This window comes from Sesamum indicum, linkage group LG7 (genome assembly GCF_026168435.1).
Source record: "Sesamum indicum cultivar Baizhima isolate 11 linkage group LG7, ASM2616843v1, whole genome shotgun sequence".
Classification (NCBI taxonomy): domain Eukaryota; kingdom Viridiplantae; phylum Streptophyta; class Magnoliopsida; order Lamiales; family Pedaliaceae; genus Sesamum; species Sesamum indicum.
Genome location: NC_142663.1, coordinates 7,008,442 through 7,126,527, shown reverse-complemented (window position 1 = coordinate 7,126,527; position 118,086 = coordinate 7,008,442). Strand labels below are relative to the sequence as shown.

Genomic DNA, 118,086 nt, shown 5'->3' with positions numbered 1-118,086 from the left:
GTTGGTGAAAAAATAGTTATAAATAGCAAAGTGCAAACTTTCATAAAGTTGAAATGGTAAATTGACACACAAAAAAAAGTTACCAAAGTATAAAGACGATTATAGTTTGGACGACAATATGTAATTAACCCTATAAATATTTTAAGGCGGCCTGTAGTTTACTCTAGAAGTTTGGAGGAGCTTATGCATCCACATCCAAGAACAAGCTCGTAATTCTCTTTTATAGACTCAAAATATGTGTGAACAATAACGTTAGATTAAACTTACTACAAAAGATTGTAGGTGGGAGTCTTGCTATTATGTAGCTAAGATTTCTTGAGACCATATATATACTTAGAATAGAAAAAAAAGCAAGCAACTCCCTTTTAATATTATAAATGATCAAGTTACCCCCTTATAAAAAAATTGACAATTTATCTCTCTGAGTTTTTTAAAATAAAGAGGATAATTTGCTGCTCTGTGTTTCTTAAAATAAAATAATTTACCTCCCTAAATAGGGGAAGTAAATTGCTTTTTTTTTAATAAATTATTTTTTTTTTTATAAAGGAATAACTTATGCAATATCACATAAGAGTAAATTACATTAAATGGATTTAGAATATGAAAAATTGCTCCATAGGGTATGTTCATGAATTGGGTTAAATGCAATTTAACCTTTATCAAAAATTAAATTGTTTACCCTCCATTTCTCCCTAGTATATTCTTCTGAAATACGATGATGCCCCCAAAACTTAGTTCAAATTAAACAATCACCCCACTTCTCCCCAGGCCGAAAGAAATCCTCTACTCTACGATTCCAGAACCCAAAAGAAGAAGGAAGATGAATTCAGCCCCAAAACATCCTCTTTTCTGCTTAAAATGGCCATGGGATCATCATCAAAATCAAAACGATACCCATAATCTCAAGAATAGTCCCTGTACACTGGATACTCCTTGGCTCTTCAAGCCATTCAAGAATCTTGGCGCTGTAGCCTTCAATTTCATCAATTCTGCAGTGACAACGAAGTCCCACAACAGCCCTTTTCAATTTAACCAGAAGAGAAAGATTTTGAGCCCTGAAGAGCAAGGAGAGGCAGAGCAGAGGGCATTTGCTGCTGCTTTAGCGAGTGGGAAAGAGGCTACGGTTCTTGAGTTTTACTCACCAAAGTGTAGACTTTGCAATTCTTTGCTTAGTTTTGTGATGGAGGTTGAGAATAGGAACTCTGATTGGCTTAACATTGTTATGGCTGATGCTGAGAATGATAAGTGGTTGCCTGAGGTAACTTTTCAAGAATCTTGATTTTTGCTAAAAGAAAAATACAGTGTTTTTGTTCTCCTATAGTGTTTTGATTTGAGACTCTTGGCTATTTTCACATTTGCTATTAGGTGAATCATGCTATGACCATTTTATCAGGGCTGTTGTTTTATCACTTTCATGTGGAAATTATTTTGGTTAAATGTTAAAGGTTAGTATCCTGCCGAGTGGCATTCAAGTTGTATGTCTAATTCGTATTCATATGCTTAGGATAACTATTGAGATTGTGCATTTTGGTACGCTTATTTGCCGTTGATCGAGCAGCAACTATCTAAAGTTTGAAAGGAAATTTGTGCCTTTTGGTATGCTTATTTGCCTTTGATTGTGCAGCAACTATCTAAAGTTCGAAAGGATGTCAACGTTTTGCTAGACCTGGTCAGACCTGCTTGAACTGTTCATAGCGGCATCTTGTGTGTAATCCTAATGGCTGTTGATCATCGATTTCGTGATCAGCCATGATTTTTACTTTTATTCAGTGTTAGTGGTTTGCAACCTATGACTGTCATTTGATATCCATTCTGACCATTAAAAATAGTTGATCTCCATTCTAAATCTGAGGGAGCAATGTGCTGTCAGATGATAATAATCAAACTCTGCAACTGAGATGCCTTCGGAAGAAAAGTTTTGGTGATTCATGTTCCTGATGATCCACAACATCCCCCCGAGGAATGAAAATGGTTTCACCGAGATTATCTAAAGATCCACTGTTAATGCTGAACAGGAAAACTAGTCTTAATTGCTACTAGTAAAAGCCAAAGTCTCATTCGTCAAAAAGGAAATTAAGGCTCTATAGGAACATCATTGTACTTGAGCTCTAAATTTTCAAATAGGATTTCAGCTATTCTAAGCCTGATGGTTGGCCTCTCGGGAAGAAAATGCCATCGCATGAGGGACCATCGCACTTCAGTTCCCAGCGGCTGGGCTGAATCATAGATGCAAAAAAATTCGTCTAGGACAGTAATTGATAATTGTTCCGCGATGCTTTGTCTTACCTGAGTTCTTTAGTCTTTGCAGATATGTGATCTTGTCTTCTAGCAAAGGTTCATGGAAATTATAGTAAAGCTTGATGCCGTTTTTCGTTGTTGAATTAGCAGAAAATAAATTTTGGGTGCTAATCTATTTTGCATCATATAATCACTTCATTTTTATCTCCTAATCATCCTCCTGTTCCAGGACATAAACCTACCCTCCTTTTCCGATTTCCATGTTTGTGTACGTTATGATGGTGCTATTCTTAATTTTGTTCGTGCAGCTCCTCCACTACGACATTAAGTATGTCCCATGCTTTGTCCTAATGGATAAATATGGGAGGGCACTTGCAAAAACCGGCGTCCCAAACAGTAGACTCCATGTAATAGCAGGCATTTCCCATCTTCTCAAAATGAAACGCCCTCAGAGTGATTAGAAAATACTCCACTTTGTAGCGGATGAACGTGGAACATAGCAACAATTTCAATGGGTATAAGATCATGCTTTGGACAGCAGCAGACCATTTATGATCGACTGGCTATGAAGTTACATCTAGAGCTCACTGTTAACAACTCCAAGCTGCTATTCTGCAGTTGTTTGATTCCTGAAATTGGTATTCTGCTACATTGTTTATACTTTCACCTTTGTTTGGTTAGACTATGATATGTTAGAATGTCGAATAGATATTCGTTATCTTCTTGGGATCTTGCAGGGAATATAAGCTGTTGACACTCTTTGTTTTCGGTGTACAGAAATCAGAGCTCTGCTGTAAGAATTGCAAGTTAATGATATGACCTCAACAGTGATCTGAATTATGTGCCTTTGTTTTTACATGTATTAACATGCCAAATATTCATAATGAGCTGTATCAGATTATCAAAATTCTAATGCATACCTAGTTTTGCTAAAACACGCATAATTAGTACTAGTGTAATTGTACACATTTTGTGATTACCATGTCGTAGATTTATAATACAAATCAGGAACCTTCATAACTGACAGCTTTATTTAGAACAAACTCTCGGACATTTCTCAAGGGCTCAGACAGTTGAAAGGCAGAACAGCTTCCAACCGATGAGTCTTGGTGCCCAGAAGTCTATGAATATACAAGGCTTGTATAAAGTGCCTCTTTAACAGGCATTAACGACATAAATCTGTATTTCCAGTGTATCCAATGTATATTAAAGATATACACACAACAACACATCATTGGACCTTGTCAATCATAAATTTACACGAACTTAGATATTAGCTGCAATTACATGAGCCACTGAATAGTGTTCCTAGCTTCAGCAAGCACATCTGTACGATTAACACTTGCAGCCCATACATTCGGCAATGATGGGACTGCCATATCCAGCTCAGTCAATTGCTGTTCCAACCACCTACTGGCTTCTGGATGCATGAGGCTACCAACAATAGTCTGAAAAAGAGTAACAGAATTTGTCCGTCACTGCTTGAAGAGGAGAAGAAAGAAAGGCCAACTGGTTATTTAAAGTGACAGTTATGCCAGGTACATGTTTGAAAATGGGAACATTGCCACGAATGCCAGCATACAAAAATATGCCTCAATGGTAATTAGATTGACCTTGTATCACAAGATAACCTTTCTATGCCAGGAGAGGAAGGGTATCAAGTTGATATCTTAGCTTACCCAAGATGCGCTGAGAAAAGCTTTGGTAGTCAAGCTTCTAAGCAAATCTTGTTCCGAACTGCTAATTGATCTTCCCGAGCCAACCGAGAGTGCAAGATCTTGGAATGAAGAATCAAACATGGATCCATAATTTTTTGCCACAACTCTGCCGTGCTGCTCTAAGATTTTGTCTAGGTGGCTAACAGTGGAGTTGTATTGCTGCCCTTTACCAGCCTTAGATCTCCCAGAAGTTTCTGCAGATTCTTCTAGTAAAATTTCTTCAGATTCTAACCCCAACAAGGCTGCAGCTCTCTCAGAGTCGGCCCAACAACAGCAGGAGGACGATCCATCATCTAGAGCACATTGAAACAGAGAAAGAAGCATTGAGCAAGAAAAATGGACAGTAGACATCTTGGTGTGCGGCAGTGAAATAATACACAAATTCATAAAAATTCAAAGGAAAATGGAGAAACATCATAATTTATGATGAAAATGATGTATTGAAAAGGTTTTACACAAAACTTTATTGCAACACACTCTTTCAGAAAATAAAGGGACGATTTCAAGACTGAAAATCAGTAAATAAATAGTCCTTAAATGAAATACTTTATGGTCCCTTGCTGAAGTAGGAATTGGATTGTTAACAGGCTCAAGTAGATTCACAGCCGGAAGTTTCATATTTATTTCCCTTTCTCCAAATAATAAAACTGGTCAAAACTTAAAAAGTTCCAACTTAAATTTCCACCAAACAGGTGCAATAACTTCTAATCTCAGCTGCATAGGAGGCTAGAGCTCTAGAGAATGTGCTTGAACTTTCACTCGTGACCTTTTTACTCTGACTACCATGCGGAACTGACAGAACAAGTACCCATGATAAAACCAGCAAGTGGGATCTCAACACCAGATAGTATGGAGCATCCGCATGATCGAGAAACTGCAGTTGCTTTAGCCTTCTGCACGACAAGTATATAAAGAGCAACGACCTGTCTCATGAAACAAATAGTAGATGAAGGACAAGGAAAAAGTTAATAATCAAAGACTGAAAAGTGATTTGCAAGAGAAATGAACAAGGAACAGGATGAAAAAAAGAACTCCAACCAACATGTTGGGCAAGAACTCTAGAGACTTAGCATAAATTACCCTGCAGCGAAATTGCATCGGTTTAAGGTCTGATAATTGCAACGCATCAGATATTAGGACCGGAGGAACAGTGCTCTGTGAAGTATTGCTCAGTTTTACTACAGTTTCATGCGCATAATTGAATTCATCAGTATGTCCATTTATCAAGCTCGTATCGTCAATCGTGATGAAAGATACAGGCGTCATCATATACTTCTTCTGCTGGCTGCAAATGGAAACATTTTTTATACAATTCCATTAAACATGTTCTTCAACCTCTCATGCATTATGTAGAATTTACAAAGCAAAACTGAGCAGGAATTCTATGCAGTGGGACTTGTGTGTAATGCCGCTATTAGTTAGCTACTGGTACATGATAAACACAGAATGGTGATTAACTAGCGACAAGAAATGCAAGCAAATAAACCGGCACCATATTATCATCATCAAAAACTTCCCAGAAATCAAAACTAAAAAGAAATATTTTGCTTACAGTGATGTTGTTCTATAACAAAGAATTAGATCGAATTACATGACTACTGTACTAATATTTTGCAAATTTGATTTCGAATTAATCCATCTACAGGAATATGATACCATCAAGAAAATACAGAACAACACCTTGAAACAGATTATTCTGCAATATGGTCCGCACATGACCCTTTAAGCCATGAAGCCCATGCCTTTCAGGTCAACCATATTTATTAAAATATTTATAAAAAAAAAGTGAGCCGAAAACTAGAAAAAAAAAATATATATATATATATATATATATACTAAACTAGAAAAATAAAAACAAAAACAAAGAAAAAACATGGAAGGACTCATTGAACAAAATTAATGCTAAATGCATAATTGATGATTACTTACGTAAGTACAAGGACTCGGTGAAAGGTTGCACAGACATCTCCTACTAATCCAACAGGGTAAGTTTGTTTATTTAGATCACAGAATACTCTGACCTGAATCAAAGAATTATGAATTAAGACGATGAAAACTTTGCAAATATTAAGCTAAGCAGGTTGGTCCAGGAAATACTATTTTATTGTCCACCAAAACATGGACACAGACACCACCAGTTCCTCGGAGAAACGGCAGATAGCTTTCACCAGGTATGGGCATTGGTTGTGCAGGAAATGCCTCACAACTACAATCATGAAGAGCCACTACAAGCCCACGCAAAGTTATGAGGTTCCCTTCGGGCAAAGTGTAATCAGCCCATGGATTTCCTGAAGACTGAGTGGATGCATTGACCATGGACCCACCAAGGTCATGGATGTCTGATTCTTCCTCAAAAGAATCTTTGGACTCAAGAGAACCACCATCCAGTTTTCCAATAACAGTCTCCAGTAAATTTAGAGCACTGGAAGGAACAAATACACTAACGTCTGTATAAATCTCGTTGTCTATAGCATTGCCAGTCAGACACGGAATTTCAAGTTGTCGGTATCCTTTGGATATTTTCCCATCACTGTTAGTGGGAATATTGCAATATTGCAACCCATCAGAGACATCAGAACCTTGGAGACTCTCCATAGATGAGAATGTAAGACACCAAAGCTTGGTACTAGAAGTAATGAATACTTTAAGCCGACCGACTGGGTAGCATAGAATATCTTCCTCCTTATGCTGAACTAGATAACAACGACCAATTCTCAATACCTGCATTTTTGTCAGATCTTCATACATCGTTAATAAAAAAAATACAAAAATTCTGTTTATAGATACCAAAATCAACAATATATACCTCATACATGCAAAAGCTGTCAGGACTGAATTCCAGCAATACCTTCCTCCTTGGCAGTACACAGCCAGAAACAATCTTAGCTTGTTCAATGGTGCAACACAGCGTAGCCAAGCAATGACTATTTACACCTTTACTGGCAACCAAACATGGCAGTTCTAACAGTTGATTTGAAATACATGTCTGTCCTGTATACAAGTTTCTGTCTGCACAACAGGAACCACTGAACTGACAATTTAATACATCTCCTGAATCATTCAAACCACAATTGGAAACCTCAACCAAAGCTTGCTCAGTTTTACATCTCTTATGAGTAAGATGGTTCTCTTGTCTGGTAAAATTTTCCAGGAGATCCTTCCAATGGCCTGCAGAAACCATATTTCTAACTGCATCTTTGTCTTTCCCAGCAACAAGCAAATCCCAATGCAACACTATGGCCTGAGCAAACATGTTGGACCTCTTTGCTCGATCTCCTTGAAACTGAAACAATGAAATGAGTGAAGTAAAAGGTTGGAGAAAGTATGACATATACCCTTCCCACTTTAAGTCATCACCTATGGTTGCATTACCACTTACCCTTTGCTGAATGGGATATTTATGTGTTAACATAAGCAAGTGAAATTTTCCTCTGTCAAGCTCCAGCAAATCTCCTTTCCCATCGAAGAAAAGAGAATGACTTCTAGAATCATCAGTTGAACAGTGGTAAAGATAAATCGATATCTTCATTGTTCTTAATGGTTGAGCAGTACTAAAGATACTTTGGCAAGATAAAGGCTGACATATGGTCGAATCCGAGTCAACCAGATCCGGGGGTACGCCTTCCATAATTAATGTAAAGTCCTTTGCCTGGAAAAAGGGAACATACAGTATCATATGGAAGGAAATAAATGCATAATAATACCTCACAATTCTATCATTTAAAGGACCTGAATAATATATATAAACAAGTTCAACAACAGGACCACCTCAAAAATCTTGTCAAAGTTCCAAGTTGCTGGAAGGTCAAGCATGATATCAACACCACCAGTTGCGTCAACAAGTTGCAGTCTTCCAGAATATATAGAAGTCTGGGTGCACCAAAGCCAAGTTAAAGAGTAAACTATTGGTGTTTCAAGTGATGTAAAGGTGAACTAATATATCTATTTGTGCTGACCAATACTTAAGCAGAGATTGGATGTGCTTCTGTTCATTTCATTATTGCTGAACTAGAACTAAGAAGCAAAACCTCCATTGAATAGTCTATTGTTTCTACATATACATCAGGTTCATCTGCTCTATGAAATTAACCAAATGGCACGCATGTGCAGTTCATGAAAATTGCATCCAAAATAGAAAATGAATGAGGTGATTTCAAGAAGAGTGCAATTTGTTGAGACCTTCAGAGTTCCCAGTACAAGAATACCAATTTCCTCAGTGCGCAAGACTCTTCTGATTGATTGCACATAAGATCTCCCTCCACAGGATAGAGGCTTTTTCTGATTTATGTCACCCACAAAATCAGAAAAGTTCTCTCGGTTGACAAGAATTTTCTTCCATGAAATCTCACAATAGCTAATTAAATTAGCAATAGGTAGCACCTGAAGTCAGACAAACATCAATTAAACATTGCTCATCTAGAGAGCTTCAACAAGCCAACACATCACTGGATTTTGATGTGGATAAGGTCAAATATACAATTCAGGAGATTAACTCAGAAAATAACTCCCACTATAGACTCACTAATCTCAAGTGAAAATAGTGTTCTTCCTTGCCAACAGAACAAGAATCATGTCTGCAGAATTCCACCAGGACTCCATGCTGCCAAACAGGTATTCACAAGTGAAGGTGGTGACCAAATTGGAAAGTCCAATGTCACTTTAACCAACTCAAAGTTTACCCGAAACTGAAAAGCCGATGGTGGCAAATGCGAACTAGCATACTCTTGAGCCAGTCCTTCCTTCTGGGATTGTTGAAATCAACTCAGAATAACTATTATGTAGGAAAAGCAGATGCATTTATGAAATAGTTCAACGGAATTGAATAATGTAACCACGTATATTACATGTTTTGATCCCAAGATCACTTTCTCGGGTAAAATCCCAGCAAACTTTTTCCTAAAACATGAGACGACAAGTAACGCCCTGGAGCACAAGAATGGCTTAGATGAGACAACCAGAAACAATTAGAAGTGAATGAATTGTCCATGTATTTAGTACCATAATCTGGCTGCAAAAGGCAATGAATTAATGAACTTCTGAAGAAGCGTCTGGGAGTGTGATTTCAAATGACCCCTGCATATATCCAATCACAAATAAGTACGTGATACAAATGGATTCAATTTCAGTAGTCCTGAAAACCTGGATAGAAGCATTAACCTTGTCTCCAATGGGGAGAATGACTCCACATACATACTAGTTCTACAGCAAGCACCAAGTATCAACATTTCTGCCCAAGGGAATTTTGGATCAACAAAATGAACGTTTTCCAGAGTCACCTAAGAGTACCATACATTAGAATATGTCAAAAAGGAGAATGCAGTAGATTTCTAAGTTGCCATGAACTTGTAAATCTCCAACCTTCATCAAGTAAATATAGAAATAATCTCTATGTGAAATTTTACGGAATAGCAAAAAGTGGCTAATAACACATACAATTGCACCAACTCTGACACAATGAGGCACGATGAGATGCTGATCGGTTAATAATAGTATCACGTCTTGATCCAGCTCGACTACCATCCCCTGCATGTAAATAGCAGTAATGACACCAGTGTAGCTACCAATTTCACCTCTCCCTTTTATGTTGGTATTGCGACTTAATCCTTGTTCCTTGAAGAACTTAGTAACATGTAATGATGCTTCATCTGTTGTGACATACATCAACTTTGACTCTTCGTTTGTAATAAAAACCAACTTTTGCTTCAACCCTGTCAGCCAAATTACGTTACTGATGAATCTTGAGACGACAGGATGCCACGACGATGTCAATCCAGAAAAGTACACAATCGCCCTTTTTTCAAAACTATGGTCTTTAACTTTTTCCTCGGTCAAATCTCTCAGTTCCGATGCCAGAAATTTTGAAACGCAGAATTTACATTGACAAACAAGAACATCTACAAGAAACCCACTAATATTACGCGAACCACTTTCACCACTCACACAAGGAACAACAAATACAGGGCTTATCGATTCTACTATACCAAAAATCAAAGAACTGGTTTTGGATTTATTTTTAACGTCACACACACCTAAACTCAAACAAAAGGAACTGGAATCCGAAAAAGAACAAACATCGCCACTACAAGCTTGGAAAACTTCCCAGCTAATGATCTCCAAGAAACCATCTTTTTCGCCCCCATTCCCACATGTTAAAGGAATAAAATTCCAAGTCAGAATTCGAATCTTCTGACCAATCATTTTCGGGTCAAAATCCAAAATGTCACAACAAATGGTAGCGGAATCATCAGAAAACTGGAAGCAACTGCATTTAATCGGTGAATTGCAGTTAGCGAAAGAAGGCAGGGCAAGAGTTCCAACAAGGAATGTTGGGTAATTCAAGGGTTTAAGGGTCTGAAGAGTAGGGTTTTCACAGGTACGAAAAGACTCTTCGTGGCGGTAGTTTCCACCGGGATTCTTGTGGGGCTTTGAGGTAGAAATCGGACTTCTAGGTACGCTATATGAGGCGGCGGTAATGGGACAAGCACGCTGAATGAGGTGGGAGATAGTGAGGATAACAGTTCCTTCTTCCTCCATTACACATGTGTATCGCACTGGATAGGGAGCTAGTGTTTCAGTGTGTGCCTGCGGTGAGAGAGAGAGAGAGAGAGAGTGCAGTGTGCAGAGCAAGCTAACAAAAGGGACTGGGCGGGAAGGCAGAAGTACTCGGACGAAATATGTAATTGGGCAAAATTACGAGTTGCCCCATAACTAGGGATAATATAACAAATGGCCCCAAACTCACCAATTATATACATTTCAGCCCCCATCACTAACCTTACGTTCATCTGATTTTCCATTAAGTAGCAGTCGTATAATATCTTTACTATATATATATACAGAGCATCCTTTTGGTATCTCATTTAATTTTCTTACGTCAATATTTTTTAAAATATTTAATTAAATTTCCTTTTTCTTCCTTCAACTTTTCATTTTCCTCGATCTTCTTAACTTTCAATTTTCTCTTTTCTCAACTTCCACACCTTCTTTTTTTCTCTCATTATTTTATTATCTTCTTATTCTTTATAACACATGTAAGTGTCCCACATATGCTCGTATTATATGATGTGTTCAATCCATTGATGCTTTGTTGGTTCAATAGATAAAATTAATTACTTCCTCGCTAAAAGAATTATGTTGGCAAACAATGTGAAAATTGGACAAGGGACACATAGTTTATAAAAGTTGTATAACATCTAATTATGATTAATACGAGCAAAAAAACTTGAATTTATAATTTGAATGTAGTTTTTTGGCATTTTGCAAGCTTCATGGACTGAAACCTACAAAAAGGAGGTTAGCCTCCAACATTCAAATTAGCAAATTACGAGTAAAAATTATAAAATAAAGCGATAGAAATTGATAAAATATGTTTGAGTGTGTAATCCAAAGTAGCAATTAATGTGTTGAAGCTTGCTTCTTATACGCAGACCAAAGTCAATGATAAGGCAAATTGAAATTGTCCGGCGGCAAGTAGGGCTCCGACCTTCTCGGTTGGGTTGTTAACGGTGGAGGATGGATCCATTTCTTTCCTCCCTTGTCGCAATGTGATCAAAAGCCTTTGGCGATCGATATTTATCCGCTCATTAACTCTCAAGTGAGGCGGGACTGTCGTTGGGGTCAACTCCCCGTTTGTTGGGCTCTAAGTGGGTTGGACTATCCTACACGTCTACAAAATATAATTTACCCATATTATTATTGTTGTTGTTGCTAATGTAATTTTATAATCTATTAAAGATAAATGTAGCAAATCTCTTCCGATTGTTACTCAAGTGTTTGGGGAAAAGAAATTGGGTGTAGAATGAAAAACTTGGATGAAGATCATTGTAATTAACCAATCTAAGGTCAAAAAAGATATTGAAAGGTAAGTCGTGGAAGTAGTAAGGATTATAGGGATTATGGCATATTTTCGTTTCTAACTTTTCAAATCATCTTTGTCTTTTCAATTGATTTCAGATTAGTTACTCCAATAAATTCGCATCAAATCTAACTGAAAATATACATTAGGTGTACTTGGGACGGGGCAAATCTAGAACAATATGTGCCTATCTATTTTTTTGAAAAAAATAATCCATATTTGTATATAACCTATAGGGATTATTCATGTTTAGGACTGGAAAAAATTGAAGAAAAAAAAAGAATAGCATAACATGACCAGTCCTAAACGGTTAATCCTCTTCAAGTGAGCTCAAAGTCAAGGAAAAGAGTTTTAACTAACATCATTCGGTCCTCATACCCTATACAATTGACAATCCCCGTGCTTTAAGCAATATCAGTAGTTCAAGCCTACATATTCCAGCAGCAGCAGATTTCTATAGTCACACCCAAAGAGAACTGTAAGGCTAGTCGCTTCCGCTTTCCATTTCTGTTCTCTCCATGAAAAACAAAAGGCTACTGAAGTGATTCTACTCTCTATGGTACATAGATATACGTTTCAGTGCTAAGAATGATGGAATATGAAATGCAGACAGCAAACACCTTGTGAACAAGTAAGCCGAAGAGTCTTAAACAGATAAATAGCGATGAACTGTGCAGGAGGAACTGTCATATACATGCTGCTGCTAGAAGAAAAAGTGAAAAATGCAATTCTCTCCGCATTTAATCTGTGTTGGAACTTAGAATTTAACAAATGGTGCACCCTATATGGTCAGCTATCTGCTTGCAGCTAACTGGATGAGTTATCTATTACAGCTCTGTAAAGCACCCCTACATAACTGAATCATAAAGAATGAAGTATATATTCGATATGCATCTAATATATTGGTATGTACAACGTATTTTGCTGTACAAGACTGATAGATTACAGCAAAGTCAAACTTTTATATATATCACATGCTGAGAGTTGAAAGCTCCAGCAACAATAATCATTTTCAGATGGAAGATCAAGTCTTGTACATGTTTCCAGTAAAACAAGGAATTTTACACATACCAACAACATCCAAGAAAGCAGCATTTGTTGATAAATGAATATATTCACTCACATTGGGATAGAGTTAATTATGCTGGACGCAAGCCACCAGGACCAGGAGCGGTTGCCAAGACTCCACCATCGGACATGTAGAAACAGTTGTAGTTGATTCGAGTAACAAGGGCTGCCAAGTGAGGAAATTGCCCTACATTGAGCTTGACAGATAGAATCTGCAATGCCAAATATAACAAAGATAAGCAAAACCCCATTCTGTGAATGCACACTAATGCTTGTTTTTGTCTATGCTAGTGGATGGGAATGAAACATCTCCTAGTTAACATTTTGTTTGCTTTGAGATAACTTTAGCTGACTGCACCGGGAAAAGAAAAAGGACATAAAACGGTTCAGTCTTGATATTTGTAGGGATGTAGGGGGAGAAGCAAAAGATTTTATTAGAATCAATACTAGGGTGCATTTGGATTAATGCCTTTGGATTTTATGGAAGGATTTGGAGAAGGAATTTCAAATGACTCAATTTGAAAAGAATTTGAAATCATCAACATTCAACAAAACATAGTTCGAAATTAGAATAGAATGACTTGAAATCTTTTAAATTTAAAATTATCCAAACAAATTCAAGGGATTTGTTATTAAGGATTTCAAATCCATGATTTCAATTCCTTGAATCCAAGTTAACCTTAGAAAATGTGGATTCTTTTGACTTACTGCAGTAGGTTATTCAAAATTATCATTGCTATCTAATCCAAAAAGGCAAACAAGGACGGCCATTTTAGAACCAGGAACAAATGCTTAATCCAAGCATTATTAGCACAGTGGCGCACTGAAGTTCAGGTGGATAAGGCATTGTGCACTCATGTTAAATGAACACGAGAGAAGCCTCAGTCAACTTTTTGGGAAACCAATATGGCTGAAAATAGGAAATAAGAAATATATCAGGATTTATCTTCACAGCATACTTCCATTTTTCAGGAAATATTTTCTAAAAGCAACCTATTTTCAAAAACCCCTATGTTCCAAAATCCCACCCCTCTTTTTCAGAAGACACTCATTATTTTACATATTAAGAAACACGTAAACCAACATGATTCTCAAAATGACAAAATGAAATGTTAACCTATCAACTCATATGATCAGTCTTTTCGGCTCATCCATCCAAACACATTTTTTCATTTTACATATTCACAGAGGGAACCTTCTCAAAAAAAATTCAGAAAACATTTCCACAAAATCCTGGTGAAAATGAATTGCAAGCATAGTCTCTTTAAAGAAGGTTGTAAAACTGCTATAAGGAAGTGGGGTTGAGTACTGTAGAAGGGAAATAAATAGAAATTGCCTTAGTTCAAGAGAATCGTGACAAAAGAATACCCTGAGAAGAAATGCCATGCAGTCATCAAATTGTTTCTCTATTCGCTCCACTTCCTTCCCACATCTTGCTTTGACTGCAGAAATTGCTCCACCGCTGCTTAGGGTCTGTTGTATGGAATAGAAGTCCAGAGCTAGCCCAAGGATACTATTTATGCGGCTAGCGATCAAACCCCACTGTAAGTTAAAGGAACTGTCAATAAACCACTCACAATTTCCAGGTTTGTCCAGTAAAAGTTTGCATGGGTAATAGCAAGTACTAGAAGAGCAAAGGGACATGGAAGAGACCAGCTTGTCTGGAACCACAAAACATTGTCGCTGAATTGACAACAAGTAGGCTTCATGTACTTCAATTGCTTCATCCAGAGTTCCAGCTGCCGCAACACCCTCACAAAGTTCACGCCATGCATTATGATAAACCTGTTCATCATATCCAGGTGGGTCATAATCTGCAAGGAGCAGAAGTATCTACTCGACAGATCTTATTAGTCTACTATTGTTAGACACAAGGGCAAAGTTTAATAATGTACCATGATATGAGAAGAAATTACACTCGAAACAAAAGTCAATGAAAGAGTCCATGCATTATAAAGAAAAAAGTAAAGAATCCATGAGCCTAACAGCCTCAACCTTTTATAACCATAAGCAAACCAGTGACCCTCACAAGTTAGAGCATATTCAAAATACAATGAGCTATTAATTAATCCTAATGAAACTCAAACCAGATAGTCTAGAGCACAAGGAAGCTTCAAATGAGTCCTAACCAAGCTAAAAGACTTGAAGAAAGTAATAGAACAAGAACTGCTAGAAGGAACCAGTATCATCTTCTCCAATCTAAATTTCAGGTTTTACTCTCATGACTTCAAAGGACACAGATACCAATTCCATTCTAGTATTCTACGGACATGTGCCTCAACTCTCCAAAAACTTATCATCCATCTCAAACTCTAGAAAAAGAAGCTGGAATACAAACTTTATTGTTCATACACATCCTCATTATGCAATCCATAATAATAGAAGTGCACGAAGAAACTCAAATTAAAATTATCCATGTTTAAGAAATAAGTAAGAATTCACATTACCCTATCCATGACATATTGGTGAAAGGCATCCACAAAATGAAGCAGTTTTTGCTCCAGCAACCAGTGGCGTTTCTGTTTCATTGTTATAGTGCCTCTACCCTGAAATATGCAACACAGTTGGCATAAGATATGTGGCTATGCTCACGGAATCAATAAATTCCAGAACTGCAAGTCTGCATCCCAATTTGAAACAAAATACAGGCTGATGCAAACACAAAGTACCTTCCACATCCACCTCCGAGCCTTATCAAGCACAAATTTTGCACGTTTGACCTTTAATAAGAAACTCATCACCTAGATAAAATACAGATAGAATCATCAAGTATAAAACAAGATGTGCCATTCAAATAACGAACATCAAAATGCTACCTGATTATATTTCTTCATTGCTTCCAGGTTGGCAATAAGTTCAAGTGGCCAAGAGACCTATTTGCATTAGATACAAATATGAAATCCAGTTCAAATTATAGTTTCCAACTAAACAAAAAGGCTGAATGAAAGAGCAAAATAGTCCTAACTGCATGCCTTATATGTGAACGTCAGAGAGTCAAGGACATCCATAGAGCTCTGTCCTCTTCCTTTGCGAGGAGTTGAGACAGAAATAGATGGACTGTATTGTTCATCTTCATTGAAACCTAGATTTTTGGCTACTGATACAACTAACGAGTCGGGTGTACTTAGCAGCACATTATCAGCAGAATTCCTGATTGACTCCTGAAGCAAACCAAAGTCTGGGGTTAATACACTCCAGGCTGATATCCCGAGAAGGATGAAATAAATATATTTTAAAAGAAAGGAGTATCAAAATTTATAAATTGCCATTTCATTCAAAAATAAATTTGAAGGAGCTTTTCAGTATTTCTATACAAATACACTTTCCAAATTTGGTGGAGAGATCTTATTCATGTAAAAATTATCTACTTGAGCCCTTGTAAATGCTGTGCTTTACGTGACAGAGAATTACTTTCTCAATGACCATCTTGTTGAATTTAGTATATGCAGACATCATATTCATTTCCTGAAATTATCTATTGAGGTTTCTAAATGCTATAATTAACATGACAGCGAATTAATTAAACAATAATCATATTGTTGGAAATTTTAATTCACAAAAGATATTAACACAGCAGCATATCATCCACAAAATGTAGATACATAAAATCACTGGCATTATTGAAAAATGTGATTAAGAAGTGTGAAATGAATACGGTGGATTTAAGCTTACCTTTGATTTCCTGAAATTATCCACTTGAGGTTTCTAAATGCTATAATTAACATGACAGAGAATTAAGTTAACAATCATTACATTATTGGAAATTTTAGTTCACAAAAAATATTTACATATCAGTATATCATCCATAATAGATAGATATATAAAATCACAGGCATTTTTAAAACTTTAAGTTAACCTATGCAACAAAATACTGTGAAACTAAGGAAAATGAACACTTACTTTAACATATAAAAAAATGAAGAAAAAGATACTCTTTCCACAAGTAAAAGTAGATGATAAGCTCAGGAAAGAATGAGAATTTTTCAGAGCTGATTTAAGTAATCATCTAGTAACATGAAAAAGTAAAAATAAAATGTCACCAGTTCATAAAACGATACTACTTTCATGAAGAATACAGTTAATTCATTATCCTGCAATATGAGAGAAGCAAAAAGCGAGCTCCAGCAGCTTTGTGACAATGCAAATAGAAAAAAACCATTATGCTGGTTTCAGTAGAAAAAGAACCATTATAAGGACAATTTTTTCCAGAGGAAAGCAACTATCAGAAACGGAGATTTTCCGCAATGCTCAGGCTACAGCAATTTGCTTAAAGGAGACAATAAATTAGAACTTAATGCGATCAATAATTGAAATAACTAAGAGTTAATCAATATGAAAAGACATTGTATTAACTCTTCAGTGAATGTGGGTTATGAGCAAACACAATCTACTTGACAGTTACAACAAGGATCCCCATCAAAAGCTATAAAGATACTAGCCTTAGTGACAGTTTAAGTGAAATAACTGACCTGCAATATTGTGTTCAACTCAAAATCATCATCTAAGGATTCCTCTTTGTCTAGCTTATTGAAGATCACTGACAAGAAGTGCTGCAAAAGATCACCTACATAGGGCAAGATCCAGCCCAATAAGAGAGATTCAATAAATACGGGGAACATCACATGCAAAAATCTGGACCGTGGATACCTGATCCTAACAAATATATAGCACGCAACACTGCCAACTCATCTAGCAACCTCCAATCATTCAGTAATTTTGACAACATAGTCCTGCCAATATAATCAGCCTGCATATGGAATCCAAAAATTGTAGCATTTTGCGCATTGATATAATTATAAGGAAGTGCAATAAGCAATTGCTCATCATGAACCTGCTTCTTAATGTAGAAGATAAGGCATTCTTGAAGAATTACTGCAGGAGGTGGAGTACTTTTAGGCTCAACATTTTGAATCCAGCTAAGAATTTTTGATGAAAGAGTGCAATTAATTTGGAAGGGTAAAACCTCCGACATCTGAAGGTCCTCCTGTCAGATAATTGAACAAAGTTCTAAATCCTAGCAAAAAGAATAGTTACGATCAACTCTCATTCAAGCAAAGACAGAATGCAATACCTGGAAAGATGGAAGAAGGGTTGGAAAGGGAAGCAAAACTTCAAGCATTTTTGCATCTTCGCGGAACCTCAAATTTTCCAATTCACTATGAAAACCAGATGTATAATCTGTGTTCTTGACTGTTAACCCATGTGCACATTTATCACTGAATATAGCCTGCCTTAGCCACTCATCATTTAAAGGGGGAAGATAAAAGGATTGAGAAATATTCAATGAGCTCCAAGCTTCTCTGTTCTCCTGAAGAATTCCATGACAAACGTTAATAGCTGGATTTTCGGGACAATGTGTCTGGCGAACTATGTCTATTTCATCTAAATAAATTCTCCTTCCATTCAGATTATGGTAATTAGTTGCACCTTCTCGTAAGGAAGATACAAAACTGCTATCTCTCTTTTGGGCTAATGTATCATCCAATAACTTCTGCCAGAATAATTTTGGCTGTTTGTTAGCCGCTACATCAATCTCCTCCTGCTCCTGACATTCCTTGATGGATCCAAGTGAATGTTTGTCATTTTTCCACAAATACTCAGCAACGTGATCACCATGACCAATAAGCGCAGTTAGTGACACGCAAAAGACCTCCGACAAGGTTAACCCAGCTATGCTATACCCATTCCCAACATCATCTGTGGAATCTGCTGAAAGAGATGTTATAGGAGCATGACGGATCAGCTGCAATGATTTTCCAGCAGAAATGATTGCCTTAGCAATGTCCTTGATGAAGAATGGACAAACTTGAAAGTCTCTTTTATTTTCTTCTTTCCCTCCGGGAAAACTAGACAAAGATATGGACACTCTACCAATCACATCCTTTTTCTCTTTAGCTGAAGGTAGAAAATCTGAGGCAAAATCTGCAAAATTTAATTTTTCAGGCATAGCTGATCTCAGCTGATAGCTTTTCTCCCAAAATTCAGCCTCATCTATTGCAATTTTCTTGTTTGCAACAAAAAACATCTGCAGAAAGGCACAAAGAACATAGGAGTTGCTCTTTAATAAATGACACAAAATGAAGGGATTAGCTCTCAACAACTATCCATCAAAAACAGAGTACAACATCCGATTCTTCATCTACAAAACTAATTAGTGAATGAAGAGATTTCAAGTATTGTAAACACAGGTAAATTTAGAGACCCTTACTTTCAGTGACTAATCAAAGTTAGAAACCAGATAGGACAGCAAGTACAATATAGAATGTCTATAGGCAAAAATTAGCAAAACAGAAGTTGGAGATTTTTCTTACAGGGAAATCCTTGTTCTGATAGAATGTAAAACCTTGGAAACCTAGAGAAGTTGTATGCAAAATATTTATTGAAATCTTGCATCCTAAAACATATGAACAACACAAGAAGAATGATTGCAGTTACTTAGATCAGTTAGTATAAATAAATCCTCTAATCTCATGTTCAGGTTAACAAATGCTCCATACAAGCGAACGCAAATTAATCTTAATGGAAAAATGAAAAGGAATACCTCGTCGAAAGGATCATCCAAAGTTCCTTGGAAAAGCCAACAATCAAGGATCTCAATATATGGCAGCAAGCTTCCCACGAGTATATAGAGTAGCATTCGGTATGCATCCTCCTGATATCAGCATATTATTCTGATTAATAATCAAGATCAAAGATATATCACAGATGAGTACAATATCTCAGTAGCAAAGATATTTGACAACCTCTCCCCCTTGCACAAGACAAACTTCATTCAGCTTCACATAAAGATGATTCAGAATGTGAACGGCAATATCCGCAGCAGGAAAATATGACTCACGTTCAAAATATAATTGAGGGATGGCTCCATGCACTATTTGAAACAAATATTCAGCTTGTGAGCAAAGCCTATATAAGAGAAACAATTAGGAACCATGGAAGGAAGCAAAAAATATGTAAACAAGCTCCTAGTCAAGGTCTTCAAAGAGTATGCTGATGTAGATAAAATAAAGGTAATATACAAAAACTCAAGCCATGTTAGCTTGGAGCAGGATTAGAATAAAGTGGGCAGAAGAGAGATGTTGAAGACACCAAAGTTCCCATTTGAAATTGCTAGGCAGCTCCTACATAAATAATTCATACTTCTCAGTATCAAAACAGGAAAGCAAAACCAAGGAAGATTGTCTTGCTGCTGGATTTTGACATATAGATCTGTTCTTATAAGTATGAATGGGTCAGAGGGGTTAATAATTTGAATACACACTATTAATGATACTAATTTACAAATAATGAGACATGCAGCACCGTGCGTCAGTTTATTAATCCCCCCAACAGCGAAAGAAAAAGATAGAAAGAAATACGAATTTGTATCAACCGCCATTCAAATTTGCAAAATAAACAAAAAATGAACCCCAAAAGGCCCAAAACCTAGTAAAAGCAGGCAAACCTTGATAAAGAACTTGACAAACCCAAGATAGACGGGGTGGTACTACCATTTGAGCTATTTACTTTGACCTCTTCTTTCAAAGCAACATCCCGTATCCTCTGTAACAACGAAAGATTACAAACAATTAAAAAAATTGTAATCGAACATTTGAAACTGGAAAGCAGATATCATAGCAAAAAGAAAATTTTAGCAAATGTCAATGGACATACTCTAAGCCATGTACTGACGGAGCAAGCAAATGCTTTTAAAGTAGGTGGAGGCAAACTCTTGGATTTTTCAATTTTGTTCACCACAATATCAACCAATTGTAAACATGTTGCAGCATATGAAAACTGATCGAGTATGCGATACAAACTTGTCTGCGAAAGATGAGTCACATAAATCCCGTTTTTGAAGTGAAAACATTGTACCCTATCATCCCAATAAAATAGGGAACTCGATAAACCCTGCAACATTTGCAACACTCCTCGGACCTTAAAAAATAGAAACAAGAAAAATAATTCAAACCACGCAATTAGAAGAAAATAAGAAGTAACAAAAACCCACCAAGTTCAACAATAATTAATCAAAATATATGTACCAGGTCGAGTTCATTTGTCCTCAAAGATGAAACTGGAGTTGCAAAATGTATACCGCCACCGGTGAAGGAACTATGAATTTTATGAATCAAACTTTCCGCCACTTCCATCTCTGAACAAAGAGCTCAATTAACAGTCATGAAATATATCAGAAAGAGAAAAAAGACATTGCTGAGGCAATTTGTCAAACACTACGACTGCAGGCCAAGAATGTTAAGCGACCAATCTCAAAACATTTCTTCTGGGATCAAACTTGTTCCGAGAGTAAAGCATTAACACCAGCATTTCCAGATTCTGTGGGATATCGAATTTTTGCAAATTGGAACTGAGCTTTAAACCCTTTCCCTTTTGGGCCAATGCAGTCAAGAAATGTCAGGGGCGTATATAGTAAGGAGGGAAATCTCAGAAATGGAATATCACTGGATTACTGACAACACCGGACAAATCTTTTCTTCTTTCCCTTCTTTCTTGTGAAACAGCAGAGTGAAGTAAAGCTCTGGTCTGAACTACTGAGTTCTCAACTGAGAAGAAGAAGAGGCATATTGAATTCTTTTTGAAGTTTTATTTCTGTGCTCTCTCAATTTCTAGCAATAGTTTTTCAAATTTTGAAATTGGTCCAAAAAATTAGTGACGTTCTTGCCATGTTAAAATAGAATTTTAGATGTTTTAATTTAATTTAAATTACTTTGAGCAAATCTAATTTGAAAAAAGTATCATTGATTAATGCCTAACGCATCAAATACTTTAACAAAAGATATGATTAATTACAGTTTGACCCCTCTAAAAATAAACTGACATTTTCCTGCAATAAAATTTCAAAGTTGAACTCGCACTAAATTTAAATATTCTTTATTTACACCTGACATTTTTTCATTAGGATTTGAAAAAAAAATAATAATGTCTGTAAAAACAGTTACATATAATATAATTAAGATAAATTACAACAAACTTCCCTAAAATTTAATATAATTACAAATACCCCCGACAATGAGTTGTCACAAAATTGTATTTAATATGGTATTTCTAATTTTAAAGAGTGTAAAAATGTAATGTACCTAAAAGTAAAACCAAATAAAATAGTTTAAAAACTTGGTATATTTAAGGCATTATTAGTACAAGTGGTTTTATAAATAAAACTGGCAAACCTTTTCTATGTACATACTTCAGTGAAGTTACACTACAAAGAATGTCTCGTACATACAACATGGAGTAATCCTAATTGGTTCTGCAATCAAGAATATGTTTTCAGACTACTTAGCCGAAGCTGAGTCAGAAAAGAATACATGCTGCTGCCCTTAATACCAGCATCAGCAAATACAACTTAAGCCAACAAATGTTACAAATCCAAGTGGGATAATGTTACAAATCCAAGTGGGATCTATGTCAAGATTACAAGGATAATCCCAGAATCAAATTTCATTGCTGATTTGTTTCTTCTTGTACATTGCAGCTCCGTTTTTTCCTTTCTGGCATCAGTAGGGTGAGATTTCCCTTGCAGGAGAAGCTGGAGACACTGTTGTTCACAGCTCTTAGGAGCAGATTGTTCTGGACATTTGAAGGGCTGATGCCGTTTGAACTGCGGTTGCGCTCTGGTGAAGATTTACAAGGAAGGGCTTCAAGTGTAGAACGAGGAGATTGATGGGATGTTGCCACCAAGTCAGGTGATTCTGGGCATGACTGTCGGCTTGTTTCACTGGAGACGGAACAAGTTTATTGTGTACAAACGATGTTATTAGGGAAGAACGGTTTCGACTGGTCATTGTAGTTTGATTCAAAGAAAAGGGACAGAAAAATGTACCCATTGTGTACTGGGGTTTTTCCTTGCTGGATTCTTGTGACTGATGAGAGTGGCATCACGTCCTTGTTCTGGCGACTCCAGACAGTTGGAAACTCTACATCCTGAAAGGCAGTGTAAGAGCTTCATTGGAGAAAATGACACAGAAACGCTTTGTACTTTTATATTAGTGTAGGATAAATAAAGATAAAGACACATTGAACTGTGTGCTTTGTAGTCTGTAGGGCCATGGCAAACATTCAAGATGCTTTTGATGTCTTCTGGATAGGGAAAATCTGAAAGCAAACAATGGGATTTCCATGATCAAGGTGGTTTGTTCTGAAACTCACGTATAGTTTTAATCCAGAGAAGTCTTGCACAAAACCAGCAAGATTTTGATCTTGTGAACTTCGTAGGAAAGGATGCTCGAGCAGCTCAGCGGCTGAAGGTCGATCCGCAGGTTGTCTCTGAAAGCACCAGTGAAGGAAGTCCTTTCCTTCGGCAGACAATGTTTCTGGTATAGGCGGCGCTCTGTTCAATATGTTGAACATTGCTTGCACCTATCTCCATCACCAGAAGAAAAGTAATGATTTAATTAGCAATAAGCATCACTTCTGTGGTGTAGTGAAATGCTTAGAATTAAGTCAGTACGTTCCAAGTGAAGTGATGATATTACTTTGTAGATTAATTACATCTCTTTGGATTTACCGTAATTACTGATTATAACTATCCTTTTGGAATTACAAAATCCTCCTCTTTTCTGTGTTAAAGAAAACACGAAGATACCTTTTTTCAAGGATTAGATACTGAAATTTACATCTCTATAGTTCCAGAAATAGTACACCAAAATTACATCAAATTTCTAAAAATACTTTATGAAATGGAATAGGATGATACACACACACATACACATAAAGTTATAAAATTGGAGTCGAGGGTTTGGTAATTTCAAACGCATAGAAGGGTATCATCACTAATTATGCTAACTCCGTACGGATGTCAATACAGTTGGGGTCACGGTTTTAGAAACATTAGCAATTCCTAGAACTGAAGATATCTTCATACAAGGTAGTAACTAAATAGTGGACTTAAGAGACATAAGGGCATTGATGAAGAAGAATACACTCAAACAGCAACAGGCAGGTTTAAGAAACTTAACACAAATGCATCAACAGCATATCATGTTGAAGAATACTTACCCCATTATACTCGCTCCAAGGAGGTCTCCCCGTCAGCATCTCAATAACCGTGCAACCGAGACTCCATATGTCTACACCATAGGCCATCTCTGGGTTACCATCTTTTCGCATCGCAGCCTGCAATACCTGCAGAAAACGGAAAATCCATCAAAAAATTGTGTTAACTAACTGGCTGGCAAGTAATGAGGAGCAGGAATTTAGATTACCTCTGGAGCCATCCAATGTGGAGTACCCTTCAAGGAAAGATCAAAATCATGTCCCATAAGCTGGAGGAGGAACAAAAAGATGATGGAAGCAGGTTATTGAAATACATAAAGCATGAAACAGGCACAAAGGAATCCTAACCATCTTTATTATACTATCATAATTGGATGTATTTGATGTCAGAGAAAAGGAAAAAAGGAAATTACAATATGTAAGAGCAGATACAGTAGTATCTGTTTATGTAATGTGAGATGTAAATGCAACTTTTCCTAGCCTGAACACAATTTTTCATTTGATAAACCTTTAAGTATGGTGGAGCTTGGCTCAATCAGTGAAAGAATGATAAAGTATTTATGAAAAAATCAAGCTACTCGAACTCAATTCATGTTCAACACAATTAAGACTTATTCAAGCTTGATTTGGTAATAATCAAAGCGAGCTCTACCACAACTTTTGAAGCTTGATGATATAATCCAAACAAGTTTGCACAATTATGTTGGCTCTACTAGATTCGTTTACTTCCCTAATCAGGTTACTTTGCACTCTGATTGGAAATCAGAAGCACTTTTGTGTTCCAGAAGAAAGAAAAAGCATCGCAGAGATAAAGCACGTTTAAATCACCAGATATACTGGAAAATCACTAAAAAATAACATATTGGTTTTCAAGCTCAGAAAAGCTTACATGTTTTGCTAATCCAAAGTCAGCTAGCTTGACAACACCAGATGCATCGACAAGTAAATTAGCCCCTTTAATGTCCCTGATATAAGGAACCACCAAAACTTAGTCTAAGCAGAAACTTCAAGTTATTCAAGCACCAAATAATTATGCCAACTCTGTTTATTACTCAACCATTAAGAAATTTCCATATCAGAGTCAGTCAGCTGATACCTCTGTGTTTTCCCATTAATAATTAGAATACATAACCTAAGCTAAAACCACAGCCAAAATGGGATAAGAAACAAAATTTCCAGTTCGTAGAATGTTAACCTGTGTATTGTCTTTGAGCTATGCAAGTAAGCCAAACCCGACACAATATGACGGGTGAAATTGCGAACAATAGACTCTGTCATAGCTCCACAGTGTTCACGGACGTACTTAGTAATTGATCCAGGATGCACATACTCCAAATATATGCAAAAACGATCCTCAATCTGCAGAAAATAATGTTCTATACATCAATTTGTTTCTAATGGACTGACAATAGGACCAATACGATGTTCCTGATAATGGTGGTCGAAATAAAAGATTGGCTGATAGAGGACAGAATGAAACAAAAGATATACTTACAATATCATAGCCATAGTACTGTACAATGTTTGGATGCTTCAACTCTCTGAGAAATTTGATCTCCTAAACGACAAAACAATAAGAGATCATATGAAAACCGCAAATGTATTATTAGTTGTATTTCTTATAATCAATTAAAGGAAAAAAGTGCATGGATGCACAATATGTGGAGAATGTTTAATTTCTCTTCTCGTTATTACTGAATTGATAGGAATTTCTCTTATTCACAATTCATAAATTAGTTCTCCCAAATTGTTTGAGAACTGTACACCAGGCCCAGAAATGAGTCCAATGCCACATTGTTCACACATACGTAGACAGCTAAGCAACTTAAAATAACTTAGAACTGCAGTTCCAAAGTTAGCAATTCCCTTCTTTAGCAAATAGTTTTACGCAGTATCAACCATTAGACACTAGTACACAACTGAGGGATCCATAGTTGGGAAAACAACATAATCAGGATCTTATAGTGCACTCTATGAGGTTGCTACAGCTCAAGGGAAATACTAAACACTCCCTTTTGGAGGCAAAAGAGGTGGATTAACTTATAGTAATTGTTTGCTCAAAAAACTTATTCAAGTTACAGAATGATAGCAACTTGAAATAGTGTGGGGCAACAATTAGACATACCATGAGAATCTGAGACCTTTATTTTTCGAATTGCACTCTTGCCTATGAACATAATTAGGATAATATGCAAATAGTGTATATCATGTTGCAAGTATATCGAAGGACCTCAGAATAACCTGTTTCAACTGCTTTATACATTCTGCACATTTAGGGTCATCAGGAATCATCTCAACTTCCTTCATTGCACAAGTAGCTCCAGTTTCACTATCATAAGAAGAATCTATGTAAGAATCAAAATATATGAATCAAAATAACATAGCTAGTCCTCAAGTACTTTCACATACCGGTGAGTTGCTATATAAACACTTCCATAAGTACCTCGTCCTATCGGTCTTCCCCTCTGCCATTGACCTTTAACTGATGAAATATCTGATTTATCAAAGGAATGCCGGATAGCAGGCGATGGCCTAGAAATTGTTGGTGGCCGTGGCAGCGGATGAACGTTGGCATTATTAGCATCAGGCCCTGCAGCAGAACTTTCTGGGAGAGACTTATTACGAGAATGTATAGAGCCACAATTACAATTCCTGGAATTTTGGTGTTTAGACGGACTTTGTGACATTGGGCTATAAAGTGGAGAGTGTTCGGGAGTAGGTATCCGCGTAATTTGGTGAGACTTCAATATTCTATCTGAAGTCGGAAATTCCAAAGCCGATGAGACTTGAAATGAGGGGTGGAAAAGATCCACAGTGCTATATCTTTGTGGGCTAAGCAGTGGACTGGAGTAACCACTGCTTGGAGCACTCCTCGCAGGAAAATGCAGACAAAAGTTGTTGTCTGCAGTGTCGACGTTTAGGTCTCGAGGGAATCCTCTGCGCCGGTAAGTGGGAGATATATGTCTTTTTTGGATGATATCATCAGTGGTCTTCCCGAACTTGTGATCAGAAATATTTCTGCAATTTGAACACCGTAGGATATGTTCATGTTTACCCATCAATATTAGTTGAAACTATTCTGAATTTAAGGCATACAGCTTGAGAACTATAGCTTTGAGCCTATAACAAGAGTGATACAAGAGGGGTTGGATTCCTCTCATAAAGAAATGAAGCACAAAACCATATCTAAACATCTGATTTGCAACAGATGTTGCTGACATGTTTTCTCACAGGCTTAAAATCAAGATTCTATCTCTAGACAATATTTGTTTTAATCCAAGAGAAACAGTTATCCTTGTCCCATGTCTATTAAAAAATCCATAGTCAGAATCATGTTAAACTTCAAGACTTTCATTTCAATTGAAGCTTAAAAGAATATCCAAACCAGAAAACCAAACCTTGTAACTGCGGAGCCGGGAGGATCCACCACCCCGGCTCTCGGGCCATGCGAACCATCACACTGCCCAACCTGATAATTCATTCCAGGCCGGGGTAGAGGCAGGGGCACCGCCGACTTTGACCAGTGGCAGCCGCCAGCGTGGTGGGGGGTCCGAGGCCCGGACACAGTCCCCGAACCCGAATCAGGGGAAACGGGCCAAGACTCCGACCCATCACGAGTAACACCAGACTTTAGACCCAATTCGTCATCGGTTGCATACCTCAGCTTCCTCTGCCGGGTCAGCTTCCTCTTCTGCTCCTTACTGCCCGTGTTCTTGAAAATATCGTTCGAGCTCTTGCTCTTGCCCTTTAATGGCCGATTAGCACTGGATGACGATGAAGAAGAAAGCGCACTCCAGAGAAAAGGCATAACCACTCAAGAAAACCACAGAGCCCACCGAGAAACCTTCCCAAAATTCAGCAGAGAAACACGCTAACACAGCTACACCGAGATGGTGGGCGCCATTGAAACTGGTTGTTCGTTGTTGTAGAAAAACAAAAGGGGTCAAATTTGTTCACTTTAGAATTGTCATTACAACTGATCTCCACCTGCTTGCTCTTTTTTCCATGCATAGCAAAGACCTTTGGAGTTACAGATACGTACAGATTCAAATATATTTATTTGAACTTTGCTCCCCCAAAAGTCAATGGCTGAGAATGTGAGAAGATGGAAAACATTTCTCAATGTAAATTCTTGAGCGGGAGGTCAAGGTTGACATGAACTCTCCGTGTGGGAACTGCAAAAATCTGGAGAAGAGTAATTTTTGGTGTATTTTGATTGTACGGTCGTCTCACTGCGTAGATTAGACTGAGTAAACTGCTACTGTTCGTACACGGAGCTGGACGTATAGGCTCTGAATATACTAATCATAAATGCCCCCAAATTCTATTAGGGCTCAGATTTGGTTTAATTAGTCTACTGAGAACCCAATTCAAGTGGAATAGTTCAAATCAGAAGTCATCTTATTAGCATTTACAATTACATTATGAATTGGGATAATTACACCACCAAGATTTGGTATAATTATATAAATTTATTATAATCTCATAAATTATATTTAATAGTACGGACATTTGTTTCTGTTTGATAAATTTATTGTATTTGATGATATTAACAAAAATATTTGAATAAAAATCCATATTTACCTTTGATTAACTTATCACTGACTTATTACAAGTCAAACAAATTTTTTTAACCAAACTATCCTTATAAATCTTCACATGCTATGCATGTGAACGGGTACATCTCCACTCGTGAGAGTAGTATGATTAAAAAAGATTTTATTGATATGTAATATATCAGTAATAAATTAACTAGGGGTAAATATGAATTTGTATTCAATTTTTTTGCTAATATCAGTAAATTCGATAATTTTGATTAATGGATGGATCTATTTGTTATATAGAAACAAACATAATGGGTACTAAGTGTAATTTTTTAAACCACAAGAGCTTTACATGTAATTTCACCAAATCTCATGGGAAGGCAGTGTAAGTATCTTTTATGAATTTCAATCATATAAAATCAATATACGTCATTAATCGATATCATGTATATATAACTAACTAATAATTGCCTTTATAGTAGATCAATAATTGCTATTGAAGTAGACAAATGCTCACTCTTTGGTGGGACTCGAAGCTATAACTTCTTGATTATGGGGCAACTTCCATCTCGTATATTTTGAATTTTAGTTATTCCTGTTCATGGTGATTCTAGATTGATTACGATGTTGATTTCTCAAGTTATTTTTTTGAGTTAATTTTGGCTTGAGTTGTAATTTAGGTCTAAGGTAAATCCAGCAATAGTTCTCCAATATTTAAATAAATAAAACTGTCTGATATATTAAATATTTAGCATCCAAAAATCATACCTATCCAGGACCTCTTTGCCACTATCCGGGATAAAGTGTGGGCCAGGATTTTCGACTGGAATGCAAAACTCCTATCTCAAGTTGGTCGAGAAGGTGTTGATTAAATCTGTTGTCCAAGTTATTCCCACATATATCATGGGCTGTTTCAGACTCTCACTCACTTTGTTGAGAGAAATTTAGAGTATGATATCCACGTTTATGGAGCAATGAGAGTAAAAACAAGATTCATTGGGTCTCTTGGGAGCATCTATGTGAGAGTAAATTGGCGGACAGACTAAATTTTCGACAATTGTACCTCTTTAATCTTACTATGCTGGCTAAGCAGTTGTGGCGTATTTGGTGTCAGTTGAAGAAATTTCTTAGTCAAGTCCTAGATGCTCGGGTATTTTCTAATGGCGATCTTTTCTCGGCCTCGCTTGGAACTCGACCCTCTTTCACTTGGCGAAGTATCTTAGTGGCTCAAAATCTGTTTTGTGCTGGATGTCAATGAAAGGTGGGCTCGAGCTCTCGCATTAATGTTTGAATGGATCCTTAACTCCAACTCAAACTGATTGATATATAAATTATACTAAAATTGTACTTAGATACATAAAGTTATATTTATCATTTAATTGAAACATTTTTTGTAAAGTAGTAAACATATGATAAATGTAGTCTATCAAATTTAAATAAATATTGCTCTCTCTTTCCATAAATGTTGGCATTTGCTTGAAAATTCCTTCTGATCTTGAGAAAGAAGAATTTTTGTGTTTAAAATTTCAATTCTGTTTTTAAACTAATCTTAGTAAAATGAAATTTGAATTGGTCCTATAATATTGAATTGGGCTGGTAAGTATTTAGATTTGACTAATTAAAAAAGTCTAGTAATATGGTCTTATTTTAGTAGTCAATCATGTGATATTGAAAATATACCTTTTTTCAAATGGAAAGCCTTTCTAGTGAAAAGTCTATCAGAATCGACTTGGATTTTTTATTGCAATTTTTATTTTATTTTTTATTCTATTATATATATATATATACATAATGTGTATAAAAAAATTATTGATAAAATTAATGATGTAATTTTTAATATACACAACATGTATATCTGAAACGGACTGCGTTTAATTTCCTTAGTTTGCCAGCTAAAAGGTGGAGTTACAATGAACAAACTGAGTAATATTTTAGTAAAAAAAATGTATTTTATAACAGTCAGATTCACTGAATTTTGAAAAAACTTCAATTTGATTTCATTAACACATGTTCATATCATAGATATTTTTAAAATTTTTAATGTTTTTAATTATCTAAGTGTAATAAAAATAATATTTTAATATATCTTTTTTTTTTTATGTTTTTAATTTGTAACTTAGCTATTTATACAGATTATACATAAGTATATAACTATATACGCATATTTGTAAATACTTTTTATCCACTATACCTATATAATGTTTCGTCTGAATAAAAATTAAGTTTAAATACATTTTGCACTCGTGAACTATAGATGAAGTGCATTTATCCCTCTAAGCTATAAAATGTAACAAAATGCTCCCTCATATATATTCCAATTTTTTTGTGATGAAAATGCTATTATTATTTACACCCCTTAAAATATATTTATTACAATAATTTCCCTAAAAAATAATTTGAATTAATTATAAAAACTTTATCTAAAATAAATACTACCCAAAGTTTTTTATTTCTACATAATGAGTATAGAATCTATATAAACTCTATAATTTTACAGCTGTTAAAAAATTTACATATTTTTTGCTTGGGTTGTTAAGTATATTGAATTTTTTAATATAAATTATCAATATAATTTATAGTATTTCATCGAAAATATATATATATTCACTGTAAAACATGTAAATCTATAATATTTATGCATACATGTAACTGAATAAAAATTATAAATTATATAACATATTTTTTTATAGAATTATATGCATGATGTATTTATACATATTTTTTTTTTTGGAATAAAATAAATTGAGCTCGTAAAGATTTTTTGTTGTACATAATTTTACAAAAAAACCTATAAATTTTAAATAAAGTTCGAGTAAAATCTAAATCACTAAAAGTAGTTTTGGAGTGGATTTTTTAATAAAACATACTTTAGGGAATAAAAATAAAAAATATAAGAGCTAAGTGAGAAGGACACTTTTGTACTGTCAATGCCAAATTATTTTATCATAATATTTTTTATTACATTTCATACTTTGAGGGTGTCAATGCAATTATATACATAGTTTAGGGGCACAAAATGTATTTAACCCTAAAATTATAATATAAATGCAATAATTCAAATATATCTACATATTATATAGTCCCGAATACGCGTAGAATATAAAAATACTTTTCCATTTATTTATTCAAAACCTAATAATATAATCACCGACGTACTTAAATACATTAAAATTTTGTAACATAAAAAAATTGTATGTTTATCTTTCGTACGATAGGATTTAACAATATATATATGGAGACAAAGACTTGTGTACTGACGAAGGTTCCATGCGATTTTCTACTCATGCGATTTTAAATAAAGACTTGTATTTTCTACTCATGCGATTTTATATAATTCATGCGTGTTTTCTTTATCTTATCTTTTTTAATTTTTATTTGTAAAATTACATTTATACCTTTGCTTAGTAACCATTGGGTATATTTATATAAATTTTACTTTTAAATTTATACAATACATTTTAAATATATAAAAATAGATATAATATATATAAATATATATATATAGAGGGAGAGAGAGGGAGGAAGGCCGGCCAACAATGACGGGGGCTTGGAGGAGGAGGGTTGGCGACAGTAGCGGGGAAAAGGGAGGCCAATGACGATGGGTATAGGGTTGGGGAAGGGGGAGGGAATGGTGGGCGGCAACTGGTGAGGAGGAAGGCGATGATTAGGAAGCAGTGAAGGGGGATGGTGCAGGATGGTGGCGCAAGCGATGGAAAAGGTGGTTGTTGGGGCAATAGGGGTGGAACTCGGAGGTGGCAACAGGGTTGGGGCGACTGTGCCGATGCCGGAATCGGTGGGCCAACTGTGCCGATACCTTGCAATGATATTACAAAAATATGTTATTAAATTAACTTATTAAGCCATTTTACGAGCTCCCGATTGATTAAATAAAACTGTAATTCTAATAATATTTATTATTAGTTATGTAATTAACATATATAAATTATTAATAATTAAAATTTATAATATAATTTAGATATGTAAATAGTAACTAATACCCTACATGTACCTATAAATGAATTTTATGCCCACACCTGTTTTTTTTTTTTCTTTTCATACTCATACCCATATCCTATTAAGTGGATAGAAAACCCTACTCTAGATATACTGAAATTAAATGAGTGAGTACGGACAAGGTCTTCGTCTCTAAAATACCTATACATATGTAAAGTTTTAATACCAAAAGTACCTATGTATATTAGGATATCTAAAACCATAAAATAGATCTCTATTTACCTGGATTAATTTAAAATAATTAAATTTATAAATTTTTAGTAAATTAATCAATTAGATTTATTTAATACGTAAAAATTCTTAAATTTTTATAATTATATATTATATATTTATTTACATCTTTTACTTATTGATACAGCTTTATCCAATTCATAAAAAATTTTCCATATTTGTTTTCGTAGTACATCTTATTAAATTAACTTTTTAATGAAATTAATTAAAACTAACCTTGATAGTTTAGAAAATAAAAAACATAAATAAAATTAAGATTAATTAATTAAACTCGACTAATATATGGGTTACACAAAATTAGTTTAAACAGAAGTCGTAAAAAATAATCAAATAAAAGTTGAACACAAATTCAAACCAATAGAAAATGTAAATCAAAATTAAATATCTATCTATATCTTCATATAATTAAAAAAAATACCTTTTTAATGTTGTCAAATTTTTTGGCATGTCGTTTTCTATTTTTTTTCACTATTCTCAACTTTTTTATTTCTCTGTCTTTCAATTTACACATATCTTTTTCTTATCTCCACATTATGCCATTTTCTTCTTTATTTAATAATTTTTCATAAATCAAATAACTATACTTTTTCGTTTACATCTGATCTCTTCCATTAAAATTTGAACAGAATATATTAACGTTAACAAAAAAATTATATGAATTTTTAATTTACGTTCATTTAGTATTCTCATGTATATTTGATATTTATAAGGAGATAAATATAATATATATATATGTATATATGAAGTGATGTTAATATTATTAATATTTTCTTTCTTACAACTACAAAAAGTATTATATGATAATATTAAATAAAAGATAAAATTAAAAATTTTATGTAATTTTTCTTTTTTTTTTCCTAATGTCGGCATTTTTCATATGAATCATATCAAAGGAGGTCATGTGTAAATGATGAATTATTATAAGATGTAATTATATTATAATTTTTTTTTGAGAAAAATATAATTTTATATTTTTTTTAAAAATTAAATATAATAAACTATTTAATTAAATAAATATAATAAAATTTTAATTATACACACATATCAAGTATACTTCAAATGGTAAATCATTGCAGCTCTGATTTTTTACAGGCCGTTGGATCTTTAACAAGATAATCCAAATCCTAAACAACGGTTTTGATTAGACGGTCCAGAAAAGAGGCCCAAACGTCGCCTGCAGATGAACTCAAACTCAAACAATGGTAATTGGCGTTAATCCCCAATGTAAAAGAGCTTAACCTAAAACATGGAACAACCCCCCAAAGCTTCCCAATTGAGCTCCAGATTTACATGAGGGCTGCCCGTCTTCTTCTGCCCCGATTCAAGAACGCCGCCTCAGAATCTGCCCGCCTTTTCTCGTCTCCCGCCGCCCTGAAACGGCAGCCCTGGACCCCCTTCTCGGACTACTCGGACGGCGAAAGGGCTGTCTACAATCGAGCTCTGGAGTTCCAGCGGCCTACCACCGTCAGATATGAGGACATTTTTCCCAACACTGTGAGCTTAATTGGTAGAATAGTATACCCTCTGAAAGCATGCAAGTCCCCTGGATTCGGCTTCTACACTATGCTTAAAGTTAAGGCATCGAGTGGCGCTTCCCCCTATTTTAGGTCGGTAACCCCTTAGTTATTTTTGTTCTGTTTACAATTTAGTTATTCAATGTTTCGTTTCATATCTGTATACAGCATAATGCTCAAATTTTGGAACGACATGGCGGAAATATCGGTGCAGCATCTGAAGCTGAATGATTTAATTTATGTTTCGGGACGTCTAGGATCGTACATGAAGGTGGATGAAAATGGGAAATCGATTCATAAGTGCGAGGTTTGAAATGTCACTTTTTTTAGTAACAATGAGTTAGTTTTCTTTATTGCGTGAAACGATTCTTGTTCTTAATCTTGATTGTTGTGAGCAAGATACGATGTTCCTAGTGAAAAGACTAAACTAACATACTGGCGAGAGTTTAATTTGCGACGTTAAACTCTCAGGCGTTGATTCTTAGTTGTTTATTTTATACAAAGCCCTATTTCCTCTATGCAGGCTATTAGTCTTCTGAATGAAGTTCTGTTTAGTGAGTCCATATTTTTATGAAAGCAAATTATTGTGCTGAAAGAGCAGTTAAATAAAAATAGTTCCCACCAGTACAATGCGTTTATTTTTAGTTAGCTCATGGTTTACGTTATGTGTCACTTCTCAAGCTCTTTGATTATTGCATTTGCAGCTCGCGTCTTTTTCTCGAACAGCTTATGCTCCACTTGCACCTTTCGCAAAATGTCTGCTGACTACTTGTTCTATGGGATGAATTTGGGGACTTCAGCATTGAAACATTCAAGCAAATTAATATAAATGTTTGTGCAAATTTTCGAGTTCCAAGGGCAAAAAATCCACATTACAAGCATTTTATTTAAAAATATGATGTTGATTACTACATTCTCCAAATGAAGCTCTGGCTAGCAATAAAAATTGATATATGAATAGAAGGTACATATTTGTTTTGTTACCTCTGCATGAGTTAGATTAAGTAAATAAGTTAAAAGTGTGACGAATAATGCATCAAATGTATTTAATTGCTCCCTTCCCCTGACCTTTAATATAAAACTAAAAAATGTGTCACTATGTGATATAAAGGTGAAGTGTTGTCTGCGTACGGTGATCTTTTCTACAATGCAGCTCGTGCAGCTTAATGTCTCCTATCGGTACTGTATTGGTTTTCCTTCCATATGATGCATTTATATCTTTTTATAATTAAGTTTCATATGTAGGTAATTGTTACAGAGATAAATTTTGTTGCTCAACATGGTCTAGGGCCAGCTTACCAGAACCTCGCGAAGATAGAACATGCAGGTACAGTTCCTTCTACTTTTTCTTGGTAATTTTCGCAGTTGATACCCTCTTGGCAGTGCCATCTGCTTTTTACTTTCATCATCTTCTTTAAGTTGTAGGTGAATATAGTTTGAAGTGTTCAAAGAACTAGTAGCATTTGAAAATATAAAATAGTGAATTAAGCATTTTTGCCTTGTTCAACTGACCTAACGATATAGTTTCAGAAGTGATTAAGCATGAATACAGCGAAAAGTTGGGTTTAAGTATACCGTTTCTTTCTTTTTCCTTTTCAATTTGGTTTTCTCCCCATAGCAGCATTGATCATATTACTGCCTTTTGGGTGGGGTTCATTTTCTTTTCTTTTCTTTTTGCCTGTGTGTATGTATGTTGGTGGGGGGTAGTGGGGTTCCAAACTGAATTCTCATCCATTTACTCTTATCTGTTTCATATATCAGGCTGTCACTCTCTTCAATTCATATCCCAGCAATTCAGCCCTTGCTATGTTGTGTGTATTTTTATTTGCTTTTTCAATAATCCCATCCTTATCTGGATCCATTGACAGTTTCAGCTGAGGATATCATGCAGAAGCATAGAGACCGACTTCATTTGTGGCAAATATTCTTTGCCAACCCATGTGAGTGGTGGGATAAGAGAAACTGTAAATTGAGCCCAAAGGCTCCAGACTTTAAGCACAAAGATACCGGTGAGGCTCTCTGGCTCCAAGACAAAGATCCTCCATGGATCAAACAACAACTCCAATTGCTTGATTCAAGATTCAGCAAACGAAGCCCAGCAGGAGAACGCAGAAATGCTTGGTCACATCTGTCCCCTTTGGTCTACTATGACACATGAGAAACATTGAAAACTCAGTGAGCTCAAAAGGTGAACTTGACATTGCTCATTGTTGCAATTGTTCCAACCTAGAATACTCTGTTGTTTTTGGATCTTGAAACCCTATACGGGATGAGAAGATGGTGGCCAAGTTTCAGATGTTGGTTTGGCCTGAAAGCAAGTTGTTTTCAACTCTAAGCTGTTAGAAACAAAGCTGAAGTTTGTGGATATATACTGTACAGAACCAATGCTGGATACAGACTTACATTGGCTAGTTACACGCGGCTATTCTACCTCACCAAGATTGGGTGCAGTAGTTAATATGGTTGGAAAAGTCCATGTTAGTAATCACACTCGCCTACAAATTACTTTTGTACGATAGTCATAACAAACGTTTTCTCAATCCTGGAGCTTGTGTCTTGCAGTTCTATCAGAAATTCTGTATGATTTGATAAAATCAATTTTCTCCATATCCTCGCAGGTTCCACAGGTCAATACTGTGCATTGCTCGGAAGATAGATCTTAGGGAACCATGCACTCCCGGAAGCTGTAGTTTGGACTTTTGATTCCTATTTGAGAGGATTTTATGGGTGCATTTATGCATTCTCGGAAGAGCCTCTGTGGCCTAACTACGTAATAGAAACAATGTAAAGGGGGAAAGTGAGAATCTCCTGAAATATTTCAATTTTCAAGGGATCATTCTTGAAAATCGAGTATTATCCTTCTAAACATCAGGACTTGTGAGAATGATGGATCAAGACAACTGCCTTAGGAGCATATATAATATAAATACACCATGTTTGGAGTCGATTTTGTTCTGTTCTTGAAGACCGTACAAAATGTCTTGATATAGTTGGAAAGGTTGATTTTTGTGACTGTCCATTTTAACCCTAGATGTTTCTTCTCTTTACATGTGCCACTTTTGAGCATGAACTGTGTGTAATATTCTTAGATGTGCTAATTCCTTCAAATTTCATGCGTTAAGTAACAACACTCCTTGCTACAAGGGGTCTAATTTGCTTTGGATATTAGAAAAAGTACATTATATGATCATGTCTTTGAGATTTGATTGAATTATACATACTTTTTTTTAGGCTGAAAATTATTATTAGGGTTTTACATTTTGCCAATTGAACTATGATCATTTTTACATTTTCGGATTTAAATTTTTTTTGTATTAACTTATCATTTGAACTTTACAAAATTTTGTACTTTGTCATTTATAAGTACTTTTTAACCAAGTATTTTGTTGAAAATAATGATATGCAGTATGCATGTGATATTTAAGAGTTATGTGATGTGATATTTTTATATATGTGATGTTTTTTTGATAGAAAAATCAACAAAAAAAGGTATATATAACAAAGTGTAAATTTCATAAAGTTGAGGTAGTAAGTTAATAAAAAAAAAAATGATGATAAAATATAAATATAATGTGATATTATTATTATTATTATTATCAGTTTTAAAAATATTGCTTATTTATTGGGACTGTAACGCCCTTTAAATCAAATTTCAGGCGAGACATTCTTAAATTTTTTGCCGGTTTCACATATTGCTAGACATGACGACATAAGCAATGTGGTACGAAGTTATGGAGAAATTGAGTGCGAAATATTATCTATTTTGGGTATTTTAGTAATTTCGTCATATTTACTATTTTTTCTCTTGCGATACCCACAAGACTGGGAAACAAAAAGCAAATTTAATAGTTGACTAAAGGGCATTACAGCCATTTACTCCGTCAACGAGCAAAGGTATTTGTCTTTGATTGGCGGGTCTAATACGAAATATAAGGGCGGCTCTCCGCCACACAACTGGTGGCTCCACCACTTCCTCCTCCTCCTCCTCCTCTGGATAAGCTCTCATTCTTTGTGCACAATCAGTAACATCAAATTCCAAGAATTGACAGATATGCTAAATTCATTGAATTACAATGTGGAACATCGCTGTCATGCTATGCAAATCATGTCTAAACCATTTCACTATCCCTTTATGTTTGATGGGTTTTATTGCAATTAACATTTCGCATTTGGCTCTTTTCTTTTCTTTTTTAATAATTTATAAAATTTGATTTATTACTACATTATAAGTTAATTCAAAGCTAGATACTAACACTTCGATATTTTTAAATCATCGAATATATTTAAAGAAAATAAAAAGCAATATACTATTATGAAAAATTTAAAAGTAAACTATATATGTGAGGCTCGACCCCGTAGCCTCTTGATTGTGAAACCTCAACCTTACCACTCAAGCAAAACTTCATTAGCGCACAATTGGGGCAGTTTGCTTGTTTTTATTTTTTGACGAAATGATGAATTATATAATTTATATTGGATGATATCTGTCGATCATTTTTCTTAAAGCCCAAAATGAAGGAAGTGAGCCTCCACTGAGCAACCCAGCGAATCCAAATCTGTTGGACTATGAAAAAGATACCGAGCACAAAGACGCATCCTATTTATTAGATTGACTCATCAGATACACCATACGTATTTTTGTCATCTTGAGACAAATCGTATAGAAAAATTTTCAAACAAACTCCTCCTAAATCCTTGATAACCAACCTGACAGTAGCAAGTAAAATAGAATTTGCAGAACTCGGGTTGACTGAGCATGATTCATTCAAACTCTTATGTATTCTTCTAGATAAACCCAAATCGCTATCCGTTTTTCTTCGTTAACTAACCATTCAACTTTTAAATGGTACATTACACATTGCAATCATTTTCGGATTTTGTTCTCAATCAGCCTATAATTAGACTCCATTGTGTAGCCATAATGGTAACAAGAATCACTTATCCTAACATACTCTTTTTTCTTGATTTTTCAGTAAGTTTCTTGCACATTTCGCACTCCACACAATCATTATCTCAATATTTTATCAATTCGCTTCGATTATTACACTATTGATGTTACATCATTTTGAGTTCCCAATTATTTATTCAGTAATTCAAAAACTGACTTAAACATTAAAATACTAACTCTTATTTTATAGGTTAATTTTTCTTTAATCTTAATATTTTTTCAAAAGTTTTTCGACCATTATGATGATGCTGCAGAAACTAGAATTAATAATAATTTACCTTCTGTACTTTTAAAAATAAAGCAATACACCTCCATGTCTAAAGAAGTAAATTGTGTTATTTTATAATATATAGGGAAATAAATTATTATTATTTTTTTATAAAGAATAATTTGTTTATTTGTAATATCATTGATGATTTGCTTGCAATTTTTTCCGCTAAAAGTAGGATACACACCCATATAAATTTCAATTGTGAGGTAAGCTTTATTTTTTGACCTTTTTTTAGGATTATTTGACACTCAGTCTATTGTGCGAGTAAGCTTTATTTTTTGACCTTTTTTTAGGATTATATTAAATGCATAATGTCCATTTTGCTCTTTTTTTTTCACATTTAAATTTATTTAAATATATTTGATTAAATTAAATTATTTATTAGGTCCAAATATATCAGAATAAATTATATTAATTTATTTTAAATATTATAAAAAATATAGGAATCTTTTTGGCTTATTTTTTTAACACATAGAATTTTTAACTAAATTTAAAAAATACAGGATAGTTTATGCAATTTATATAAATTAACGAGGCTATTTTTTATTTTTAGAAAATGAAGTATATTAGTAAATATGATTCGTGGCGGGTCTAGACTTGCCCTGAGGACCAACCATGCTATATGGGAATGAGCAAAATATATATATAAAAAAATAATTGTCATCTAGAAAGTTCCGAATTAAATGCAAACACTTTCTCACTTTCTTCATATTACTTTTTATTTTCTTACCAGTTATGATGAGAAATAGGAATAATTAAGAATTAATTAAAAGTTGTTAATTAAAAATGAGATTGCAACTTCAATTTGGAACTTAGGAGTCCGACTTTTGATTCCTTCACTGATTAATCTTTGAATAAAATAGTGAATTTCCAAAATAATATATTTCAAAGAGGTTTTTTTTTTTTTTTTTGTCTAATATTAACAAAATTAGAGAATTTTTATCACATTTTAATTATACTATGGCTGCTATTACCTAACCTTAGATATTATTGTAAACTTTGTATCTATCTATAATCTATAGTATTAATTAAGTGGGGTGGGTTTTTTTTTTTTTTTTTTTTTGATAGAAACAGTAATTATATGATCACATTAATATTTTAATAAATTGAGTAAGACATATCGTTCTAATCAATATATTAATATAATTAAAAATTATAATAAATATTAACAGAAGTGAGGCAAACACTCACGCAATCGGGGGATTCAAATCTATAACATCAAACTTCACTACAAAAAATGCAACATTTAATCATGATAATTAATAACCAAATAGCCATAGCAAATAGTCATTGATGCAACGGTTGTTGGTCGTGGTATCTGTGAGCGTGTGTAAACATTTTAGCCATGACAAATATTTTTACCATGACAAATAACTTTTTTATGATGGAAAACTATGGTCAGTAAAAAATATTTACCATAATTTTTAGTTTATAACTATTAAAATTATAACCAATAATTATTTTTTTTTCTAGTGCTTGTTTATGAAACCTCAGAGTTAAACCCGTAATTAGTCTAAGATATCATCATAGTAACTACCGTTGATAAACAAAAACGTATTTAGACTAAAGTACTCCCAATTATATTTAATTTCCCACCATTCTTTAAAGATAATTTACTATTAATAATTTGTTTACTCATGCATATTTAAGATTAATTTAATCAATTTTGATTCGTTAAATAAAAATGTAAATTTTTAACATGCATTAATGATGCTTTGGTTACTACTATACGATTATATTACTCTAAAGTATTTTAATTAAAAGTAAATTAAATCATATTGAAATTTTAAAAAAATAATAATTAAAAATCTTATAAAAATTACTGTATCATAAGTCTGTCAAAAATTAAAATTTAAATCATTAGAAAATAAATATAAATAAATTCACTTTTTATAAGAATTTAAAATAATATATTTTTAATTTAATAATTTTAATCTTATCACAATATCCAAGACAGACTCATGCAATCATACAAAGATAGTGGGAAAAGAGGTCACTATAGTCAATGAGCCGCCTCCGTGGGGCATTTGTCTTTAAACTTTTTGTCAATCACATTTTGACAATATTAATATTAATTATAGGAACAAAGAATTCCATTTGTCCCCATCTAAAGTAGTCTTAATTTTTTGACAAGATTAATTGTGCAAAATTACTAAGAACCCCTCCACTTCTTCCCTAATTGAGCAACTTTAGACCACAATTTCCAAGTTTTTGCATTATACCACCACTTCTGTGGAGACAAAACTGAGGATAAGTTAGTAGTAAGTGACTTGAAGATAAATATAAATTTTTATTTAAATTATAATCAGCAAATATCGTGAATTTTGACTAGTTTGTTGGACGGAAATAAACATTGATAGTATTAGATGTAATTTTTCAAATTATAAAAAATTTATGTATAATTATATTAAATTTTAGAGAAAGACGATGTAATTTTCGTTTAAAATTTTTATATGAATGTGATGGCAAAAACAGGTACAAAAAAACGTGGGCAATTATGGGTAAGTATAGTTTAACAATTTCATCTAACCTTTTGTGTTTTTAATTAGTTGATTTAAATTGATAGGTACCATTTACCAAAAAAGATATCGACGGGTACCACTACCCACCAACAACACTCCACACCTCCTCCTACATTTACATTTTTAACCTTCCCATTTATTGTTCTAGCAAATATCCCTTTATTTATTAACACTTCAAATCCAATAATTAAAAGTGAAGAAAAACAAATATTTTATTTAAAGAAACTTTTTGTTCGAAATTTTATTTTAGAAAATAGTAATTGACTATGCATTATTTTGAAGAGAATCAAGCACCACAGCAAGCTGTTATGAGGGAAATTATTGTTATATTTTATATTTTATGAGGTTAAATAGAATATAGGTATATTTAAGGGTGGAAAGTGTAATTAGCCCAATTATTAATCCGCTACATGCAAAATAAAAATATTTTTGTAAAATTTTGATATACAAATGTGTCCAGGGTTCATTTTGTCATTTTGGAATAACAAGAAACGTCATTTCAGTTCCTCTCCTCCCCGACCTTAAAATTCCACCTCCGTCCCAGAAGCTCCCTCTACTGGACTGGAGCAGCCTCTAGTTTTCTCTCAAACGCCGACGCGAACATGGCGGTGACGGACTTCTTCGCAGGCGAGATAGCCACCGAGCTCCTGAAACAGCTCATCACCATCTCCAGGAAATCCGCGAGCTGCCGGTCAAGCGCGGAGCAGCTGATCGTGTACATACGGGAGCTCCTTCCCATCATCCAAGAAATCAAGCTCACCGGCAACGAGCTTCCCCAGCACCGCCAGCGCCAGCTTGATACCTTCTCCCAGGCACTCTCCGGCGGCCTGGAACTGGCCAACAAAGTCCTCAACTCTCCCCGTTGGAATGTCTACCGGAACATACGATTAGCCCGGAAAATGGAGAAGCTGGAGAAGACCATCTCAAGATTCATGGAGGGGCCCGTTCAGGTTCGTACTCATACATAAATATCTTTTCTTTTCTTAGTACTTTTTCTCAACCAAGAATTCTCGTCCCATGTCACTGCCGCAGGCGCACGTGCTGGCTGATGTGCATCACGTGAGGGTGGACATGGAGGAGAGGTTTGATCGGCTGGAGTGGCAGTTGGGAGCCATGAAGATTGGTGCGGACGGTGATGGGGGGTGGTTGGGAGCGGCGGTGAAGAGGGTGGAGGAGGAGCAGAGGTGGTGCGAGGATAATTTGGTAAATTTGGGTGGCACTGGATTGGAGCTTGGGAAGATGAAGTTGAAGCAGATGCTGCTGACCGAGGAATTCAGTGTTGTTGGGATTCATGGGATTGGTGGAATTGGCAAAACCACTCTCGCTAGAGAAATTTGCAAAGATGAAGAGATCAAGAGTATGTTTTTCTATCCCTCATGTCGGATTTGGGATAACCTTAAAAGTGGAAATATGAGAGTTTTAACAATTGATTCTGTTATTGTCAGGTTATTTCAACAACAGAGTCTTCTTTCTGACAGTATCTCAATCTCCAAATGTGGAGCAATTGAGGTCAAGAATATTGGGAATGGTAACAGGAAACACCATTGTGGGTCATGGAGATAGATCTCCACAAATGAATCTACGGTATGATGTGGGAGCTTCGGCGCGAGTTCTTCTGGTTCTTGATGATGTTTGGACACAGTCTGTTCTTGAACAACTACTGATAAAGATTCCTGGTTGCAAAATATTGGTAGTTTCGAGGTTGAAATTCCCTCCATCGGTTGTCAATTGCTCCTATGAATTGGATTTGTTGACTGAGAATGAGGCAGTGTCCTTGTTCTGCCACTTTGCTTTCGGACAAATGTCGATACCTCTTGATGCTGATAAGGAGCTGGTTAAGCAGGTAGTGATAAGATTATAACTAGTTTTGTGAAATCTGCCCTTTTCTTGGCAAGTTGTATATTAAAATTCTCGATGTTTGATCAATAGGTTGTGGATGAATGCAAGAGACTTCCATTGGCTCTGAAGGTGATTGGAGCTTCACTAAAGGGCCAGTCGGAGATGTTCTGGACGAGCGCCAAGAACCGGTTATCACGGGGGCAACCTCTGTGTGAGTCCCATGAAGTTCAGTTACTCGAACGAATGAAACTGAGCATTGATTATCTGTCTGAGAGGGAGAGGGAATGTTTCTTGGACTTAGGTGCCTTCCCAGAAGACAAGAGAATCCCACTCGATATACTCATCAACATGTGGGTGGAGCTACACGATATAGATGAACAAGAAGCTTTTGCTGTCCTGGTTCAGCTTTCCGACAAAAATCTCCTTACCCTTGTGAAAGATGCAAGGTGTGTTGCCTTAAATTTCGAAATTTGAATAAGTGCCATTCTTTCATATTCTTGTCTGTCTCAAAATGATTATGAACCGTTGATTCAGCTGATTGGAGAATGTTCTGACAGTTCTTCATATGCTCATTTTGCAGAGCTGGAGATAAATACAGCAGTTACTATGAGATTTCAGTTTATCAGCATGATGTATTGAGAGATCTTGCAATACATCTAAGCAATGTGGGCAGTGTAAATCAAAGGAGGAGATTACTCATGCCAAGAAGAGAAGCAGGGCTCCCAAAAGACTGGGAGAGACACGTTGATGAGCCCTTCAGTGCCCGAGTTATTTCAATACATACAGGTGCTTCCTTTGTTCTCTGTGGAAACTTCCATCTTAGAGGGTCCAAGCTATATGTTCATCTATCAAACTTTCAAGCTTAGAGGCTTCATGTGTTAAAATTCTCCGTTGCAGGTGAAATGAGTGAGATGGACTGGTTAAGAATGGACTGCCCGAAAACTGAGGTCCTGGTACTAAATTTTGCATCAGACGGGTACTTTCTGCCTCCATTCCTTGACAACATGCCCAAGCTCAGGGCCCTGATACTGATAAACTGCAGCACTTCCAACAGCGTCCTCCACAACACCACCGTTTTCAGCAGCTTAACTAATTTGAGAAGCCTCTGGTTCGAAAAGATCTCTCTCCCTCTACTACCCGACACCACAATTCCCCTCAAAAACCTGCAGAAAGTCTCGCTCGTGCTATGCGATATAAGTAAAAGCGTTAATCGTTCAGCTGTCGATCTCCCTCACCTCTTCCCCCGGCTGTCAGAGCTCACAATGGATCACTGCATCAACTTAACCGAGCTGCCCTCAAGCATCTGCCAAATGCAGACACTCAAGAGCCTGAGTGTCACCAATTGTGACAGTCTCCAAGAACTGCCGTCGGATTTGGGGAAACTCAGCTTCCTCCAAATCCTAAGACTATCCGCCTGTCCGAATCTGAGGCGGCTTCCACCAGGAGTTGGCAACCTCATTCAGCTCAAATACCTCGACGTTTCACAATGCGTTAACATGGGATGCCTGCCTGAGGGAATTGGTGGATGTGCAAGCCTGGAAAAGATTGATATGAGAGAGTGCCCACAGATGAGGAGTTTGCCGGTGTCGGTGGCGTCGCTGCCGTCTCTCCGCCGTGTCATTTGTGATGAAGAGGTTTCTTGGCTGTGGAAAGACGTGGAGAAGGGCCGACCAGGTCTTTGTCAGGTTCCACAGGAGTGTTTTACCTTGGACTGGCTGGCTGAGTAATCCATTTCCAGTTGTTTGTTTCTTTAGCAGGTTGCCCGGAATCTAACCCCTGTTCTTGGGAGTGTAGGCTGTAAATATGGATAATCCCATCTGGATAAGAATCAGTGAGTATCTACCTCACTGCTTTGATTTTACTCTCACAACTGCATTACCTCATTACGTCATAATACCTCAACTACCGGAAATACGTATTAAAACTGACCACAAAATCTTCATACACAATAGAAAATTCAATCCGAATAAAACAAGCCTGAACAAGAATCGACAGCATCAAAACCAATCACACGAGAAATAGACAATAACTATGCATTTGTCATGCAATTTGCGTAAAATATCAAATTTGGATTTGTTTTTATGTAACTTTTGGGCAGCATCCTGGAACCTACCCATGTCCCACTCATCGTACTACAAAGTCGTGGGACTTTTCGGGTAAGAATTCGAGTCTTGTAAGAGGAAAAACAATATCCCTAAAATTTTAATTTGGAATCTTTTTATTATTTGAAAAACTATAAATATCTTGTTATTTTAAAATTCGTCTAACAACAAGCTCATTTCATTAGTTCACTTTAGGTTTTTATCCAATTTTTATGGTAAATTATGATTAGAAAAAATTATATGATGCATTTTTCTGTTGATATTCCTATATTATTGTGATATGATATTTGTTCTTGGGTATATTTGTGTCGTTTTAGGTGTTTTCTTGGAACTAAAGCATGTAAAATCAAAAAATTCCAGTAGCACCGCTACTAAAATAACTCGTGACCTACGGGCTTTAAAAAATTCAAGTGACAGAAACCGGCTTCACTTTTTCCATGACTACGGGTTATCAGACATGCGATAGGTGGAAAGTGAAGATCCTTAATTTGATTGCTGATGAGAACCATATTTTGAAGCACCTTATTTTTTTGTAATTATTTTGAAAATTTTAGTAGGAATAGGATTAGGAAGGAAATAAAAACTCTTTGATGGTATGTGAATTCCTTGAGAAGATTCTGAAATTCACATAGAAGCACAAGAGAAGACGAGTCGACGAAAACAGATGCACATTAGTACGTAGATGTCCAAATTGATGATTGGATTTCTAAACTCTTGTCGGAGTATGTTATACTTGGAAATATTCCTGAATTATCAGTTGTGAATGAAAATCGGAATATCTCAAGGGTCTAATTAATAATGTGAACGAAAACCTCAAAGAGAATTGCAGATATTGAAAGTCTAAATTGTTATCAAAATATGTTATCTCGGGATATATTCCTAATAATAATGTATTGAAGTTTGATAAAATTAATTTTGATAGATTTTTTATGCGTACCAGAAGGGTGAAAATTAATATGCCATGCTACTTTAGTGTAACATATAACTTTGAAGATGGAAAAATAATTATTTGATTGTTTTTGTAATATAATTATTATGTTATTTAAAAAATACAATCGAAAACAAATATGATCTTTTACATTCGTTTTGAAATAACTTTTATTTCTAATTAAGTTTTAAATCTTTATTTGTGTACGATTAATCTATAAAACCAAGCAAGATATTTAGCTGACAAATATGTTTTAATCCTACTGCTATAATAATAAATAAGTTCTAAAATAATTTCCTGATAAATTAGTTGAACAAAAGTTTATCTTTTTTTTTTTTTTTTGAAAAACACATACAACAAGGACAAAAGATTTTAAACCTCCGTCCAATAATTATATAATTTTATCAAATATCATAAATATTAATAATTTTTTAAACAATAATAATATTGATAATTATACCAAATCTCAAGACAACACTCCGTAATTTACCCAATTCGGAAACAAAAAAATCTCATTTCATCACAAGCAATTACACCCACACATTCTTGACTTCAGCTCTGCATGTAAAATGTTTACAAAAATTTTGTCATCAGCCAACACAAGGCAGTGCTCTTTCTTCAAGGCTCATTTTAATGAAATCAAAGTATACAAGAAAATAAGAAACTGAAGTGCATTCATACATCCTGAGTACCTCACTAACTTAAAACTCTGGAGAATGTACAAGCATACAACTAATCAGAGGAACCTGGTTGGGATATACTCATTTATTCTCAGAGGGAAGCTGTAAAATTCCTCGTTTCTGCTGTCTCCCTTCCGACGTTGGAATGGGACCAACCATGGAAGTCCTCTGTCGTCAACAGTGTGCCTGGCTTCTAGCGTGTTGTCCAGAATCGTCCCGACTATCAGTGCCACAGTAGGTGGTGAAGAAAATATTGTATTCAATATGTCATTGAACTGCAAAAGGATAATAAGATCGATTGTCATCGCGTAAATGAAAAACACATATCCTGTAAGTGTTTTGATTTCAAGAAAATTAAGGAAAGCAGACAGGTTCATTGTTATTACCCATCCTCCATTTGTTCTGACAGGTCCATGCCCAGCCACATCTGTGTTCATGATGAAGTATTGGGGTATTGATATACCTAAGAAGAGGGAGACGCCCAATACGTAGATGTTTCGCATGGAATTGTTGTTTGTGAACTGTACGAATGAAATCCCAATAGCGGCTGTAGAAAGAAAGGGAAGAACTAGTAACTTCTCTAGTTAAAAGAATTGAGAAACGAAGAAGTACCAGTATCGGCAGTCAGGAAAACTACTTACCAACAATACCATATAAGATGCAGTATATGGCAGCAAATATCGGCAAAGGAATTGATGCAAAAAAGGCTCCGAATTTTCCTGCAAAGCAAGAGAGCTCGAGTATAAATTTACAGAGAAATAATACAACTGTTTGTGCCCTTTCCCCTTGGTTCTTTCGCTCTCATTTTCTCTCCTACTATCATAACCAGCCAATGCACCAGAAAGGTAAATAATATAGGGTGGGCAAGGCGACGAACCAAATATTGAGAAAAAGATCATGAAAGCAGTGGATATCTGAACCACTCTTCTGCTCCCAACACGAGTTAGTCCCAGGAGGCCAACATTTTCCCTGCAGAAATGAAGAACCAGAACAATCGGACGACTTTATGGTGAGGTTTGTAATGCAAGAAAGATAAGCGCCTTCTATGTAAGAACCATTCGATAAGCGTATGTATGTATCACATATAAAGACTGGCAGGCAGGTCCAACTATAGTAGAAACAGCATCAAACCATCATCATATTTAGATATCCTGACCTATAAATCTCTATAACTATGAAATGAAAAGTTCAGTTGTATTATACACTAAAATTGCACTGGACCTTCTTGCAATGCTAAATGACAAGATAATTTAAAATGCTAGAAGCGTGTAAAACAAAACAGGTGTAAGAATTTGAATGTTTCAAATGCAAGGCACCAGGTTCTTACACAGAAGCAGTAGAGCCTACGGCAGCACCAAATATCCCTTCAAGCAGCTGACCGATACCCTGAAACAGAACGCGATAATGCCATGAATTATTTGAAAAGAAGCATGTCAGTTATCTAAACAGTATATTGTAAACATCACAGACCTGCAGACCAATGCTCCTGGTCAGCACATGCCCAGGAGGTGAAGTAGCACCAGCAAGCCGTGCAGCAGCATAAAATGTTCCAGTGGACTGCAATATGAAATTTTATGGCATCTAAATACCCGTTGACAGTCAAAGTAGTACTGTAGTAATACAATCAACTTGTCCCAATGAGATTGAAGAAGATATACAATCATCAGGTACAATAAAAAAAAGGGTTAATCACAATGACATCCCCCAAAAGTTAGTATAATTGCAGATCCTCTCTCTCATTTTCCAAAAAACAAAAAGCATTTCCATTGTCAAAAACCCAAATAGAAGATGCAAAAATGCCAAATTATCCTTACTTGAAAATAAAATAAAAAAGATATATCAATGAAAATGTTTTCCCTTGAAAGTGAGCAATAAGCAGAATAATTTGCAACCCACCCTTCCCCTTTTGAACTTACAAAACCAAATTACTACGAGGGCAAGTAATTGTAAGGTTTTAGATATATTGTAACATCTTACTCTTCTTTTAAGAAATTGTCTAAGGAGATGTACTTTTGAAATCATCGGATCGGTAATATGTTAATGTCATGTCTACTTGTGTTAAATAGAGCTTAGAATATCCTTTTTCTTGTAATGTTTGCAAGAAATAGATCCAATTATGAAAAAGGATACATTGCAAATGAGAGTTTGTTACATCATTTTGTAAAAATCATGATAAAAATTTTAATATGATTAAAGAACTAATACTAAAAGATTAACCAATAAATTAGCTAGTCCAATAATTTCAGCTAAATTACAAACTTTAGCCTTCTCATATAATTTCACAACATTGTTTGAGATAGTGAGATGAAAATATTCATTAGTTTTCATATGCAAAGTATGGAAATATAAACAGGAAATAAAAATAATAATAATAATAATATAAGACTAATGCGACATCCAACAGAACGCATAATACAGACAACACTATGACCATTGACCCCCTCGAAAATTTTTATTCACTAGGAATTCAAGTACAACAAACGATAAATTGAAAAAATCAATTAAAATTTTTACGTGCTCTCATTATTCTCCATCCAAAACCCCAGTGGAAGAACGGACAAACAGAAAAACAGAAGAAGGTGTCAAGTAAAAACAGTAAACTTGGATGGAGGTATTGGCAATTTTAAAAGGGGAAGTGTGGCATTCCATAATTACAGGTTTTTGTAATTAACCCTAAACAAAAAGCTTAATTCTTTTATGCAATCATCATAACCACAAAGAAAGCTTATAAAATAAAAAGTTCAAAATAGGCAAAAGCTGGAATAAATGGCAATTTACAGGTAGCAAAAATAAACAAACCTCAGCAGAAGAAACAAGTGCAGCACCCATCATTCCAAATACATGACTTGCTCTGAATATAGGAGTACCCCATTGAAAAGGATATGGAATCTTGATCCTGCAATGAAGTAACATTAGCAATGGGTGAGAAAAAGGTATATTTCAGGAGACAGAATCCCAAAATTCAGAACATACCATGGAGCGGATGACATGAGAAAAGAGCGATCTGTACGGCAGCTTAATTTGGTCTGCTCCCGGACGTTGTTGTAAGCACCAGCAACAGTAAGAATTGCAGCAAAAGCCCAGACAAATCCAATGCAAACAAGCAAAGCAAATCTCTCAAGCATGGGCCGGGCAACTGGATGGATGTGTTGCAAGTACTGCATGTAGTGCATGCTTATTAATGAACCTCTGTTTTAGAAGAGAACAAAGACTCCAAAATGAAACAACAAAATGATTCTTACTTGTTGCGAAATAACCAGCAGTATCAACATGGGTAAGCCAATTTCCACACAATTACCAAGCTGTACAGGATGTAGCAGATAAGTGTAACCAACTAGATTTTCTCATACTTAGGATTAATGTCATGGAGTGAAGCTTTAAGGAAAACAAAGAATACCTGCGGGAAACCTCTAGCAAATAAGCCAAGACCCACTACACAGACAGCTGGCACTAGAACTACTGGACTCATGAACCTGTCAAAAGTAAAACCTAATTGATGAAGGAGATGGTGAAAATGACGGAACCGGCTTGAAAGTGCTTAAGAGAAAAAAGAATAGAGAAAAACTCATTTAAGTCTAGTGCAGACGACAAACTGAAGTCCATATACATGCATTTACCTTGTAAGGTTTCTCCAGACATTGCCGTATCCAAGTATAATGTTCACAAATGAAGATACTATCAGTGACCCTTGAATGGCTCTCATGGTGTGAGTGAATCTCTACAAGCACCAGCAGAGGTTAAGAATAATATCCCGAGTCAAGCAAAGGAACAGTGGTAATTATCTACTTAAAGTAAGCATGAATTCTATTAATTAAGGTAAGAGAACTCAAGGTGGAAGTCTGTAATCCGCACTTGAAATAACGCAAAATTCACCTGTAACTATTTCAATGTTTTGATTAAGAACGCAAAAGGATAATTTTGTGTTAACAGCAAGATAAAGTGAGAATGCATATATGGAGGAGTTATAACAAAAACCAGACAGTAGGCTACTTGTATGCTTCGGATATATTTGACAAAGTAAGAGATTATATTTAAGAAGTTCGAAAAAGGCTAACTAAGAATGTCGGAATGGACATACCAATTCTATCTTTTGGCCTGAAATGTATAGGAAATGAACAAGCAAAGGGAAAAATATTCATGAACTTCAAGCCATTTTGGGACAAAATTTGAAAGGTGATACCGTCAAGTTCAAAAGAAGAGTTAAACATAGCATCAAAAGAGTTTTTACAAGTCAAATATAGGAACATATCAAACAACAACTAAACTTCAACAAATCCAGGTTATTTCCAGTACAGCATTATTAATTTTAAGTAGGCCTGTTAGGGATCAAGAAAGCGTGATTGTCTACCAGTGTAGAAGTATGTTACTATGTTATTTAATGCGTCACATAGATATTGCAAATTCTAGATCACACAGCCAGGAAACCGAAGGAATCTAATCCACAAAAACGATGACGTTACCCTCTTATGACACGTGCAATACAAAATATTGACTCGATTACAGTAATTCCATGATTATAGTCAATTTAAAAAACAACCACATTTGCATACATCTGCAGAGTAGAAGTATGTACCATGTTATTTAATGCTTCACATAGATATTGCAAATTCTAGATCACACAGCCAGGAAAGGGAAGGGATCTAATCCACAAAAACGAAAGTGTGATGTTATCCTCCTATGACACGTGCAATACAAAATATCGACTCGATTACAGTAATTCCATTATTACAGTCAATTTGAACAACCACAATTGCATACCTCATGCTCGCTTTGAAAATCACTATCAGATAAATCATTGATGATTGCCAAGACCGATATAACATAAGCAAATGATGGGCCCATCACGGTCGGAAGTCGCGTGCCAAACCATGTCTGCAGAAGAGTATTCACTCCCGACATAAAGAGCAATGCTTGGATCACTCGAGCTTTATCGCCCTGTTCATAAGACATGGTGAAGCTTCAGCTACCATATAATATGGAATAAACTACTACAGTTAATTTCTCTGCGTTTAACAAGATTTCCAGAATGTGAATGGACGTACAGGGCCACCACCCATCCGAGGCACAAGCATGGAGGCAATCATAACCGTTGTCCCAAGCATAACAATGTAATGTTGGAAACCCAACACCGCTGTTTGTACTGCAATAAGTGCAAGACATCAACAGCTATCAACAGGATTACCATATATAAGTACATACACACTCGCATACGCGTCTGCACAACTAAGGCTACATAACAGTCTGTGTAAGAGATCATGAATACACAAAGAGGTCCTAATTCCAATTCCATTTCTATTTTAAGAACTCCCCTTTCTCATATGCAGACACTTTCTTGGACGAAAAATTTTCAATTGACCCAAAATTCAACAAAATAATGTACTTTGATCTGTAAGTAAATTAAGAGAAAAAGTCCCCACAGGAGCCAATTTATCAAACATCAAGGGCCACCAAAAACAACCCAAGTAAACATGCAAGCCGGAAAAGGTTGTCAGTGAAAAAGGGATATGCCTTTTCAGGAAAAAAGTGAATAAGCATATACTTTCTTAATTCTCTTTGACCAGTTTTAAAACTAAAAGTTAAAAGTTCCCAACAAATCTTTGAGCAGCAAAACCGCAAACCCCAGAAGAAAAAACAAATCCAACCAAACCCATCACACGCCAAAGATGAGTAATTTCGAGTGCAAGAACATGAGTTTTTATATACGCAGCCGCCTGTCAAGAGAACGATTACCGACCCCAAGAAGGGTTGGAGTGGATGCAGTAGTGGAGCTGAAGCAGCTGTTCCGCGGGAGGGAAAAGAGGCCCTCTGGCAGCACCTAGAGGCGGCACAACGGCCGGCGGGGGAGCCGCCTGACTCGGCGGCGTCTGGTGGTTGTGATTTTCTGTCTCCACCATTTTTTCTTCTTCTACACTTGAACTACAAGTCCTCCTCTTCCTCTTCTGGGATTTTTCCTTCTGCCCCAAGAACTCAGAACCCCACCAGCGTACTTAATCACCGACACCTGAATAAGATTTTCCTCTAGCACATGTACACAACCCTGCAGAGCTTTTACTGTGAAATCTAGATTTTCTTGAAAAGGCAGAAAATTTCAAATAAAAAGCAAGAAACTTTATAGCGGAAAAAAAAATATTGTACAGATCAGATGAGTGCTGGATGGTATTAAAAGCCAATTATTATACTAGTTGATTTCTGACATATGATGAAAGAAAGAGAAAGAGAAAGAAATAACGCTGAATTGCTTTCAACGAGTGAGTGATTGATGAGTGAGAAGAAGAGAGAGAGAGAGAGAGAGAGAGGAGGGAAAGGAGGTTGGATTACGTTAAGGTTTTGTCCCTTTCCAGGAACATAACGCATGGGTGTAGCGCGTGGGACCGGGAACTTCGATGTCTGAGTTTCCAAGAATACCCCTCACTCCTGTCTCTATCACTCTTTTGCCCTCATTCATGCATACATACATAACATTTAGATTCATTGTCCGAGCGTTTTGTTATATTTTATGAAGATAAAAAGAAAAATATAAAAATAAATAAGTGCGTGTTAGAGATAGTATGTATATTTGAATTTATTTTTATAAATAATTAAAAATAAATATTATATGTTTAATATTATATTTTTGGAAATAAGAATTATTATTTATTATCAAATTATTATCAAATCATATTTTTTAGATATATTTATGTATATGTGTGTAATTATTATTTATTATCAATTTAATCTCGGAATAGTACATACCCCTATTTAAAAAGCAGGTTCCCTCTTATTTTAGAATGTGAATGTTACCCTCATTTTCCCAACAAAAATGCCATTATTAGACAAGAGAAACTTTATTGGATTTAATTAATCTTCTACCACGTATTTGCTACTTCCCTAATATTATACCCTATTCCAATATTATTTCTAATCCGATTAAGGAAATGAGATGGCTCATTTTGTTATTTTCAGCAATTGGAATAAGGTTTCCATGTAAATTAATTATTACACTTCTATTGAATCTCATGTGATTTATGATAAATTTGAAATTTGAAATTTGATGTGGGAGCCACATATTTATTGGGTTAAAAGACCAAAATGGCCCTAAACCAATTCTGAAATAATCTTACACTTCATAGATCTACTTCATATTGAATAATCTTACCCGTTCTGACGATGCCACTGTATATTTGAATCTATTTTGAACTATAGTGCGTAATTTTTCACGTTAAAGTGATGTGACAGGTTTAAATGAAACATTACTTATTTTTTAATCGATCTATCTGTGTTAAGCATCATAGGATTATTATAATTAGAGCTTACCCAAATATTCTTCTGCTCTTGATCTATGAATTATGATTGCTTGTTTTCAGGTCTGTAATGAATTAAGAGATGCTATACTATACCTTGTTATGATCATGATATTCTCAATAAAAGCGGGAATTAGTCGAACTGACGCTCTTTATTATGCATAAGGAAAATTATACTTTTAATCCCACATGATAAGGGGTTCAATAATTTTAGTTCTTTGCATTACGAGATTTTTAAAATGATCCCAAAATTGATAAAACTCGATACATTTAGCCATTTGCTTTATGGGGTTTTCAAGATGGTTTTAAAATTGAGAAAACTCGATATATTCAGCCTTGTGCTTTATGGGATTTAGGGAACTAAATATGTATAATTTTTCTAATTTTAGGATCATTTTAAAATTTCATAAAATAGATGATTAAAAGTGTTGAACGACGTACTTTATGGGACTAAAAGTGTATTTTTGTTTCATACACATAACCAACTTACGTATTTCAATATGTATCTATGCGTATATATATGTATGTTATCTACCAGACGATTGTTTTTAACTGAAATAGTGTTAATAATAATCGAATCTCGAATAATAATATATTTTATAATATATAAAAAAAATAATTAAAATGGAAGTAGTCCAAGCATACAATCATAAGCTCTCCAAAACTCAAGTGAACCAAAGAGTATTTTAATAGAAAGTTCATGAATCAAGTGTCCATACTATTGATTTTACCTAATTATTAAAGAATCTTGTACTAGGTTTTACCATGTTGATTAAATTCTTTATGTCTAGATCATGTCCAAATCATGGATGATGTGTTAATTAGGACAAATTAGCTTTTGTACACACACACACACTTTTTCAACTCTTCACACAACTTTGTCTGCCAATCTCAGTAACCATATATATATATATTATTATATATATTTACTATTTAGTCATGTCAAATTCATATACCAAATCCTTATCCTTAACCCATAATTAAATATTACCCAAAATACTGATTAAATCAATAATTGAGCAATATTCATACATACTCCAAATATTCTATTCCTAATTTCATTTCAATTGGTCAATAACCCAATCACATACCCTGTAATATCCACAGATAATTAGTTGGTAAGTATTCAAAATTTTAAAATAATTAATAAATAAATTATAGATTAAAATTCGAATATATTAAAATTTGAATTTGGGAGCAAATTATATATAAAAATAAAAAATAGGAACGTAATGAGTATTTTTAAAAAGATTAAAAAAAATTAAAAAGGGGGGGGGGGGGGGGTTGTGGGTAGGCGGTTAACACCGCCCACCCTCAAATATAAACATACACACACATACCCACAAACACACACACCAATACACACACACAGCGTCTGTTCGTCAATAAGAATTAAGGTAAGAAATATTCATTTGAATTAATATTATTTATATAATTATATTATTTGATTACTCTATTTATTAAATGTAATTTATATTGTTCAAGGTAGTGTTTAATCAAAAAATTTGTGAGTTTGACTATTTAAATTAGTGTTGAATTAAATATTTTAATTGACTTTAAAATATTATAGTTGGTTAATTAAATTACTAGATTTGTTGTATTTAATCATTATTATAATTAATTTACTCAATTTCTTGGCCCTATTGACGAAATAATTAATTAAGAACGAAGTTATAAAAATATGAGGGATTTGAGTAAATGAATTATATGAGTTGGTTAATAAATTAAATATATACCTGGAAAGTTTAGAAAATTTAGTAAGTTAGATAATAAAGGAACGAAGATTTGAATTTTGATAGAAATAAAATATTAAAAGATTGTTGGAAATTGTACGAATAATATTTAATATTCTATTTAAAAATTACGATATTTTTTATATATTCATTATATTCATTATAACTTGTTATAGGATATAGAGAAATTACGAGATTTTTTAGTATATTTTACTATTTTTACACTAGTTGAATTGAGTTGGAGCCGAACTCGCAATTTTTCATGTCAAGTTTGGTTTGTTAATCGTAAAAAATGGAGTTCAAACTAGCTTTCATCGATCGATTCAAATCGAGTATCGGATAATTTGATTTATTTTTAAGTCCTACATGAGTTCCTAATCCAAATTGGAGTGGGAATGAGTGGTTATATCGTGGTGGCAACTAATGGTAATTTGGAGACAAAAGAGGGGTAATTTGGGGAATAGAGAGGTTGGGGTTGGGGGAGGGGTGGAGGATTTAAAAGTTCGCGCCAGCACGTGAAGGGGTGCATGGTGGAAATGGACTACTCGACTGCACCTAGTCGCATTTTTAATTGATTAATTAATTTATATTATATATCAAATCTTATTTTATTTTTTAATTTATTCTTTGGCACTTTGCTTCTTTTACTAAATTTGACTAAAAAATAATACCCTTTTTTTGTCTGCCTTTGCAAAGTCGACCGAATAAGGTTTTTTTATTTTAAATAAATTTAAATGAAAAATAAAAGAAAAAGAACCGGATATCGTAAATGATTACAGTTTAAAAATTATAATAAAAAATATATTATTTAATAAAATTAAATAAATTAATACAAAATTTTAGATTTTGATTATGATTAATTAAAAGTTTACAATGGTTTCTAGTGACGAGACAAACATCTGCAATGATTTTTAGTTATGATTTATGTTTTAATCTTACTTGCAGAAACAACGATCAATAGTCATTGAGAAATTATGGTGAAACAGTATTTGATGAGATTTTTTACTTTTAGTTACGATAATAATTGTAAAAAAGAATCTTATTTCTTCTAGTGTCGTTTCAAACGTGACTGCAAATATTTCGATCTTCTAAGAAGACACGATGTGTTCCACTCGAACTACCTCCTTTACATTGACCAAACAAGAGTTCGGACATTCTTGCACCAAAAAGTTATTTTCTCGATTTCAGTCATTCTTTTGTGTCGGCATTCATCTTTTTTATTGAAAAAATGCACATACATCTCATGCTATCTTTTAAATATGAGCTACTATTCTTGTTGATTCATTTTGCCAGCATTTTTGTTTTTAACTTTCTAGGACAATATTTCGTTCCTACATATTTTTAATTTTGTAATTACGATTATTTTTTACCGAGTTCACCCTTATCGCTAGTGGAAGTGAAACCCGGTGAGAAAAAAAAATTTTTGAAATTGCGAAACTTAGAAAGATGTATAATCAAAATTCTACCCTAAAAAGTTAAATAACGGAACGCCAAATGACCTAAGTTATGGATTTAAAAATGCATTTAAACCAAATAATTATATTTTTATCGCATTTAATCAATAACGGATTATTAAAGTAATTGTTAATCCATTTCTAATAAAGTTTAATAAAGAAGTAGCCTCACAAATTATTCTGGTGTGTTTTTATGCGTTATGACAAAAATACCCTTAATATTTTGTTCATGTAAGCATGCATACTCCCATGTTGTCACTTACACACCACTAAAATGTCATGGGGCCCCGGTACGGTCACTGGATCATGCTTTATGAGTTATTCCGCCTTCAGGGTCGGATTACTTCTCGCCCGGCCCACTTTTTGTCCAGGTGAGTGTTATGTCTCTATTGTCTCTTGGGGTAATAAACAAAATTTAAAATTGTTTAAAATCGCTCGAATCAAATTGAATCGAATTATTTTTTATAATTTATTTTTTTTAAATTATAATTTAAATTTAGAGTAAAATCGTACCACACCGGTAGTTTGGTTTTAATTTAGAACGTAAAAAATCGTTAAAAATAGAATCGCACCGCTAAATATAGTTTTAGATAAAATAATTATTTTTTTAAAAGAATTTCATATTCAAATTATATAATATCAAAATTTATATGTTATCAAATATTCATATTACAAAGGCCGTTTTTGTAAAATATATATTTAGACTTTATACAAAAAAATATATGTTTAATATTTTAAATCAATTTGACAATTGTCTCAATTATTTATTTATTTTTTTTCTCCTCTATTTTTTCCCCATTTTCCTCTTCTATCTTTCCTCATACTTTGTTCTGTTTTTCTGCTCTTTATATCTGTTCTTTTTAAAATCGATCATGGGCTTTGGATTAAGTGTTTTCTTATTGAATTAATATATATATATATATGATCTTATATTTTAATCTACTTAAAGTTGTATAAAGTATTGGTGGTGTATGGTGCATAATGTTGGTTTTTTTTTGCTTGCTGCATACAAACACTTGTTTTATTTTTTTTATTTTTGTTAGTTTTAATGTTTTATTTTTGTTATAAATATTAAAATAGCCAAACCTCACAAATCCGCACCTTTGATTTTGGTTTTAACAGTGGCATTTTTAAAATTATTTTATAAAATCGCCAATAGCAATTCAATGCATAATGTGCTAGTTTGGAGAACACGCCCATGTCACAGAGCAAGGCTAGGTCATATTTAATTTATCTATTATTTTAAAAAAAATACATAATGACTAAAATAACCCCTGCAGCTAAGCCATGTGCTAGTTACATGACCATTTTCTAGATGCATTTTCATTGAAAAAATAGTCAGATGATCGATTAAAATAAAAACTAAAATTAAGAGATGGTTGGATGCTAATGTTAAGAAATGAACTTTATTTAATCACAAACTTAAGGGACCAATTATAATATTGTACTTTCATATAACCAATTCTAATATATTATTGAAAAAAGTACTTTAGTAAGGGTACATGTCTTTTAACAATCTAATAAACACTTAAGACATTCACATTGTGATATATTTTATCATGATCATAAGTTACAGTTATTAGTATTACTTTACCTCCAAAATATTATGGTAGAAACAAAAGTACGAGAAAGTACAATATAAAAAAATAATTGTCAAATCTTAAAAGTAAAATAAAATCATTTAATTAGAAGTTACTCATATTTATTTTCAAAAGCTTCTAATTAATGAGATTGATAAGTTTTATTTAAAATTTCATGATATTAATTTATTTTTGTTTTAATTTTATGAAGTTTATATTAGTATTTTATATATTATCCAGACGCTATTTCATTTTAAATATTACCGTGTCCTAGTAAATTAATTTTTTCTTAAAATATTTAAAAGACTCTTCTAACAAATTAACCGCTTAGAAATATTATTATTTTTTATTTAGTTTTTGGTAATGAATATATTTATCATTGTCTAAATAGTTTAGAGGTTTATTAGAACTATTAAATAGTCTTTTATAATATTTTACACTTTCATAACCAATTCTTATTTATTATTAAAAAAATTATTTAAGTAAGGGTATGAGTGTCTTTTCATACTTTTATATATAGAGATAGATATAGATTTAATCAAATTGATGTGTGAGTTTATAATATATTTTAAATAAATAAATATAACCAAATAGCCTCTTAGCTCCAAGCGGTAGTAGGGATGAAGTGAAATCCACAAATTTGATTGAAACTGAATCACAAATAGTGCCAAAAACCTACAGGGGCACCAGCTCTCTCACCATATATTTATGCTCAAACTCCTAACCAAAGCTCAGTCAGAGGCAGTCTATGCTTTGAGTAAGTACAGAGATAGTTTCACTACAAGAGATGCATTTCAAAATTCAAGTACTAACAAACTCTGTTCTAGAGCAAAGTGCTCCATTAAGCATCAACTGGATTAAGAACTTGCCCGATAAACAGCACGACCCCGGTCATATCTTCTCTTATGAGAAACAGGAACGGGTGGTCAGCGACAAAATCCAACTTTTCGTCAACCTCCAAGGCCCTGAGTTTAACGACAGCAGCAGATGCAGCTGCAGCTTCTGTGCCTTCCTCATTCACCTCGATAAACGACTTGTGGAATATGCTTGAAACATAGAGATTCTGACTAAGAGGTGAGTCCACCATGTCGTTCAGACCATCACCAGAAAATGGATGGTCCAAACCCAGTCCCTTTAGAACGTCGGAAGCGTCAAACCTGAAAGTTATTTTGAACTTTGGAAAACGGAAATCACCAACTTCCACCTTCTGATGTGGGAGGTGGTGGTCTACGAATCCAGATTTTGAGGTGACCTTTTCTATCAAATCTGGCAGTCCATCGTTTGCATCAGGAAGAAAGAAGTACATTGAGAATCTACGCTTATCTCCACCTTGTTTATATGGTAGTCCCAAAACCTTGAAACCATCAAAAGCAAGAATGTATTGCTTCTTCTCACTGGTCATGAAGGGTGCTTGAACTGAGCTTCCATCTAAGAGGAAAAACTCATGGTCCTGTGTTGCTGATTCATCAAATTTTTCGTTCCATGCTCCTTTAAAGTACACTGCGTTTGTGAAGATAAGCCTAGTAGAAGCATCAACTGAACCAGATGGAAGCATTTCTTGGATTAGGCTGTCTGTTTCCTTGTCAGCCCATGTATTCACTTCTTTTGTTACCCCAGCAGACTTTAGAAATCACCAAGATGGACAAAAGTCACAGTTAGCAATAAATTCTTGTCAATATGTATAATAACAGAAGTTTCAGTATATTTTTACCATGATTAATTACCTTTAATATGTTCTCCTTTCCGTCCCCTCCCCACACCACCAACCCTCCCCAACCCACACACACACATGAGGAGAAAGAAGCAAAGTAACAAGGAAAGCACGCTGACAATGTTTAAGCGTGCCAGCTGGAGAGTTGCAAAAGAAACCAGTAAAATTTAGCAAGTTGGTCCAACAGGGCATCAAGGGCAATAACTAGAAGCATATAATTGCACAATATAAGCACATAATTGATGGAATAGTATTTCAAAAAAAATGGATCTCTCTTATCTGTTCATAATTGCACATAAGATGTGCAAACCAGATATCATGTTAGAATCAGAATCTATACTAAATTCCAACATGACGAACACATCAGGGTTTCATACAAGGAGCATGACTTGTTCCATTTACATTGGTGGTATGAAGGACAAACTTTTGATGCCCATCATATACCACTAATTCATTCTATAGCTCATAACTTCACAAACGTTGCCTCGAATTACACTTGAAACCATGTCTAGAAATGGATTGGATGTTAAATATGTACCCACCCATCTTACGATCATAGTGAAAATAAACTAAAGAGTTCGCATATTGGATCAAGATAGATTAGAATAACCAACCAGACCCCACAATTATCTCACAACTTCAAGTAGAACTATAGAAGGAGAGACTAGGGAGCTCTACGACCATCGCCCTTCACTTTCTATAATCTAATTCTCAAGCTTTATATATAAAAATTAAACAGATTTAAGACAATGCCATCTTTCAAATAACTATATTGCATTCCATGCAACCAAAGCTAACTCAGCTCCAAGACTAAAAGTTCAGACTCCATCCCTGAGAAGAACACCAAGCCAGACTTCAACTTTCCCAAATAGAACAAACAACTCTCTTTAAACTTGCCAACATGAGAAACGTAAATGTTATACAGAAGACAAGATGTTTAATTCCTCCTAATTCTAAAGCTCCTCAGCTCCATTCCAGATCATGAAATGTCTCAACAAATTTCCACATAGACCCTTAACAACATCATAATAAGCATACTATGAGCAATACCACTGCACAAATATAAAGAAAACAGGGAGAGAAAAATGAAATCTTTTTATGAATTCAAAAGGGCGCAATCACATGGCATTAATCCAAATCCCAATTCGGTCTACGGACAACTATTATCCCTAGTCTAATTCCCGAAAAGACAAACAAATTAACGTGATCAAAGAAACAAACCTTATGCTGAAAATCAACATGAATAGAAACAGCCCTGTAAACCTTCCGCACAATATCCTCGAAAGAGGGCCTCAAGCTGAGACTTTGATCAACCCAAAGGCCGTTGGCGAAGGTCAATCGAGGCCCACCAAGCGGAGCACCGTCAGCGAACATCAGACCCACAAGCTGCGACGTGAAGGAATTCAGTGCTTCGGTAGACATGGCTTTGAGAAAGTCCAGCAGCTGGTCCCGGGCGGGGCCGTCCGACCCGGACAAGATCTGGCCCAACACGACGTGGATCGATAGCGGCGAGAATACGAGGTTGGCGCCTTTGGCCTCGGTGGAGATGACCTGCTTTGCGATTGAAAAGGAAGCGTCGGTTTGGTTGAGGATGGTTTCACGGAGGTCCATGGTATAATCTCGTGGGTGTGATAGTGCGTGTTCTTGAGGAGACAAAATGAAGCAACTCGTAGACGAATATGGATTGCTTCTGCGCTGAGGTCCGAATCTCACCACCCCGACAACATAAATAGGAAACTGGAATCACATTCCCTTTGCTCCTCCTTCCTTTCCTTCTTGGGCCTCGTTTGGCTTATAAGTGTGATTAATTTATCTTCGCACAAGATTATCTTTAACCATTAACCGTGTGCAATTACATTTAAATTTTTTTAATTTAAAAAATTATATTTTACAATTTTTATATATATTTTCGACTAACAAATAAATTTATTTGATAGTCAAAATTCAATAGATTTATTGATATCCATATTTATTCGAATTAATTTATTACTAACTTATTACAAGTCAAGCATATATTTTTCGAATCATACTACTCTTATACATCTTCATATGCTAAATGTATGGGAGGAGGTATATTTTCATCCCTTGTCAGAAAAGATTTGTTTGACCTGTAATAAGTATATACTTTTTTTTATTTATTAATTTGTTAATATTAGTAAATTTTATAAATTTTACCAATAGATGAGTCTATTTGTTATACATAAATAAATATCAAGCGTACTATATGTATGAATTTTATGTGTAATTATATAAAATTTTAAGGGAGAGCGACATTGATATGGAGGGTAGGCTATCTTCCATAATCGCGACACCTGCAAACTTTGTTGATGCAGCCAACAAGAAGCATTGTTGAATCTCGTTTTGAAATAGTATAGTATCGCCCTTTCCATCTCTTTGATGCTCACTCAATCCCCATATGTCCGTACAAACTTCACTTCCCTGTACATAATAGTCAGAAAGTGTGATTCATGTTACTAAAAACGGGTCGGGTTGTGACCCACTAACAATGTATAAATTTGGCCCATCTCGCAGATCAGTCGACTTGTTTTCAAGCATTTTTAATTATGTATAATTTTATAGGTCGTAATTATTAACGTACTTAATTAAATTTTTTATTCTTTCAAAAGTATAACTTTTATAATTGCTAATATACTGAATCAACTGTTACTAGTTAATATATTGAATGATTTAGAATATACATATATATTAATGAAAGATTATTAAAATAAGACGTTATTATTCATATTTGAATCGTTCAATTCTTCAAACCAATAATATTGAATTAATATCTTTTTTCGATTGTCATTTCATTTAAAAACTGTAGATTGTGATTTGAGGTCCGCTATCATCCTTTGATATTACTAGCTAAGATATATTGTATCTATACTTAGTGTGGTACATATCTCTTAGGAAGAAAAATATATATTATTTATTTGATATATATATATATATATATCTTGTGTTAGAACGATGGGATAGGATTGCAATAATTATATTCATTATACATGTATATATTAGACTTTGAGGAATGAAAACTACGGCATTCACTCAATGTTCATGGTACTAGAGTGTTAGAAAAAAGAACCAAGCTCATTGTTCTTTGAAACAGTATTCTGTTCACCAAAAAAAGAAAAAAAGAAAAAAAGACAAGGGTGATGGCCAACATCGAGAAGGAGGCTACTTCCAAAAATAATTCGATGATTACATCTCCTTATACTTTGTATTTGTCTGACAACTCGGGATGATTATTTCTCCTGTCCAATTGAGAGGAGAGAATAATGATGAGCAGGCAAGATTATGAGGAACACCCTTAGAGCCAAAAAGAAGCTTGGCTTTATTGGAACTATGACTCGACCAAGTGAGGATTCATCAGAAATTGAAAACTGGTGGATGGTGAATTTCATGCTTGTGGCATGGGTTTCTAATACAATTGAACCAAGTTTACATTCTACCATAACATATATGGAGAACGTAAAAGACTTGTGGGAAGATCTACGACAAAAGTTTTTTATCGGGAATGGACCACGGGTTTAAAATCTGAAAGCAGACATTGCAAATTACAACAAGCGGGGCAAGCAGTGGTTTTATACTATGGCCGACTTAAGATGATGTGGCATCAACTAGTGAATTATGAATCGATACCCGTATATCATTGTAGTGGGTGCAAGTGCAATATTACATTTAATGAAAAAACAAGATAATGAAAGAATCCCACAATTCTTGATGGGTTTGGATGATGTAGTATTTGGGGAAGTGAGATCAAATATTTTGAGCATGGAGCCCATACCAAGTTTGATGCGGGTGTATTCTATGATGATTCAAGAAGAACGATACTGTGGTATCACACAAACCAAAGATGAACGAAGAGATGCAGTGCCTTTACAACACAAGTTGGACAAAGTGTAAAAGTGGCAGCAATGAAAACTAAGGATAAAGTTGCGTTGTGCACACAGTGTGGAAGAACGGGACACGAGGCCAAGGAATGCTTTCAAATCATCGGGTATCCAGATTGGTTGGGAGATAGACCCTGAGGAGGAAGAAGAGGCATGGACGTGGCCTAGGTGGGACAATTACGTCTGGACATGGACGTAGTAATGTTGAGAAAATGCGATCAAGACAGCAAGTAGTGTTTCGCAACATCAAACCGTGGTGAATGAAGCTGATAGAAGCGCATTTCCTGGGTTAACCAATAAACAATGGGTTGCGCTCTTAAACCTTTTAAAATTTCATATGACTGGTGCAGCAGAGAAACTCACTGGTAAAACTTATTATCTTGATTGGATATTAGATTTGGGAGCATCACAACATATGACTGGTGATAACAAGTTCTTGACTAATGCGAGGAAGATTTCACCGTGTCCGGTGGGACTTCCAAATGGCCAGCACACCATTGCAGTGAAGGAAGGGACATTGTGTTTCGAGAAAAATATTTATTCGAATAGCATTCCATTTGTTCCTGATAAGAATTGTACACTCATTTTCGTTGCTCGGATGGTGAGAGAGTTAATTTATATCTCACATTTTCTGACAAGCTTTGTGTGATATAGGACAGAACCTCGAGGATGCTGATTGGAGCGGGTAAGCAGTGCGATGGGGTTTATCTTTTCAAAGCAGTGGGAATGGCGCGAGAAAATGAGATCAAGAAAATAGATGTTAGCCATTTGTGGCATTTGCAATTGGGACATCCCTCGAACCAAATTATGTCTTTCATTCCCGAGGTTAGTAGGAATAAAGGAATACCTAGCTCCAAAGCATGTGATGTTTGTTTTAGGCAAAGCAAATGAGAGAAACATTTGTTAAAAGTAATAAAAGAGCAAACGATTATTTTTCGTTAACTCATTGTGACATGTGGGGACCTTATAGAATTCTTGCCTCATGTGGAGCAGTTTATCTTTTGACATTAGTTGATGATTTCTCCATAGCAGTGTGGATTTATCTATTACTTGAGAAAATTGAGGTGCCACAGAAAATTAAAAATTTTTGTTCAATGGCTGAAAAACGTGTTCAAATTATTCGAAGTGACAATGGTAGTAAATTTCTTTGTTTGAAGTCATATTTTATGAAAAATGAAATTATGCACCAAACTTCTTGTGTTGGAACACTTCAGCAGAATGGAAGGGTTAAAAGAAAATATAAGCACATATTGAATGTGGCACGAACCTTGAGATTTTAAGCTAACCTACCTATAGAATTTTGGGGGAATGTGTATCCTAACAGCTGTGTACTTGATAAATAGGACACCTACTCCACTGCTTGATGGGAAAACGCCATGCGAAGTTTTGTTTGGAAAGCCGCCACCATACAACCCAATGAAGGTATTTGATTGCCTATATTATGCGCATCGGCAGACTCGTGATCGGAACAAATTTGGAGAAAGAAACACAAAGTGTATATTTTTTGGGTATCTCTTTGGGAAGAAAGGTTGGCGTGTTTATGATATTGAAACAAATTAATATTTGGTATCATGTGATGTAGTGTTCTATGCGATATACATTAGTAAAAAATATATATAAAATTATAAGGGTAAAAAAGTAATTGGATATATAGGAGACACACCATAAGCAAATAAAACCCACCACACCATATAATTTCTCATACCACTATAAATACCAAAATACTAATTTTTTAATCCAGGTTACTATCATTGACAAGACCCATTCTCTTGAAAATTAGACATTTTGCAGAAATTGCATTTCACCTGGTGCGCACTTCCGTCGTGGTAAAATCTCGATTTCATCTTTTAACAAAAAACCTCAACCACATCACTATGAGAAAGTGTTTCCGTTTGAGAAAGATAACAAAAGAAATATGAAATTAACCCTATAATGGTGCATCATCCAGATGGCTCTAACTTTGTTCATGCAAATGAGTATAGATGTTCGTCTAGAGATGCAGATATCATCCTCGACAGGGGGAGAGTGAAAAACACCACTCAGGAGGTGGAAAGCGAAAAAGATTCTGAAACTGAATCGATAATAAGGCGAATTGTGAAAATGAGGTGGATATAGTCAATCCACCTATAATAGAATAGGAGACACTTGGTAGAGGTTTTCGGTTGAAGCAACCACCTGCCATATTGAAGGAATATATCACATATACAGCTCGTCGATTGAGAAACCGCACTACACTTGCTACCGCCCAATCAAACTTCTCAGGTACTCCTTATTTCGTAGCTTATTATGCAACATGCTACGATTTTTCTACAAAATATCGAGCTTTCTTAGCTACAATGACAGCGGGAACGAAGCCATCATGGTATTCGGAAGCCGTGAAGGATGCTAGGTGGAGAGAAGGTTTGAGTAAGGAAATTAAAGCTCTTGAAAACAATGGGACTTGGACTCTAGTTCCTTTACCTCCAAGAAAGATGGCAACTGGGTGCAGGTGGGTATACAAGATAAAGTACAACTGAGATGGAACTATTGAATGATATAAGGCACGACTGGTGGCTTTGGGCAACAATCAAGTCGAGGGGTTGGATTATAATGAGACATTTGCCTCAAATACCAAAATGGTGACTGTTCGTACTTTTCTTGCAATGATGGTGCTAAGCAATGGGAGTTACATCAAATGGATTGTGCATAATGCATTCTTGCATGGACATCTCGATAAAGAAGTGCACATGAAATTACCACCGAATTTCACAGTCTCGATAAATAAAGTATGTAAGTTGAAAAAATCACTTTATATGTTGTTGGTTCTCTAAGCTTGCAGCATCCTTGAAACGGTATGGTTTCATACAATCCGACTCTGATTATTCGTTGTTGGTTTATAGTGCAAATGGTGTTCGATTGCATGTGCTTGTGTATGTCGATGACTTGATCATTGCTCGCAATGACTCTGAGGCAATAACGAAGTTTAAGATCTATCTAGGTGATTGTTTTCATATGAAAGATTTGGGTTTCAATATTTTTCCGGACTCGAGGTTGCATGCGGCTCAGATTGGACATAATTTCTAAGACTAGTTTATTGTGTTCAAAGCTTGCGTTATTTCCAATAGAACAAAACCATCACCTAGCCTTAGCTGATGGGCCGTTACATGATAATGTCGAGCACTACATACGTTTGATTGGCAGATTGATTTACATGATGATGTCGAGCAATCAAATTTGATGTTATTTGAATCTTATGAACTACAGTCTTTGGTTTGTTCTGTATAAACGGGTTAAATACAATTTATCTCTTGTAAAATGTGAAATAAATAAATACAGCCCTGTAAAAATAAATGAAGCACGTCTCTATCAATGATTTAAATAGGAAGATATTTTGCTTTATTTTCCAAAACACATGAGATAATTTACTGTTATATTTTTTATGAGTTTTTTACTTATTTATCATATCACATGGCAATAAAAGGCTTCTCCCTCAATTGGCATTTTTTCTGAAAGCGTGTTCGCAAATATTTTTTGAGGAAAAAACTCATATTTTTTATCCTATATGTTAGGTGTCTTTTTATTTATTTAATTCCACTTATTATGGTTTTTTCATAAACTGAACATCTTTTTGATTTTTAACTCTCTTATGTATTTTTCATTCAATAATTAACAGAGTCGTTAGTAGTTTCACGTATATTCCCATATATTTTGTTGTTAATTATTAGATGAACGTAAAGACTAAAGTTAAAAAAAAATCAATTTATAAATTACAATATGAGAAAATCATAACAAATAAAATGAAATAACATATGGTATTAAAAATGTGATTTCCCCATTTTGAAGCTTGTCACTTTTATGGTCGAAGGCTGCAAAAATTTTAAAACCTTCCCTGGTTTGGGCCCATAGTGTTAATAAACCCAAATTTTAATTATTCTATATCCCATTCATATAATAATATTATCTTCACCTTTCCTCTCCTGATTCCCGGATATTTTGGCCTTTTCTTTTCCTGAAATAATTTATAATATCATTTATTAAATATTGAAATATTTTACAAAAAATTTTATCATTCATTAAATATATTATAGTTCGTACAACTTTTTTTCTATATAAAATTTATTCTTTACATTATTTAATACATTATAAAATAAATAAGACGCCTAATCGATTGAATATTTTGGTCATGGTAAGGATCAATTTGAAGTACTAAACGAGAATTTCATAGTTATAGAGATCAAAAGTAATATCGAAAACTCGTCTTCTTAGAGAGTATTTAAATAAATTTATTTTAAAAAGATCTATATTCATATTATAAGTTTTTTTTAAAAAAAAAAAAAATCAATCACCCATATAACACCTTAAAATCTTTTAAACGACTCATAAAAGGTGTTGAAAGGTTATAAACACACCTAAACATCCTCTCGTAGGACTGAATTTATTTGAATGATTTTATAAGTTTATATATTTTGCATCAATTACACTTAGACTCCTCTAAAAATATAAATTATTTTTCCCCCAAAAAAATTTAAAATTATACTTTTACCTCCTCCAAATATTCACTATTTATATCTGACCCTCTTTTGTTAAGATTTGGACAAATATGCTGATGTTAGCGAAAGAAATTGCATAAATTTATAATTTTACTTCTCATTTGATGTTTTCATGTAATAATTTTATACTTATGAAGAGAAAAATATAACGATGTTTATTTCACTATATATACACATTACATTTATCCCTTTATAAATACAAAAATATACATGATAAATATTAAATGAGAAGCAAAATAAAAAATTTATGTATTTTCTTTACTTACATTAATATTTTTCATCCAAACTCTCACAAAGGGGGATCAAGTGTAAATCGAGAATTTTAAAAAAGAATGTAAGTATAAATTGAAAATTTCTTTAAAAAAATATAATTTAGCATTTTCAAAACAATCTAAATGCAATTAACCCTATATTTTATAAAACGATGTTCTTAAAGTTTATAAGAGATCATATCTTATTTTAAGAAGTTTGCTAAGCTCTTAAAAATGACTTTGAAATTCATTTTGAAAAGAGTTTACAAACTCCTTACATCTTATTTTTCAAACATATAAACTCTTTTCTCTGAAAAGTTATGAAACGCTCTATAACATTTTATAAACTCTCGATCAGTCTATAATAAATTTTAAAAAACTTATAAGCTCACCAGGATACCCTCTTCGCCCAAAGTTTATAAGAAAATCGTGTTTTTAATGTGCTCGTCTAGCAAAACATTATAACAAAGATTTTGATAGACAAAAAAACCTAAAAATGATATAAACAACGCGAAAGCAAAACCTCAAACCTTCCTTTGATGAAAGGTTGCAGCAGATAGAAACAAAGATGAAAAACAAAACCAGCACACAAGGAATCTACATGTGAAATAAGTGTACAAAATCCTTAACTAGAATAATGTCCTGACCCCATCACCAAGCATTAGGTTTAGCAGTTCTTAGAAAAACATGTCTTAGACTAATAAATCACCATTACATCACCACTCCAGCACACTTTGGTCTCAACAGTGAATCTTGATTTCTACTCCCTACCAAATATATGTAGACTCATGTACTCACTTGTAATGAAATAATATATGTGTAGTTGTCCGGGCCTAATGCTGACGCTGCAAATGTTCTAAAATAATAGATACGCTTTGACATTTGAATGTGCATACATGTATTGATTGAGAATGTTGCAGTTTAATATTCGTTGAATGAGACTAGGTACTTACTTTGAAGATGAAATATCATGTGAATAGAAATCCTATGTACATTGATGCCATGCAAACCTAATTCATGATAACACAAAAGTTCGTTTTTATGTCGATGAAAGATTGTAAGCAGTAACAAGAATGTAAGAATTTATACAGCAAAGAGAATCAAAATTTTCTGAATTTAGCTGATCAGATCATATATATATTTTTGCGTGTGTGTGTGTGTTTATCCTTTAAGTCACTGTAAGTTGTAGAATTCGAAACGGATGGCATCTAATGAATTTGAAACTACTTCATCACACATCAAACAATGCAGAACGTACCTAAAAGATGATCCTGTCTTAAGTCTGTCATCAGCTGATCATTGTCATCCAATTATGTGGCAAAACAAAGTCAAAACAATCTTAATTTATTAATGTTGATTAAGAGATAGAGAGACAGACACACACACACACAGAGAGAGAGAGAGAAGGTTCCAACCATAAGAAACAAATTAGCCCCAAGTTGACTGCAATATTTCTAGCAAGTATAGATTCCTCGTTCTCATGGGCTGTAACTTTTGTCACAAAGGCATTTCTGAACTCTATATAAGCATTGTAGAAGATGTTAAAATCTTCACCCTACCTTTGCACCTTAATTGCAGATATATATACACACACAGAGAGATAGATATATTTGCAGAATAAAGCACAGCTGCATGAAAATGGTAAGCAAACCAAATCTACAAACTTATCTTCCTACAGCCTTTCCTAACTAAAAATCCTAATGCTTCTTCCAAGACATTTGCCAAGAATTTTGTTTACTTCTTCTTACATTGTTGTACCATAACTTGCAGGGGGTTCTTCGGAATTTCAACATTCAAAATAAACAGCAAGCAAGGCTGGGAGGACATAGAGCTACTATATTCGTGTTCGGTGAGTAAGAGAAAAATGCAAGTAATTTCTTTTTAACCTCGAAAAGAATGTTGTTTTTTCCATTTGTTTTCTGTACCGGCTTATGATTTTCAATCATTCTTGATCGTGCAGCGATGGCAGCATTGGAGACAATGGCATTTATTTCAAATGGTGTGAGCCTAGTGACCTACTTTTACGGGTACATGAACTTCAGCTTAACCAAATCAGCAACTGCTCTCACAAACTTCATGGGGACAGCATTTCTGCTGTCGTTATTCGGAGGATTTATCTCAGACACTTACTTCTCAAGGTTCAAGACTTGTGTCATCTTCGGCTGCTTGGAAATAGTGGTAAAAGACTATATTTTCACACACTATATATAGTCTTTATCATGAATTTACAACTATGAAAAAATGATGTTATCATCAATTCAACAGAGAACATATTATCAATTAAGGGATAATGACATTGGTATTCACTTAACTTCAAGCATATTATTATATTCCTTCGTAAGAGATGTTAGTGTATTAAAATCATTGGCATAAGACTGAAGATAAATGGTTATACTGTTTTCAGACAGCGTAGTAGCTCCGTCGTATAATGTAATGAATAGTAGCAGCTCAACATTCAATGAAAAGATAAATGCATCAGGTATCTTCATCATGCATGCATCAAAAAAGAGAAAAAAATGAAGAAATGCTATCACTGTTGTACGGAAATCATTTTATAATTCTACGATATATAATAACATGAATAATATAATGATAAAATGAAGTGGTTGACAGTCACTGTAAGCAAAAACAAGATAACGAAGAGAACTTGAAAATGGTGTTGCCTCCAATTTCTTCACTCAAAAAGTTGGAATACCGAAGTCATAGTATGTGAATAATCATCCTAATACTAGGCAGACAGTTAGCATGTCCTAATCATAAAGTTGTAAGTTTAGTTGTATTAAAAGTTGGGAGGATTTGAAAATAAAAGTAAAAAAGAAAGAAAATAGAATATATGGAAAACAGCTTGTATTAAAGCTACAAATGTTGGTAGGAAGTTGCTTATGACTTTTAGCTTAAATCATTTTAATTGCTCAAACTGTAAATAAAATTTACAAAAAGGTTGATAAAAAATCAGTTGTAAATACTCCCATACTCTTTTTAGCTAATAGCTAGTCTGCTGAAACTATTGGCAGAAACATATTGACAGCAAGATCAATGAGCAAAGATTAGCATCTTGAAACTTGAGCAACAATGAAAAACAACAGGAATCTCACCAAAACTAACTTTGGAGTTCTGGGATTCTCGGAATGTAGATAAGTTATAACTATATATATATATATATATATATAAAGATTATGATATCTAGGATTTTCTAAGAATAGGATTCAAGATTATAAACATTATAGAAAAGAAATACAGCAATTAACAGAAGAAACTCTTTTCTTACCTTCTATTTAGATGTCTGAATCAACAAAACCTTTGGATTTCCAGGGGTATGTTCTGCTAGCAGTGCAAGCACATTTCAAACATCTAAGGCCTTTTCCTTGTAAAGATGTGGACCTGAGCAAAACGGCCCAGTGCGAGCGTGCAACTAGCAGTCAGGAGGCAATACTGTTCACAGGTCTTTATTTGGTGGCACTGGGAACCGGAGGAATCAAAGCGGCTCTGCCTTCTCTTGGAGCTGATCAATTTGACGAAACGGACCCCAAGGAGGCTGCTTCTCTCTCAAGCTACTTTAATTGGTTAATGTTTTCAATTACGTTTGGAGCAATGCTTGGGGTGACGTTTTTAGTCTGGATAAGTACCAACCAGGGATGGGATTGGTCATTCGGTGTCTGTGCTATAGCTGTTGCACTGGCTATTCTGTTCCTAAGCATGGGGAAATCAGTTTATCGAACTAACATTCCCAAGGGAAGCCCTTTAGTTCGAATTCTACAGGTACGAGGCTTATCATGAATTTCTTGAACCAGAACTTTCTTTCTCAGGCTTGGGAAAGTTTCCTGATTTCCTGCTTGAATAGGTATTTGTAGTAGCCGTTAGAAACAGAAATCTCCCAGTACCAAATATGGCGCAAGAATTGCATGAGATTTATGATAAAGAAGCTGGACGTAACGAGATTCTGCAAAGGACAGATCAATTTAAGTAAGTCTTTTATGATGCATTATTAACACACAAGAAATTAGAACTCAGACAGGAGAATCTGCAGAGTAATTCATTCAAATCAGACGTATTTCTTGTCAGAATTGAAGGCATACCTTAAGACTTAATTAAAGTAATTAACCCTTTCAGGTGCTTGGATCGCGCTGCAATTCTGAGGAGCTCACAAGATTCCCCCACATATAGTACTTCTGGCTCCTGGAAATTGTGTACTGTCACACAAGTCGAAGAAACAAAGATTCTAGTCCGGATGCTCCCAATAATACTCAGTACTGTTTTCATGAACACCTGTCTGGCCCAGCTTCAGACGTTCTCAATCCAACAGACTACTACTATGGACAGGAAGATAGGAAATTTTCAAATACCAGGACCCTCACTTCCAGTAATCCCCCTGGTATTCATGTTCATCCTACTCCCAATTTATGACCGTCTTTTTGTCCCTTTGGCACGGAAGTTCACAGGAATCCCCACTGGAATCACACAACTCCAACGGGTTGCAGTGGGATTGGTTCTTTCAGCCATCTCCATGGCTGTGAGTGGAATTATTGAGACACACAGGAAAAGAGTAGCCATAAAGCACAATATGGTGGACTCACCAGGGCCCTTACCGATGAGCATATTCTGGATAGGAATCCAGTATGCTATTTTTGGAATGGCCGATATGTTTACAATTGTGGGGCTAATGGAATTCTTCTATGGAGAGAGCTCACTCGGCATGAAGTCGCTGAGCACAGCCATTTCCTGGTGCTCATTGGCTTTCGGATACTATACGAGCACGGTGGTGGTTAATTTGGTGAACAAGGTGAGTGGAGGATGGCTGGCTAATAACAACCTGAACAGGGACAAGCTAGAATATTTCTACTGGCTACTTGCAGGAGTTAGCGTGGTGAATTTCGGGGTCTATTTAGTATGTGCGTCATGGTATAGATACAAGAAGGTAGAAGTGAAACAAGAACAGAGTGGTCCCATGGATTATGTTGAGGAGAGAATTGACGTGAGCGTTAAAAGGAGTTCTACCCCTTAAAATATTATGTACTATGGGATCCTTCCCTTTGGTAAATCAACAGCTTCAGCAACTATAACAGGGTCCTTGATCAAGTAACTAATCTCAGAATTCTGAGAGAGGCAAAGAATGTGTCTAAATATCCATCATATGTTATCAGCAAGTTGAATAATACTGTCTATTTGCTAAACTGAAAATGTAATGTTTTCGACTGAAGTGAGAATCGGTAAATAGACAGAAATCACCTTCTACATTTATACACTAACAGCACAAATGAAAGCGTACTAACTTTCAGGATTTTAAAACGCCAGATGTGTACACATGCAAGTGAATACTTACACAAAGAAAATTTGATCTTGATGAAGAAAAATCTGTAATTGCATTTCATACAGGTGACTTGGTTTCACTGTTCCTTTACAAATCAAGCGATGTGCTCGAGCAGATCATTCTGTATATATGAACAAGTTTTTATACAGAGGAGGAGAGAAACACGCTCGACAATCACCATCACTTTCCTACCATTTCACATCCAGTGTCAGTGCCTCAGGTGGGACAAGGATAGACGGAAACTTGGTGAAGGAAAGATTCGACAATAAACTACTCCAAGAAATTGAGTCTATGTCAATAAAAGGTCTAACCTTCTTGATGACTAAGGGCTTCAATACCTCACCATCAAGCCTCGCCACTACTTCAAACCATACACGCTCAACAATAGGCCTTGTTCTCCACTGAGCTAACGTACTCCAGTAAGTATCATTGCTTCTGATATTCCTTTCCAGTTCCAACTGAAAGCGATATATGGTCGATGCTCCAATCCTTGCCCTGAAAGATCGCAACAAAACATTTGGATTGGGTTTCTCATCCAGGAAACTGCTCAGGACTTTTAAAGCTACTCTAAGGCTCAAAGGACTAAAAAACTGTCTTGGCTTCTCATAGTTTGGCCACAGATAGCACTTGTCTGGTAGTAATTCAATCGCATTTCTGGAGGAAAAGACAGTCCTGAGAGCAGCTGATTTTTTACTTCTGTAGGCCACTACTGATGCAGAACCCAGAATGCGTATAGGGAGTAATTTTGTGCATGATGCAGGCCAAATAGATTCAATTTCATTCCACTTTCTATAAGTGAAAATGCGATATAGAGGTTGATGAGGATCAGGAGGATGAAATGTAGAAATTCCTTCAGCACCTTGTACTTCAACAGTGACGCCTTCACCAACTGATATTCGCCTCAAACCAGAGTGTGTAGTATTAAACTGAAAATATACAGCGAAGGCAAAATAAAGACAAATCCCAGTGAAAGCACTATCTCGTACTACAAACACAGTTATTACAAAACCAGATAAATATTTAGCATGTTAACACCAAAATTGCCTTCGATAGTTGAAAATATAGCGAGTGAGAAGGCATGACCTTGATGAGAGAGAAACAAGAAGCACAAAACTATTTGCAGTACCACATCCACAAAAATGCCAAGTGCCAAGACAACAATGAAGCATAAATGACGACTTGAGGCAGGCATTGTATCTCCCGCACTCTAAATCCAATTGTCATTAATGGATTAAAAAGTCTTTATATCTTACACTCAAACCAAAAGAAAAAGTTCTCTTTTTGCGATAATTTAATTTTCTTTTATCCAGAATCATCTATCCAAGAAAATAGCCTCCTCCAACATCTCAAAAACATTGAAACATATCAATTGATATAACTTAATCCTAACTGTTTCAATACTATTTCTTTTTTCAAACTATATTTTCAATTTCAACTCCAGAACATGGTATTTCACTTAAACATTAACTAAATAACAAAATTCAAATGATGAGTCAATAACTCACCGTCAGGGGTAAAGCTTTTTAGATTAGCATGCAAATGATTGGCAACATCAGTATGACGAGAGAGAAAATGTACATACAGGCAACATAAGTGAGAGCTGATCATCATCTCTAGCGGCCTGCAACTCGAAAGGGCCTTCAATCTTAAAACTATCAACCACCGCCTTAGAACCAATTTCCCTAACCAAACTCTCAAAGTTTGATGACCCATTTTTCCTCAGCACCGCAAGTTTCTTCCATTCCGGCGCTTCCTCATACACCTTGAACACAATTTCACTCTTCCCAATCCGAACCCGGAACTCCCGTGTTTGCACCGTACCATATTTCGCTTTCTTCACATCTAGTTCTGAAACTCGAATATCCTCCAATGCCCACTTCTCTTTATTGGTAATAGCATCCAAAACACCCTGAAATCACACAAAAATTCCAACTCAAAAGGAAACCAATGTCGTCCAGTTTTCCTTTCCAACTTCAAAGGCATAATTTCTAATTAACTAGTTTAATATCAAGAAAGAAACAAAGCCCGGAAGGTCGCAATTACCAAAATCAACTGAAAACGCTTAAATTGAAGAATATAACTGACCTGTAAAAGATGAGGGGCTTGAGGAGCGACACCCGATTCAATGAAGGCGGTAACTTTGGGAAAGAGGAAGTGAGAAATGTTGAAGGGGGGTGGCGGGGGAGCTATTGATGAGCGAACCAACAGAAGTTTTTGAACACTTAAGAGCAAAAGAAGAGTAAAAATTCGGCCGCGAATTGCAGCAGTGGGAGACATGATTGAGAAATGAATGAACAGAATTATAGGCAATAGGATCCTCGGCGGGGGGCAGGGGTAGGGGGACTGGGAGAGGGCTTGCACGCTAACTTGATCGGGGATCTGAGTCAAGTTAACGATAATGGGCTTTCCGTGAGAAGTTTTGACATTTGGGTGTCAACTCTACAAAATTGCTTAAGACTAGATCCACTTCGATCTCGCTTTGCATTATCAGTAAAAATGAGAAAAAAATAAGAATAATATTTATTATTGGAATCAATATATAGTTTAAATAATTGATGTAATATTTTGTAACTTGGATTTCCAAACAAGTGGAGTAATTAGGGACTGGATGGACAATTCTTACACAAATCAAATTTAGCCAACTACAAGCATAATAATTTAACATATAATTAGTCACTTTTCTTAAATTATGCACCATTCTTAATGCAAATATATTGTATTTGACATATAATTGATTCAATCCATACAAATTTGATCTGAATTAAAATTTTCTCAGGCAAGAGTCCCAATTTTTCTAATGGGATGAGTATACCTACTCTTATTATCCAAGTTAAATTCATGTTACACCCGGTTATCGTTCATGTCATCCTCCTAATTTTCCTACAGCTGTCGAAGTGGAAGAAAATCACTCAAGAAAGGAAAATTTCACGTTGAACCGGACCTGTTTTACAGACACATTACAGATACGATGCGGTCTTTACAAAGCAACTGATGAATATAATCAGCAATAGCAACATCTCCCAGAACGCCAGTCTCACCAGACTACTATCAGTAGTAGTTGGTTCTGCTTGCAATCGGCAGCACTTGCATAGGTGAAATTCTTGGATGGACTTAGATCATTGATGGCAAGTGGCAGAAAGTAGAAAACACTGGCAGCTGTTATCTGATTGTCTCGACATGGTACACCGCGGTCTGGCCCTTTTTCCGAAAACTCCATCTGCCACCAAAACAAATGACTACCAAAGAGTAATCTGCAAATGTGTTGCTTGTGATCAAACCACCAGGCATCCCATATTCAAATATATAGACCAATTTCAATTTTCATCCCAATAAAGCTGCTGAACGAAAATGGAACTCATCATATGAAGAATTCAGGACTAGCCACTCTTAGGCTATTGGTGGTAGTCTCGACATTATGATGGATAAAGATGATCCATCACCAAAAACACTCGAGTACTAAGAAGGTTGAGTAAATATTCACAGGAACCTGAATTAGCCCAGTGGGCTAGGGGCAATGGTTGTTAATACACAAACTCGGTGAACAATCTGAGAAACAAGAAGGTGAAGTATCACGAGAATGCAACAGCACTACTCAGCTGGGATGTGTTGTACAGAGTGTCGGATACTTTTGAAGGGGGCCAATATCGGAAGACTGATCTACCAACAATGTTTTTGATAGGCAGTGGACCCCTGAAAAACGCAACAATTGTGACTCAAAATCCATGCACTTCTTAAGATTATAGAAATCCAATTGGTAGTTAAAATATATAAAGCATAGTTCTTTCTCTCCAACTTCATATCTGTTAATTTGTTATAAATTCAGATTTCATGCACAAGTTAGGTCAGATACTTTTCACACCCATCACCAGCATAATATGTATGCTAACCAGAGAAGGAAAGGAAAGAAACAAAAAGAACGATAGATTGATAATGTCTTTCAGATTTTTAAGAGGAAACATAACTAGAATACTGGCAATGATTAATCATACTGCAATATATTCATTACCAGTTATGAGAGTCGAAGCTGTTATTCCGGTTGTCTCCCAATACAAACACATAGCCTTCGGGTACACGCTATAAGAATAAAAATAACAAATAAGTTCACCCATTTCATATGATGCCAAGGACACAAGGAGAGAAAAAAGAATAACAAGCACAAAGAGTTACCACTGGGTCCATTTCATATTCAAGTGGCTCCAAGATGAAATCCTCATCTTGAGCAATACCATTGACCAACAATTTCCCATCACGGACCTGCATAAGATATAAATATTAGACCCATTGAAGGAGAAGATGAGACCAAAAGCAAATAGACTTGACAACCAATTGATGTTACTTACTTCTACATAGTCACCAGCTTTTGCTACAACTCTTTTTATAAATACATCGGATGAACTAAATCCAATTTCCTGCGCAGAACATCACAACAATCAAGAACATGTCAACTCCATGATCAGACAATCAGAGTGAACAATCTGACAATGCATCACATACGAAATACAAAATACCTGAAGAATTGAGGGAGCCTTAAAAATGACGATGTCCGAGACTTTAGGCTGCTTGAAAATATAAGAAACCTGGAAACCTCCCAAATAAACAAGAGCAAGCAGGGTTTAGCTCGCAAATTCTAATTTTATGATCCCAATCTCTCGTCTGAAGCTCAGTAGGAACTAATCAAAAATCTGATATATATGATTGCATCTAGACTATCTAAAGTTAACTTCTGGCCTTTAAGACTGAAGCCTACTGTTGCTAAGAACATGTTATGATTCAAATCTTGAAATTAGTTGCAATCATCTAGTACCATTTTACACCTCAATAAAAACTAAAAAATAACATAACAGCACAACTATTGTGATGCGGCATGAAGAAACATCACTACTATCTGATTGTTTTCTCACAAGTTGCAAGTTTGAAAGTTTTTCCTCGGAGCAACAGTTTGATAGCACTGCCATCAACCTAAAATACAGACATACAGAATATGTAAAGAAGCAAGTGGGTTATCATAAAACAAAATATCCAGAACTGCTACGTAAATCAAACTAATGCACCAGAAAACTGATTCTGGTTTCTGAGCACAAGCATCTTGATCGAATACTCTGTCTTATTCAGATCCACATCCAATATTCTACATAAGAAATTGTATTTCAAAACTTTAGTTAAGCAGAGGTCTAGGTTTCCCATTTCTTTTGATGAAAATGAGTGATGTACTACGCAGCACAATTCAACAAATTATAATCCAGTACGACCCAGTTAGAGATACTCATGCTACTTGAACAATTAAAAGTCATAAGATGATACATTAAATCAGAAAAAACATAACCTGCATCAAAACTTTACCTTCTCGGCTAGAATCCGATCGCCCACATCAAGGGTTGGGTACATAGAGGTCGAGGGAATCGACCTCGGCTCAGCCAAAGTCGACTTAAAAAGAATGCTAACACTGAAAGCAGTCAGAGCAGCCTTAGCATCTTCAGAGCTCATGCACATGTTCATCAATTTCAACAGCCAGCTATTACTACTGCTACCACTACTCTGTGGCAAAACGCTCGGGCTACTAGCACCACCACTCTTGGCCATGGCAAATGCCTCTGAACCCTTACTACCACCACCACTTACACTTTCAGTCTTGGGTGTAACTTTGCTGCTGGTGGCGCTGCTGCTACTAAGAAGGGCCCCTCCTCTATCCACCTCGGTGCTCGTGGGTTCATTACACGGTAACCACTTAGAACCTGGTAGGAACGGAATGAACGACGATGCTTTAAGCGGCGAAATTCCCAAAACACTTACGCTAGAAGAAGTTCCCATTGACTGCTTCATCAAAGAGATTAATCCCATAACCACAGGCGACTGCGTCTCTCCACCAAGAATTTCCCTGGCCAGAGTCGAATACATGGATGCAGTCGGATTGACGGGAATTGAGTCCGATTTGGGGCGGCGGAAGTCGGAGTAACCGGAGTCTGGCCTCTGTGAGGGCGAGTGTTGAAAGATTCGTGATCGCCCTGCGCACTCGTTGAAGAACCGGGAGGCGGAGCATTTCCCGGAAGCGGCGAGGTTTGAGGCGACGGACGCCGAGAAGGTGACGGTGAATCTGATAGCCATAACGGCGAATTCTACGAAGATGATCAAGAAGAAAAGGAAAATTTCGGGTCCCGCAAGGTCCCTCGAGATGAGCGACTGCTCTAGAAGGCTAATAACGCCATCGGAACAAAAGAGATCAGTGATGAACCAAACGGATAAGAGTGGAATTGAAAGGTGAGCTTATATCAGTGGGTAGAAGCGGAAGCTGAGAAGGGTACCAAGTAAAAACCCGGAAAAACGTAGCCTCAGACGCGGCGGAGACAGGGCGGAGCTTTTCCGGAGAAAGGGGAGGAATGGCTAGATGGCAGGAGGGGGGGGATTTGGGAGTGGCCAAAAATTCAACAACGTAGACTGGAATTGGGGTTTAATAAATGAGATGGCCGCTACTATTACTCATTTAAATTTGTGTAAAATATACTCTGCCCCCTCAACTATTAATCTCGTAACAATTATCCCCACAATTAATAAATATAACACTTATTCCTCATAATTAAAATTTTAGATAATATTACTCTTATATTATTTATATATATTTAGTTCAAAAAAAATTATAGTAATTTTTCATTATAAATTTAATCAAAAATTTCTTAATTAAAAAAGATATCATTTATTTACAACAATTTAAAGTAAAACATAATTAGTGAATTAAATACTTCGAATTCTATTTTTTAGTTTTTACAAACTTAAAGTTAATAAATGAGTACAACAAATACACCAAAAAAAATTATGAAAATATTTTATTGATTTAATGACAAAATTAAGTTATTAACTATTTATTCTGTTAGATAAAAGTGAATAGTTAAATATTGATTCTTTTAACATATTTTTTCAAAAAAATATGACAAAATAAATTTATTTATTTATTTCTAAAAATATTTAACTTTTGATTTAGCATATGTATATTTCTCAATTTTTTTTAAGAAGCATATATGGGTTGTTGGTTATATTATATTTATTGTGAATCTACTATATATATTAATTTATACTCCACTTTTAATGTAAATTATTCACTTATTAAAAAAATAATTTGATGCTAATTTAATGTGCAAAATACTAAAATATATTAAAAATAATATAATTGTTCAAGATACGAGGAGCATTTTTATCGAACCAAGGGGGTTAATGTTACATTTGTTAGTTACGAGGTAAATGTCACGTGACGAATAATTCAGGAAAGCAAAATGTATTTTACCCTTTAAATTACAATATGCTGCTAAATTAAATTAAATTATTCGATACTCAACTAAAATTATTCGATAAAATTCGTCTGAATTCAATTAGTTAAACTTAATAAACTAAATTTGACCAAAAAAAAGAAGTTATTTGGTCAATATTCAAGTTTGTCTCGAGTTCATTTCGATCAGTGTAAAATAATAAAATATATTTAAAATTATTAAATTATTCAAATTCAATTGATATTTAATACAACTTGCTGAATTTTTTAAACTCAATAATAATTCAAATAAAATTAACAATGACATGATATTTATTTTTGTATTTTTATACCTTATCTATGTATTTTTTTTATTTTCAACTTTCGATATATAATATATATATATACACACTTATATATAATATAAAAAGACATGATTTGACAATAAACAGTGATTTTTATCTCTCTAAAATACAACATTAAACATATAATATTATATATATATATATAATATAAAAATATATTATAAAAGAGATATGATTTAATATTGAACAGTGCTTTTTTGTTTCCTAAATCTCAACATAAAACCTACGCCACTATTTTAAAATATTTTAAATTGCCTCAAAATACAAATTCAAACATACCATCTATTTTCAACACACTTACTTATCTTTATCTCTCTATTTTCAAACACAAAACAAAACACCCAAATCACAAATTCAAACACTATGATTGGATTCAGACCTAGTTTAGACATGGGATCCATTAAGATAGACTCAAAAAAATTTTAAAATAATACTAATATAAAAAATATGAGATAATAATATTAACTTTATTTTATAATTTATACGTACATATTTCACACGATGAAACATTAATTTAGAATATGTGGAAATTATATAAGTATAAAAGATTTGTAAACTATTTATATTATTATTTTAATTTATAAAAATATTAAGCTCATGTAGTATATATAAGTATAAATAAACTATACATATTTATATATATGTACAAATATATTTTATATAAAAATATAAAAAAAATATTTAAAAAGATTACAAAATGATTAAGATGAGTTCGAATCAAATCACTAACAGCTGAAATCCATCCTGAAATTTATTTAAAATTTCAAATTTGCTCCAATTAAATCGAGTCTGAGTTAATCTGACTTATTGCCATTCGTAAGTTATTGAATGTTAGTTTTTTTTTTTTTATTTTTGATCGAAAAAAATAAAAATAAAAATAATAATAATAATTATTAAAAAAAAACACTATCATTGAATGGTTGTTTGAAGCAAGTAGGTAAGCGCATTTTGTTTACTTGACTTTTCAAATATTTTGACTATGTTCTTTTAGTTGACTGGGTGAGGAGCATTGCTCCACACCTGAAATCGTGTTTTATTTTTTTTAAATAAAATTTAGCCACAGGCAATAGTTATTCATTTATAATCAGATGAATATGACACAGATATTAAAATAAAAAATTAATATATAATTAAAAACAGAATAAGTGATATACATATGTTCGTAAAAATATTTAAATGTCTAAATGACATTTTAAATTTTAGTATTGCGATGTCATAAATTATTAGCTGTGAACAAAAAATGATACGTCTCAAATTATTTAAACTTCTTTATTTTTCATTTTAAGCTATTTTTAATAATATTTCGATGGAATTTAAATTCATTTAATATAAAATCATTTGAAAACAGTTTTTCAAATCCCTTTTTCAAATATAAATCCGTAAATCCAAATGAAGTCTGAATGTATCTAATTAAAATACATATTGACAATTAAAATTAGTTATTCTAAAACCCTTATATTTAATAAGGGAAAAATGCAAGCGATCCCTGCGTGATATTGTAAATGAACAAATTACCACTCTATAATTTATTTATTTTTTCAATTTACCCTCCTATACTTTTTTTAAAATGCAATAATTTATCTCCCTATATTTTCTAAAATAAAGCAATTTACCTCCCTAGATAAGGAGTAAAATTACAGTATTTTAAAAAATATAAAGTACTAAATTGTTATTTTTTTCATAAAAAATAATTTATTCATTTATAATATCACATAAACATAAATTGCGTTATCCTTTACGGAAAGGAGAGGCATGTGTAGGGGGAACCTCCCGCTGTCTAGGTGGTCGCCATGTCCGCAGCCTCTTGGGATTTCTCGAAACTCCAATGGGCCTTCCCGAAACTTTTCGCTTAATGGACCCCTCGCATGGATTTAGGGACTCTTTCTTGGGCGTTATATTTTTTGAGACATCATTCAAATTAATAATTTTTTTTTATAATACTTTGACACGACGTTACTAACAATTCTAAATTATATAAAAAAAACTAACTATCAATGCATTTAAGTAGAAAATATATTTGATTTGACATCTCTAATAATAAAAATATAAATAAAACTATTATTTTTGTAAAATAAAAAGTATAGATTTGACACCATTAAAAACATAAAATAATCTCATTAACTAATTAAATATATTCTTATTTTCACCTAAAACTCTATACAAAATTGAAATAATTCATTTCTGGTCGAAAATTGAAAATGAAAATTCGGGCTATTTCTGAATTTTCTCCTAATGAAAAATATAATATGTAATTTGGATTGATTCATTATAATAATTCTCATCATCATCATCATCATCATCTTTAGATAAATTAGATTAATTCATAGAGATGTTCATAAAATAAGTCAGCTCAAAAAGGTTCGAGCTGCCCATGAAAGAAGAAAGAAAATGAAAGCTCACGGCATCCTTTAGGAGGCCCAGGACATGCCACGCTTATAACGTTCCCAGGAAACCAAGGATGTCCCAGCCCACAATTCAATTAGGCAGGCCTAGACATCCTAAATAGCCCAAGAAATCCAGGAAGAAGGAAGGAGATCAGGGACATCCCGACTCGGATCATGATTAAAGCCCAATAAAGTATTCGCTCTAAAATACCCACACACGTAGCAGTCCACTCTCCCACGTGACTTGTCAGCAGTCACTTGGATCACATCAGCTCTAGCAAGGAGAACCCTCCTCACGGCTAGGATTCTTTGCAGACAAGGGGTCTTCTTAGACAAAGAGGACTCCTACTAACTCACATCCAGCTGCAGATAAGGACGACATACTCCTCATCCTAACAATCTCAACTAATCTCTACGAATATCTAAGGAGTGGAATAGACCCCCAACTGAGGGAGGCACTCCCCTATAAATACAGCTTTGGTCCCTCTAGGCGAGGGACTTCTCACTCTTTAAACACCTCTCTGACTCTCTAAACTATCTTTTAAGGTCTATCTAAGCATATTATCACGTGTTCTTACACTTTTCATCAACTTTATTCATAATATCCCGATTTTAATTAAATTCACTTACTTTTTCACTTTATTCAATTTCAAATCCAATACTAAGTGCTAACACCTTTTTTGCAAGTCCCCCCTTCAAGATTCGCATTCATTTAGGCCCAAATCTTGAATGATTGTTCAATTTCATTGAACCCGTGCGTTTTTTTAACACATAACATATGAATCACTAAATTTTGACATAAATTTATAAGTAACAAAATAGATTGCATAACTCATACTACATACCTCATATAAATATAAAACTCAAAAATAGATATAAAAAATCATAAGTTAATTATTAGGACTTTTCAAGTTAAAAAAGTATAAGAGATTACAAATATATATTAAAATATAATTTAAAATTTAAATGTGTCATATGAAATAATTACTTTTAAAAAATATTAAAATGACTAATTGTTGATTAAGCTTTTGATTTCATTATATATATATATAAAATAAAATAAAATAAAAATAATTAAAATTATTCAACCATCATCAATATTATTATTGTTATTATTATCCTCATCTTTAGATTAATTCATAAGAAGAATAACTAAATTTTACATAAATATATACGTAATAAAATAAATTACATAATGCATATTATGTATCTTGATATAAATATAAAACTCAAAAATAAATATAAAAAAGCATAAGTTAATTGTTAGGACTTGTCAATTTAAAAAAGTATAAGAGATTACAAATATATTAAAATATAACATAAAATTTATATGTGCCATATTAAATAATTAGTTTAAAAAAATATTAGAATTTACTAAGTTGTTGATTAAGCTTGTTTTTGTATAAAGATTAAATATATAAATAAAAGTACCATAGTTTATTATTGTCTAAAATAAAATATATGATATTGATTAATAATTATAATATATGGTCAATTTTGAGTATAAAATTGATAAAGTATTGAATATAAAATAAAAATTTTAAAATTTTTAAAAAGAAAAATATATATAAAAATATTTAAATAAAATTCACGAGCCGATGAACTGAGGAACATGAGCTCGAGCTCGAATAGCTCAAAATCGAGTCTCGCGAACCGACTCAACTCATCTGCGGCTTCTAATCTGAATCTATGGATTTGACTTATGTGATTTATTTCAAATCTAGCTAGGAATGAAAACGGGGCAGGTTTCGCTCATATGAGCCCTACCCACCTTAGTTTAAATTGGATCCAGAATCCTTTCAAGGACCCGCCCCGAGTGTAGCAATTTTTTTCAGCGGACTTGCATTCTGTGGAGCTCTACATTAACCCAACCCAAAGAAAACAACTCCATGGACTGGGCCATGAGTTCGTATAAATGGGCTCTCTAAATCCACCACCGCAGAGACAACCACTCTACCTATGCTTATATAATAAAGTATATTATAACGACTTCTCTTGATATTTGATATAATTATAAATATTTTATTATAATATAAAAATTTACTAATACTTTTAATTTTAAAAGTCATTAATAACTATTTTAATATGTTAGTTTCTGAAAAGTTTTCATCTATTTTTTTTATCTATTTTTTTGTGATTAACTGACTAAAATGCAATTTATAGGCAATGGATTATAATTTAGTTATTTTTTATAAACAAGTATTAATTTTTACGAACTAAATGGATAATATATTTATAATTTTTCAAATTTTCCCCTATGCCGTCTAATTTTTTTATAATTTTTAATTTTTTTAAAAAAAATACAGTAAGGGCAAAATTGATAATTTCAGACCTTCATATAAGGATTACATAATTTTATCAAATATTAGAGAGTATTAGTAATTTTCCACACAACGATTGGGTATTTGTAATTATGTTAAATCCAAATGAGCTTCTTGTAATTTACCCTATATAATAACATTATAAATGTTAAAATCCCAGCAGCTATTTATAATAGGATAAATTATATTTTGTCATCCGAACTATGTCTGTTTTCACACTTTGTCATCTAAATTCTTTTTTGTATCAATTTACCATCTCAACTTTGAAAAATATGCACTTTGTCATATATGACGCTTTCTTGTGGCTTTTTTGTCAATAAAACATCACACGCAGTGCAGATGTAAAAAATATCTCATAACATTGCCCTTAAATATCATATATGCACTGCATGTTGTGTTTTTTTGGCAGAAAGATCAATTGAAAAACGATCATATGTGACAGAGTACAAGTTTCGCAAAGCTAAAATGACAAATTGATAAAAAAAAAAAAAAAAAGAGAGAAAGTATGTAAATGAGTATAGTTCAAATATCAAAATATAATTTGCTATTTATAATATAATAATATACTTTTCATTTTTATGATAAAGATTAAGACATGATCATCGGATCCGAAGAACAAAGTGACAGGACCCATCTATATACAGCACAACGACGGTGGATTAAATTGATTCAATTTTAATTAATTTTATTTATTACTAAGAAAATTCTATTTATTTTAAATTAATAATTTAATTTATATTTATCTACATATTCATCTACACAATATTTTACTTATAAAAAGAAAATCTTATTGGAACTTAAGAATTTAAAATTCGTTGTGACATTAAATCTTTTTTTCTAGTTTTTTTTTGAAAATTTTAATTATTTAGAAATTTATATTTATTTTAAATTAATAATTCAATTAGTATTTATCTACAAAATCATCTACGCAATATTTACTTATCAAGAAAAAATCTTATTGAAACTAAAGAATTTAAATTTTTTTTGCAGCATTGAATTGTCTAAACAAGTTCGCCAGATTTATTACTATAAATATGAAATTCTTGATTTAAAATTTATTCGTCCAAATACAACACGAGATAATATGAATATTAGAGTGTAACGGAGAGGACGGGAACATTAAACTTTAATTTTTTTTAAAAAAATAATTTTCCGTCTACATATACATTTCAAGTATTTATTTATTTTTAATTCAAACCGACATTGTAAAAATATTAAACAATTAGAATATAGTTAAATTGGTATTAACGACTGCCGTTGAAATTTAATTTAATCGACGAAATTGAGGTTCTATAACTTTATGACCTATGTAACGATATTTTTATTTATTGTAAATATTTGATATCGAGAATTAACATATCGATTATTGATTATTAAAAATCACAATGTAATTGATTCATTTGAAAAAATAAAATTAATATTATGTTGGAATTGCATAATGTATGTGATTTAATATGTTTGGTAATAATTGTGTCTCCACGGCGTGAAGAGAAGCAGCTGCTGAATTTGGCTTTTTGGGTAAAGTTATTATTATTAATTATGGTTAATTATAGTTAGACCCCTCTAAAAATATAAAATTACACTTTCTCTAAAAAAAATTTAAAATTATACTTATACCCCTTCAAAAAATTCAAGTGAGGGTTCTTCATAGATAAGGTGGCTTAGAGCACATGGTTGTATCGTATTATTTGTTTTTTTTTTTTTATTTATATCTGACCTTCTTTCGTTATGATTTGAACGAAAAAAATTTGACTTATAAATTTTTAATTTTGTCCTTTCATTTAATATACCAATGTGTATTTTTATACTTATAGAGGGATAAAAATAATGTACATATATACATAGTGAAGTTAATATTATTATATTTTTTCCTCTTATAAATTTAAATTAATACATGAAAATGTTAAATTAGCGGTGAAATTAAAAGTTTATGTAAAACTTCTTTGACTAACGTCAGCATCTTTCATTCAAGCCTGCATGGAAGGGGATCAGGCGTAAACAATGAATTTTTAGAGGGGTGTAAATGTAATTTTGATGGTTTTCAAAAAATATGATTTTATATTTTTAAAAGAATTTAAATATGATTAACTCAATTAATTAATAATTATGTTGTAAAAGTAAAATAGCATGAAAAAATCCCATATCATATTCATATCCTCTGCTCTCAAAGTTGTGTGGGGGGGCTGTAGCTTTTGTCGGCTAATCCTCACAATTTTTTTTCCCAAAAGCACTTTTGCTGGATTCAACAAACACGCTTTTATTTATTTCAATATGGGATCACCATTCCCAAAATTGATTTATTATTTATTTTATATTTATTTGTCATCTAGTTGCTTTAGAAAAATAAAAAATATTGCATCAATGACACTACAAATTCTTTCTTTTTTGTGGGAAAATTAAATTAAGTTGGCTATAAAAATTTAATTTTTTTAAAGTATCCGCACAAGAATAGAAATAACAACGGAACTATTTTAATCCAACTCGAGACTCAAAAATTATGGCATTTTTTTTAAATGAATCCGATAATTCGGTATTAATCCATTCGATTTTCAGTACACTATTCCAGCATACCGAATGAAAAATCGATTCGATTAACCGAATTAAACAGCCCTACGTAAAAACAATCGTTGACACAAATATGATATTATTAACTAATACAAATACGAGATATGGCAATTTTTTAATCTTAAGATGCAACGCTATTCTGAAATAATTTTATTCTTTTAATATTTATATACACACAAATATATACATAGACATTTGTTAATAAATTTAGAAATAATCACATCTATACCTCATGACTCATAATTTATTTATATAAATCATTCTCGTTTTTTGAAAAAAGTATACATACATCAAATAGAAACCTTGACATTATTTATACAAATCACCAATTTTTATACAAAAATAATTACACATACACCCCTAAAAAATATCAATAATATTTCACAAATTGCTCGTATTTTTTGACCGTTATGGTAATTTTTGTAATTACCTAAAAGAATATAAATAACTTATATAAAAAAATATAGATTAAAGAATGTAAATGTAATTATTTTATAAAATTTTTGAAAATATTAATGTAATTTATATAAAAAATAATTATTATCTATGGAAAAATATAAAAGAGAGGAAAAGTTATTAACACGCGCGCACACACAGCGAGATCCACTACGGTCAACTTCAAAGTCCTAGGTAGATTGAGAAAAAAACTCTTTTGTTTCTAGCAAACATCGTTGTCCGAAGCGTTCTATTCCCACTCTCACGCGCTTATGCCGCTTAACTCTCAACCCTCAATTTCCTACCGGAATTGGAATATATGGTAGATATATTTATAATGATTTAAATTGATTGTTATTTTAAATAATTTATGGATTCAACTAATATATTAATATAATTAAAATTATTATATTGATTCAATAAATAGTTAATAATTTATGCTGGTTGGCCTGTTCGTTTGTGTTTTAATTTTTTAAAAAATAATTAAATTAAAAATATATTTCTATATAAGTATTCGTGATAAAAATATATTGATTTGATACAATGGTATGATATATAACACGAATTGATTAATTAAGGATCATGTTCTCCTTTCACATGAAAATTTATATAAAATTAAAAATACATTATTTTTCACTGAAAAATTAAAAAATGTATATATCAGCTTATTATTGAAAATAAGCTGAAAATAATTTTTTGTATTTACAGTTTTTCTTTTTAAATTATTTAAATTGAATTGGTCTAAATTAAAAGTTATAAGCAATTTTTCTATCAATTTTTTCAGTTTATTGGTAAAATTATAAATATTAAATTATTTTTCAAACACTTTAATTTTTTTTTTCCAAACACTTTCAACTTTTGCTATTACTTGAATCGATAATCCAAAATTATTTGAAATCAGCCAATACAAATTTATCTCTGGCTAAGTAGAGGAATTCTTATTCAAATCAAATTGAGAGAAATATAACTGATTCGATAACAAATATAATTACTAGGGATTATGACATTGTTCTCTCATGATGTTTAGTGTAATTATATCTAATACTTTTGACATTTGTTTTCATTCAATAAATAGATTCATACGTTAATAAAATTCAAGAAAATTGCTACACATTAAAAAAAAAAAAAGAATAAAAATCCATATTATACCCCTATTTGACTTATACGTATTACTACATATTATACAGATATTTCGTGACTAAGTTACTCTTATGAGGATGTAGATATACCTTCCTTCATGCATTATATGTGAAGACGTATAAGGGTAGTTTGGTCAAAAAATACTTATTTAGCCTGCAATAAGTATGTAATTAGTAAGTTAATATGAGATAAATATGAATTTTCATTCAACTTTTTTGTTGATATTAGCATATTTCATGAAATTTTATTAGTGAATAAATTTATTTTTTGGACGGAAACAAACGTAAACACATACTAATATAATTTTTCAACCCACAAACAACTATGTATAATTATATTAGAATTAGAAAAAGAACAATATAGTTATTTTTAATTAGGGTAAATTACAACGACCTCCCCTGAGATTTGTCATAATTACAAATACCTCTTTTTATTTAAAAAATTATAAATACCCCTGATGTTTGATAGAATTATATAATTATTGGATAGATGTATGAAATAATCAACTTTGCTCTTACTATATTTTTTGTTTTTTTAATTTAAAAATTTATAAAAATCCAATGGAGTAGATGGTGAAGAGTTTTAAAAACTATAATTATTAATTTACAAGGGCATATTGGCCATTTTATCAAAAAAATAGATGAAAATTTAATTGATCGAGCTAATTGTTAGACGATCACTAAAATCAGGGATATTAATAATTTTTCAAATAACAATGGGGTATTGATAATTATGCCAAATTTTAAGAAAAATAATAATAAATTTTCTTTTTAATTATTATTATTAAATTATAGATTAATCATATAATAAATATATAGTAATGATATAATTATTTAAGATGAATTAAATCGGATTGGAGTTGAAATTTTGAAATAATAACAAAATAAAGTAGACATGGGGTAGCATTGGAGTCCCAATAAACCGAGACATCTGTAGCTGTCCACGAACAGCATGCCAGAAATTGGCATGATTTGGCATCATCAATTTCTCAAATTTCATCTGCATGCCCTCTCGCTCTGCATCATCACACTATCCCACTTCGGATTTTTCTGTATTTATTATGTCTTTGAGACTCAGATTTACAGAGCTCAAAACTCCAATTTCACCTCTGCTTTTTGCTTCTCTCTCCTCACTCGCACTCAGAGAGAGAAGCATCGCCACCCTCCATCAACCATTGGGATTCGAGCAAAGAGACAGCGAGCAACAGTGAAGATTACATCTCCCCAAACTAAACTTGCAACACCCCACCATTGAATTTGCATGCTCACTGTTCAGTGGTCTCACTCTCTCTCCAAATTATTCTTCACTTGACTTCACTCTCACTGACACATTTACATACACACGCCGACTCCGCTCCGCAATTGTGACCGCTCTTTAACCTTTTTTAGCCATTTCATCAATTATTTGGCAGGCGCACTGCGTTATGGAGGAAAGGCCGGAGACGGAGCTGATATCAATACCGGCGACTCCACGCGCCTCCACGCCGGAGATACTGACTCCCTCTGGGCAGAGGTCTCCGAGGGGCGCGGCGAAGGAGGCGGGTTCCGGCACCGCCAAGTCATGGACGCCGACTTCCTTCATATCTCCGAGATTCTTGAGCCCCATTGGCACTCCCATGAAAAGGGTTCTCATCAATATGAAGGGGTATTTGGAGGAAGTGGGCCACTTGACCAAGCTCAACCCTCAAGATGCTTGGCTCCCCATTACTGAGTCTCGCAATGGAAATGCCCATTATGCGGCTTTTCACAACCTCAACGCTGGTGTCGGCTTCCAGGCATTGGTCCTGCCTGTTGCCTTTTCTTTTCTTGGATGGTATGTTTTCTTTCAAGCTTAGTAAATTTCTTTCAACTTAATTGAACTAGCTATTTTCTCCAGATTTATCATAGTTAACTTTGTCCAGTTCTTGCAATTTCTGCTCCCCCTTTGTCTGTTGAAGGTGAAGTGTGCCTTGTTCGATTTACTGCTCCATTAATTAGAAGGGTCGAGAGTCAAATTTCCTGTTCTCTTTTTCCTTAATCTTTACCCGCCTGTTCTTGGCAGCATGTCTGTTAAATACTTTCAAGATTGCTTTTTGACGATTTTGATCTTTGACTACGGTCTCCAATGCATTGGAGAATGTATTTAGGGACTAGAGCTTTTAGATTTCTGTTTCATGTATCTGACGCATTCTGCTGCTGTTATTTTTACCTCGAAATAGTTGATTCCTTCTCTTTTCCTCAGTCTTTTCTGGGTCTGTTAGATTTAGTTCTTTAAGACTTCAAAATTTGTATCTAATTATGGGCTGTTAGGCTGAACATCAGAGGACTTTATTCCACTTCTGCTGCTTATAATAGTTCAGTATCTGTAGTTTGAGTGCTCTTGTTTACATGTGTAATCTTTAAGCCCTCTTGACCAAATTGCAGAGTAGCAGCATTGTGTTCTTTAGAAAACATTTTATTTTATCTCACGTCCAATTTTCGGTCAGAATTATCATAGGCCAGTGACCCTAATTCTCTTCTCAATTCTTTACCTTACTTTTTGGAATGCTATCATGAATATGATTTGAATGGAGCCCAGAAATATCTTTGAGCAAATTATATACTTTTAGCTTTTGCTTTTCATGGAAATGCCACTTTACTTGGGGTCCAGAGCAATATCTTTTTATTTGTTTATTTTGATCCGTTTTTTCATCTCATTATATCTTTTTCTCCTTTTGTACCTGCTCCCAGCTATATGCATCTTTTCCCTTAGTTAATAGTAACATATAGTTGAGCAACAAAAGTAATCAGTGTTTTATTTGGTCATGAGAGACACAGGAGTCCTCCTTTCCAACTCAGTCTTCAGGGTTAATAATGAATCATGATGTAGAAATGCTAGTTCGTTTATCATTTCACATGGAAAAACTGCGGTGGCATGGTAATTGTTCTTTAATTTCATCCAACAACGGTACAGAAATTCATTACCAGCGACAAATATTAAGTACTAGTCGACTAATTTTAGAATTCACAACAACTTCTCAACTAAAGTTACTTCCTCAATACATGCTATTAACTTGGTCGGATGTGGATGCACATATCAGTAAACATCTGAAGGTAACATATGGTCTAGTTCAATGTTGTTAGGTCTTGACAATTTGTGTTTCGTGCTCCCTGCTGACCTATTAGAAATTTGAATGGTTGGATAGAAATCATTGAAAATGTGGAAACTTCCTCATATATATATTTTGGTTTGTGTAGGAGTTGGGGCATAATCTCCTTATTCATAGCCTACTTTTGGCAGTTATACACTTTATGGATTCTTGTTCAGTTGCATGAAGCTGTACCAGGAAAGAGATATAACAGATATGTGGAGCTTGCTCAGGCAGCATTTGGTGAGTACTGTTACAACTGAGAAAATCTCCAAATTTAACCTGCTGGATAAATCATAGAAGCACTAGAGAGTCTTCTGCTGGAAAGAAATACAACATGTATCTTATTTCAAGAAACCACATTCTAATAACCATGATTAGTTTTATGTTAATTCTTGCTTAGTTCTGTGATCAAAATACGAATTCTAACTACAGATATATCATGTGCTTTTTTCTCTTTTGTGCGTGTCGTATGGTTGTTGTACAATGGAAAGATTGAAGGGTACATGAAGCTATGAATTTGAAGAACTGTGTAAGTTTACATGAAGGACGAGTGGACGACAGATGCAAAATGTGTGAAGATGATTGGAGTCGATCTCACTAGGATGTAGAAATTCATCATTTAACAGTACATAATCTTGAAAAAGGTTACTATTACCAATTTTTTGGTGGAACAAAGAGAAAGTGAGAAGGAAAAGGCAGAAGTCTTGCAAATTGGGAAAGCAACCTAACAATTCCCAACACAGTAGAATTTATATGAGTCTAGGGCCAGTACACCACAAATATGACCCTAAATTCTAGCTGTGTCTAAAGTATATAGGACATAATTGCTGATAACATTTTATCTGTGTTTCTAGGAGAACGCTTAGGTGTCTGGCTTGCGCTCTTTCCAACTGTGTACCTATCAGCTGGAACTGCAACAGCTCTAATTCTAGTCGGAGGGGAGACCATGAAATTGTTCTTCCAGATTGTATGCGGTCCACTTTGTTCCTCAAATCCTCTGACAACCGTTGAGTGGTATCTGGTATTCACATCCCTCTGCATTGTGTTATCCCAACTCCCTAATCTCAACTCGATCGCTGGGCTCTCGCTTGTTGGTGCTGTGACAGCCATTACATACTCCACCATGGTGTGGGTGCTCTCTGTGAGCCAACAACGACCACCGTCCCTTTCCTATGAACCACTTTCATTGCCTACCTTAACGGCTTCTGTCTTTTCCGTCCTGAACGCACTTGGTATCATAGCATTTGCATTTAGAGGCCACAATCTAGTCCTGGAAATTCAGGTCTGTTCTCTCTACTTCCTATATGAATGTATGTACATTTTTTTTGAATGAGAATAGTAGGTGTGGAGTTTCTATGTACTTGATTATGAAAACCATTGCCTCTGATGTCATTTAGGCAACAATGCCGTCAACCTTCAAGAAACCAGCTCATGTGCCAATGTGGAGGGGGGCCAAGGTTGCATATGTCTTTATTGCAATGTGTTTGTTCCCTGTTGCCATAGGAGGTTATTGGGCGTACGGGAACCTCGTAAGTCATGCCACTTACTCCTTACACAGCCCTCGTTTGATTAATTTTGACAATACGAAGTATATTTCTTATTCCTAACCATAAAAACCTTCATGTATGCTTAAACATATCCCATTTCTCTATACTGCAGATGCCTTCCGGAGGAATTCTCAATGCATTATTTGCATTTCATAGCCACGACATTCCTAGGGGGCTTCTCGCCATGCCGTTTCTTCTTGTCGTATTCAACTGCTTGAGCAGCTTCCAGATATACTCGATGCCGGTATTCGACAGTTTCGAAGCTGGCTACACCAGCCGGACCAACCGGCCTTGCTCGATATGGGTCCGCTCTGGTTTCCGAGTGTTCTATGGATTCGTCTCTTTATTGATAGGCGTGGCTCTCCCATTCTTGTCGAGCCTCGCCGGTTTACTAGGAGGGCTCACTCTCCCGGTCACTTTTGCATACCCCTGTTTCATGTGGGTTCTCATAAAAAAACCGATCAAATACAGCTTCAACTGGTATTTTAACTGGATCCTAGGTTGGTTGGGGATTGCTTTCAGCTTGGCATTCTCCATCGGCGGCATTTGGAGCATGGTGAACAGCGGACTCAAGCTGAAGTTTTTCAAGCCAAATTGAGAATCGGAACTATCTCGTCCGATTCTTGCTAAGATGTTCTGAGTTTGTATTAGTGAATGTTGTTGTTGTATGGTTTTGATCGTAGAGACTGCCTCCAGGTTTCAATCAAGAACTACTGTGAAACTTCTTTATGTAAATTTATAATATTATAATCAAATTTTGAGGCAGTTGTTTTTACCTTTGCTTAACCAGTTTGTACGAGGATTGTGAAATCCGAGTTTTCTTGGTTCGATTTTCCAATATTGTCTTGGAATTTCAAAAGCAGCTATAAATGTTGGAGGTGTTTATAGTTTGATAAATCACATTGAATTGTAATTGTATGTATATATAGCAAAGGGAAAATATATTCCAAATCGGGCCTGAATTAGTTGGATATAATTTAAAAAAAATGATCAATCATGTTATCGTGTATCACTTGAAAGAAAAAAAGAAAGTATTTTTTACCTTTTCTACTCATGTTTTTTTCTAACCATTTAAAATTTTGTATTGCTCCAAACCTAGAACACATATATTTCTTAAAATTTAAATACGACCCACATCATTAATTTTCTATTAGTGGTTGGAGCACATTTAATGTATGTGTATTATTCAAATTTTATATATTTGTTTAATTGAATAAAAAATGAAAAAAATAAATAGATGGGCAAAAGTGAAATAATTTTAGATATATATTAATAAAAAATTATTAAAAACACCAATTAATATAAAGATCGTATGATACGAACAGTACAACCAGCTCTCAAGAATCAAGGAAGTGTTTGGAGAATTTTAAAAAATGTGTTTTTTTTCTATTTTTAACTCCAAACAAATAATTTTGAGGTATTTGGATGTCAATTTTAGGAGCTACTAAAAAAAAATATTTTTAGACTAAAAGCTAAAGCACTGAGTTTGGGGGATGTTTCTAAGCTGTTTCGGCTTATTTGTAAATAAATTTAATTTTAATTTGAATTGTTTTACCTCGAAAATCTTACCTCTCACTCTCTTTAATTTAATCTTCAGAACTTGCGCCTCTTAAATTGATATTGGAGTTTTCAATTATTTAACCCTATTAAAATTTATACTTTCACATATTCAATATTTTAATTTTTTTACATTTTATTTACTATATTATCTAATATTATTCCTATACGATATATAGGAATACACAAATTAAGTTGCTATGATTAATTAATAATATTTTAATTTTTCAATCAAGTATACCTTTTGTGAATCAACGACCAATTATATTATTTTTCAATCAACGCCTTTTAATTTTGCTATAATTTTTATTTTTTACAAAAAATTACATCTTTGAAAATAATTTTTTTTGCAAACACTTCCTTAGTGATACGTAGAAAATTCAAGAACCTCAACTCCTAATATTATGATGGTATTTGTTTTCTTTTTCTTTGGGGATACATTTTATAATACTTTTATTTTATTACAGTAATATAATATATATTTTCATAACCATAAATATACATATAAATATATGTTATATTTGTATATAAATATGTATGTGTATAAAAATATCTATTTTCTAGGAATTTTTAATTTTGTCTAATAAAGATATTGTATCATTTAAATATTTGTAATAGAATAAAATTATTAGCAATAAAATTCTCTACAAATTTATTCGGGATATCTGTTCCATTTCCATGAAAGAGACGGGTTCGGAGGGACTTAGGTTTAATATATTAATACAGATAAAGATATTATATTTTTCTAATTTAATACTATATTAAGCATAATTTTGAATTAATTGATTTGACGTAGTAAAACAAAAAAAATACAACAACCCATAAATCTGCAAATCTTTAAAATGTATTTTTTTTTAATAAAATTTCATTCATTATATTATTCAGTACATTCAAATTAAAAAATTAAATTAATACATTAATATTTCAAATCAATAAATGTGTTCAAAGGAAGCAAATAAACAATATTTTTTTTCCATTTTTTCTATTTATTTTATTTTTATTAAAAGGTTAGGAACAAAGTACAAATGATTCCATGCGTTGAGGATTGTTTGCATTTAACATTTATAATTTTTTTTTGGGTAAATGTAAGTTTCATTAATAAAAGAAGATCGTACAGTACAACAATGCTCAACTGATGGTTTCTCCCTCGACAGGCCAAGGGATACGCCATAATCTATATAACGCACATGAACTAACAGAACGAGATAGATTAACACTGATAATCCTCTGTCTAATATCTTCCACGATAATGGTGGCTATTATATTCGGTCGTCGCTCTGTATGCTCAAAGCGTCTCAAATTTCGTTTCCTCCAAATGTGGTAAATGCAAGCAGCCAGGAGTGCACGATAAGCCAAGTTAATCATATGTTTTCCTCTCCATTTCCTTGCAGCCCACTCAACGTCCCGTGACCACTCTCTATTAGGCCATTCAAACCAAACAATCCGCCGAATCGCTGTCAGGCAACTTCTGGCATAACGACATCGACAGAATAAATGAGTATGTGTCTCCATTGCGCCCTCATCACATAATATACAGGCGCCTAGATATGATAGCCATGGTTTATCAGCTGTGGATAGTTTCCCTAAAATCGCAAGCCACAAGATGAAATTATGCCTGGGGATCTTCAGAGAACCCGAGAGTAGTGAAGACCAACCTACTTTGGGTCCCGGTGGGTCCAATAGCCTGTAAAGAGATGTAATTGTAGGTCGTCCAGTCTCAAATCGCCAAATAATACGATCTGTCTCGCCATGAATTATTGGCAATGCATGTAAAATCTTCAAGCACTCAATATTCATAACGAGAGGCCAATGCCATTGCCCCTCTATAATAATACTATTGAGCTTGTCCGTCGTCCGAAGCCCAAGCATACGTGGACCCTGTGGGAATCTCTCAATGCCATTTACAATTTTACCAAACCCAAAATCGCCTTCAGGGGCGTGCAAACAAGCGGATAGAATATTCAGTCATTATTTTCTGAAAAATACAAAGTGCAACAAAATCAAAAGATTGGGTGGAAAAGTGTAAAAAAAAAAAACAGAGAGTAAAGAGCAAAGTACAAATGACCCCATATATAGGGAATTATCTGCATTTTACCTTTATAAATATTCCATCAATATTTAAAAAATTATAACACCTCTCGAAAATTAAAATTCGTCAAATAAATACTCTTTATGATAACTTATTGTAATTTTAAAAAATATTAAAAATATTTATAATTACGACGAATAAAAAAAAATTCGATTGTGATCCATGGTTGTAAAAATGAAAATGAGGAAAGAAGGCGTGTGGTGATGAGATGAAGCAAAGCAAAGAGAAAGAGCGACAGAGACGCAAGTGGAAAATGAGGAAGCAATGCCCACTCATTGTCCGAAGCAAAATTGAAAAGTCCACACATACACAGAGACAGAGACAGAGACCGAGACAGAGACAGAGACAGCATCAACATGCATTGCATTGCAGGGCTTTGTAATTTTCAGGCTCTTATTCCACACGCTGCCCCACTGATCGGTGATACGTCACTCATCTTCTCCTACCTGTCTAACAAAATCAACCCTCTCCACCTCCACAACCTAATCAAATCAACCCTTTTACTTTTTTTTTTAAAATTCAGTTCGTATTTGGGACGTAAATTATACTTTTAGTCCTATAAAATAAGATGTTCAATATATTTATTCATCTGTTTTTAGAATTTTTGGAATGCTTTTAATATTGGGAAAGCTTAATATATTCAATTCTCTACTTTACAGGATTTTCGATATGGTTTCGAAATTTAAAACATCCGGCTCATTTAGTCAGATATCTGCTTTACGGAATTTATGGGACTGATTTTTTTTATTTTTTGGGTCATTTTGAAAGTTCCGTACAACATAGGACTAAATGTGTCAAGTTTTTCAATTTTGGGATCATTTTAAAAGTTTCTCAAAATAAAGAACTAAATATGTGGAATTCAAACCATTCAAACTCCAATATTTTTTTTATTTTAAATTTTTGCTTTCAAACATTCTCAATTTTTACTACTGATTTAATGTATAATTTTCTATATAACTTATTATTCTCATAATAAAAACAGAAGTTATTGCAAAGAGCCTCTGAGACGATGGGTATATTATGGAATATTGTAAAGTATATAAAATATTAAAAATCATTTGGTCAAGTTTTGATAAAATGAGCTTATAAAATAAAAAAAAATAAGATGTTGAAAGTTTATAAGCTTTATTAGAGAAAAATACAAATTTTCCTACTTATTTTAAAAAAAAATTCAAATTTCTTCGATTTTGAATATATTACTATAAGATTTTTGTTACTTACATATCATAAGCTTTATAATTTTATGTAAGTTCTAAAAATTTTAACATCTTATTTAAAATAAAATTAGAACTTATTAAATATTTTAAATAAGTCTAGCTAAACATCATATGGAATTAAGGGATAATTACATTATTTTTCTTTGAGATTTGGTGTAATAATTACACATAAATTACCTATGGTTTGAAAAATTATATTTAGTATTTTTAAAATTTAATTCCGTCTAATAAGTAGAACCCACATCAGTCAAAATTTATCGAGTTTGTTGATATTAGCAAAACAATTGAATGAAAATCTATATTTAGCCCCGATTAATATATTCTTTGATATCAATTGTATATTAACCATGTGACAAGTGAAAAATTTATAATTTTAGTCCTATTATTTTAGGGAGTTGGCATCTTCGATCCTGCATAAATTGATTTTTGCAATTTAGTCCTATATCTTTTCAAATTTTGCAATTTTGATAATTCTTCCGCCACTTGACCTAAAAATTGCATGTGACTTGCAAATAATCAAATTATTTGCAATTTTAGTCCTGTGGCCAAGGGAGCGCTGGCATGTTTGGTCTTGCACTAACTTTTGACTTAATATTTTTGGTCATATACGAATTGATTTACATTACTAAAATTATAATTTCATTAGATCATGTGCATATCACATGTAATTTTCTGACCAAATTATCCGAAATAGGACTAAAATTGCCAAATATTGAAGTTACGAAACTGAATTGCAAAAATAAATTCATAAAAAACCAAAAATACGACTTATTACAAGACTAAAATTGCAATTTTCTGGGATGACAAGTCTATAACAATGTTTTACAAGAGTTGTACATTTAATGATATTTAAAGGATGAGATTGCAGGAAACATTCCCTCAAATAATAGATTTGAAGGGGGGTTGATTCACGTGGAAAAGGTGGTGAAAATAAGCCTTAACCTATAATCCACAGTCATAAGTGGACCCATAGTGAATGATGCTTAGCTCTACTTATTAAGTTGGTATATTTTAAATAAAAAGTATAATCAATAAATGTTAACGAGGATAGCCTCCATGGAATATATCCATTTCTTTTAATAAGATAATTAGATTTTTCCTCCTTAATCTATAATTTATTTACACAAATTATTTATAATTTTTTGTAAATTATAAAAACCATCCACACTAGTTAAAAATAAATTGTATAATAATATTGATTTTTGGTTTTTTTTCCTCTAGAGAGAAGGGAATATTGTATAATTTTTCAAAAATAAAAGTAGTTTCTGTAAACAATATTAATTTTTTTTACAAATATATGTATAATTATTTAAAAATAAAAATAATTTATATAAACACAAATCGATCAAGAAGTGTAAATATAATTATTTATTGAAAATGTAACAAGCTATTTTCATCAACACCTGCAATGCATACATCACGCCACGCGTATAAAATTGTTAACTGCATAGTGAACTCAAACCAACAAAGATGAACTAACTCATCAATTGAATTCTCATTCTTATAAACTGTCGGAATGTATAAGATTTTATAAATAAACTTAGCCAATCTGTCAGAAGGACCAACAGATTATAAACACTAGTATTTTGAACACACACGTCCAAGAAAGAAACACACACATACACATACATGCATTCAACTGCATTTGCTACTTACTTCTATTCTAAATATATATATATATATATGTATGGTTATAACATAATCATAATCATGATCATCAGAAACAGCAAAAAGATTCTTAATTTCATGATCCCACATTTCAGCCATGGAAATGGCTGTTCCTCTGTAAACCTATCTTACATCTCGATCTACTCATCATTCTTACAACATGAATCAGTAGTTGTGGGGTGGTGGGGGGGGGGGGGGTTGCTTATAATTGTATCCCAAGAATTCACTTGAGGGCTTTTCCCGGTGTGGAAATAGCAAGGTCCGGCCATGAAAAGTAATCGTCCTCGGCCACGCCGCCTTCGCCGCCACCACCCACCTGCCACGTGTTGCAACCTGGAGACTCCACGGCCACCGCCATGGCGCCTTGCTCCATGGGCCAGTCTAGAACCCCGTGCCCGTAACCCAGCCCCGAAGCTAGCCCGAGTCCGTAACCGTTTAAGGGAAGAAGCCCGCACTCCACACCCATTACTGTACTAGCAGTACTCCACCAAGGAGTTAAAGTCACAGGCTTTGCCGCCGGAGCGTCCTGTATGGACCCGGAACACAGACCCGAGCCCGGGTTTGAAGCAACCCGGTCAGGCCTTCGAGTTTGACCTTCGCTGGTGGTGGTGGTGGCCGCAGGTGGTGTAGGAGTGGTGGCTATACGGTGGCGTTTGTTGGAGGAAGAGGCTTTCCGGGTTCCCCCTCCGATGGGGACGTTACGCAGCGCGCCGCCTCGGGTCCAGTAGCGGCGGCAGGACTTGCAGAAGTGGCGGGGCTGGGTGAGGTTGTAGTTGTTGTAGTAGCAGAACTTGGTGTTAGTGGAGTCGCAGCGTGGGCAAGGAAGCTGCTCCGGCTCCGGCGCCCGAGACGGGTATCTTGACAGCCGAGGGTGGGTGGAGTCTGATACAACCTCCGGTGTATTTGGTTGCGGGATTGGAGTGAAATGGTGTTTTGTTATGAGTTCCGGCGAGAGGGAAGTGTTGAGTAAAGAATCCATGAAGGAGCGGAGAAAGATATTGAAAGAGTGGGAAGGGGGAATGTCTTCCCATCCAAAACTGGACTTATATACATGACAAATTCTATACCAAATTTGTTCCAAACTTTCTGTCCATTACATGACAATTATATTAACCATAATTTTTTTTTTGTAATTTGAAATATTACACAGTTATTTTTAATATTTATTTTTATTTAATAAATAGCTCTTGTCACTAGATAAATTTATCGAATTTAATGATAGTAGCAAAAAAATTGAATGAAAATTTAAACTTTTATCATTCCTTGACTTATTATAAATTTATTGTAAGTCAAACAAGTCTTTTCTAACCAAAACTGTCGTTATACATCTTCATACAATAATTCATGTAAGGAGGTTTATCTTCACCCTTAAAAAGGAGTATTTTCATCAGAAACGATTTGTTTGAACTGTACGTTGTGAGTAACAAATCAACTAAGGATAAACATGAATTTTCGTTCAATATTTTTGCTAATATTAGTAAATTTTGACTAACGGAAGAATCTAGTTGTTAGATAGAAATAAGCATCAGGGGTTGAGTCATGTAATTTTGAAGGTCCACGTGTAATTATATCAAACCTCATAGAAGGAAAGTGTAATCATCCCATTGTATTATTTTATACTAGAATAAATTTAATCAAGCTTTCTCAAAATCCGTTATAATTGAAAATACTTTTGTTGTCTCAAAAATTATTAATAATTAATTAACTCTAATTTTATTTTCTAATGTTTCAATTGAATTTTTCTTACAATACTCTCAAAATGAAAATGAAAGTAAACCAAAACATCGAAGATTTTTTCCCCCAAATTGATTATTTGTTGACTTGGAAAAAAAAATTTCAAAGATTAAAATGGTCACTTGAACCAAATGGATCAAATCCAAGGCTTGATACAGAAAAAATTGTCGAATTTCCACTCATGGGACCTATATTTGAAACCACAAATACAATTAGAATTGCTCAATTTTCCTCGGACACAGACTTTCTAATTAACTAAATCGGATAAATACAAATACAATATCATTTTTTAAAACTTGGCGTAATTATACATAATTTTTTTATAATTTAAAATTACTTAATACTCTTAATATTTATCTTCATCCAATAAATAAATCAATCTGTTAGTAAAAAATGAATAAAAAACTCTAATTAACTCAGAACAAATTTATTATAATTTACAAGTCAGATAAATATTTTTTACCAAAATATTCTTTCATGAGTGAAAAGTATATGTTTTCACATGCATTTTCATCAAAATATAAAAATTTATATGTAACGGCACCAAAATTCAAAAAGGAACAATGTAATTGTCCCTAATTAAATTTGTGTATGAGGTCGTAGGAAGTGGAGGGAGACTAATAAGATCATGTTCATAGGTTAGCATGCAAGAGCTAGCTCAAGTTTTTGGATTAAAATCTTATAATTAAAAGATTATGAATTTTTATCTTATAAATATAGATATATATATGGGTGCTTCATAATAATTCTTTATTTAGATTTTTAATTCATTCCTATTTTAAAATTATTATATATTTGATATCGACTTTTATATTAAAATATATAGAGTGACATAGTGATAAAATGTAAGATCATCCACATGTGTTCATGAGCACTCTTATTGTAACTTGTATGTGTCGATATCTTAATTATCGTATTATTATCAAATTAGGGAACAATCAAGATAATAGAAAAGGTTGCGTTAAAAAAAGAATAGCGATCAAAGTTGGATCGTCCTCCAAACCGTCGCTCTTATTGATAAGATAACCTAAAAACAACATAGGGCTAGAGGTGTCGGGACCTTCTTCGACTAAAACATTTCAACGTTCTAGTCAGTGAAATAATTTAAAAATCGTAAAAACAATTCAAAATCGTTTATATTTCAGGTTTGTAATATACTTATTATAAAGAAGAACTGAAGCATTATTTACAGGTTTTGGGCTCCGAAACCCATGGAGCATGTTTGGATGCGCCACATGTCACATTATCAATGATCGAGATTTTATGCATAGTATTCAGAATAAATTACAACGACGATCTCCAAGATTTATTATAATACAAGTACTTTATTATTATTTAAAAAGGACTCCACGAAAATAACAACGTATAACAAATGAACCTTATAATGAATGGCCGTCAATTCTAGAGTATTTATAATTTTTCAAACAACGAAGAATAATTTCTAATTAAAATAAACTTTAAGAATTGTTAATTCTAAAGGATATTTACAATATTTTTTGAATAATCAAAAATAATTTATAATTATTTATGACAAACTTTAAAAAAAATTATATTAATTTACTCTAATTTTTATAATAAGAGGGCTTTTGAATATTTATATACTAAAACTAAACAAGAAAAAGAGAAAAGAAGAGAACAAAAACAAAATATTCGAACAGTGGTGTATAAATGAAATGAAAGAGGGCGTTGCCGACGGAGAATTTGGTGGGTTGGACAACATCATTGCTGTCGGGCAGCGTGGCCAGGATTTATTGGGTGGTGTAGGTTGAGTGGGTGGCTGCCGCCGCCTCCCGCCGCCGGAATTAGCGCATTTATGCACATTCTTCTTTCCCACCACAGTGGGATTCTTTTTTTGTTTTGCTTGGAAATGAAGGAACTTGCAATTATAGGGAAAAAGACTTTATTGAATATAATGAAATGTGAAAAATATGATTTGTGATGTCTATTCTTTTTATTTAAAATCACTATAGAAAAATATAATTTTTTATTTATAATTAAAAATAAAAAATTATAATTAATAGTAGTTCACGATTGTTATTTTTTAGGATTAATTCTAATTAAACCTACTATGAAAAAGAAAACGTATACTTTTTTTAAAAGGAAGTTTTAAAATTATACTTATACATCTTTCAAGAATGAACTCTTTACACCGGATCCCATCTCGTTCGAGTTTGAACAAAAAATAATGAAGTTAACAAAAAAAATAATATTTTAATTTTATTCCTAATTAATTTTCTCACGTAATAATTTTGTACTTATAAAGGGGAAAATATAATGCTGTTAACCGTACTCTACACATATATATTATATGAAAACAATACAATTTTAATTCTATAACTTATGAGGGACGGCATTTTTAGTCCTTACGAACCGATTTTCATAATTTAGTTTTGTAATTTTGAAATCTTAGCAATTTTCATCAATTGGCCAGAGAATTACATGTAATGTGCACATGACTCGATTAAATTATATTTTTAGTCATATAATTTAGGGGCAATGACATTTTTAGTCTTATAACTCAAGGCAATTGACATTCTTGATCCTGCATGAATTTATTTACAGGACTAAAATTGCAAGTAAATTGCAACTTCCCATCAAATCGGCTGAAAAAGGATTAAAATTGCCAAATTATAAAGTGACAAAAGTAAATTGCAAAAATCAATTCGTACAGGACTAAAAATGTCACCCTCTTAAGTTGCGGACTAAAGCAATATCCCATATTATATTTATTCATTTATAAGCACAAAAATATATATATATATAAATGAAGCAATTTATCTTTCCTATTTTAAAGAAATTAATTATTTCATTTTAAAAAATATAGGAGGTAAATTGCTATTTTTTTAATAAAAATAATTTGCTCATTTACAATATTATAAAGAAGTTCGCTTGCACTTTTCCCTTTCAATGTGTGATTCACATCATTTTTTATAAAATATATAATTAAATTAAAATATAAAGTACATGGAAAAAACGCAATTTTATTATAATTAGGATGTAACATTTTTGGTCCTACATATTTTAGTTTTATAACTTTAATATTCGGCAACTTAGGCAATGTCCCAGCCAGTATCGATAGTAAAATTACGTGTGACTTATACATGACAAAATAAAAATTATAATTAAAATTACGTAAAACTTCCATAATTTATAAGACTAAAATTATAATTCTCTCAAATAGATACTGTTGTAGGTTTGACCAAAGCCCAGACATGCGGTCAACACGGAGTGCTGGCTCAGCTTTGTGCGAGACATGATGCGCTTATGTGACATGAAAAGTGAATGCATGTCTAGAGCATAGCAATATGATTTTTATAGGTTAAATAAATTCTATCCTTCTTAATTTTTTTTGAAATATGAGCGATAAATTATTATTAATTAAAATACATTAATTACAATAATTTATATTGGATATCAATATCTAACAAACTATTACAACAGACATACTATGATCAATAATATCAAATACACTAAATCAAATCAACGTCTACTGTTATAGTAGAAATACCACATACTATTTAGTAGAAAATAACATCACACGCATAAAGCATAGTTCAAACCCATAACCTCTAACTTCGTGGGGCCTCATTTTCGCCTACTAAGTTAGGCTCATTGGCAAATTCTACCCTCCTTAATTGTACCCTAAGTTTTGTTCATCTTCTGAACTAATAAAACATAACACTATTAACGAAATAGCCCTTATGTCGTATATATTTATATTGCTCCTATTGTATTTTGGTTCTTCTCGTACTAAATTAAATAAAATTTATTTTTGATTAGAAAGAATATTATATTTCAAATGTATTATAGAAAAACTATTCATAATTTAACTAGTTCAAATTAAAATTAAAGCAATAAAATATTTTCTTGTATTTATTATCTCACTTATTATTTGACCTTTAGTCTTTCAAATTTAAATTACATAAGTTACTGTACTTCAAATATATTTTCTCTAATTAAAAAAGGTTTGAAGTTTAAAATAAATTGTAAAATATTTAAATAAAAAAGTGCATCATACATGTACATAGTGTAAGGGTAATTTTGTTTGAAAACCTATCTTGTCTACTGTGAAAAAAATATTCATCACGACTTTTATTCAAAATAAAAATATTTTATTACAATAAATATTTAAATCATATTTGTAAAAATCACGACCAACAGACATTGCATTACCGTGGTCAATGGCTATTGACTTCGACTATTTGTTTTTATCCATTGCAATTAGTCATAATTAAATACACAAATTTTTTATTATGTTACCTACTAAGTTCAGATTTCTTTCTTATTTTCTACCATAAATTAATATTAAATGAAAAATCAGTGAAATCTATACTATTCATAAAGTGGGGTTCATTTCGTACACTACGAAGATTTTATCAAAATTACCACCGTCGAGCATTTCGTATTTGGAGGGTGGAGATTTCAGACATGCAGATCCCCACAAATACGGGCATTTGTCTCATTACACTCCAGAGTTATTTGGGGCTATGTCATTCTATTGAGAGAATATTTTTACTTTTCTTCTGGGTCCTGTACCGAAACTGACTTAAGTATAAAAAAGTTTTAGCTAGGGACTTCCCAACAAATCTAAAGTATACTCATTTTTTAAAATCCCAACTGTTATTTGAATTGGACTGCCCTCAAAGTCCTATCGATCTTGAACAAAGAATAATGCTCCTAATTTTTTTTTTTTTTTTTAAGGAATGATGAATGTACCTTTTTGGTTAATTAAACTTTCACTAATTTTGAAGGCAAGAGGACAGAGTTGTTGGTTTATGGTCTGCCTCATTGAAAAGCATATGATGTTGATATCTCTCCTTTTCCTTATTATTGTGATTCAACTATTCACGACTTTAATAATTAGCGATTTTGATCTGGTTTTTCTTTGTTGTTACTCACTATTAATTTCATGCCAGTAAATAGTCGCATTACATGTTTGACAATTTGGCCCATTCGATGAATCAATCAATTGATCAATACATACAAAATTAAATGCTACTTCCATAATTCAAATCAATAAATATATTTAAAAATAAGATAAAAAAAATAAATTATTATAAACATAAACAAACATCTATATTTTTGGAACTCGAATTCACAATATTTTAATTGTGAGTCACGAATCTTACTGATGGGGTTTGATATTCAAAGGCTGTAGGTCATTCGATTATTGGGCTCAGAGGGGATGCGAACAAGCTTGGGACTTGCACAATAAATAGGTGCTGGACTAAACCCGACGTTAGCACTTCGACGTTAGATCGTGTAAGGGACTAGGCCGTAAGTCGGTATTATATTATATATAAGTTTGTTTGTGAATAATTACCTTAACTTTTATAAATGTCAGGATAGATATGCCGAAAACCACTCTGACTGACGACATCTGTCATCCCTGGTTATGCGGACACGTGCCCCTCATCCAGCATCTCCCATTGACCTGTGTACTTGTGGGCCATGAAGGGCCTCACTTGTATTGTCATTGGAATATTTTGGGTCCATCTAAGGTCTAGTTTTACTGCCATGGGCATCATCAATTTTAATCATATCATTTATAAATAACTAACCAATAATTATTATTATGATATACCAACAATTACTATTAAAATAAATAAATACGAACACCCGTGCAAAACTTTTATCTCATTAATGATAGAAAAGACTGATATTGCTAATAGGGTGTTTGACTAAAAAATATTTAATTAATAATATAAATTTATAAATATTTGTAGAACTTACACATTGTTGAATCTTATGTTAAAAATAAGTTATGAAGTGTTTAATAAAATAAAATTGATCTGATATAATAATAATAATAATAATAATAATAATAATAGCAATAATGTAACTGATATGAATAAATAATTTGAAGTAACTTAAAGTCTAATGATTGAAGGATTTGAATTTTAAATTTGTGGAAATGATTTGGGAGAAAAGAACTTCTATTATTATTTTTCTAAACCGACATTTATATGATGTATCTGAATAAATTTAGGGGATAATTATAATAGCCTCCTATGAGATTTGGTATAATACACATAAATTTTCTATAATTTGAAAAGTTATATCAGTATCCCTGAAATTTGTTTCCATTTGATAAATAAGTCCTTATGTCAGTAAGAATTCATCGAATTTGCTGATATTAATAAAAAAACTAGATGAAAATTCATATTTACCCTCAATTGGCTTATTACTGACTTGTTGTTGGTCAAAAATAAATCTTCTTATGTTCAAACTACCCTTATACATATTCGTACGTTATTGCATGTGAACAGGTATCCTCACCCTCATAAGGGTAGCTTGGTCATAAAAAAAAAAGATTTGTTTGAGCTACAATAAGTTAGTAATAAGTCAGTCGATGGTCAATATCGATTTTTGTTAATTTTTTTTTTTTTGTTAATGGTAACAAATTCGGTAAATTTTGATCAACAGAGAAATTTATTTGTCAGATGAAAGCAAACCTCACGGATACCAAAAGTAATTTTTCAAACCACAGAAGGTCTACGTTTAATTACACTAAAAATAATAAAATAAATCACAATAAACCCACATAACATGAGATAAATATTCATATGTTTGATAGAACTTAAACCTATAACTTCGAATTGGTTCATGAAACCTCAGCTATAATGATAATGTTAATTTTGCATATCTTCCATGTGACGTCTATTCCTTTAGAGAAAACGTGTTTGATTTTTTTCAGTATCTTTTGAATTCAACCATTACACATTGTCTGTATATTACATATTTCAATCATTTATGTAAATTAAATAAGATATGAATGACACGTAGTTTATATTAACCAAACGTGGGCTGGTCGAAAATATTAAAAAAAACACTAATTAAGGTGAAAATTGGAAATGAAAAGACAAATTTAAATTAATTATATGACAAGTATGATATACTGATGGTATAATTGGTGTATAGTTCAAACAAAATGACGATCATATAGTAAATGTATTACACTTATTTTATAATTAATTTGATTCGATCAAATCTGACTTGCGTAACAATTTTTGGTTGACTGGCTAATTTCGTTGCCACGCATAAAGCGTGAATGACGCTGAGTGACAATTCTAGCATAATCTCCATAGTCAATGATGCGCTTATACCGATTGCCTCAACCAAATCTGAATGAATATGGAAGTGGGCGGCTGATTGTAGCGCTATGTTCGTCCTCTCTTCAATTACTTGGATGTAATCAAATCTAACACGGAAGCAAGAGAGAAACATGCATCCCTATCTATGCACATTCACTATCATATGTGTATACATTATAGATCCAATTATGGGTCTACCATTTTATAAAATCGAATCCAATCAAATTGAAATTTTGATAAATTAAAAATTTGGGATATTGAAATACTAAATTTATCAATATTTTAAAATTTAGATCGGACCGATTAGTTGGACAGGTTGAACCGTCGCTTTATAAAATATTGGTCCAACCCTTTAAATCGAACTAGCCTCAAAATCGTTCTATTTTTTCAAAATTCATCGGACCGATGATTGAATCAATGACCTGGCCTAAAATCAATGAACCGATCGATTCATGAACTTTTTTAAAATTTTCATAATTGGTATAATCCAGAATTGAACGCACGAAATTTTATACTAAAAAAGTGTAATTATTTGAGTTATATATTAATAAATGAACAAACTCATCAAGGCGATAATCTGGCTAAATTTTTATCTCCTATGATTACCTAGATTTCTATTTAAATTACAATTAATAGAAAAAAAACTATATATCATTTTAACTGTGGGAGATATTGACTATCTATTGACAATAACATTTAATTATAACTTAATTATAGTGGTAAATAGATTGTTATTTTGGTGCGCAATTCTTCTATTCTTATTCTTGACCTTAATATATGCATTTATACTATCAAAGTTTTGTATTTATATATTATTTAAATATAGTTTTATACATTAATTTTTATTATCCCATAATTATGATATCACTGTCCTTGATTGAATTAGTGCCCTTTGACTCAGTCAATTTTTCGAATGGATCGACGGTCCGTGTTTTAAAATATTACTAAATGCTTAATAGAATTAATCGGTTTGGCCTTTTTTATCTAGCGAAATTTTACAATATTTCAGTGTTCTGTAAATTGAATTTTTTATTTTTCCATCTAATTTATTGAATTGTGAACATATTCCAGTAATTACAAAAATATAAACTAAATAACTGTTCAGTTCTTCACAAAACACCATTCACTAGCCTAGTTGGTGATCAGTCAGCTGATCCATCACCAGGAAGGTAAGAGTCACATGCCTACTTTCCATTTCACAAAATTGGCAGGTTCAAGAAACAAGCACATTTCAGTAGGCATATCATTATACATCTGGATGGATCCATCATATAATTTGTCAACACATCAAGACACACCATACTAAAAGATCTCACTTAGATTATAGATTGAATGTGAATTATGTTAATAAGCCACTAGTAACAATTTTTCAGAGATATCGACATACCTAGCATGACTTGGTAAAATAGTTATATCTCTCTCAATGTTTATCCAAATCACAAACTGTTTTATTGGATGATACCCAACTCAAAAGGTTTTCTAATGGTATACGACACTCAACAACAAATTTCTGAATCTGACTCTACAAAAGGCTATAAATTGACCTATTCCACAGTCATTCGGGGTCAAATTTTGATAACATCTAATCAACATTCTCTCTTTTGCAATTACACACTCTTACACTCAGTTTTTACCACTTGCCAACTAGTTTTGGCTCATTTTTACACAAACTCTATCACTCATGCAAATGATCATCCCTCTATTTTTCATGAATCACCATTATTCTCATTGGTTTGAAGTTTTCATTCATCTTTTGGATATTAGTGACTTAAGTATCAGAGTGCTAATATTTTTTTGTAGGTTAGTCCCCTGTTATATCAAAATTTGCACAATTTGCAGTACCATTGAACCCAAATACGCATCAACTAGGGTATGATATCCCTCAAATGTTGTTTCTTTCTTTTGAGCCCAAAGTTAAGAATGTGGACCCCTCAAGCAGTCCAACATGCCTGACCTTGCTGACCCACGAGCAAAGTATCAACCTTATAGCCTGTTTATTCTTACTCACTTGGAATACAAAAAACAATGAGCCTAATCCAGTAAGATGACTCACCATACAACAAGGACGATGCATTACCTATACCCACAAACATCATAAGACACATCATACTAAAAGTCTCTAAATCACTCCATCTAAACTGGCTGAAGTCAACTTATCAAGTAACAGGTAAATGGATTCCAGATTCCTGGGTTGACTGGGCAAGACTCGTTCAAAAGATTATATCTTTCGTCAGATAAGTCCAAATCTCAATCCGATTCTTTTGTTAATTAACTAGCACGTGAAGCTTTCAATGTTATATGAATTGCCCTAACGACCTCTAGAATCCTAATATAACGTCTTCCTATAAATAGAGACCCTTGTGCAATGTTCGAGCTATGTATTCTCATACTCATTTATATCTCGATTTTCAACTATGTTCAAGCATAGTTTTTCACTCCATACGACTTTTTATCACTTTGTCATCATTACTCTTAGAATACTCGAACAAGTAGAGGGCAATATATAGACACTCTGTCCAGTGTATTGTGGTCCTATAGGACTACCCCCAGTTCAACCGTAATAGAAATCCCTTTCAACTTGGTGTACAGCTTAGAAGTCGTCATCTCTACTGAAGTAAGAACGGAAACCTTCAAGATCCAGTACTACTAGTAGGAGGGTAACGATATCTTGCTGCGTGCTAACCTGAATTTAATAAATGAAGTTTGAAAAGATGTTTGCGCCTGCATGGAGAGGTGCAAATAGAATGTGGTAAATGCCTACAACATAAGGGTGAAATGAGAGAATTCTAGGTGTGTGGTCTCGTGCTAAAATTAGCAAGTGCTTAAACAAAGTGGAGAAGTCGATTCCCAACCTGGATGTTCCTTACAAGACAGCCGGAGTTGTCAAATTTGGAGCATATGAGCTAGAAAACATTGACGGCCAAAATCTGTTTTGACTATGGAATGCCTACAACCTCATGAAATTCTACACCTAATCCTTGCTCTTTCTAGTTGATTGAATAAGAAATAGCATGCTGAAATAAGAATGTTTCTGCTCCCCTACTATACTTTGCATTGATAACAGACCGATGACCTTAATGGCAATGAACCCTAATAAGCCGTCCTCAATTGGTGCACTTTTACTAGCTTCAAGACCTAGTAAGTTGCCCTCAGCTGACGCTCTTCTACTAAATTTGAGGCCTAATAAGTTGAGGCTCTCCTACTAAATTTGAGCTCAGCAGGAGGATGTTGGCCAACCTGCTCGATTAGTATAAAAATATACATGAATTATGGGAAAAATAAAAATTCATGTAACTTTCTTTTTGTTGACGTCTACATTTTCTGTCCAAAACCTAACAAAAGGAGGTCAACTGTAAAAGAAAATTTTCTCGAAGGTGGTGTAAGTGAAATTTCAAGACTTCTTATTTGGGGGGAAGTATAATTTCGCATTTTTAGAGGGGGTCCAAGTGTAATTAACCCCTTATTTATTTATTATTTTATTTTTAAATCATTTGAAAAACTTTTAAAAAGCCTAGTGGTGGGTAAAATAAATAATACATAAGGCATATTAATCTATAAAGATATTTTAGAAAATTTTAAATATAATTAATTCTTAATCTGAAGAGTATTTTGGCCAATTTATCATAAAAAATTGAATGAAATCTAATGGAAACTAATAGATAGAGCTTGTTGTTAGACTAATGTTAAAATATGAGATAGTTGTAATTTCTCAACCAATAAAAAAATATTTATAATTATTTCAACCTTCAGAAAGGGTGAATGTATTTACGCTTATCAATATTTGTATTTTAAAAATTATAAGTAGGTCGAATTGGTGTAAATAATGGGATCTCAATTTTAGAGCAAGAAAGATTCTCCTTCACCCCCATTAGTTCAAAGATTTAGATGGTACATAATATAGTAAACTCCCTCCACATTTGAACTACGTTACATAGACACCCTTTGACAATAAAACTAATTATACAAAACTCTTTTTTTTCTTAAAAAAAATTACAAATCCCCTCTCAGAGGGTGTCAATGTAATTTAACTCGAAAGAAGTATCTAACATAGTTATACTCATTGTATAGAAAAAAGTATTTGTGTGATTAGACATAACGTCAAGAAGTGTAAATGTAATTTACTCTAAAGGAACTACATAACATAGTATTAAACAAGGATTTTTAGATCCCATGAACATATTGGCAAAGTGAAGCTCTCAACTGAATTCAAACATCATCATAATTATACTTCGAACTTTCCACAAGAACACATCAAACAGATTCATAAACTCCACAAAAAGGCCTATAGCCCTGTATCGGAAGTTCATACAGAAGAGATAGTATGCGGTGACTGAAAAACATCATCTTATCAATTTCTTGGCTTTATGATGGTAAACAAAGGATGAAGCTTATGAGTAGTCAGCCCCAAGGTATCGACGTTTGATTCTTCTCCTTCCTTCAGTCTCCATTCAAACTCCTGTACGAATCTACCGATCGCTACACAAGAAATTAACATTGCTTGGAGGGCTCCCATACATGCTCTCTTTCCAGAACCAAAGGCCATTGTCTTGTGCAATTCCGCTGTATTGTCTTTTGCATTGAGAAACCTCTCAGGCTTCCATTCGTCGGGACTTTCCCACACTCTCTGGTCCATGTTACATCCGTATATATTTATAGCTATCTGCAGATGCAATTCATCGTTATGTATTTGTTATCTGGAAACAAACTTACTAGAGGTCAAGGTGATGGCAGTAACCTCAGTGCCTTCTGGGATGTTATATCCTCCTAATTGTGCATCTTCATGCACATACCGTAGAGGAACTATTGGAACAGGGCTGTGCTTTCTCAATGTTTCATGGAAAATTGCAGCCAAGTATGGAAGTTGGCACAGTTTCTCCTCAGTAAGTTTGTCGGGACCACAGACATCTTGAACTTCCAACAACAGACGTTTCTGTTTCACGAACAGCCATACTTAAATATGATGACGAATGATAAGTAAAATATTAGAGGAAAAGATTAGTTAAGATCACCTGTCTTTGGGGATCTTTACAGAGCTCGTACATGGCCCATTCTGTGGTGACTAACGTAGTATCTGATGCTTCAATAATGGCTTCCCACAGAAGCATCAATTTCTGTTGTTCCGTTAACGTTTTTGCTTCGGATAACAAGTAGTCGAGATAGCAGTTGATTTCCTGACATGAACTTCGACATAAATGCAATGGTAGAAAATGAATTAGATATGTCTAGTTATGCAAATGTTGGAGGAAGAAAGAATACCGTGCCAGAAGCAATACGTTTTCTCTGCTGCTCAATAAGGGCTTTCATCACAGCTTGCCGGTGGAAATGCATCTGCTGAATTTTATTTTCAAAGCTTTTGTTAGGAATCCATTTGAGATACGGGAAGAAATCCCTCCAATCCACATCAATGGCACCTTCCATTGGGTCAATTACTAATATCTTGAATATCTCTTGTCTCGACAAAGTAGTGCCAAGGTCCTCCACATAAATCGATTTCACATCCTCTCCAATAGCCTGTGTATCAAAGAATAGGTTTCTTTATGTTTCAAGTTATCCCAAAAAAATGGAAAAAGTGCATAGAAGTCCTTGGAAATAGACAAAACCCACTTGTTTCAGAGATAATCCGAAAAGTTCAGACTGGAATATTTTCCTGAAGTTGACAGCTTCAGAAGGATACATTTCCACATGAGCATGAAATTGTTCGCATATGTTATTTATCATCGTATCCCTGTGAATACGATGCCGTTTCTGCATTGATTAACATCGTCAATATTAGTCCCCTCCACTGAAACACATAGAGACAAACAAGCTTCACAAGACATGTTTAGCAGCACAAACCTGAGCATTAGGTCCAAGAGTACTCGTAAGTAGATGTCCTCTTGCTGTCTTGTAAAATTCGTTATAATCACTCATTGCAACAATACTTTTATCACAAGTGAGGATTTTTAGAGCATTTGATAGCTTCCGTGTTGAGATAGACGAGTATTTCGTTCCCATAGCCTAAAGCCAAAAAACAACAAGAAAAGCACACTTAATTGACACTCTGCAACTCACACACACCATATCAGGGCAAAATCACAATCATTTGAAGCATTTAGATTAAGATCCTCGTCATCTAGGCTACTGTATGCCGACTGTGGAAATTACCACAAAATTACAGAACCACAAACACACACCACTTCTTGCTATTCATGAGCACCCCCTAAAAGTTAAGACTCAATTTAAGCTTTGAGGGTCAAGGGGAAGGAAATATACCTCCTTGGCAACATCATTCGTGTTAAGCACAACCATAGTGTTGGAGCCAGTCTTGATAGAATATATGGGACCATACTCCTCAGCCCATTTGGTGAAGGTCTTGTGGGGTTTCTTCTCTTTTAGTTGCAGCAAATTCCCAATCACTGGTAAACCTGGTACCTCTGCACTCAAA

At 33.7% G+C, this 118,086-nt stretch overlaps 14 protein-coding genes across 25 annotated transcripts in view; 5 read left to right on the top strand and 9 right to left on the bottom strand.

Annotated features, from left to right (window-relative positions):
• Positions 1-715: 715 nt before the first annotated feature.
• Positions 716-3,075, top strand: LOC105166224 (Thioredoxin superfamily protein). Of its 2 annotated transcripts, XM_020695478.2 has the most exons (3): positions 716-1,258; positions 1,366-1,445; positions 2,547-2,684. In XM_020695478.2, exons 1-2 carry the CDS (start codon positions 821-823, stop codon positions 1,441-1,443), a joined length of 516 nt encoding a protein of 171 aa, XP_020551137.1. In that variant the 5' UTR covers positions 716-820; the 3' UTR covers positions 1,444-1,445; positions 2,547-2,684. The 2 variants fall into 2 exon arrangements, with proteins under 2 accessions (XP_020551137.1, XP_011083800.1); XM_011085498.3 differs by lacking the exon at positions 1,366-1,445 and having other exon boundaries at positions 722-1,258; positions 2,547-3,075.
• A 172-nt stretch (positions 3,076-3,247) lies between these two features.
• On the bottom strand, positions 3,248-10,612 carry CTC1 (conserved telomere maintenance component 1). 2 transcript variants are annotated; one of them, XM_011085497.3, is made up of 16 exons: positions 9,390-10,611; positions 9,114-9,232; positions 8,955-9,029; positions 8,801-8,879; positions 8,636-8,698; positions 8,479-8,556; positions 8,136-8,336; positions 7,725-7,826; positions 7,336-7,605; positions 6,763-7,239; positions 6,054-6,677; positions 5,886-5,977; positions 5,037-5,241; positions 4,765-4,879; positions 3,918-4,249; positions 3,248-3,686 (listed from the first exon to the last, which is right to left on the bottom strand). In XM_011085497.3, the coding sequence occupies exons 1-16, from the start codon at positions 10,488-10,490 to the stop codon at positions 3,522-3,524; spliced, it is 4,098 nt and encodes a 1,365-aa protein (XP_011083799.1). In that variant the 5' UTR covers positions 10,491-10,611; the 3' UTR covers positions 3,248-3,521. The 2 variants fall into 2 exon arrangements, 1 of the variants encoding a protein (XP_011083799.1); XR_016066427.1 differs by lacking the exon at positions 3,248-3,686 and having other exon boundaries at positions 4,110-4,249; positions 4,503-4,879; positions 9,390-10,612.
• Positions 10,613-12,753: 2,141 nt separating this feature from the next.
• On the bottom strand, positions 12,754-21,536 carry EMB1427 (Spc97 / Spc98 family of spindle pole body (SBP) component). 5 transcript variants are annotated; one of them, XM_011085494.3, is made up of 16 exons: positions 20,904-21,533; positions 20,533-20,796; positions 20,324-20,421; positions 19,623-19,785; positions 19,421-19,531; positions 17,951-18,904; positions 17,711-17,863; positions 17,527-17,626; positions 17,349-17,443; positions 15,852-16,040; positions 15,696-15,752; positions 15,549-15,620; positions 15,327-15,425; positions 14,533-14,664; positions 14,248-14,421; positions 12,754-13,091 (listed from the first exon to the last, which is right to left on the bottom strand). In XM_011085494.3, exons 1-16 carry the CDS (start codon positions 21,009-21,011, stop codon positions 12,951-12,953), a joined length of 2,910 nt encoding a protein of 969 aa, XP_011083796.1. In that variant the 5' UTR covers positions 21,012-21,533; the 3' UTR covers positions 12,754-12,950. The 5 variants fall into 5 exon arrangements, with proteins under 5 accessions (XP_011083796.1, XP_088738922.1, XP_088738923.1 ...); XM_088882796.1 differs by having other exon boundaries at positions 19,623-19,750; positions 20,346-20,421; XM_088882797.1 differs by having other exon boundaries at positions 19,623-19,750; positions 20,370-20,421.
• A 442-nt stretch (positions 21,537-21,978) lies between these two features.
• LOC105166311 (mitogen-activated protein kinase kinase kinase 5) lies at positions 21,979-28,118 on the bottom strand. 2 transcript variants are annotated; one of them, XM_088882917.1, is made up of 11 exons: positions 27,270-28,112; positions 26,281-26,889; positions 26,113-26,200; positions 25,367-25,429; positions 25,067-25,230; positions 24,761-24,836; positions 24,081-24,140; positions 23,875-24,000; positions 23,026-23,235; positions 22,700-22,800; positions 21,979-22,594 (listed from the first exon to the last, which is right to left on the bottom strand). In XM_088882917.1, the coding sequence occupies exons 1-11, from the start codon at positions 27,677-27,679 to the stop codon at positions 22,318-22,320; spliced, it is 2,184 nt and encodes a 727-aa protein (XP_088739043.1). In that variant the 5' UTR covers positions 27,680-28,112; the 3' UTR covers positions 21,979-22,317. The 2 variants fall into 2 exon arrangements, with proteins under 2 accessions (XP_088739043.1, XP_088739044.1); XM_088882918.1 differs by lacking the exon at positions 23,026-23,235 and having other exon boundaries at positions 27,270-28,118.
• A 5,724-nt stretch (positions 28,119-33,842) lies between these two features.
• LOC105166221 (protein OSB1, mitochondrial) lies at positions 33,843-37,244 on the top strand. Of its 4 annotated transcripts, XR_016066300.1 has the most exons (6): positions 33,843-34,267; positions 34,343-34,481; positions 35,420-35,501; positions 36,043-36,362; positions 36,554-36,651; positions 36,793-37,244. XR_016066300.1 is itself a non-coding variant. In XM_088882352.1 (5 exons), exons 1-4 carry the CDS (start codon positions 33,951-33,953, stop codon positions 36,330-36,332), a joined length of 828 nt encoding a protein of 275 aa, XP_088738478.1. In that variant the 5' UTR covers positions 33,843-33,950; the 3' UTR covers positions 36,333-36,362; positions 36,793-37,244. The 4 variants fall into 4 exon arrangements, 2 of the variants coding, with proteins under 2 accessions (XP_088738478.1, XP_011083794.1); XM_088882352.1 differs by lacking the exon at positions 36,554-36,651; XR_016066299.1 differs by having other exon boundaries at positions 33,844-34,267; positions 36,043-36,651.
• A 5,168-nt stretch (positions 37,245-42,412) lies between these two features.
• Positions 42,413-45,615, top strand: ADR1-L1 (ADR1-like 1). The gene is made up of 6 exons (XM_011085491.3): positions 42,413-42,865; positions 42,948-43,272; positions 43,361-43,758; positions 43,845-44,200; positions 44,335-44,540; positions 44,652-45,615. The coding sequence occupies exons 1-6, from the start codon at positions 42,518-42,520 to the stop codon at positions 45,479-45,481; spliced, it is 2,463 nt and encodes an 820-aa protein (XP_011083793.1). The 5' UTR covers positions 42,413-42,517; the 3' UTR covers positions 45,482-45,615.
• A 1,654-nt stretch (positions 45,616-47,269) lies between these two features.
• PDE135 (Xanthine/uracil permease family protein) lies at positions 47,270-53,727 on the bottom strand. Its single transcript, XM_011085490.3, has 14 exons — positions 53,199-53,727; positions 52,507-52,604; positions 52,223-52,399; positions 51,082-51,182; positions 50,862-50,937; positions 50,707-50,766; positions 50,438-50,622; positions 50,264-50,360; positions 48,935-49,021; positions 48,792-48,850; positions 48,342-48,433; positions 48,106-48,183; positions 47,851-48,011; positions 47,270-47,739 (listed from the first exon to the last, which is right to left on the bottom strand). The coding sequence occupies exons 1-14, from the start codon at positions 53,356-53,358 to the stop codon at positions 47,521-47,523; spliced, it is 1,650 nt and encodes a 549-aa protein (XP_011083792.1). The 5' UTR covers positions 53,359-53,727; the 3' UTR covers positions 47,270-47,520.
• A 6,405-nt stretch (positions 53,728-60,132) lies between these two features.
• On the bottom strand, positions 60,133-63,009 carry SERPIN1 (Serine protease inhibitor (SERPIN) family protein). The gene is made up of 2 exons (XM_011085489.3): positions 62,444-63,009; positions 60,133-61,132 (listed from the first exon to the last, which is right to left on the bottom strand). Exons 1-2 carry the CDS (start codon positions 62,831-62,833, stop codon positions 60,353-60,355), a joined length of 1,170 nt encoding a protein of 389 aa, XP_011083791.1. The 5' UTR covers positions 62,834-63,009; the 3' UTR covers positions 60,133-60,352.
• Positions 63,010-71,399: 8,390 nt separating this feature from the next.
• On the top strand, positions 71,400-75,073 carry LOC105166309 (protein NRT1/ PTR FAMILY 4.5). The gene is made up of 6 exons (XM_020695497.2): positions 71,400-71,536; positions 71,666-71,744; positions 71,856-72,073; positions 73,208-73,654; positions 73,737-73,858; positions 74,006-75,073. The coding sequence occupies exons 1-6, from the start codon at positions 71,528-71,530 to the stop codon at positions 74,895-74,897; spliced, it is 1,767 nt and encodes a 588-aa protein (XP_020551156.1). The 5' UTR covers positions 71,400-71,527; the 3' UTR covers positions 74,898-75,073.
• A 152-nt stretch (positions 75,074-75,225) lies between these two features.
• On the bottom strand, positions 75,226-77,651 carry LOC105166216 (protein TUNICAMYCIN INDUCED 1). Its single transcript, XM_011085487.3, has 3 exons — positions 77,289-77,651; positions 76,786-77,112; positions 75,226-76,129 (listed from the first exon to the last, which is right to left on the bottom strand). Exons 1-3 carry the CDS (start codon positions 77,478-77,480, stop codon positions 75,392-75,394), a joined length of 1,257 nt encoding a protein of 418 aa, XP_011083789.1. The 5' UTR covers positions 77,481-77,651; the 3' UTR covers positions 75,226-75,391.
• Positions 77,652-78,108: 457 nt separating this feature from the next.
• Positions 78,109-81,645, bottom strand: LOC105166217 (thylakoidal processing peptidase 1, chloroplastic). The gene is made up of 6 exons (XM_011085488.3): positions 80,544-81,645; positions 79,712-79,780; positions 79,544-79,612; positions 79,371-79,457; positions 79,210-79,277; positions 78,109-78,893 (listed from the first exon to the last, which is right to left on the bottom strand). Exons 1-6 carry the CDS (start codon positions 81,303-81,305, stop codon positions 78,773-78,775), a joined length of 1,176 nt encoding a protein of 391 aa, XP_011083790.1. The 5' UTR covers positions 81,306-81,645; the 3' UTR covers positions 78,109-78,772.
• A 10,979-nt stretch (positions 81,646-92,624) lies between these two features.
• LOC105166215 (Transmembrane amino acid transporter family protein) lies at positions 92,625-97,078 on the top strand. 2 transcript variants are annotated; one of them, XM_011085486.3, is made up of 6 exons: positions 92,625-92,924; positions 93,059-93,459; positions 94,863-94,996; positions 95,611-96,038; positions 96,154-96,285; positions 96,416-97,078. In XM_011085486.3, the coding sequence occupies exons 2-6, from the start codon at positions 93,071-93,073 to the stop codon at positions 96,899-96,901; spliced, it is 1,569 nt and encodes a 522-aa protein (XP_011083788.1). In that variant the 5' UTR covers positions 92,625-92,924; positions 93,059-93,070; the 3' UTR covers positions 96,902-97,078. The 2 variants fall into 2 exon arrangements, with proteins under 2 accessions (XP_011083788.1, XP_011083786.1); XM_011085484.3 differs by having other exon boundaries at positions 92,625-93,459.
• A 5,799-nt stretch (positions 97,079-102,877) lies between these two features.
• LOC105166214 (dof zinc finger protein DOF5.8) lies at positions 102,878-103,876 on the bottom strand. The gene has a single exon (XM_011085483.3). The coding sequence runs from the start codon at positions 103,811-103,813 to the stop codon at positions 103,058-103,060; it is 756 nt and encodes a 251-aa protein (XP_011083785.1). The 5' UTR covers positions 103,814-103,876; the 3' UTR covers positions 102,878-103,057.
• An 11,987-nt stretch (positions 103,877-115,863) lies between these two features.
• The window catches only part of LOC105166213 (ent-kaurene oxidase), a 2,978-nt gene continuing 755 nt past the window's right edge, over positions 115,864-118,086 (bottom strand). The window contains exons 2-8 of the mRNA XM_011085482.3: positions 117,915-118,075; positions 117,498-117,659; positions 117,267-117,407; positions 116,919-117,173; positions 116,672-116,833; positions 116,398-116,592; positions 115,864-116,322 (exon numbers count right to left, since the gene is read on the bottom strand). Of these exons, the coding sequence (XP_011083784.1) occupies positions 116,011-116,322; positions 116,398-116,592; positions 116,672-116,833; positions 116,919-117,173; positions 117,267-117,407; positions 117,498-117,659; positions 117,915-118,075 (1,388 nt within the window). The 3' untranslated portion in view covers positions 115,864-116,010. The remainder of the gene's footprint in view (positions 116,323-116,397; positions 116,593-116,671; positions 116,834-116,918; positions 117,174-117,266; positions 117,408-117,497; positions 117,660-117,914; positions 118,076-118,086) is intronic.

What these genes read in the sequence shown, in the direction of transcription:
- PDE135 (XM_011085490.3), bottom strand. Translation starts at nt 53,358, where the DNA reads ATGGTGGAGACAGAAAATCACAACCACCAGACGCCGCCGAGTCAGGCG. An exon ending in CTCGGATGGGTGGTGGCCCT is followed by an intron (nt 52,400 to 52,506) that starts GTACGTCCATTC and finishes TCTTATGAACAG; the next exon opens with GGCGATAAAGCTCGAGTGAT. An exon ending in GATCTTTTTCTCAATATTTG is followed by an intron (nt 48,184 to 48,341) that starts GTTCGTCGCCTT and finishes CTTGCTTTGCAG; the next exon opens with GAAAATTCGGAGCCTTTTTT.
- LOC105166311 (XM_088882917.1), bottom strand. Translation starts at nt 27,679, where the DNA reads ATGCCTTTTCTCTGGAGTGCGCTTTCTTCTTCATCGTCATCCAGTGCT. An exon ending in CACATTGGATGGCTCCAGAG is followed by an intron (nt 24,001 to 24,080) that starts GTAATCTAAATT and finishes CGTTTTCTGCAG; the next exon opens with GTATTGCAGGCTGCGATGCG. An exon ending in AAAACCCCAGTACACAATGG is followed by an intron (nt 22,595 to 22,699) that starts GTACATTTTTCT and finishes TTCCGTCTCCAG; the next exon opens with TGAAACAAGCCGACAGTCAT.
- LOC105166215 (XM_011085486.3), top strand. Translation starts at nt 93,071, where the DNA reads ATGGAGGAAAGGCCGGAGACGGAGCTGATATCAATACCGGCGACTCCA. An exon ending in GCTTGCTCAGGCAGCATTTG is followed by an intron (nt 94,997 to 95,610) that starts GTGAGTACTGTT and finishes CTGTGTTTCTAG; the next exon opens with GAGAACGCTTAGGTGTCTGG. An exon ending in ATCTAGTCCTGGAAATTCAG is followed by an intron (nt 96,039 to 96,153) that starts GTCTGTTCTCTC and finishes GATGTCATTTAG; the next exon opens with GCAACAATGCCGTCAACCTT.
- LOC105166216 (XM_011085487.3), bottom strand. Translation starts at nt 77,480, where the DNA reads ATGTCTCCCACTGCTGCAATTCGCGGCCGAATTTTTACTCTTCTTTTG. An exon ending in AAGCCCCTCATCTTTTACAG is followed by an intron (nt 77,113 to 77,288) that starts GTCAGTTATATT and finishes GTGTGATTTCAG; the next exon opens with GGTGTTTTGGATGCTATTAC. An exon ending in AGCTCTCACTTATGTTGCCT is followed by an intron (nt 76,130 to 76,785) that starts GTATGTACATTT and finishes GTATATTTTCAG; the next exon opens with TTTAATACTACACACTCTGG.
- LOC105166214 (XM_011085483.3), bottom strand. Translation starts at nt 103,813, where the DNA reads ATGGATTCTTTACTCAACACTTCCCTCTCGCCGGAACTCATAACAAAA.
- ADR1-L1 (XM_011085491.3), top strand. Translation starts at nt 42,518, where the DNA reads ATGGCGGTGACGGACTTCTTCGCAGGCGAGATAGCCACCGAGCTCCTG. An exon ending in TCATGGAGGGGCCCGTTCAG is followed by an intron (nt 42,866 to 42,947) that starts GTTCGTACTCAT and finishes TCACTGCCGCAG; the next exon opens with GCGCACGTGCTGGCTGATGT. An exon ending in ACCCTTGTGAAAGATGCAAG is followed by an intron (nt 44,201 to 44,334) that starts GTGTGTTGCCTT and finishes CTCATTTTGCAG; the next exon opens with AGCTGGAGATAAATACAGCA.
- SERPIN1 (XM_011085489.3), bottom strand. Translation starts at nt 62,833, where the DNA reads ATGGACCTCCGTGAAACCATCCTCAACCAAACCGACGCTTCCTTTTCA. An exon ending in ATGTTGATTTTCAGCATAAG is followed by an intron (nt 61,133 to 62,443) that starts GTTTGTTTCTTT and finishes TGATTTCTAAAG; the next exon opens with TCTGCTGGGGTAACAAAAGA.
- EMB1427 (XM_011085494.3), bottom strand. Translation starts at nt 21,011, where the DNA reads ATGGAAGTGGCGGAAAGTTTGATTCATAAAATTCATAGTTCCTTCACC. An exon ending in CCGTCAGTACATGGCTTAGA is followed by an intron (nt 20,422 to 20,532) that starts GTATGTCCATTG and finishes TCGTTGTTACAG; the next exon opens with AGGATACGGGATGTTGCTTT. An exon ending in GTCTTGTGCAAGGGGGAGAG is followed by an intron (nt 19,532 to 19,622) that starts GTTGTCAAATAT and finishes TGCTGATATCAG; the next exon opens with GAGGATGCATACCGAATGCT.
- LOC105166309 (XM_020695497.2), top strand. An exon ending in TCGGCTGCTTGGAAATAGTG is followed by an intron (nt 72,074 to 73,207) that starts GTAAAAGACTAT and finishes TTGGATTTCCAG; the next exon opens with GGGTATGTTCTGCTAGCAGT. An exon ending in CTTTAGTTCGAATTCTACAG is followed by an intron (nt 73,655 to 73,736) that starts GTACGAGGCTTA and finishes CTGCTTGAATAG; the next exon opens with GTATTTGTAGTAGCCGTTAG.
- LOC105166224 (XM_011085498.3), top strand. Translation starts at nt 821, where the DNA reads ATGAATTCAGCCCCAAAACATCCTCTTTTCTGCTTAAAATGGCCATGG. An exon ending in ATGATAAGTGGTTGCCTGAG is followed by an intron (nt 1,259 to 2,546) that starts GTAACTTTTCAA and finishes TTGTTCGTGCAG; the next exon opens with CTCCTCCACTACGACATTAA.
- CTC1 (XM_011085497.3), bottom strand. Translation starts at nt 10,490, where the DNA reads ATGGAGGAAGAAGGAACTGTTATCCTCACTATCTCCCACCTCATTCAG. An exon ending in GTGTCAGAGTTGGTGCAATT is followed by an intron (nt 9,233 to 9,389) that starts GTATGTGTTATT and finishes TGGTACTCTTAG; the next exon opens with GTGACTCTGGAAAACGTTCA. An exon ending in CCTTTTGCAGCCAGATTATG is followed by an intron (nt 8,880 to 8,954) that starts GTACTAAATACA and finishes CTTGTGCTCCAG; the next exon opens with GGCGTTACTTGTCGTCTCAT.
- LOC105166217 (XM_011085488.3), bottom strand. Translation starts at nt 81,305, where the DNA reads ATGGCTATCAGATTCACCGTCACCTTCTCGGCGTCCGTCGCCTCAAAC. An exon ending in ATCGGATTCTAGCCGAGAAG is followed by an intron (nt 79,781 to 80,543) that starts GTAAAGTTTTGA and finishes GGAGGTTTCCAG; the next exon opens with GTTTCTTATATTTTCAAGCA. An exon ending in AATATGAAATGGACCCAGTG is followed by an intron (nt 79,278 to 79,370) that starts GTAACTCTTTGT and finishes TTATTCTTATAG; the next exon opens with CGTGTACCCGAAGGCTATGT.
- LOC105166221 (XM_088882352.1), top strand. Translation starts at nt 33,951, where the DNA reads ATGAGGGCTGCCCGTCTTCTTCTGCCCCGATTCAAGAACGCCGCCTCA. An exon ending in GGCGCTTCCCCCTATTTTAG is followed by an intron (nt 34,268 to 34,342) that starts GTCGGTAACCCC and finishes ATCTGTATACAG; the next exon opens with CATAATGCTCAAATTTTGGA. An exon ending in CGCGAAGATAGAACATGCAG is followed by an intron (nt 35,502 to 36,042) that starts GTACAGTTCCTT and finishes ATCCATTGACAG; the next exon opens with TTTCAGCTGAGGATATCATG.